The sequence below is a fragment of the Tachypleus tridentatus genome, chromosome 12, assembly GCF_004210375.1.
Source record: "Tachypleus tridentatus isolate NWPU-2018 chromosome 12, ASM421037v1, whole genome shotgun sequence".
NCBI lineage: Eukaryota > Metazoa > Arthropoda > Merostomata > Xiphosura > Limulidae > Tachypleus > Tachypleus tridentatus.
In genome coordinates this window covers 108283380-108427558 of record NC_134836.1, presented here as the reverse complement: position 1 = coordinate 108427558, position 144179 = coordinate 108283380, and the positions used below count along the sequence as shown (strand labels likewise).

At 35.4% G+C, this 144179-nt stretch overlaps 1 protein-coding gene across 3 annotated transcripts; it reads left to right on the top strand.

The window, feature by feature from the left end:
* Positions 1-26915: 26915 nt before the first annotated feature.
* LOC143234298 (cell adhesion molecule Dscam1-like) lies at positions 26916-136672 on the top strand. Of its 3 annotated transcripts, none has more exons than XM_076471546.1 (19): positions 26916-27483; positions 60377-60757; positions 65486-65647; positions 75233-75514; positions 79008-79127; positions 86247-86420; positions 97662-97809; positions 102588-102733; positions 105212-105346; positions 111218-111385; positions 111703-111773; positions 117012-117249; positions 118759-118857; positions 128019-128210; positions 128626-128922; positions 131156-131326; positions 132239-132409; positions 132764-132912; positions 135214-136672. In XM_076471546.1, the coding sequence occupies exons 1-19, from the start codon at positions 27426-27428 to the stop codon at positions 135238-135240; spliced, it is 3189 nt and encodes a 1062-aa protein (XP_076327661.1). In that variant the 5' UTR covers positions 26916-27425; the 3' UTR covers positions 135241-136672. The 3 variants fall into 3 exon arrangements, with proteins under 3 accessions (XP_076327661.1, XP_076327660.1, XP_076327662.1); XM_076471545.1 differs by having other exon boundaries at positions 132239-132417; XM_076471547.1 differs by lacking the exon at positions 60377-60757 and having other exon boundaries at positions 27286-27483; positions 132239-132417.
* Positions 136673-144179: the final 7507 nt, after the last annotated feature.

The following is a 144179-nucleotide window of genomic DNA, read 5'->3' as shown; positions in this document are numbered from 1 at the left end:
CTCAAAGAGTTATTTTATTGGTAGTTCTACAAGTGTTTCTTGAGCTGTCATTGGCAGATGAGAAGTTATGGTACTATTAAGTTAAGTATCCAATCATGTTCTTCCATTGATTCGTAGAATTGATCTGTAAATCGGCACATGTGAACTGAAACAACACCACAAAAAAGGACCTGATTTAACTCATCTTCTTCCAGAAATTCACTGGGGACAATAAACGTTTTAGGAAATGATTGGGGACAATTAACGTTTCAAAGTTTATATTATTAAAATGGTTTTTCCACAGCACATTTATTTTACTTTATTTTATTTTTTGCCAAATGCCAACATTTTTTTTTCACTCATCTAAAAATGATTTCTTTTCTGACTTTGTAATGACAAGTTAAGGTCGTTAGGTTTACCGAAAATATCCGCCAGGTGGCGCAGTACTAGAAGCCACTTTTCATCCATAAAACGAACTAAGTTCGTCTCTCAGCTGTAATGGTTTTTGGCTTGGCTTGCCTCTCCGGTGCCGCCTTTGTTTCGCTCACCAGTTAGTTATATTATGACCAACCTCACTTCTTCACTTTAAAAAAGTCAAATTAAATGAAGGCAAAAACCCCACGTAAATTTCAATAATTTTTCACGTGAGAGGACGAAGAGGAACAACAACGTTCCTGACCACCCCTGTCGGAGAGGCAACTGGCCCGGCATGGCCAAGCGTGTTAAGGCGTGCGACTCGTAATCTGAGGGTCGCGGGTTCGCATCCCCGTCGCGCCAAACAAGCTCGCCCTTTCAGCCGTGGGGGCGTTATAACGTATGGTCAATCCCACTATTCGTTGGTAAAAGAGTAGCTCAAGAGTTGGCGGTGGGTGGTGATGACTAGCTGCCTTCCCTCTAGTCTTACACTGCTAAATTAGGGACAGCTAGCACAGATAGCCCTCGAGTAGCTTTGTGTGAAATTTAAAAAACAAACAAACAAAACAAACTCTCCAAACTAAACCTTTGCCACGTTCGTTTACGGTTTATGGTCTCAGCTGTACAATGCGTCTGAGAACCTTCCCACGTGATAACCGGAGCGCCTCTGTACGCAGCTTGTAGTATGTGGATACTATTACTACACAAATAGTAATAATAATAATATAAATTAGCCGGTTGTTTAAAAGTCTTGATTTCACAAAGTTCACAACAAATGTTCATTTAGGGTTGAAATTTCTTTGAAGCACTAATGCTTTCCTGTCTATATTACACCTTAAGAACGAACACTTACTTTGGCTCTGAGCACTTTGTTGAAGTTAATACAGATTTTTGGTGGTGAGAAACATGAAGGAAGGACTTATAGGTGGCTTTGATGTAGCTTTCTCATCAGGTATTTAGCAAAAGCGTTTCGTAACTGTATCGTACAAATACCAGAAGCTGAACCAAAGTCACAACATCTGTGGTTTCGTCAACTTGTATGTTGATTTTGGGCTGTGCTGGATGGCATTTTTGTCCTATCAGAGATTACGTTTATATGCCTCGCAATAGTGTCACGTGATAAGAATCGAAGACTTCTGTCAATGTATGATATCACACATTTCTATGACAGGAGGAAGGACTAACGTCTTTCTTACATTGTGTGGCTTCCCGTTTTTCTCGACCAAATGAAATACTTCTATAGAAGCATTCATGGATTTTGTTGAAACAGTGGCATTGTTTTCTTTACTCGCTCAGTGTTCTTTGTTTCTAAATATCTTTGTTTGGCTTCATGTTGTCATTAGCAAGATTCTCAAGTTGTTTGTCATTATAAACACATTGATCATAGAGCCACACAGGATATTGAATCAAAGGTAAACTCTCAGCCTAACTGGTCTACTGTATGTGTAGATATTTTCTCTACACATTTACTTTTTACCAGTGTGGTTGGAAAGGAAGATAATATATAATTATATCTCAGTCTTAAGTTCTGTAAAGTATTTGTGGTTTATTTCGACACTTATATTCATATCTTTTTGTTTGTTTGGTTTTTTTTAACTTTGCACAAAGCTACACGAGGGCTATCTGCGCTATCCGTCCCTAATTTAGCAATGTAAGGCTAGAGGGAAGGCAGCTAGTTATTACCACCCACCGCCAGCTTTTGTACAACTCTTTTTACAAACGAATAGTGGGATTCATCGTCACATTATAACGCTTCCACGCCTGAAAGGGCGAACATGTTTGGTGCGACGGAGATTCGAACCCGCGACTCTCGAATTGCGAGTCTAGTGCCTTAACCATTTGGCCGTGCCGGGTCACCTCTTTGTTTCAATTCAACTATTGCAAATATTACACATCATCTGATTCTGATTCACTTGTTCCTTGACAATATACATTAAGTGATACGTGTTTAATAATGGAGTATATGTATGTAAGTGAACGCGGACAGATCGTGCTCATGCAACCACGGACGTATTTTATTAATTGTTACAAAATGTTTTAATTAATTATAGTGTCTTCGTGATGTGAGCCAAAGGATGACACTTTATCCATAAATAATAGGATACCTGAAGTGTATTTTCTTTCGTAGTGAATGAAACTATTTAACTATAGCTGGAGCCACAACGTACGGGCCGGATGGGGTCCAGCAATTGGCATGTAGATGAATTCGAGGGTTCATGGATCGAGTCCCCTTGATACGTCTTATTAATCTGGGCCTTTTAAGAGTAACGATTAAATCCCACTATTCGATTAAAATAGAGAGGGCGGCGGGTGCTCTTGACTCGGTACCTTAATCAATTAATATTTCCTGTAAAATTATTATCAATGCCATAAGTGTAGCTACCACTTTGGTCACCAATTCTGATTTAATTCCAGGCATGGCCAGGTGGTTAAGGGTCATGGGTTCGAATTCCTGTCACACCAAACATGCTCGCCCTTTCAACCATGGGGAATTCTAATGTGACTAGTTTTGGTTTGTTTTTGTTTTCTTATAGCAAAGCCACATCGGGCTATCTGATGAGTTTACCTAGTGGAATCGAAATCCTGATTTTAGCGTTGTAAGTCCGTAGACTTACCGCTGTACCAGCAGGGGACCAATGTGACTGTCAATCTCACATTTCTTGATGACGAGAAACCCCCTTAAAATCAAAATGTATCTCAGAACGGCTGGTATGGTTAAGAAAGAAGATGACCTAGGAAGGTCAAAACGTTGTTCTCTCCCTATCAATAAAAGTGTTAATACCCATACCAGCCGTTCTCAGATACAATCCCACATTTCGTTGATAAAAGAGAAGCCAAAGAGTTGGGGGCGTGGGTGGTCATGACTGACTGCCGTCCCTCTTGTCTTACACTGCTAAATTAGGGACGGCTAGCGCAGATAGCTCTCACGTTGCTTTGCACGAAATTCAAAAACAAACAAACAAACTGTTAGATCGTATGCTCATTTCCTCTTATTTATTTTTTTGGCCTCAACTTTTGGTTTTTCCAAAAGCTGTTTTGGTTGCACGACACACTACCACGTGTCTCGATCTTTTCGTGAAAATCTTAAGTGAACCGAGCTAAAAAGCCAGTGCTGTTTTGTTCTTTTTTTGCACAGATTTGTATACGATGGATATATATTCATTGTAATTCCTGCTTTAGAATCTCGCATGAAAACTTGAAAGTATGATATATGAGACGCGATAACGGATCGTAAGTGTTATTTTTATTTTTTTAACTGTTACAAGAGGCTAGAGGTACGATAACAAATAGCCCATCGTTTGCCCATAAAACTTGACTAAACACAAATTTTGTTTTTGCTATGAAGTTTGTGGATTGATCACTACGCTGTTTGTAGTATGAAATTTATATGGTCTAATAAATCATAATGGGCAATCCAAGGTTTCTTTTATTTAATATAAAAAAATATTTTACAAAGTTATATCAGTCAATACACTTATCGAATGCAATCGTATCTGCAATAATTTACTTATTTCTCAATCGTAATGAGTTTCTGTTCTCTCTGCAGAAACTAAGTGTATATATATATATATATAAAGAACTCGAATAATTATTTTAAGTAATAAATAGGTAGCTTGTTTTTGAATTTCACGCAAAGCTGCATGAGCGCTATCTGCGATAGCCGTCACTAATTTTTCAGTGTAAGACTAGTGAGAAGGCAGCTAGTCATCATCGTCAACTCTTCGGCTACTCTTTTACTAACGAATAGTTGGATTGACCTCCACATTATAGCGCCCCTACAGCTGAAAGGGAGAACATGTTTGGTGTGAGGGGGATTCGAACCCGTGACCCTCAGATTACGAGTCGCATGCCTTAACCACGTGGCCATGGCAGGCCGAATACCTAGCATAGCTATAATTATATTGGGAAGTAAACATTCTGTTATTCAGTGCAATAACGCATTAATGAATTTAGTTAGTTTCGTCTGATGTACCCAACTAACTTTATGTTCAATAACCAAAACTACCTACAAATAAATTGCTTAAATTTGGACAATTCCGTGACACTAGTTTTAGCCGATATTTTTATGACACATATTGAATTTCAAGCGATCAATTCAGCCTTACATCCACCACTATACTGGTACAGATATGTTGACGATACAATTTCTGGATTCACATCTATAGAACACACACTTAGTTTTTCAACCACTTTAACTCGATACACCCCAACATTAAGTTCACCTGTGAACAGGAAAAACCTAACCAAATAACATTTCTTAACCTTAAAATCACTAGAACTGATACACAATTCAAAATAGAAATTCACAGAAAAATCACCCATACTGGATTAAACATCCCCTGGGACTCAGCACATGAAACAAAACAAAAACTCAACATATTAAGAAACTAACTAAACATAGCTACAAAGCTATGATCATCAGATAAAATTAACGACGAAATCAACAAAATAAAACAATACTTCATCTACATCAACAAATTCCCTCAAAAAACCGTGGGAAAACTTATACGCACACACCTAGACCAACAACAAACAATCAGCAATGAATCCCAAGATACCCTCTTCATACAGAGGGCAACGTACTGTATTCCACTCTTTCTTAATTCTACTTACTTATAATAGTTACAATTGTCCATCATTATTTTAATTCTGGACCAATAATATTGTAACATAAAGGGGTTAAATTCTGGTGCAATAGACGTTCGAGAGCTTTTTTCTTCTCATTTTCACTGGTTTATTATTTGCATGCGGTTCGTATTTTACTGGATCAAAATCAACTATAATAAAATATATTTTGACCTTCAGTTCTTTTGTATTTCGATTAATATTGCAATAACCTTCCTTAGCTTTAAGTACGTTGTTGAGATTTGTGACTCTTTAAATTACACACGGGTCCAAGGTAAAAAAACGTAACATTTAGATTGAGCGTGCTATTTTTCTATATTTCGTGCTACTTAGATAAAACTTTCTACAAAGAAACGTGACGACAATTCCCAGTTGTATAGTTGTATAAAACAGGGAGTAAACCATGTGACATATTTCATTGACTCTGGTTGTATTGTTCTCACAAAACTTCTGTAGGTGGTGTAATAGTGTGGAGTCTTTATTAAGATATAACTAAAACATAATGTGCCTGCAAGTTATACCATGTTATGCTGTATTTGCATCCTGTTGGACAAGACACTAATGCAAAAATCTGCTAAGTTTTTATTACATTAAAGACTTTAAACACCTTCCTTGTCAAGCATAATCAAGAGATATCTATTTGATTGAACATTTTTTAGATAAACTTGAAAGCATATTTCCTACAGTAATTGTTTATCATCAAGTGCAGACCACTCTCCTTGATAAATGGCCTATAAATGGCACTTGCTATTGGTGCATTAAAAAGTATTCTGACACGAGATTTGGAGGGGTTTTGTTAGAGAAAAAAAAAGGTCGGTAACTCATAATATAATTATTTTATTTATTTGTCTTTGAATTTCGAGCAAAGTTACACAAGGGCTATTAGCGCTAGCCCGCCCTAATTTAGTAGTGTAAGACTAGAGAAAAGGCAGCTAATCATCACCACCAACCGCCAACTCTTGGGCTACTCTTTTAGCTATGAATAGTGGATTGACCGTAACATTATAACGCCCTCACGGCTGAAAGGGCGGGTATGTTTGGCGTGACGGGGATTCGAACCCACGACCCTCATATTACGAGTCGAGTATCTTAACCACCTAGTCATGCCGAGCCTGACGATATAATACTTCAATAATAGAACTTTAATGCTATACAAATGAACGTATGGTAGTTTAGCTTTGGAAAGTAATCATAACAGTGTTTTTGAGCAACTAAATACTGTATATATTGCTTTATTAAGACTAAAGGGGGACTCAGTAGACGGCTCAGCGTTGATCAAATTCGGATCTCAAAAAAATAGGAAAATGTGTCTGTATGTTCCTAGTTATCAACAGACATGGAACATTTTCAGTAGGTCAATAAATAATAATATTCTATAAATTTCATCCATCGAAATCCAATCGTTTTTGACTGAGTTATAGTGCAAAAATAGTGTAAAAAATCGGTCTCCATGTTAATAGATGGGCAATTTTTGGATATTCGTGACGATGTTGTGGTGTTGACAGCTCACTTTGACCCTTCAATAATGAATCAATACTAAATTTGGTTATATCCAAGAGGTAAACCATCTTTCGTCAAAATCTATTTAACCATTTTCGGGAAATCTTGCTGACAAACTAACAAACACACACAGAGGTGAAAAGATAATCTCCAACCACCTTCGGTTGTGGAAGTTATGTTAATAACCAGAAAACTAGTTCTGCTAGTATTGTTCATTTTACGTAGAAGAAAAAAAGAAATTAGACATGCTCACGTTGTCGTGTCTCTCAATGAAGTCCATATACGTTCAATAAACTATGTTCCAAACGTGATCTTTGACTCAATGTACATCGTAGAGTAAACCTATGTACTCAATACGTAACTTTTAAACATATACACTACAACACAAACCTAAGCACTTACCATTTGGTCGTTTGTCGTTTTATTCAACTACACGGTTATGTTTAGTCAGTCATTTACCATGATGTGGTAGTCGACTCATTACAGGTCATATAACTAACGCAGTCACTGAAGGACGCAATTCTATTCTGACACAAATGTAATCGTCTATCACACTAAAGAGATTCCAAACTATATTTGTTATCTCTATGTTCTATGCTAAATCATCCTGAATTATCATTCCGCCTTAAAGACCTGTCCGCCTTTAGTTCGTTTACTTCATCAGAAGTCATCCTTCGAATCTGGATATACAGAAAGCATTCTTCTGTGATATTATACTCAAATACTATGTTGGATTAAATTTGTGTGTTTCAATGTAAAGCCACATGAAGCAGTCTGTTGTGTCAACTGCAGGAAATCTAACCTAGGACCTTGCGTTGTAAGTCCGTAAACTTACTATTGTTCTAGCGGGGAACTGCTGAACTGAGACGGGTTTATTTGTACCAGACACATATTCAAACAGAACGCACTTTATTCTTGTATGCATAGTGTTTGAGCTTGCTATACACTTTCTGTAATTTATTGTATAAGGCCCGGTATGACCAGGTGGGTTAAGGCGTTCGATTCGTAATCTGAGAGTTGCGGGTTTATATCCCGGTCGCACAATATATGCTCGCCCTTTCAGCTGTGGGGCGTTATAATATGACAGTAAATCCCACTATTCGTTGGTAAAAGAGTAGTCCAAAAGTTGGCGGTGGGTGGTGATGACTAGCTGCCTTCCCTCTAGTCTTACACTGCTAAATTAGGGACGGCTAGTTAAGGTTGATTCGTTTGATTACCACATTAAAACTAATATTGAAAAAGGAACTAGAATAACACACAAAATTAACACAAAAGAATATTTTCATCCAGACTTTCTAAGAATTAACTTCGGGAAACGAAAAAGGATTTCAAAATCTTGTTGTATCAGAAGTTCCGAGATCTGATCTCATCTAGCTTTACCTACTAACTACCTACTAACTCTTAACGCTTTCAGTCGAGAACACTAGAAGTAACAAAATATAATCAACTCAAACTCAGGAACTGTCAAAGTAATAATTTTATCTGAAAAACTTAGGTTACTGATGTTTATAGTTACATATGTACTGATAATGTCAAAGACGTACATCTATATTGTATTAAAAATATCCTTGTTTTCATAACACCACAGCATATCTCTACAAAACAATGCCATTTTAAACATAGAACCATATATTAACATATAAGGAAGCTATCTTAATCGCATAGAACAGTTCTACTCTAAACTAATATCCATGGGTTCTAAGATATCTTTATTAAGATTTTAAGTAAAGTCTGATCATGTGACCTCTTTGTTTCACACTGTGTCTATATAAACTACTTGTACCGGGTGATGACACAAGCTTGTCAAAACGCTGTGCACTTATAATAACGTTTCAATCACACCTCATTCAAACAGTTTCCATTCTTTGTTACGTCTAATGACAAAGTACAAAACAAGTATACATTATACGAAGAAAATCTATTTGCGTGTTTTATATGTAACGACGTACAATTAAATGAATATACAGAAGGGTTGTAAAATACGAGGACATATGTTTAGGTCTTATAATCCCTGCATTCACCACCGATAATGTTCCATGTGATTGATGGGTTTAGTTAGCTCAACAGCCTCATTTCTCCTACAAGAAACTATATGCAAGATAATGATGTTCTCTCTCTCTTCTTTGCATGCTTTCCAAATTATATCAACCGTAGGTGGGCGACGACACCAGAGAGCTTATCTGAGCAACAAACCCAAAGACACAAAATCCATAAGAAGACATTCAGGAATGCCAAGGACATATATTACCGTTTGTATTCGCATCTACATCTTCCAGAAGACTTGGCATCTTGAGTGGTCGTGTTGGCTAGATGTGTTTTTTTCTCCAAGTATGCTAGCATCCGCTACGTATAAAGACGGCATTTCTCTGCTGTGTCAGCATGTTGTACTTTAATGCTATATCGCAACTAATTATTTGCGATAATTAATTACAATGGACTGCTACTTTCTAAGATTACTCTCAGCGGCAAAATCCTTAAATTTCTTCACTACCTCTAGTGTGAGACTGGTAGACGGTCGTGGAGTAACCTGTTTTTTTTTTTTTTTCTGCGGAAGACACGCCTTACCTTACTTTACTGATACTAATTAACATTAAAGATGCCAATTTCTTCGAAACGTTAAACTTTTACTTACATTTTTCTTGCTTTTATATTTGTGCTATAGAACAACTTTACTTTAGAAAGTCCTGTAATTTATCGTTTCTAAACAAAAACAGAAGTGTTTCCTGAGATTCAGGCACGGCATGGCCTGGTGGTTAAGGCGTTCGACTCGTAATCCGAGGGTCGCGAGGTCGAATTCCTGTCGCACCAAACATGTTCGCCCTTTCAGTCGTGGGGGCGTTATAATGTATGGACAATCCCGCTATTCGTTGATGAAAGAGTAGCCCAAGAGTTGGAGGTGGGTGGTGATGACTAACTTCCTTCCCTCTAGTCTTACATTTCTAAATTAGGGACGGCTAGCGCAGATAGCCCTCGTGTAGTTTTGCGCAAAATTCAAAACCAAGCCAAACTTGAGTTACAATTATTTGATAGCATTTAGTAGTCAGATCGTTTATTTTAATAAAAGGTTCAAGGCATTTGTCGATCTAGTGTGAAATGTATAACGAATCGTGCCCTTTCATATTAGTGGGCCTTACCTGGCCAGATAGGGCGCTCGACTCATAATCTTTATCCCACAGATTCGAATTCCTGTAGCCAAATTGCTCGCTCTTTCAGTTGTGGGAGCGTTATAAAGTTTCGGTCAATCATATTATTTGCTGGTAAAAGAGTAGCTCAAGAGTTTACGGTGAGTAATGATGACTAGCTGTCTTTTCTCTAAGCATTTCTTGTTTTAATTAGGGACGGCTAGCGCAGAAAGCCCTCGAGTAGCTTTGCACACGAACTTCAAAACAAATGACTAGTTGTTTCTTTTGTTTTGTTACACGCAAAATCGTAGAAGAGGCGAACAAATGAACACTAAAATACTATATTTTTATATTATATTACAAACATACTTTTTGTCTTAAGTGGAAACATTTATTAACCTTACCAAATTCTTCATAAACTGAAAGCAGGGTTCAAGACAACTACATAAAAAAACCGGTTTGAGAACAAAGGTCACAAATAACCACCTATATGCGATACTTAAACCTAAGTTGCGATATAATTCCATCAGTGTTATAAATCTACAAAATGTTATACGCTTAAACAATGAAATAAACAATTGTGAAATATGAAAATGCTGTTCGATTTAGACACTGATGTGTTTTTTCATAAGCACGATTAAAAAATAAAATAGCTTTTGATACTTGTGTTCTACCTTGAAGTCTTTAAATATGAAATTAACAATATAATATAAATATAAGTTAACAATATGATATAAATATAAATAAAAGTTAACAATATAATATAAGTTAACAATATGATATAAATATAAATAAAAGTTAACAATATGATATAAATATAAATAAAAGTTAACAATATAATATAAATATAAGTTAACAATATAATATAAGTTAACAATATGATATAAATATAAATAAAAGTTAACAATATGATATAAATATAAATAAAAGTTAACAATATAATATAAATATAAGTTAACAATATAATATAAGTTAACAATATGATATAAATATAAATAAAAGTTAACAATATAGTATAGATATAAGTTAACAATATAATATAAGGTAACAATATGATATAAATATAAATAAAAGTTAACAATATAATATAAGGTAACAATATGATATAAATATAAATATAAGTTAACAATATAATATAAGATAACAATATGATATAAATATAAATAAAAGTTAACAATATAATATAAATATAAGTTAACAATATCATGTTTATATAAAACAGGAAGTAATGTCCTGTAATATTATAGTTTCTGCGCGTCACAAAAGCCTGTAGGAAAAAGTAAGCACTTTGCTGTACTGAGTCGTAATTTGTGTTTCATACATTGGAAACTAGTGACACAACCTTGAAGGCTGAAGATTATAAACATAAGATAGAATGTTGCAAAGTTCGTTCTTTGAGCTGAGATACGTGAACTCAAACCGCACGAATTGATACGAAACAAAGTTCCTTGCTTTCAGTGCGCGTTTGTAATGTTTAAATAGCTTGATTTATAAGAAATATCATTCGGCATTTCCAAAAAAATTCTAGATTTTGTTGCACATATATAAATATGTACACGTATATATATATATATATATTATATACACGTAACGAGTTTGCCAATATTCACGAACATTGGTTGGAAAGTTATACATCTGGAAAGATAAGTAAAAAGCAACAGCTAATAACTGAATGATAAAAAAGCAGGAAATTCGAGGAAATAATGTGTTTACAGTTGATGATAAAGATGCGCCAGGAAATAATGTGTTTACAGTTGATGATAAAGATGCGCCAGGAAATAATGTGTTTACAGTTGATGATAAAGATGCGGCAGGAAATAATGTGTTTACAGTTGATGATAAAGATGCGCCAGGAAATAATGTGTTTACAGTTGATGATAAAGATGCGGCAGGAAATAATGTGTTTACAGTTGATGATAAAGATGCGCCAGGAAATAATGTGTTTACAGTTGATGATAAAGATGCGGCAGGAAATAATGTGTTTACAGTTGATGATAAAGATGCGCCAGGAAATAAGGTGTTTACAGTTGATGATAAAGATGCGCCAGGAAATAAGGTGTTTACAGTTGATGATAAAGATGCGCCAGGAAATAATGTGTTTACAGTTGATGATAAAGATGCGCCAGGAAATTTAAGAGAGAACTAGTTTATGTGTGTGGTTAGGCTACGTGATTAAACATTCCGAAGTTCAGAAAACATATCTGTTTGCTAGAAAAGTAATATGATTATGTTACATTGCCAGCTCAAGCAAGTTTGTTTACCTATCTTTAGATTTGATTGGTTAGAAGATAAGTAGTAATTATTGAGAATTAATATTGATTGGTTATGATGCAGTTTTCTGGTGACTCAAATCCACGATTATGTACTGGTGACCGATATCACAAGCCCTGTTGTAACTGGCTTCTGTGAGGCATGGATAGGTAACTATTGGACTACACATTTTGACAAATTTCCACTGTATGTTACGTTGGCTTCAAGGACATGTTTAAATCAACTCAAGGAACAAAGTGAAACAGATTTATACCCGGGAATTTGACTTTGAATCCCCACCCTTTAACGTCGTTCTCATAAAAAGATATTAATTTCGAAATATGAATGAAACATGTGGGATATTATCAGTTTCAATGCTTTGTTTATTATCCTTTCAATGGCACTAAGTAATACATTCAGATTGTTTACAATGGCGTTTTGAGTCGGATGGTGCTCTCTTATACCTATAGTTTTCTCTTTGTTGATTTGAATTGGTTTGTGGTGACGTTTGACAAGTTGTGTCCTTTTGTTTTACATTGATCAATCTTCCTATAGGAATATCATCTCTTGCAAAATACTGTGGCATATTTCTTTAAAAATAAGTCAGATATGGCCAAACGATGAGGAATTCGAAGTGAACCAATGTGCATATATATATATAAAGCAGCTAAATACATGATTAAACAAAAAATAAGCCTGAAACGTTACTGTTTCTCATAGAACAGACACTTTATCAAATGTCACGAAAAGCAAGATAAAAATATCCAAAGCAAATGCTTTCTTAACTGACTTTCTCATGAGATCTTTTAGTTTGTTTGTATTAATATCTTTTAAAACAAAGAAACAAGCGTTTAGAGTAACTCTTTCGGGCAAAGAAAAAATGGTAAACAATCAAATATTCTAAAACATTCCCTTATTTAGAGGGTAAATGTTAAATCTGAAAACCTTTTGCTTGGTTTGTTTAAGCTCTAGACCACGTAATGGATCACCTGAGTTCTGTTCACCGACGATAATCGATTCCCGAATTTCAGCGCTGGAAGTTCTTAAGCTTACCGCTGACCTACCGGGAGCGGCATTGAAAGGTCAAAGTTGTAATTAGTAATGTTTCTCCGAGGCACCCGAGATGATGCACCTGTTGACGTATATCTATAATGTTGTTTTATTCTCTGTGTATTTGAAATTTAAAAAGTGACTCGACTGAAATTGTCACTAAATTTAAATCGGATTATAATGGTGTATAATTTTCCAAGAACCATAAAGTTTATTTTGATAGATTTCAGAAGTATTATTTGATTTATTCTGTAGTCAATGCGGTGTTTGTGTTTTTTCAATTAAGACTAAAGGAATTATGTTTAAACACAATTTACTGATAATTTAAGCGCAAAAAAAAGGGTTAACAGCATAATAATTTTTGCTGTAAATGTTTTTAGCTCATAGAATACGCTTAGTTCTAAGCTTAGCCACGTATTTCAAGTTTTTTGCATGTGTAATTTAGATCGAAGCATTTCTAGAGACATTAAAACTATCAACAGCAAATGAATTCCAGTGCATTAGTTCACGAAACAATAATAAGAAATGAATACGAACACTACATTATTACTTCCAACTACTTTATCTAATTGTAAAACAACATTTAGTCGAAAATAAATCCATTAAAGCACGAAGCGATCGTTCATTTAAAGATGACGCTTGAAATTTTGTTTCCATATGCATTAAAGGCAAGTAGCAATTTTAAAGTGAAATGAAAGTTTCTTTTATAGAAAAAAAAGAGATCCATCACGAAAACAACAATGTGGGGTTTATTACAGTCTAGAAACTAGTTCTCCCGTGGAATAATTTTGTTTCGAGAGTATTCTTTAAACTACTTTATGTATGCGCGTGTGTGTGCATTTCCTGGCAAGAAACTTTAAAACGCTTCCTTTTCCACAGAAATTTCAAATTTATAAACTGTAGCGCACTTGGTTTAAACCCGAGAAACTTAATGCAATAAATTAACCGCCAAAAGAATTTTGCGGGTTTCTGGAATGTTAGCAAATGCATTGCTTTATTACGGATTGTTCAGAAAACGAACTCTATGTTATTAAACATTAAAAGTTCGAAGGTATGCACAGCGTTAGAATTTTCATGCCTTTCTGACATGTAGTGATTAAAAACCTCTGAGGTTGAAAGACTCGTTCTTGCCAAATGTATTATAGATACAAACATATGAGAGAAGGAAATGTTGAGTACACTTTTTGTTATACGTCAGAAAGTATGTTTTCTTTAAAGAAGCCGAAACACTGTTTCGAAACAAGAATGATATACTTCTATAAAGCGTAAATCATGTTCTATTTTTCACAAAATATTAGATTATCTTTTTTTGGTTATTGAGGTGAGACTAAAACCTTTTTTTCATACGGAAACATTTAAATTATGTTTAATAAAGTTGTGTTTTTTTGTTTACCAACACAGCATGCGAATAAACAATAGTATATCTTCGAAACTCGTAATGGAACTGCCTAGTTACTTGTAATGTTGCTGTTTGTTTGTTTTTTGAATTTCGCGCAAAGCTACACGAGAGCTATCTGCGTTGGCCGTCCCTATTTTAGTAGTGTACTACTGGAAGGAAGGCAGCTGATCATTACAACCCACCGCTAACTTTTGGGCTACTCTTTTTACCAACGAATAGTGGAACTGACCGTTACATTATAACGCCCCCACGGCTGAAGGATCGAGCATGTTTGGTGCGAAGGTGCCGTAATGTTTCTGACTTGTTAACCACCTGGTCATGCTGTAATATTTCTGACTTGTTAACCACCTGATCATGCCGTAATGTTTCTGACTTGTTAACCACCTGGTCATGCCGTAATGTTTCTGACTTGTTAACCACCTGACCATGCCGTAATATTTCTGACTTGTTAACCACCTGGCTATGCCGTAATATTTCTGACTTGTTAACCACCTGATCATGCCGTAATGTTTCTGACTTGTTAACCACCTGGTCATGCCGTAATGTTTCTGACTTGTTAACCACCTGGCTATGCCGTAATGTTTCTGACTTGTTTGAATTGGTTGCTAATTTTTTTGGTGCTGCGGACAGTGAATGTGGTTTTCAAAGTCAGTTCAAGTTTATAAAGCTCTAATTATATGACTGTTTCATGCCGTTAAACTGGCAGTTAATATTACTTTAATGATTTCGTATAATTACTTGTTACTAACTGTTTCTGTTATATTGACTGCTTCCTCAGTTTTAGTCTGATTGTTATTATATGGTTCCGTTATTTTTTATGGTTTCTTAAGTTCTAGTCTGATTATTATTCTTTGATTCTGTTATTTTTACCATTTCTTCAGTTCTAGTCTGATTATTATTATTTGGTTTTGTTATTTTTACCGTTTCTTAAGTTCTAGTCTGATTATTATTATTTGGTTCCGTTATTTTTAACGTTTCTTCAGTTCCAGTCTGATTGTTATTACTTGGTTCCGTTATTTTTACCATTTCTTTAGTTCTAGTCTGACTATTATTATTTGATTCCGTTATTTTTACCGTTTCTTCAGTTCCAGTCTGATTGTTATTACTTGGTTCCGTTATTTTTACCATTTCTTTAGTTCTAGTCTGACTATTATTATTTGATTCCGTTATTTTTACCGTTTCTTCAGTTCTAGTCTGATTATTATTATTTGGTTCCGTTATTTTTACCTTTTATTCAGTTCTAGTCTGATTATTATTATTTGGTTCCGTTATTTTTACCTTTTCTTCAGTTCTAGTCTGATTATTATTATTTGGTTCCGTTATTTTTACCTTTTATTCAGTTCTAGTCTGATTATTATTATTTAGTTCCGTTATTTTTACCGTTTCTTCAGTTTTAGTCTAATTATTATTATTTGGTTCTGTTATTTTTACCGTTTCTTCAGTTCTAGTCTGATTATTATTATTTGATTCTGTTATTTTTACCGTTTCTTCAGTTCTAGTCTGATTATTATTATTTGGTTCCGTTATTTTTACCGTTTCTTCAGTTCTAGTCTGATTATTATTATTTGGTTCCGTTATTTTTACCTTTTATTTAGTTGTAGTCTGATTATTATCATTTGGTTCTGTTATTTTTACCGTTTCTTCAGTTTTAGTCTAATTATTATTATTTGGTTCCGTTATTTTTACCGTTTCTTCAGTTCTAGTCTGACTATTATTATTTGATTCTGTTATTTTTACCGTTTCTTCAGTTCTAGTCTGACTATTATTATTTGATTCTGTTATTTTTACCGTTTCTTCAGTTCTAGTCTGATTATTATTATTTGGTTCCGTTATTTTTACCTTTGATTCAGTTGTAGTCTGATTATTATTATTTGTCTCCGTTATTTTCATTCCTTCCTTAATTGAGGTTTTAATCTGAAAGACACTCATTTTCAGAAAGTTTATGAGGGTCTAAAACTCTCTGATTAAATGGGTACTTTTACAGAAGTCTCTTTGTAGTCTAGTTTATTGATTTTAAAACTATTCATTTAAAATACAGATTTATAAAGATCTGAAGTAATCTTATGACGGTTTCTACAGATTTCTAAGTTACTTGAATACATTTTATTATTTTAATTTCATTAGCTTCATTTTTTCATTAATTAATTTTAAAACTGTTGTTTATCGTCTGTTATTTCTTCACCGGTTCATGTTTCGTACAAATAAACAGGTAAATATTTACTTTCTTGGTGATAAAATTAACAGCATATTGCTTTACTCTCGTTTTTACCAAGTTTAAATCTCATTTGCTATTTATCTTTATGCGAATTAGGGTAAAGAAAAGAAAGGATAAGTAAACTATTTACAAAGGGTGTTTAAATACATGTAACAAAGGAGATTGTATGTGTAATGTGTTTCATAGTTACATGTTAAACAAATGCGTTTTTGGACTTACACGTGACCGATTAGAAACGTCGTGAGGACAAAGTGATCTTAAAAAAAAAAGGTCACATCTGTTTCTGAGTATTTTATTTTGGAATTTTCAGAGGGAAAAAGTTCGATTTTTCGATACAAAAATATGCCCTGCAGATCTGTCCAACGAGAATAATACACGTTTTGATGTGTATGTGTACACACTATTACGTTTTTTTTCATTGGGCATACTTATATTTTCTGGATCCCATTAAATTGGTTTTTTTTATTTAACTCTATTTCTAATACATCATTCCAGTGACAAACAACAACTACAGTTCTCAACTGTGATCGAACCTGAGAGCCAAAATTGTGTGCCACTATCGTAGAGACAGCCAGTTCTCTAATTACCCCAAAGACTTTGATTTCACTTCACTACGCTTCGTGCCGAAATGTCGCAAGCTCCAGTTGAAACTCTTTGACGAACAAGGTTTTGTTAGTTAGAATCTGAGTGAGTAAAACAGTTTGAAGTAGTCAAGTTTCAGTAAAAAACGCCATGAAAGGCACATATTACACAATTATATTAATTACTTTTAATTAATCTCCTTGTTTCTAAACACCATTACCTTGATATACCAGTGTGTTTTGAATTCCCTTACAAGTTCACATTACAATTGAATAGAATTTTTTTGTTTGGTTTATAAGGATGCAAACACTCAATTTTGATATAACAGAAGAGTATTAAATAAAAAATGGTCTGTAGGGGTTGTATAAACCATCATCATTCGTAGATTCTTTTTTTAGTTCTCTCTCACTCTATTTTTATACGTGGACTGCTTCTTTGTTTTGTATGTGCGTGTTTTCTAAAAGCAAAGCCACATTGGGCTATCTGCTGAGTCCACCAAAGGGAATCGAACCCCTGATTTATAGTGTTGTAAATCTTTAGACTGACAGCTGTACCAACGGGGACTTGTTTGTTTTGAATTTTGCTTAAGGTTACACGAGGACTATTTGTGCTGGGTCTCCTTAATGTATTACTGTAAGACTAGACAGAAGGCAGCCAGTTATCGCCACTCACCTCTAACTCTTGGGCGACTCTTTTACCAACGAATAGTGGGATTGACCGTTACTTTATAACATTTCCAAGGCTAAAACGGCGAGCAGGCTCGTTTGGTGTTTTTTTTTTTTTTAATTTCGCTCAAAGCTACTCGAGGACTGTGCTATCCGTCCCTAATTTAGCAGTGTAAAACTAGAGGGAAGGCAGCTAGTCATCACCACCCACCGCAAACTCTTGGGCTACTCTTTTACCAACGAATAGTGGGATTGACCTTCACATTATAGCACCCCCACGGCTGAAAGGGCGAGCATGTTTGGTGCGACCGGGATTCAAACCCGCGACCCTCAGATTACGAGTCGAACGCCTTAACACGCTTGGCCATGCCGGGGCCCGTTTGGTGGGAAGGAAATTCGAATCTGCGACCATCAAATTGCGAGTCGAGCTCCCTAACCGCCTGACCATGTCAGTGCATGATAAACAAGTTATTTAGAAATTTATTATCATGTGGTTTTGAAACATTCTGTAACATGTCTACACTTCGTAGAATTTAGCTCCACTTAGGCAAGTAGTTTCCAAAATATAATTATTTTAGTTATCGCAGTTTCTTCATAATTAGCCGATAAATATCTATATATTTTATTTTAAATTACATTTACTTCGTAAAGAACCAAGGTTTTTCCCTTTAAAAGGTCCTACTTACACACCATATAAAACTGTTCTTAATATTTGATTTTAAAAAATAAAGGATAAGAAATTGTACGTGTTTCTTCTAGAATGCATATTATTTGTCTCGAATTGGTTTGCCATGCCGGGCACCAGTCCGGAATTAAAGATGGCCGTGAGCAGATTGTTAGCCGTGGTAGAGACCTGCTCGAAATTATGAAATAAACAAAAAGTTGTTTGTTTGTTTTAGAGCAAAGTCACATTGGGCTATCTGCTGTGTTTACTGTGAGGAATCGAATCCAGGATTTTAGCATCGTAAGTCAGGGAACTTATCTCTGGGAAACTGAACAAATAGAATCATAGATGAACGTTTCAGATCATCTCTGGTCATCTAGGACCACTAAAATAAGATAACCAAAATAAGATGAGTTTGTATTATAATTTACAAATTATTCGACAAATTTCTTTCAAATTGACAATACATGAATAAGTATTAGCGCGTGATTTTGCTTTCGCATTTTTGCAGTTGCAAGGGAGTGGATCCAAAAAAGGGCTCTTATGAAACTGAATCGTAACTACAATTATAGATAAACAAATATAAGGAGCCCATTCACTTTTTTATGTGGGTATGGGTATTCACACCATTGTGTTAATGCTTCAGTTTTACCAATATTATTGTGGGGTTATTATTCTTATAAATTATAAGCTTTAAGTGGCATGTTTATATGCAGTGTAATACAATATGAAACACGCTGAACCATTATAGTTGGTGTTCATTGATTCTTTGTCTGTTTCTTTTTAGACTGAAAATTATACAATGGGCTATCTTTGATGTTACTGCTACAAGTATCGAAACCCGATTTTTAACGTTATAATTATTGAAATTTACCGGTTAGCCTGAAGGCTTATAACGTTAAAAATCGGGTTTTGATACCCGCAGTGGGCAGAGCACAGATAGCCCATTAGTTTTGTGCCAAACACCAAACAAAGAAATGAAGCGAGAATTCAGTCTTTATTTAAAACCAAACTTATCAAGAAACAAATAGGAGTCTTTCTCATTCTATACATATGTGAAATAAAATGTCTAAGTTTTATATTATTGAACTTAGTTAGGCCTACATACTCAGATCTAGTAATATCGATTGCGTTTATACCACGTTATTCAAAAAAAGCTTAAAGTTTAACGTTTATTTTATAATAGTTGATATGGTCTGACTGAAATCTTAAAAATTATCAATATGCTCTTTTTCCCCCATTTTCGTTCTTAGGGTATGTTGTTGAGGTTAGAGTTTAGGTTTAGGTAATAATAGATGTCAAAGACAGAATAGTGGTAAAAATATTCTTCCAAGACATCTTTATATATACAATTTACTACGATTTTTCAGTCTTTGAAATAAACGTTTAAAAATTTGTTATCAAACGTCACCAAAGATCAAGAGGTTCACCATCAAAAATCATCAATGATCAGTGAGTTCGTCATCAAAAGTCATCAAGGATCTAAGAATTCGTCATCAAAACCAAGGCTCAGGGGGCACGCCATCAAAAGTCATCAAGGGTTAAGGGGTTTGTCATCAAAATTTACTAAGGATCAGGAGGTTCTTCATCAGAAATAACTAAGAACTGAAGGTTCGTCATCAAAAGTCAACAAGGATCAGGAGGTTCGTTATCAAAAGTTACCAAGGATCAGGAGGTTCTTCATCAGAAATCACCAAGGGCCGAGGGGTTCGTCATCAAACGTCACCAAAGATCAAGAGGTTCACCATCAAAAGTCATCAATGATCAGAGAGTTCGTCATCAAAAGCCATCAAGGATCTGAGGATTCGTCATCAAAAATGACCAAGGATCAGGAGGCTCTTCATCAGAAATCACCAAGGGCTGAGGGGTTCGTCATCAAACGTCACCAAAGATCAAGAGGTTCACCATCAAAAGTCATCAATGATCAGTGAGTTCGTCATCAAAAGCCATCAAGGATCTGAGGATTCGTCATCAAAAATGACCAAGGATCAGGAGGTTCTTCATCAGAAATCACCAAGGGCTGAGGGGTTCGTCATCAAAAGTCATCAAGGATCAGGAGGTTCGTTATAAAAAGCCACAAAGGATCGGGAGGTTCGTTTTCAAAAGTCACCAATGACCAGATATGGGTTACCAAAATGATGTCGCTATCGTAGAGAGAGATAACGTTTTATCACAATTCATGACGACAAGAAACCCTCTTGTTTGTTTTTGAGTTTTGCGCACACGATGTCTAATTGCGTGAGCCGTCCCTAATTTAGTAGTGTAAGGCTAGAGGGAAAGCAGCTAGTTATCACAAACACACCGCTAACTCTTGGACTACTCTTTTATCAGATAATAGTGGAATTGATCGTCACGGCTGAAAGGGCGAGCATGTTTGGTGTGACGGCGATTCGAACCCGCAACACTCACATTACGAGTCGAACGCCTCAACCCATCTGGCTAGGTTTGTCGTGGAAGCTGGTTGATTATACAAATTACAATACGAAATAAAAAAGGGGATGTTTCATGGTGAGTAAATTGACATTGTAAGATCTGTTTTTAATAAATAAAAAAGATGAGTACCACTGAAGGCAATAATATAAATTTAACATCACTGTATTGATAAAGAAGAAAAACAGATTCTTTATATGGAAAAAACATATACTGTCATGGGCGTAGATCCTGGGAGAATGGGGTACACATCCCCCTTCATTTTAGGTGGGGGGTGGTATGGTGCATACAATCATTCCCCATCTACAGTTTGGTCTGTTGAATTGTTTTATTGCATCACAGGTCAACAAATTGTATGTTTGTTCTTGTGATTCTCTTGTTCTTAGCAATCGAATTACATAATTAGGCCTAGATGTAGGCTGTTTCAGTAGCCGAAATGTACATCTTTAATATAGGCGTGCTTCTAAGCTTTTCGATCTAAGCGACAGTTCATAAGTATCAGTCAGTAGGCCTAAGTATACATGTAAGTACCGTGGCAACAAGGTTACTCTGTGACTGCATATTTATAGCTTTCAGGTTCACGTACTCAGAGATTACCAATTTACAATTTGAACAGTCCACATAAGTGGTTGCAAAAATCATCCCCCCCAATTGGGTGTAAAAAATCTACGCCCCTGTATACTGTGTATTCACTGTATTAATAAAAATGCAAAAGCAAACCCAGTAAATCCTGCTTTCAAATACACTTACGTATTTGTTATTCATTTCATCACACTTTTCTAACAATATGAGAACAATGTGATCTGAGGGTGGCGGGTTTGAATCCCCGTCGCACCAAACATGCTCGCCCTTTCAGCCGTGGGGGCGTTATAATGTGACGGTCAATCCCACTATTCGTTGGTAAAAGAGTAGCCCAAGAGTTGGCGGTGGGTGGTCATGACTAGCTACCTTCCCTCTAGTCTTACACTGCTAAATTAGGGACGGCTAACCAGATAGCCCTCGTGTAGGTTTGCGCGAGATTAAAAAAACAACAACAAACAAACAAACAATGTGACTTTCAACATTGATTATAGTCTTGAGTGTTTTGAATTCACCTAAGAACGCTCAGATATAATAATACCAGTCTAAGCCTAATGCCCCCCGCTAGTACAGGGTAAGTCTTCGGATTTACAACGCTAAAATCAGGGCTTCGATACCCCTCAGTGGGTTCAGCAGATAGCCTTATGTGGCTTTGCTATAAGAAAACACAGACACACACTACGCCTAATATCGTCTGTTAAACTTCAGACGTTTTATACAGTATTTCCAATGAAGTTGTAGATCGAAACGACGATGGAAAAGAGAAGTGTGTTTTTTTCTGGAGTTTTATGGTTATTTCCATACCTTTTTTATTTTTAACTGGATGTGAACGTTTCATGAAAGAACGAATGAAACTAGATGCTTGTTATACGGTCAACAAGCTTCGAGCTACACGATAGTTAGTTGCACTAGATGCTACTAATAGACTAGAGCGAAGAAGACAGCCAGTTAACAACATTAACGTCTACTTTTCAGGCTACTCAAATCGAATAATAGGATTTGATAGTTACTCTTATGATGATTCTGTGTTATCTGAATCATAGACATTTTGATCCTCAGTCAAGTAGACTAAAAACCAGGCCGTGATTGGCTCGCCTATTATTGAATTTGTCACTTTATAGTATACCTGAGATTTTGTATTAAGAAGGTTTCTTTTGTGTGTAACTCATTTCTGGTTGATCGTACCATTTAGGAGCTCAGCATGGCCAGATGGTTAAGGCGCTAGACTCGTAATCCGAGGGTTGTGGGTTCGAATCCCCGTCACACCATACATGCTCGCTCTTTGACCCGTTATGACGTTATAATGTACGGTCAATCCCACTATTCGTTGGTAAAAGAGTAGTTCAAGAATTGGCGGTGGGTGATGATGATTAGCTGCCTTCTCCCTAGTCTTGCACTGCTGAATTAGGGATGGCTAGCGCAGATAGTTCTCGTGTAGCTTTGCGCGAAATTTAAAAACAAAACAAAAGCTAACAAACATACCCCTTTGAAACGTTAACTGGCGTTTCCCATACCTAAACTGAAGCTCTGCAGTTGCAGGTAATTACGGTCTACTATCCTTAAAATATAGAATACATACAAATATAAATTCAATGATATATCACTCGATCAAGGTTTAGAAGTATCTTTTCTTTAAAGTTAGATAGCTATTTAATTTTAACTCATAGATGGAATACAGAAATATTATTTTTTCAACTGTTACGAATTTGGTCTTTCTGTGGCTTGAAAGTAAGCTTGAGGGTTTATAATTCTAAAATCCTGAGTTTATTCCTTGCTATAGGTACAGTTCACATAACCCATTGTGTGGCTTTAGACTTAATAACAAAAGAAACTACTGATGGTTTAAATAAGAAACAACTGTAGAAATATTTAATTTGTGTCTATTTCAGTCTCATTAATTTTTACTATTATTATTTTAAAAACGAAATATAATAGTTCTGGACTCCATTTTCCTCCTGATTTCTATAAAACATAATGAGTACATTTGATGTTGCGTCTGATGACGTAGGTATTGTTCATAATTATCGTATTTCTGGTCTTTCGTTGAAGATCACAATTACTAAGACTAGAATGATATTGTACTGGTGCAGATTGGACTAGAACGTCATTATTTCAGTATATACTTTTACCTTTTCTTAAAACAATTCTCGTAAAACAAAAAGTAAAACAGAAAACGGTTTCTCTGATTTCAGGTAATTAATATTTTTCTCCTAACAACACAAGCACATCTAACAACCTGTACAATTATTATTATTTGTACGTCAGACCAGTTCTCATTGAGTCTGTCAAACTCTTCCGAGTTTCTTGTTTAAAGTTTCTTAATCAACTTCTTATATGACTGAGTAAAAGTAATTAATGATTGGTAATTATAATCGTTTAATATACTGACTACTTTAAACTGTTCCTCAATTTAGCTTTTTTTATAATCTATCATTCTATAGTTCAATTCTATTTGACTCTAAGGGTCGAAGGTTCGAGACGTAATGTTGCTAAACACATTCAATACTTTTTGTGACACATTATTCAAGTGACTGTAAATTTCGTTATATGATTATTAAAGAACTGAAAAAAAACTTATTTTGGCTGGGTAGGTTTGTTTTTTTTTTGGTTGCTCAAAACTGGGGACTTCTATACCCGTATATTACGTGTCTTTGACTGTTTAGGCCACGTGCGTATGCCATCCAGAATGAACATTACAATTTCCCAAACGATAATAAATAATCGAATAACTTTCATCACAATTCTTTCCTTGCTCAAAATTTAAACAAACGCAATATAAAAATCTTAACAAGTTTCCTTGGCAATCGTTCATTCAGGGAATTCGAGGCTCGTCTGTGTCTACCATCAGGTACGAACGAACTCGTTACAACTAGGCGAGGCAGATAATTTTGTTGTACACGTAAACGGTAAGCATTTTAAATGTCTGTTGTATCGCTCAAGAAGTTGACGATTTCGTACAGCGCAATGTGGTGTAGTGAACTTCGCGAAAATCGCTGGTTTACTTTTTTTACAAGTGAATAATGAAATGCAATTGAAGTTCAGAGTTTTAAAGCCCTAGTACATTTTCTCTTTATTGATCTAAAAAAAAACAGTGTGGCCACAATGTCGTGATACTTTACTATCAGTTGTAGATAGATTTATGGTTTATGTTATGGCTTTAGATTCATTGTTTCCACGTATTAGTACAAGAGTCATCAAATAAATTTATATGTAATGTAATTTTTCAGTTTTTGTTGCATCAATAGGCAGCTCACCAATGATTCAGGGGTATGCTTGAAGGCTTGTAATACTAAAATTCGGGTTTGGATACAGCAATATTATTCTATGTAGCTTTGTGCTGAACAATGAACAAACAAACAAAACACCAAAAGATATAACCATGAAAGTCTTAGCGGAAACTGAAGCACAGGATATTTACAATATACATGCGGAAAGTAATAATCCGGAAATTTTCCTCCAATCTTTTCGCCATTACTTTAGGAAAATATATTTATATTTAAAGTCTTATAATTACGTTCGTCACTAGAGGGCGCGAACTGAAGATGACCATAGCCAAACAATGTCACTGACAAACACCACACCAACATTATTTATAAAATACAATGTGATAACTGCCACGACTTCTATATTGGGAGAAACAAGTAGAAAAATGGAAACCAGATTCAAAGAACATAAAAAGTCACCTTCACACGTTTTCGAACACTGCAAGTCAAATAAACACAACATAACCATAGAAAACACTCAAATACTAAATAAAGAAACAAACATAAACAAACGCAAAATTAAAGAAGCCTTACTTATACAACAACTTAAACCCAAAATAAACCAATATAAAGGAACGCCTTTATACCTATATTAATATAATAAAATAAATAAAATTATATATTCAAACATCTAATACCGCCCTCTACATTTCGACACACAGTTACACAACCCCTTTCAAACATGTGGTCAGCTTCCGGTCAGTTACCTCTTTCTTTGTGAACCTGACGATGACTGAAGAAGGTCGACACGTTGTTCGCTCTTCTATGTAAAATATTTTCTCAACCCAAACGAGCCGTTTTTGCATATAAATTTCTCAACAAGTGGGTTTCTCGACATCACTGAATGTCACTGAACGTGTTCCTGTCAAAACTATTTAAACCTATGTAGAAACCAATGTTTAATATGATCAATGATATGTGTAGAAGTTGGTTCCATAGTCAAGCAAACTTTATAGGCATCGTTTTTAGTCATAACTACCAGTTTATGTTGGTTTCTTTGTAAGTTCAGATAGTGTTGGTCAAGATATTAATCACAACACGCTTGGTCTTATAAAGAGGCACAAAAGGGCTGGGAAAAAAGGGGCAGTGAAATAGAGAATTGATTTATCATTATATCGCATGATTGTTATAGTGTTAATGCAAAAGCAGTTCTAAGCGTCTTTATTTAGCCTAACTTTACACTAATCATTCAGGGTAAACGTAAAACGAAAGCGTATTTAACATGAAATATGATTTGTCGTTTTTCCTCTGACAAAACACACTCACACAAAAAGAGATTGGGTAATGTTTGAAAAGAAAAATTAGGTTATGGAGGTCAGTTTTATTGCATTTTTTTTATAACAAAGTCACATCGGGCTAGCTGCTGAGTCTACCGAGGGGAATCGAACCGCTGATTTTAGCGTTGTAAATGCGTACACTTACCGCTGTACTAGCGTGAAACATGGGGGTGTTAAGTTTACAGCAAAATCAGTTATGTGACCAGCGAGGTGTGCGTTTTCTTTAAGGGTCAAAGAAATCTTAACGAGCGTACTGAATTTTTCATCAGATGGATCAGACGTAAACTTACGAACTTACGGCACAAAACCTAGGGTTCGATACCGCTTGGTGGATGAAGCGCAGATAGCCCGTTGCGATGATAAACAAAGAAACAACGAGACATGAGTTCCTGTAGGTTAAAACTACTTATATCGTATATTATTTGTCATTGAGAACAAGTAAGATTAATTTATTTATGAATCTATTTTCTACATCGAAACGTGAATTTCAGTGAAGAAAAAAAAAAAGAATACGTGATGTTTAATCTATTCTTTGGTTATCTGTTAATAAGATGTAATAAAGACGTCCTAACGTCATAACGATGTGCGTTAATCGTGCTTAATTTAGAAGTTTAAGACTGGAGGGAAAACAGCTTGTCATCACCACACACCGCCAACTCTTGCGCTACTCTTCCACCAACGAATTATGGAATGGACCATAGGTTATAACGCTCTACGGCCTAAAGGGCAAAAGATATTCAGAAACCAGTGTTTTAACACAGAGTGGGACGAAGATACTCAGAAACCAGTGTTTTAACACAGAGCAGGCCAGAAGTAGTCAGGAACCAGAGCATATCAGTATGACTGTAACATTGTAGTTGCTACTTCTCGTGTTCTGTCAAAACAAAATCTGAACTAAGAGAAAAAAAACGCCGGATATACTGTTAACGTTGAATACTTTCACTTGCATAAATCTCATTATTATGTTATGTATATATCAATCTATGTATGTGTCGTACACTTGTCACAGTAAATATGAATTATAAATTTGTTTTTCAAGCGTTCCTATTGATATGAAAATGCACTTTTGTTTCCGCACCAAAAGACGATTTTACGTGACATTAAACCCACAAGCTGTGCGAATGTTGCTACTTTGCTTCTCTCTGGCAACGTTACATGTTCTGCTCGTATTAAGTCGAAGTAGATTGGCTCGTGTATTCTTACCATCCTTCAGACGGGGTGAGCCGACTGACTGAGGCAGACTCGCTGTTTCTCCGCGGTTGGAACATATCCGTGCTGAGACTACTTACTTCGGAGTAGAACAGCCAGAGACGAAGTAGATTTTAAAGCGAGACCTATTCCAACATAATGTTGATAAGTACTCGTAAGGGTTCTTTATACTGCTTAAAATAAGCGATTGCTAGAAATATTATGATGTTTTCTCGGACTTTCTGGATTGCAATTTGGATTGGATTATTGACACTTGAAGGTGAGATGAATCATTATTTTAAATATATGTATATTTACTATTCACCAGTTCTATTATTTCGGATGTGTATGAAGATCCAATGGTTATTTAATGGTCGTAAGCGTATTTTATCTTACTTCTATACATTTATCAATACAATTCACCCAAACTTTCATAATAGTTTTGTTTTGTAACAACATACATCATCTGCGCCGTTCATCATACCTTCCATATGCTTTCTTCTGGTTTACCGTGTAATATATTTACTGATAAAAACACGAGGTGTATTAAAGCGTTCTCGATTAATTACAGTAAGCGCACACATACACATACACACACATAAATGCAGCTGATCGTGTGTTTGTGTTTTTTATACAGTGTTTTAATATACGTGTAGTTTTACTGATGATGTGGTGTTACGTATTTAATTAGACCAAATAAAATAAGAAAATATTGCTTTTCTCGCAAAATTATAAATTATTTAAAGTCTGGTTGTAGATGCGCTAGTTATGAATGGATAACATAATATCGAAAATCTCGCCTTCCCCTTTTATTTCGTTTTTAAACAATCTAGTGACCTAATAGACTGTAATACGAAGGTTTTTGGTTCTCATCCCCTTGTTGCAAAATCGCACTCTGGACTTTCGATATGTGAGAACGTTTTAACTGTGACTGTCAAATTCTACAATTCCAACAGAATGACCAGTGGACGCTGTTGGATAGCTATCATTTCTTCAGCTTATCTGTTCAAATGTAGCTCAGATGTAGCTTTGGGTGAACATTGAAACAAACGAACTAAGTGGCAATGTTCGGTCACGAAGTCTGCAACTATCGAAACCCTTTGTTTGTTTCTTTTCGATCTTTCAGAGTCCGAGTGTACGAATGAGAACTTACTGTGAGTTAAGCAGAAAAAATTCTTACACATTTACGGTTCGAGAGCAATCGTTTTATTTGTTGAAAATTATTAATAGTTTTTTTTGTCTATTTGTTGTTAAGCATGAAGTTACACAACGGACTATATGTGCTCTGCCCATTATAGGGATTGAAACCCGAAATGTAAGGGTTCCATCCTATAATTCATTCAAAGTAGTCTAAGAGTTGGTGATGGGTGTTCTGCCCATCCTAGGGATCTAAATCCGTAATTTAGTACCATAATCCCTCAAGTTTACAGCAAAATCACCGCGAAGCATTAAGGCACCAGTAATGTTGTTAGTAGAGAAAAGATTGTTTGTTTGTTTTGAATTTTGCGCAAAGCTACTCAAGGGCTATCTATGCTAGCCGCCCCTAATTTAGCAGTGTAAGAATAAAGGGAAGGCAGCTAGTCATTACCACCCACCGCCAACTCTCGGCCTACCCTTTTACCAACGAATAGTGGGATTAACCGTCACTTTATAACGCCCCCACAGCTGAAAGGGCGAGCATATTTGGTGCGACGGACATTCGAACCCGCGACCCTCGAATTACGAGTCGAAAGCTTTAACCCACCTGGCCATGCTGGGCCGTAAAGATAAGAATAGAGGTAATTGTGTTTCAGGCTGTTCCATGATATGCGGACTTACAATACTAAAAATCGGGTTTCGATACCCGTGGTGGGCCGAGCACAAATAGCCTATTGCGCTTAACTACAAACAAACAAACAAAAACTAACCGTGTTTTTAGTTGTATTTCTAAGTATATGTTTCACTGTTTTTAAATAATGTTAATAAATAAATCGTCACGTGCTAACAAGTGAAAACTGTTCCTTCAATTGAAACACTTAGCACCAGCCACCAGAAGTGAAACCTTGGTCTGAACCATCGCAACAGACTTCATGTCAGAAACCTCTACGCAACAGAAACAATTAAATTTTAAACACATGTTGTTAATTTCAAAAAATATATTTCAGAAAATAGCACGTAAAATATGGACATGCTTTTTTTAAATCGCTGATGGCTGGTAACTTTTTTCGTCCAATGTTTTCCTAAATTTTACGTGAGTATCTGCCAAAGTTTAGACACAACAATAACTATTTGATAATATAATATAATTATCGTTACTTGAATAAGATAAACGTATAGCAACAACCTGATATCAATTCCAATAATTGATTAGTTTATTTCCTTTCCTTTAATAACTTTTGTTTCTACAGATAACAGATATTAAGTTTGCCATAATTATATTAATTTTCACTTGATAGTTCTAACTTCTTTTTTCTTTCTTCAACCATTTTTTCCTAAGTTTCATCTGTTTACATATCGACGTGAGATTTTATCGTTACTACTCACTTCAAAATTTTCCTAGTATGTCTTTCTTTTGCATATTCTTGGGATATAAGTTCGTAATTAGTTTTAAAATTCATAACATATGTTTCAATACTCTCTCTCATGTATATGTATATACACAACTGAGGTTATTTATTCTGTCGTGTGCGTGTGTATGTGTCTTTATAGCAAAGCCACATCCGGCTATCTGCTGAGTCCACCGAGTGAAATCGAACCCCTGATTTTAACGTTGTAAATCCACAGACTTTTGGATTATTACGTTGTAATATTCGGCTGTTTATATTTGAGGCAACTTCTAATTCCGTTACCCTCCACCAGTATATGTTTTGAAGTGCTTACACATTTTGTTGGTCTGATGTAGTTCTTAATTTTTTTTCTGATTATTCGATAACTAACTCTTTCTTACTTTCTTAAAAACTTCAATAATTACTTTTCCCTTTTGTTGTTATTTTTCATTATATTTTTATCCGTGTCAACACAGTGGGAAATTTCGCTTTTTTTTGTCATTCTAAGAATTTATTTTCCGTCTTTTACAAAAGTCTGTTTTTGTTTTACTTTCTTACCCTACTTTTCTTGTTCGTATATTTTCAAATAACGTTTTCATTTTTCTCTTCCGTTTATCTTTCATCTTCCGTTATATATTTTCCTATTCCAGTGATTTTATGTGCTTCACTAAGTCCTTGAATTCGATGTTGTCTTCCATCCCTCATTCTAAATCTGCATTTCATATTATACGCATATGACCAATCATAAACATCATAGCTGAAAACTAAAGGTTGCAGCAAGGAAAATCGAAGCTACCAAAGGGCTGGAAAGCTCAGTCTACTTATATAAAGATCTTGAACAAAAAAGAAGCAGTGTATGTGGGTAAACGCCATGTGGAAGTCGGGGGTGATTTACTGGCTTTACATTCTACGAACTTTACCGAACGCGTTAACTTTTTCTATCTCTTTATGGTCTATATTTCACTCGCTTTTGTGTTCTTTTTACGAGACGCACTATATACGTTTCAATATATTCTTTGACAGGATAAAGAAAACAAAACAAGTAAAGTTTCTATGGAAACAGTTATGCCTATATGTTAAAGAAACAAGACAGAGCAGTTCATACAGTTAATAAAACAATTCCGATATCGGGTTATTTCAAACACGACTAGATTTGCATAAGAACGCTGAGCCAAGCTCAACTCTGAGTGTATAAATCTTTCCTTGTTAAACATAAAGCAACCCAAAGATTATACTGCTCACCGCAGCTATCGAAACCCGGTTTTAAGTGTTATAAACCTTTGATCTTTTCGATGAGCTAATGTAGGAACGGCTATTCCAATCAGATAAATAGATATTTACAATCCAACAATTTACTCCTAATAATCTACAGTTATTAGTACTATATCTACTGAACGCCCAGGTTTATAAAATCGAACTAATCGTTTGTTTTGTAAACAACAAAACATTTTCTCACAACTGAATGTAGTGATATCAGAACAACCATTTTATTGTAAGAACATATAACACTTATTTTATACACGGCTTTATACATTTGTAGAAACTAATAACACTCGTATTATACACACCTCTCTATATTTATAAGAACTTATAATACTCAATTTATACACACCTTTCTATTTTTGTAAGAAGTTATAACATTCATTTTATTGAGTGAAAGACAAAGTTCAAAAGAGAATATATTTTTAAAAACTTCAAGCGTCAGTTTCAAATTATAATACTGATGTCAATCTTTCTCGCTAGGTGTCAAAGTGTTTGAAAAAAAATTGAAATGAATTAACTCAACTACAAAAGTGTTTAAGAAAGACTCCGTTCTCAAAGTGAACAGTCAACTTTCCTATTGTTTGTTTTGAATTTCGCGCAAAGCTACACGAGGGCTATCTGCGCTAGCCGTTCCTAATTTAGCAGTGTTAGACTAGAGAGAAGGAAGATAATCATCACCACTCACCACCAACTCTTGGCGATATTTTTACCAACAAATAGTGGGATTGACCGTCACTTTATAACGCTCTTACGACTAGAAGGGTGAGCATGTTTGGAGTGATGGAGATTCGAACCTGCGACCCTCGGATTACGAGTCAAGCGCCTTCACTACGTGGCCATATTTAATTCTATTTGACCACTTAATAGGATTGAAAGAAGGAAAAAAACTGTAGATATGTGCTTGAGAACTATGACCAGCTATAACTATAACACAATCTACTATAAATTTTAACACTAACAAATAACGGCACCATATGTACGTGACATCCAAGTTGAAATATTTTGTTACTTTAACACCAAAATGTTAGAAAAGTTGAATAGTGTTACACAGCCACAGACCTGCTGCAGAGTTTAATTGAATTCTCCTTGATAGTCTCACATTATACTGTAGTGATTAATAATAAACTTGGATTTAAGTGTTTGTGGTCATTAATATTTCTATGGAGTAAGATTAGTTCCAGGTGTTTGCTTAATTTTCCGTGCTGCATTGAATTAATTTACTCGGAACGTTACTATTGTTATAATTAGAAGCTTATACAACCACCTAAATCTAAATATTAATTCGTTTTATTCTGCATTCGGAATACTAATATGGCGCCGTCTTCAGGAAAGTTCTGGAAGTTTTTTTTTAATTTTGCGCAAACCTACACAACGGCTATCTACGCTAGTCGTCCATAATTTAGCAGTATAAGACTAGACGAAAGGCAGCTAGCCATCATCACTGACCCCCAACTCTTAGGCTACTCTTTTAACAACGAATAGTGGGATTGACCATCACGTTATAACAACCCACGGCTGAAAGTACGGGCATCTTTGGAGTAATTGGGAGTCGAACCCACGACCCTCAAATTACTATTCGAGCGCCCTAACCACCTGGCCATGCTGGGGCCTTTCCCAAACTACTTCTCATCTTTTCAAGTGTTGTGGTTTCTTGTGCGACCTTTCCTTTCTTTCTTCAATAAAATCAGTTGTTAGTCACAATTTTAGTCAAAAATTCAAAACCCTCTTCGTTTTCGAGAAGAAAATCTTTCTTGGTTAGAGGTGCGCTGACTTAATATGTATAGTAGAATAGTACCTGCTTTTCTAGCGCTTAGCTGTTTTCGTCTTGGCCTGTTTGTTTTAGGACAAAGCTATACAATGAGTTCTTTACGCCATGTCCACCGCATAAATTAAACCCTCGATTTTAGCGGTATAAAACCCGAAGCTTCGTCTTTTTTGTTCATATGATTACGAGTCGAGCGCTTTAACCGCCTGGTCGTACCAGGCCAAGTTTTAGAAGGATTATTTCTGTTTTGGTAACGGCCGAGGTTTGCTCCAGGATATAGATGGTGGACTTAGTGAGGGGGATGCTAGTAACTGGATATTTCTTACTTCAGCAATTGATTTACTACAGACTGTTTCTGTGTCAGATTTTCTATCAACGTGGCTCAGGACCGCCTTCTAGCGATTGCTAGCATCTTACTATAAAGGAAGTAGCATGCATGTCAGTATCTATATATGTAACCAAAACTTTTGCGTTATCTACTGAATAGTTACAAAAGCAAAAAAAAAAAAAAAATCTATAAAAAGGTTCATACTTTGATATTAAAGGTTCAGACAATTAGAAAACCCACTGTGGTATGTGCAACTACCTTTTTGTATGATATAACACATGATATAAATAAAGGAACTCTCCACATAATAAGAACACGTCTTTCATTTGGACGGCCAGGTAGATCAAGTGCTCACCATATATCTGCTTCTCACCATATATGCTCGCCCTTTCATCCGTAAGGGCGTTATAATATAACGTCCAATCTTACTATTCGTTATTAAAAGAGTAGCCCAAAGGTTGACGGTGGGTGGTGATGACTTTCATTGTTAAATTAGGGACAACTAGTATATATGGCCCTCGCGTACCTGTGTTAGAAATTCGAGAAACAAACAAACCAACTAGGACTGTACGTAAGGAGTTGGTTATATTTTCATTGGTGTAATTTTTAAGTTTAATACTGAGAGCTGTATTTAGAAAAAAATGGCGGCACCACTTTTAATGAACAAAAACATCATAGTTTACACCAGTAAAAAGTATGGAAATTTTGAGTTCTGTTTATTGAATTATGTTGATGTAGTGAGTTACAAATGACTAAAGAGCACAATCCGAACACTTACCGATGCAAAACTTTATGTGAAAAAATCCTTTTTCTGGAAATATACACTTTTTCTAATTTTCTTTTTTTAAATGAGGTGTAAATACTACTCACAAAGATCCCGTAAGGGGGCATTCGTGTCTGTAGAGAAAATCGTTATCATATCTTTCCTGGAGGAGATGGAAATTTAATAAGCGAAACGTAGGACAAAAATTAATTAGTAATTAATATCTAGTTAGAAATAAGATAGAATAAAAGTTTATAAAACAATAACAAGTTTGCAACTAAAAACTCGATAGGGGTCGTTGTCAATCGTGACAACTCTCGACATCCGATTGCCACAACTTTACTTTTCAACTGATTCAGACTGGTGCGACAACTTGTGAAACGCAGATTCAGAGAGTTCTTGTGTTAATTTTCCTTGGAAATATTTTTTATGCTGTAATTTTATATTACCATACCAACAAACAAAGTGTAACGTGGCTAGCATATCAAAAACAGATATCTATATGTCACGAGGATACATGTATATCACTTGAAACAAACCATGAACATCAGAACCAAAAATCCTTTTGTTCATCACTGTCACATCGTCTAGCCGCTCTAGCGATATGTAAAGTCCTGATGTCACGTGCTCTTGCAGCACAGTTGATGTTTCTATTATGAATCCAAATGATACCTTGGATGTTGTCACGTGGTCGTGTGGCATGCTGGATGTTTCTATTGCATGGTGTAGCGACACGTTAAATGTTGTTGTCAACTGGTCGAGTAACACAGTGGATGCTGTGTCATGTGATCATGAGATAATTGGATGTCGTCTTCAAGTGGTCTAGCTGGACGAAGTAGTCACGTGGTCGTACAACGTGATGGCTGTTTCTATCACGTGGTCTGGCGACATGTTAAATGATTCTGTCACGTGGTAGGACGTCACAATTGGTTACTGTGATGTAATTTGGATGTCGTCCTCTCGTGGGCTAGCGACAGTTGAATGATTTTCTTCCATCTTGGGAATAATTTACATTTTTTTATCATTATAATCAAAGAAATGAGCGTTCTGTTTTTAACTCACTCAAGCTGTTTCTCATAGATTAAGCATGTGAACTATTTTTTATGCCATTTGATATTTCTGTTTTAAAGTGCGCATGTAATAAAAGAATGAAAACATACGAATAAAACCAGGAAAAATTAGGTGTGCAACACAGAGAGAGCATAGCATAAGCGATTCCATGAAAATAGTTGGTCCATTTCCATGTTTGTAGCACAGCTCAGATCATAACTATGAATATACTTTGGTTAAAGGAACAGTTTAGTTCCTGAAATTATAATGATAATATCTATATATCTATTTTGTAATAAATCCGTTACAATTACAACTGATTAGGTTTCAATGAGTTTCTCTGGTATCAAAACAGCAACTATTTTTGAAAGAAATATGAAAATTCTTCTCAAACCACCAGAACTGTGTTTATGATTTTGTCACATCTATTTAAATCTAGTAGAGATAACTAGGTTTAATAAAACGTATGCACTTACAAATTAAATGCAATGAGCGCGAGCTCATTGCATTCGAAGATAAAAAAATAAAAGTGAAATGTAATATCTTATGAGAAGTATAATTAATTAATTAGTTTGGATTTTCGAACAAAACTAGTCGAGGGTTATCTGCGTTAGCCCTCGTGTAGCTTTGCGCGAAATTAACAAAAACAACAAACAAACACAAATACACACACTCAAACAGATATCATTGTATGTCTATCTGAGTAAGTTATTTCCCATAAAGCCCAGGAAGATGTGTGCTAATGAAGTATATCTCACTGAAGAGAAGGTTAATAAAATGAAAGTTGATTGTAAAAGTCACAGCTAAAAATAAACTAAAAAGTGGTTATTGACGTCACTTCTATTTAACAAACCAACTAAAAGCACTGAATGTTGCCATAGTTAGAAATGATTGGATTACGAGTTAGGCTTTCATGCTGTTAAACAATAGTTTTAGCTGTATTCCAAATAACAGCTAACGACATTCGTCCTGTTTAGGAAATCTAAGCTAAGTGTTAGATTTGTGTACTAAAGTAACAATTCGAAAAAGTAATTGTTAGAATTGTAAAAATTAATAAAACAATGACGGTACTATCTGGATCATTTTATTTATTATAAACAGTAATATTACTTTATAGAAAAATGGGGTAAGTTCTTACTTAAAGGAGTTTTGTGTTTTATTTTTAACAGGTTGTTAAAAGATGTCGAGCTCGGAAAGTAACCATGGGTAGCATATAGTGTAGGTCTACACTATGTTTAGTCTTTCAGTTGGTTAACTGGTTTTAAAGCAAAGCTACACAGTGAGAGTAAATCCTACGTCACCATTGGAGAAATGGAACCCCAAATTTTCAAGTGATACTCCCTAAACGTACACAGATATAGTTCATTTTTTTGACTTTCATAATTCATTTTAATTACTTTGTATTTCATTAGATTTATTATTGAGTCGACCGTAAACTGGAAAGAAGTATATTCAATATTGTTGTTAGACAAACAAAACATTACTTTTATAGGATAATAAAAAGGCAGTCTCGTGCCTTAGGTGACATTTCGTGTCAGCGAGTTTGATCAATATAATTGATTAGGGTGTGTCGTGTATCACTAATTAGAAAGTGTTGGAAAGATACAATCTCGAGAGCTCATATGCATGCACATTACTCGTTTGGTATCATGTTCCACGCACACACGCACACAGCAGCAAGTGAGCTATCGTTGAATTTGAAATTGAATCATCTTGTGATGTTAGTATCACACTGGTTGGTGCTTTTATTGAATAAAAACAGAACACACGTGTTGACCAATTTTTCACTTAGCTTACATCAATAAAAGTTGCAGGAAAAAGTGCCTCTGGATGTATATTAATAAGACAGATGTTTAATATATAGTTAGGTACTTTTGTACAATCATTCGAGCAATGATGTGTGGTGCAAGGCACATAACACACACGAATATGAAGGCACACCTGCCATCATCGTGTTTCATGAATCGCTCGGAGCATTTTGTTCAAATAAGATGAATATATAACAAATCATTATATGACGTCACTAGACGAGCACCAATGAGGAACCGAAAATATCTGTGTATAACAAAGACGATTGGAATACAAAAGACTAAAGCAGAAAACATCTTTAACAAAACTTAACAAAAGGGTGAAAAGATTGCTTATTAACAACAAATTTACGATAATGGGTAAATATGTTTTTTTTGTTACGTATTTATGAGTTGTATTCAAAGTTTTTGAAAACAACAAAGGCGTCTTATGCCTAACTCTTTTCAAAAACAAGTACAAAAGTACGAAAAACAAAAAAATAATCTCACTGTATTCAAAACTGTTCCTGTATTTGATTATTTACAATAATCAGTACAACAAAACCATTTGATTTTTTGCATTACCAGATGAATCAAGTCTTTTGTAATTATTTTGTATTGAGCAACGAACAACAAAAAAAGAGCAACTTTGATTAAGTTCTTGTGCCACTAATTAAACTTATTTCGAGACAGTATTAAAATCTTATCACGTCACACAGCTTGGGTCTTATAAACAACTTATCTTTAAAAGAGGAGATTGTTTATGGAGTTAGCGTTACTAAAAAATGTTTTAAGTGGCAGTGTAAGAAGAAAGGCTAATACGAATTAATTATTGTCACCGCCAGTTTACAAATTCGATGTTCGGCCTCATAAGCCCTCAGACATTCCGGTAAGTGAGCCGCTTGGGCATATAAACATAGAAGCAAATAAAAACCGACTACAGTTTAGTTTTCACAAACGTTTTAAACGCTTTCTGTATCTTAATGACGTTAAACAGGTAATCTGGAAACACAATAAGAAAGATTTCATTCAAAGTTCCTTCTGCCTGAATTTTTCATCAACCATAAATATACTTGTAATCGAAATATGCGTCTCTTTTCAAATGTGAGTAATACTTTTCAATATATTTATTATTCTGCTTTTGCAGGTGAACTGCAATGGTTAAATATTAATATATTAAGTATAAAAATTAGTTATTTTAAATAATTTCTTTTGTCCACTATCTTAACTGTTGTTTGTTTTGTTTTTTCTTTTGTTTTGAATTTCGCACAAAGCTACTCGAGGGCTATCTGTGCTAGACGTCCCTAATTTAGCAGTGTAAGACTAGAGGGAAGGCAGCTAGTCATCACCACCACCACCAACTCTTGGGCTACTCTTTTACCAACGAATAGTCACATTATAACGTCCCCACGACTGAAAGGGCGAGCATGTTTGGTGCGACCGGGATTCGAACCCGTGACCTTCGGATTACGAGTCAAACGCCTTAACACACTTGGCTATGCCAAGCTTTGTGTGGTTTTCTAAGAACAAACATTCATTATAATTCCTTCATTTTGAAAGTAAAATCATATTGACTCAGCTTACAATACTAAAATTCGGGTTTTGATACCTATTGTGGGTAGATAAAAGATAGCTCATTGTACAGCTTTGTGCTTAACAACAATAAACAAAAAGTCATCTAGAAAAAGGTATATAAGTTTCCAATGTGTGGTCATTTCTGTTATTGACCTAATTAGACTAATAACAGCTAATGATGTTGACGTTTCAGTTGTCTATGGATCTTGATACACAGAGACTCTCACACATATTTTTAATGGATAAATGGTATTCGCCCTTTCAGCCATGGGGGCGTTATGATGTGACGATCAATCCCGATATTCGTTGTTGAGAGTAGTCCAACAGTTAGCGGTGGGTGTTGATACTAACTGCCTTTCCTCCAGTCTTACACTGCTAAATTAGGGATGGCTACTGCAAATAGCCTTTGTGTAGCTTTGCGCGAAATTCAAAAAACAAACAAAAACCAATCTGACGTAAATTCTTAAAATGTACCAGTAGTACGAGATAAACTTCCATGTTGTAGAGGCAAGACCAACTCACGGGGCATAAGCAAAGTATGTAACATGGAACCGCTAAGAAAATATTTTGTTTCTTGGTGAAGATTTGCCCACTTGAGAAGTGTTCAGTTTGTTTTTGGTTTTAAATATTTGTGCAAAAATTTACAAAGACTATCTGAAATAGCCGTCACTAGTGAACTTGTAGATAAGGTACGTAGCCAAAAGAAGCCATCACTAGTTGTGAACTGGTAGATAAGGTACGTAGCCAATAGAAGCCGTCACTAGTTGTGAACTTGTAGATAAGATACATAGCCAATAGAAGCCGTCACTAGTTGTGAACTTGTAGATAAGGTACGTAGCCAATAGAAACCATCACTAGTTGTGAACTTGTAGATAAGGTACGTAGCCAATAGAAGCCGTCACTAGTTGTGAACTTGTAGATAAGATACATAGCCAATAGAAGCCGTCACTAGTTGTGAACTTGTAGATAAGGTACGTAGCCAATAGAAACCATCACTAGTTGTGAACTTGTAGATAAGGTACGTAGCCAATAGAAGCCATCACTAGTTGTGAACTGGTAGATAAGGTACGTAATAGAAGCCATCACTAGTTGTGAACTCGTAGATAAGGTACGTAGCCAATATAAACTATCACTAGTTGTGAACTGGTAGATAAGGTACGTAGCCAATAGAAACTATCACTAGTTGTGAACTTGTAGATAAGGTACGTAGCCAACAGAAGCTATCACTAGTTGTGAACTCGTAGATAAGGCACGTAACCAACAGAAGCTATCACTAGTTGTGAACTCGTAGATAAGGCACGTAGCCAATAGAAGCCGTCACTAGTTGTGAACTTGTAGATAAGGTACGTAGCCAATAGAAGCCGTCACTAGTTGTGAACTTGTAGATAAGGTACGTAGCCAATAGAAACCATCACTAGTTGTGAACTTGTAGATAAGGTACGTAGCCAATAGAAGCCATCACTAGTTGTGAACTGGAAGATAAGGTACGTAATAGAAGCCATCACTAGTTCTGAACTCGTGAATAAGGCAGCTAGCCTACAGAACATTTTTCAACTTATGAGCTACTCTTTTCTTATACTGCATCATTGACTCCTAAGTGCGCAGCAAGATTTGTTTCTGGAAGACACTAGAAAGTGAACCATAAATTCTCGTATCCATATCCCGGAACAATAACCATTAGGATACTCCCGATCAAGGTGCCTAGTTGTATTACGTTTGAGATATAAAATATGCCACTAGATGTGACTGTCAATGCTCAAAAAACTACCTAGTGTAGAATGGTACTTATCCGAAAGGATAGAACGACTGTGGAAATTCAGCTGGCTGGAATATTAGAGCATGACTCGAGAACTACAGTTGCGAAAAAGGTAAGAACTGGATAAAAGAGCACCAGCTGTCAGTACTTGTAAAATTAGTATGATGCACTGAAAGTACCAGATACACTGATTTCGGGCTTGTGATAAAGTTGTTAGTACCACACAGTGTGATAACTGCATGAGGGCTAAATAATATCAAAATGTTTCATGCGTCATGGTAACATTTTAAACTATTATACTAGTCAGAAAATGATAGTTCTGAGATAAAAAATAAATTATAGAAAATAAAGGTGGTTTAACAGTCATAGGATGGTGTCATATCGTGAGAAATACTCTGTTTAGCTTTTCAAGTGTTTAACGTCTTCTCACTAAATCTAATAACGTTTATTTGGAATACTCAAGTGCTTGTGTTACGGTTAATAGTTTACAACAAACTATAAAAACCTTGCCTACAAGAGATGATTTTGCGAAGCTGAGGTGGTTTTCTTCGCTTACTTGCTTTTCACCGAATTGACGAACGAAACAATGGAACAAAAACTGAGTTTGATTTGTATTGATTAGTATTGTCTTAATGTAAACAATATAATTCACATGAATGGCTACACTAGTCATATAGGCTAGGACCTATGTATAGATAGTGGATTAGCTAATGTGTAATCTAAATCATAACTGATCTCACATAACCATTAGATAAGTGCTTGGTTCCGTATTCATTAGTACTATCTGAATCTAAACAATACAATTCAAGTGAATGACCAAACTTAGAGGTCATATATCACTTGAGCCAAAATAGAGAAACAACTTGTAAATAGTATTTGAACAGAAGAGTCAGACTACAGTTGAGTGAAAACAAATGTTCTGTATTTATATTCAGTAAGGTCAATAACAATTTACAAGACCAAAGATATGAGTGAAAATTAGGTTAACTGATAATCAGGATGAAAAGAGAGAGAGATTGTTGCTTGATAATTTGAACAACCAAACAAATGTTCTGTTTATCTATTCTTCTCTTGTTCCATATTTCTCGACTACACAAATATGCTTTTAAATTAGAAGAATGAAACAAATAATCGATTCTTGACTCTGCCTGTGAGCAGAGCGAATAAAACTTTTGTTTTTTCTGTAGTTACAGTGAGAAAACACATCAAAAGTATTAGAAATAAAACAAAACGATTCCAACCAAGGAAACAAACACTCCATTAGTTGCAACATCAATACCAATTGAAGAAGCTCCCAAGTCATCAGCGTTATTGGAAAAAGCTAAACTGGAGAAAGAAAGAAAAATATATATAACTTACGCACAAACTGGTTGGGTGTCCTATCTTGTATTCTACAATGTCCGTCTATCACAATCTGTAGTGGAAAACCTTCAGGTAATTTAACACATCAAAATTAAACCAATGACAAATTCCATCTTTAACCATACAGATAAAGCGATTTCAAGATTCCAGCATTCAAAAAAGTGAAACTCACACACAAACACAGTGTCGCCGTTGGATCCAAGCGCACTAGCTTAGTTCTTGCATATTTTATCAGAAAAAAAATTGACTGGTTTTGACATTATAGTAACACAGCAGGAAGAAACAACAAGTTACAATAAACAATAAAGACATTGAGCTTAAGTGATGATAGAAGAGGGCTCAGGTTGTATCTAAAATAAATAAAGTATGAGATAACCTGAGCGACAAAACAAGAGATTAAATGATGGGACCTAATCAATAATGATGACCACATTTTAAGTATAGCTGAGGACGCTACACAGGAACGTGTAGACAATAACATATTAACTCTTACCTTGAAACAGGTTTAACAATTTTAGTCATGGGTATATAACATCCATTTAATATCGTTTATGATTTGTAAAATAAACCGTTAGACAAAAGATGCCCTCACTGATGGTACAGCGATTTGTCTGCAAGTCACATCGCCAAAAACCAGGTTTCGATACCCGTGATGGGCAGAGCACAGATAGCCTGTCGTGTAGCTTTGTGCATTCTAAAAAAACAAGTAGAGAAAAAGATATTGTACAACTGTGGCGCCATCTGGTCTCCTGGAAACTGTTCGGTTCAGTCTGATTTGTCTTTATGTAGAGTTGAAGCAAATCATTCAGCTGCTTACTTACAAAATACAAAGCTCAAACAGACAAATATTTGCAATTATTTGATATCTAACGAATTGACAATTCAACAGGAAATATATTGAATTCTAAGCGTGAAGTACATTACATGTTAAGCTTGCATCATTGTTTCTTGCATGTTTTCTACTAATTAATGTTGGTAATACAATCCATAACGGGATTTCAATATTTGTTCGCAAAGCAAGAGCTGTAAGGATATTTAGAAATCAAGTTACCACCCATCACCAACTCTTGGACTACTCTTTTACCAACGAATAGTGGGATTGACCGTCACATTATAACGCCTCCACGGCTGAAAGGATGATCATGTTTGGTGCGACGGGGATTCGAACCCACGACCTTCAGATTACGAGGCGAGTGCCTTAACCATCTGACCATACCGGGTATGTAGTTATTGTATTTCAGTCCTTGTCTAATTCCAATGTATATTTATCTCGTGTCTGGTTTTTAATTTTAGAATAAATGTATTGAACCATAGTATAATGACAAACATATTCATGGAGCCATTTAATTTAATATACTTTGTTTTTTACGTTGAGATTGTAGTTATAGTTTCACGCAATACTATAAAATAACCACATTAAAACCATGATTAAAGTTAGAATTCAATTATTTTCTTCAATGATGTGAATAATGTGTTTGATGTGACGTAAACAGATAAAATATTCTTTACTTTTCGTTTTATCTGAAGATTTGGTATTTGAAAGAAAGCGAAGTAGTGCCACTTATACTTAGAAAAAGATTCACTTATTTCGACCAGTATGGAATGATCCCGCTATCTGATTCTCTTGTTTCATCATGTAATGAGATTTTTGATTGCACTATGTAATACATTTTTTACTTTTTCTTGTTCCTGGACATAAAGTATTATTTCCCAATTGCTTATGCCTAAAGTAAATGGAAAAGACCTATTTTTCTCTTCAAACTTTGCTTTTGTGACCTGGGAACGAAAACATGATGGGAGACTATATTTGGGGCTGACACGTGAAAGTGATGTACATTACAGTCGGAAATCTATAAAAACTACTCATTTCTAAACATTTTTGTATAACTTCAGTATAAATACATGTAAATCTTGATTCATATGTTGTTTTATTCAGACCTTATGTATATGAAAATGTGCAAATTTGCCTGTTTTTACATAGAAAATAGGTTAATTTATAAATGTTATTATCCAGGTCACAAAAGCAAAGTTTGAAGGGAATATGGGCCATTTTCTGTACTTTTATGACATACGTAATTAAGAAATAACACACACTGTTCAGGAACAATATTTTTGTTACATAGTGTTATCAATAGCAGATCGATGCGGACATTTGCCCCTTTTTGTTTCAAAATTTTGTGTTTCTACTTGATTGAAGTTAAAATTTAAAGTTCGGTTGCAGGAAAAAAGTTGAAATTTGAACTCTTAAAATCAGAAAGGTGGGGGAATCGATAATAGTTCGTGAAACAAACAAGTGTTTTCATACGTTTTGTAAATAAAGTATATCCTATTATTTTCATAATATTCATTTAGTAACAGTACTGGGTAAAATGTTTAATATATATTTTATAATTGTTTTTCTTCTACGATCTCTTATTGAAAGTGGACGGCATGACCAAGCGTGTTAAGGCGTTCGACTTCTCATCCGAGGATCGCGGGTTCGAATCCCGGTCGCGCCAAACATGGTCGCCCTTTCAGCCGTGGGGGCGTTATAATGTGACGTTCAATCCCATTATTCGTTGGTAAAAGAGTAGCCCAAGAGTTGGCGGTGGGTGGTGATGACTAGCTGCCTTACCTCTAGTCTTACACTGCTAAATTAGGAACGGCTAGCGCAGATAACCCTCGAGTAGCTTTGCGCGAAATTCAAAACAAACAAACAATCTTATTACAAGTTTTCCCATTACTATATTGATTTAAGATTAACCCAAAGCTCTCAAGCAGTCCGAACTTCGTGTTATATTGTTGAGATTACGGCCGAAAGTTTTCTTATAGCAAAAAAAAAAGTTCAACTTATGATTCAATTCATTTAAATCATTATAAGTGAGAAAAAATATATGTAGTTATGATATATTAATGACTACATCGAGTTTTAATTCTGATTGTTTGGATCTGATGTTCCTAGCTGTATGAACTTTTTAACTGTAGTGTATGTTCAGCATAACAGCTTACACAGACGTATAAACTAGAAAGGAATCAGCTCACGTACACATGTAGACAAAAAGGTAAGACAGCTAACCAACGGCACCCACTGCTACTTTTCTTGGGTACTGTAATCGAATAGTGGAATTTGAACGTCTCTTTTATAACGAACCCAAAGTGCGGAACACAATTTTTTATTTTTTACTGCAACGGATGCGTATCATGGACCTCGGATTCACAGTTTACCACGGTAGCCAGTAGGCCATGCCTTACCAACACCACGTTTGAATTGAATTTAGATGTTGTTTGATTATATTATCAACTATTTGCAGTTTTTCAAACAATACTGCTCCTCTGAGGATACTTAACAGACAGAGAAAGTACCCTTAGAATTGTTAGCTTACTAACCATTTAACTCGTTAAAATATTTCATTTTTATAATATCTGAAGTCGTCAAGTACGCAGGACATTGGTTTATTGTCTGGCATGGCCAGGTGGTTAAGGCTCTCGACTCGCAATCTAAAGGTCGCGTGTTCGAATCTCCAACTTAGTATTGTTTCGTTTTTAAGTGTCAAAAACACAACAGCGTCACGAATATTCAAAAATATGCTATCCGTTAACGTGGTGACGAGTTTTTCATACTATTTTTGCATTATAACCCAGTCAAAAATGATTGAATTTCGATATAGTAAATATACTCTACAAAACAAGAAACGCAAAAGGTTTTTTTTATTTTAAAGAGAAATATATGTAATAACGTTACAAGCTCAGAGTATGTGATGTTACACGTGTTAAGGCAATGATTGTCAGACCAAAAAGACAATAAAAGTTGTGCACTTTGAAAACGGAGGAAAACATCGGATTTTTCGCCAAAACGCATTCGTGTCCAATAAATTTGTTTGAGAGATCTGCATGTTCTGCAAGTGCAACATGTGCAAAATCCCTATAAAAAAGACGGGTTCTCGGTTTCCATAGCTCAGTGTTAAACCACCGACACGCAATACAGTTACGCCAAGACTGACTGAAGCACAACGCAACAACGCCATTGGTCGCTTGCAAGCAGGCGAATCTCGATCAGATGTTGCCAGAGCTGTTAATGTTCACCCAAGCACCATCACAAGGCTATGGAATCGTCACCAACAACATGGATCAATTCGTGACCGTGCACGATCTGGCAGACCTCGTGTGACCACGCCCGCACAAGATCGCTACATCCGGTTACGTCACCTTCGGGATAGGACCACCACTTCGACGTATACTGCCTCAACCATACCAGGACTGCGTAGGATTTCCGATCAGACCGTACGGAACCGTCTACGAGATTCTTAGGCCCCATGTGCAACCCATCATGGTGAACGTCAACGACGTTTTTCAACATGACAACGCCCGTCCTCACACAGCCCGACTCACCACTGTCTTCTTGAGACACTACAACATCAGCGTTCTTCCCTGGCCCTCCAGATCACCAGATTTAAACCCCATCAAACATCTTTGGGACGAGTTGGACCGACGTCTGCGACGGCGACAACCTCAACTGCAGACTCTACCTCAGCTTGCAGCAGCTTTGCAGGCTGAGTGTACAGCCATTCCACAGGATGTGATTCGTCATCTCATCGCTTCCATGGGCAGGAGATGCCAAGCAGTTATTAATGCTCACGGGGGGCATACTCGTTATTGACGTTGAGTGACGTTAAACTTCATATAGTGAGCGTGAACTTCGCTTTGCAGACTTTGGATGTTCAGCAGTGAATGTGCAAAGTTTCACACATGTCATACAAAACTACCCGGAATAAACTTGTTAACAATTTGTCTCAAATTTTGCCTTTTGCGTTTCTTTTTTTGAAGAGTTTATGTAGAACATATTTATTGATACTGATCCATGTTCGTTGATAACTAGGAAAATACGGACACATTTTAATATATTTTTGAGATCCGAATTGGATCAACGCTGAGTTACGAAAGTATGCCATCTACTGAGTCCCCCTTTAGTTTTAATAAAGCAATACAAGTTGCTCAAAAACAGTTATGATTATTTTCCAAAGCTAAACTACCACACGTTCATTTGTATAGCATTAAAGTACTATTAATGAAGTATTATATCGCCAGGCTCGGCATGACCAGGTGGTTAAGACGCTCGACTCGCAATCTGAGGATCGCGAGTTCGAATCCCTATCACACCAAACATGCTTGCCCTTTCAGCCGTGGGGGCATTATAAAGTTATGGTCATTCCAACTATTCGTTGCTAAAAGAGTAGCCCAAAGGATGGCGGTGGGTGGTGATGACTAGCTGCCTTCCTTCTAGTCTTACACTACTATATTAGGGACGGCTAGCGCAGATAACTCTCGTGTAGCTTTGCACGAAATTCGAAAATAAACAAGCAATCGACTACTTCACAACGGAAAAGTTAATTAAAATTGGATGAAATAATAAGTGCTTTATAACTAAAGAATTAGTTAAAATCGGAAAGACCTGTGAAATACTAAACGAAATTCTAATGACTATTGGTATTAATTATTATTCATTATGCAATGCGAAAAAATGTAATTATAAAGGGGCTAAAGTGTAGATGACATATCTAGCCCTGTGATGTCATATATCTTACTATTTAAAAAACTCAGGTTGCGTCAGGTTGTATTTTCTCAACTTTCACTAAGTACTTTTAGCACTTCACTTGACTTAAATAGTGAAGTTTCCATTCACTGCAATTTATCCATTATCCAGCTTAGGCAAATAAACTTCTAGAAAGAGAGAGAAATGTGGGTACCGTAACCAAAGATGGCCGCCTATACTTCTCTACAAAATATTAGACATCAATGGTTCGTCGTTTATGAGCTTGTTTCATAAAGTATATTCGCGTAGGATATTTTTGTTTTATGTGGAAAGAACGATGAAGTTTAGTGACATAGAGCAGGTATACAAAAGCAACTAATCCACACGTCGTCGCATTTTAAATCGGAGCAACATCCATTATGTGTGTGTCAAATGTATATATATATATAAACTTTGTAGAAGTCGATACAGTTATAGCCGAAGGTCTGACAACCATATACATTAAAAATAAATTTCTTTTGATACGCTTTGCTGGGAAGGGCAACAACAGCAAAACATCGATATATTTTATTGACTGAAGCAGAATGTGATTTCTGATGAGCCAAGCAGTACAAAATAAGCCTGCCTTTTATCTGCCTATCTATTGACCTCCTTGTCTATCTGTTTTGCAGTTGGAAACTAGCATTTCTCAGTTTTCTAGAATAAATCCTGTTTCATATCGCCACTGGCGCAGAATCTCTCGAGCTTTAATTGCTAGCTACGTCACACATTTCCATTTTCTCGTGGCTCGGCATGGCCAAGCGTATTAAGGCGTGCGACTCGTAATCTGAGGTTGGCGGGTTCGCATCCCCGTCGCGCCAAACATGCTCGCCCTTTCAGCCGTGGGGGCGTTATAATGTGACGGTCAATCCCACTATTCGTTAGTAAAAGAGTGGTGACTAGCTGCCTTCCCTTTAGTCTTACACTGCTAAATTAGGGACGGCTAGCGGAGATAGACCTCAAGTAGCTTTGCGCGAAATTCCAAAACAAACAAACATTTTCCCGTCCTTGTGTTGTTCAAGTTTCCAGGACTTGTTCAGTAAAAGATCTGTTTCTCAGGTCTATGTTAGTTTGTCTGCTTAGTTTTTGTTTCTTTTGTGTTAATTTTACGCATTAAATTAAGTACAATTTAGTTTTTTTGTAACGTCGTACTCTTCGTTCGTTCTGTAGTTTTTGTACATGTTACCATTGGGTTAGTTAACACTTAATTTGGCTTCCTATATGTCTCTTATCCATTATTCATACAATAGTCTTGATATAAAATATGATTCTGGGGTTGTTCGCTAAGAAATGACAATTCCAAACATTCTAACAACACTTTCGTAACAAACGCTCATTTTCTGGTACTATCTGTGATTCAGGTCGCCTGAGGATACAAGCCAAAGCTTCTGACTCGCTTCCCATGATCATAGATCACTGAGTGTTTTTCTTCCCTGCTGGCAGATAGTGAAATCCACTCCGCTATCGGACAGCAAAGTTTTAATCTGTTCGATCCTCCTGAGAGAATAGCTGATTGCAATAAATGGTTAAGGGAATGGGATTCGTGCAAATTTTACCCTTGGGGAGGGGGTAACAAACATTACTGCGCGTGTTTCGTTCTAGGTTTTCCCAGTAGTGTCAACTGTATTGATTTTTTTTTATTGTCAATACCGATAGTTCGGTTCCTGCGGAAAAGAATTATTAAGTGTGAGACAAAGTTTTTTGTTAGATTCAAGTGGATTATTCTGAGTATCTTTAACATAACTGAATAAATTTATGATAATAATATTAACTTCAGAACGTACGTGCGCCAACATTTATAATTATTACGTACCACGTCTTAAATTGTCTTATTTCTAAGAGAATATCAGTTAATTAGGTGGTTAAATTATGGTTTGGTTTGCTTTTAATTTCGCGCAAAACTACAGTAGGGCTATATGCGCTAGCCGTCCTTAATGTTACAGCGTGAGACTGGATTTTTTGTTTTTTTTCAATTTCGCGCAAAGCTACTCGAGGGCTATCTGCGCTAGCCGTCACTAATTTAGTAATGTAAGACTTGAGAGATGGCAGCTAGTCATCACCACCCACCGCCAACTCTCGGGCTACCTTTTTACCAACGAATAGTGGAATTGACCGCACATTATAACGCCCCCACGGCTGAAAGGACGGGCATGTGTGGTGCAACAGGGATTCAAACCCGCAACCCTCGGATTACGTGTCGAACGCCTTAACACACCTGGCCATGCCGAGCCATGGAATTATTGAAGTGTTGAGTGTAAATTACTTTCTACTGTGTTGTATAAATGTTTAGTGTTACTTACTGGGAGGCCCGACATGGCCAAGCGTGTTAAGGCGTTCAACTTCTCATCCGAGGGGCGCGGGTTCGAATCCCGGTCGCGCCTAACATGCTCGCCCTTTCAGCGGTGGGGGCGTTATAATATAACGTTCAATCCTACTATTCGTTGATAAAAGAGTAGCCAAAGAGTTGGCGGTGGGTGGCGAAGACTAGCTGCCTTCCCTTTAGTTTTACACTGCTAAATTAGGGACGGCTAGCGCAGTTAGCCCTCGAGTATCTTTGCGCGAAATTCAAAACAAGCAATACTTACTGGAATATTGTATAAGTTTTGGAGTCAATCAACACAACATTCTCAAACGCAGATCTTTATGTAAAAAAAATATAATTAATAGAATTGTGCAAAATAATTTCATTATGCACATAATTTGTCTCCCGCTGGTATAGCAGCAAATCTATGGACTTACAACGCTAAAATCGGGGGTTCGATTCCCCTCGGTGGACTCAGTAGATAGCTCGATGTGGCTTTGTTGTAAGAAAACACACACGCCCGTATAATTTAATAATTAATTAATATTCTACCCTATTAAAAAAAGCGAGTTAAAACACGCTATTTATTTATGCGAAATTTCTCTGAATAATTTCTTCAACAATTCGAACCGTGGTAGAACTTTTATATATAGTTTAGAAAATTACGACGTCGTAACGTTCTTCGAAACTGATATTTTATTTCCTGAATTTTGCAATTTGCAAATATCAATGCGCTATAAACCTAAACGTCTACGCATTTCAGTAACATTGTAGCAACTGTTGCTAAGATCATTAAAATATTTCGGACTTTATAGAGCAATAACCATAACTATTCGTATTCCCTTTGAAAACAATGCTTCTTTGTAAAATAAAAAACAAATTGTCTCGTAATTTTTCATATTTTTGTTGTTAATGAAAAGATAAATTATTGAGGTAACTGATGCAGAGGAATCGTGTTGAAAAAAAAAAGGTGATTATAGTAAGTTATTGTTACTGACGTTAAGTATATACATGTTGAAATATAAAGCGAGACCTGCTCTGTTTCAGCCTTGCCAAACTAGCATTGGTTGTTTGGTATAAACTTTGAAACAGTATCTATAGCCCTATCATAAACCCAAGGTTCGAGCTGTGATATGCCGCTGTGTTGGAGAGATATTTTTTTCATATAGCCCAATATAATTAACAAATTAAAGTTTGGGCTTATGTTATAATGCCAGGTTGCAGGTCTGATGATCTGAAGTATCTGTCGTGACATGTTGTACATACATCATGTTTTCACCTGTGGGGGCATTACACCTCTATTTGTTGTTAACTTTAAAGCTTCGCAATAGGATATCATGTGTGCTCTGCCCATCGGGGTTATTTAAACCTTATTTTTAGTGTTTTAAGCTCTCGAACTTACCACTGAGCCCACAGTACCAGTTAATCTTGCCGTACGGCTAAGAGCAGCCAGATAAACGGATCAGTGGGCGCTTACGACTGGCTGCCCTCTCTTCCTTTATCGATCCGGTAAGCACCATAGTTATTTGTACATTATGCGTATAATAGTGCTATTAAATCATGAAGAAAACTGCCGCAAACAAGTGTTTAAAGTAACAAATCTTTCGAACGTTCCCCCGGCACATTTTGAAGTTGGTAACCAAAAAATCGGGAAAGTTACATACATTTTGAAATTGAAAATTAATCGGGAAAGTTACATACATTTTGAAATTGAAAATTCGCACACAAATTTCCGTAAAAGCTTTGGTATGATTTCAAGTTTGTAAATATTCAAAACTTTAACATAAACATGTTTCTAAAACTGGACCCATGAAAACAAAACAGCATATTAACGTAGGAAACAGATATCATTTCTAGAAGCAAGTGTGTATTTAAACGGCAATTTGCTAGAAAGCTAGTATGCATTTAGCACTGGTTAATTCAGTTGAAAATACGAAATAATTGATAGTTTTAAGTGGGAAGTCTTGAAAAAGTTGCCACCATTTGTTTACACAATGAAAACTGACTCACCAAAAGCAACAACACAGAGTAGAGTTCGTAGTTGAGAATTTGCAAAACTTTGCTACAGAGAAGATAATTAGCTCCGAAATGAAAAGCAAGTGAAGAAACCTTTCCAATGCTGAATTACATGTTAATTTGTGCTAGAGTATAATTTGAAGTGAGGTGAAAGTCAGCTCAGCTTGATATGTATCTCTTTGAGTAGGGGGCCGTACAAAAAGTTCAACCTTTGTCATGATAAATAGATGTGCTGCGATTTATATGATTAGGAAAATCGGTAAATTTAGCTTGTTTTTAAAACGAAAAAAATACACGTTAAAATTTCTATTATTATGAATTAGGAGTGTCATGTAACTACAGATGACACATGACAATACAAATCAGGGGTTCTGGATAACCTTATGTAACTACAGGTGACACATGACAGTATTACTGTATGCATTAACTGACCTTAATTTAAATGGTATGAAATAGCTAATAATGTGTAAGATTAAATGTATTATCAAATGACAAAAAATTACATATAAAACCCTTACACTTAATTTAAAAATACTTTAATCAATGCGTGTGTGAAAGTATAATACGTTTCGTACATTTTTAGAAAGTAATGAAAGAACACATTCTAACATAAACGTTTTTTACGTAAATAATACGATAAGTGAAAAAAGAAATTCATTATTTTAGGCTAACAGAAACAGTGCTTCTCCACTGAACTATATGTTCGTACAACCCTGCCATCAATGTTGACCTACAATATTTTCCTATTATTACGACTGCTACATTAAATCAGCGAGAAGTCTAGAATTCAAGACATTTTCACAAGAAACAAGTTATTTCTAATGTTTAACTTAATTAAACCAGAATAATCAAAGTTAACAAGTTCATCAATAAGTGGTGTATTTAAAAATACTTCTCATTCGCAACATTACGAGGAACACTGGTTCTCTGTTCCACCAACCAATCAAGTACAAACATCTACGTATGCATGTTTTTCTTTGTTACCTAGGTTACTAGTTTATTCGTTGTAATTTACTGGTAAATCTACCTTAATTTTGTATATGTTTTTTGTACTGTGTAAATTGTACTCTTTTTATTCGATAATAATTATTTTTTTCAGTAATATAAGAAAGTAGTTTGTGTTATAAAATCATACTACGTGAAAACAGACAACGATCTTTTCTCAGGGGAAGAGAGGGGGAATATTGTATGTTTGTTTTTCAATTTCGCGCAAAGCTACACGAGGGCTACCTGCGCTAGCCGTCCCTAATTTAGCAGTGTAAGATTAGAAAGAAGGCAGCGAGTCATCACTACCCACCGCCAACTTTTGAGCTGCTCTTTTATCAACGAATAGTGGGATTGACAGGTGAATTCTAACGTCCCCACGGCTGAAAGGTCATGCATGTCTGGTGTGAACATTGCAATCACCTGTTGATAACCAAAATGACAGTTAATAAGGGCTGTGGATAGAATCACACAGATAACAATTCGAACACTCTAACCACTTGGCATTGCCATGCCATGTAGGAACAGAGTGCAATAATTATTATCCAGAAAAATTCGAAACTTTGTCAGACGAGCTTGGGCTCGTGCTAAGACTACTTTGAGTTAAATGCAAGAATAAAAAGCACAATAAAAGCACCATAAAAAATTAAAATTAATGAATGTTAATACTTGGTCCAAAAACACTGATGTAATTTCCATTTAAATAACATATTTTTCTTAAAGAGAATAAACACTGACGATACTACTTTGTTCGTAGTTTTCGAACCGATAAGTCAGCCCAATGACTAAATAATATTTTTACCTTTGAAAGCCCCCCAGTTGTTCAGCGGTATGTCTGCGGACTTACAGCGCTAAAATCCGGGTTTCGATACCCGTGATGGGCAGAGCACAGATAGCCCATTGTGTAGCTTTGTGCTTAATTCAAAATAACAACAACTAGTACTACCTTTGCAATTTATGTAGTTTGGTACACAAGGTATTATTATGAAAGTATTTTCATTATTGTGAGATTTCTACCGTATTTCTAAAAACGTAAGAGTTAAAGCAAAGTAGAATATGTTTTATTCTAGATGTACCTACAAACGGTTCCCAAATGTTCTCTGTTTCAAAACCAAAATTAAGAGTAACAACTGTTTTTATTTCTTGCCTTTGAAGTTTCATATGTCATGCTGTGTTGTAACCGACAGAGTGCATAATTCTTCTTGCGATACAAGGCATGCGCACGCTTTACTGACACCACAGCAGTACAAACTGAAACGTTAAGCGTCTATTGGGTAATGTCATTTTAGTGTATACTGACTGACCGACAGACAACACATTACCTTATAGTGGTGCGAGTGATGCAACCTCTTGTTATCTTTCGGGGAAAATATATAAACTGCAGTATATTTTTGGTTGATCTGAATTTGCAATAAGCATTTCTGATTTGTTAACTTTAATGTTTTATCAAAGAATACAGTCAGTTGCGGTCTGTCACTAAATACAATTACGGTAATTAATATTATTTAGTTTTCTTACTCAGACTTTATTGTGATCGTTGCTTTTAAACTCAACTTATACTCCACAGTACGCTTTAAATTTTCCACTGCATATGTTATTTGTTCTTAAGACAAAAAGATGAACTCGCAAATATAAGTTTTTCACATAACCATTAGAAACCATGCATTATTTATAGGAATAAAAGACCACCACATCGTAAGTAGCGTCTTTAGTTCTAAAATATTAAAATAATTAATGAAATGGACTTTGTGTGTTATTGATCAGGTGAACGTAACGAAAAATCATTAAGTTGTAGTTTTTAGCCTCCCTAGGGGTAAAGTGGTACGTCTGTGGATTTACAAGACCAGAAACCGAGCTCAGGTGGGTAGGGTAAAAAATAGCCTATTGTATAGCTTTGTGCTTAACTTCAAACAAACAAACAAACAAACAAACAATATCTTTATATTTCTGAATTTGTGGTCAAGCTACTAATGATATCTAACCTCGTCTGTAATTTTGAACAATTGATTTGTAATAAGGCACCACCCTACCACTCGCCACCCATGCTAAGGCATTGGCTGTCACACTTATAACGCGCCTATAATTTAACACGCAGGAGTTAAGTTATAAAATTATATCGTTTATTATAAACAAAACCGCGTTTGATGTCAAATGCTGCTGTTCGTGTTTTAAAGAGCATGCACGTGTACATGTTCGGCGCTCTGTAATAACAGCATGTTCACTACTTCCTGCTGAAATATTTACCTGTTACAGTAAGGAACATTGCACAAGTTAAGAGAGTATGTGTGTGTGTGTATGTGCAAGAAAAACTTTATCCATTAAATATATCTAAATACTGACTGTTCAAAAAGTTTACTTTTACTATTTGACTTTGATTTGAATATGGCGCAGAGCTACACTAGGGTTATCTGCGCTAACCGTCACTAATTTAGTAATGATAGACTAAAGAAAAGGTGGCTAATCAACACCACTCGTTGTCAGCTCGTGGGTTACTATTTTGTCAAAGAATAGCGGAATTGATCGCGACTTATAACGCTCCACCACCGCTGAAAGGACGAGTTTGTTTGGTGAGAAGGATTCGATCCCGAGACTCACAGATTGTGAGTCGATCGTCTCAACCAGCAGGCCGTACAAACAAGGAGCTATCATGGTACGAGATAATGGTGGATCGTATCTCACACTTGACAACAGAATTACCAGGCCCCTATCGGCTATTTTATATACGTTTCTAAACTACTTATGTACCAAACTGCTTGTAGAACCGCGGATTCGTTGGTTAAAGGAACCTTTGTAACGCAAAAGCTACATTATAATTTCTAAATAAATATGCCAATAAGGTTGCAATGAATTCCGATAATTCGTGTTGATGGAGTCGTCTAAAGATTTTAGGTAAGAAATGAATGATTTCACTCAATTTTACTTTGATGTGTTTATAACAGCAAGAAAAAACATCAAAATTACTCAATACGTCACAATATGCCCATCCTCAGCGCTAGTGAACGTTAGAAAAACAATCGACAACTCGAGGGTTAACGCCAACTACCGCTTGTTGAAGAAAGTGCCAACCTGTACATATAAGTTGAATTTGAGGAAAAGGAAACACAGCTCAAAAATGGCGAAGGCAGATCTGTTTATCTTCTTATGTATGAATAATGTAGGTATCCAGGAGAGGCGTGACTGTAGCGTGTTTCATGTAAATAACCGTCTTTTTCATCTATATTGCTACTAAAGAATTGATTTCCGTAAAGTTTCAGGTAACTTATTCACACTTCACTATTCCTTTCATCAAACGTTTCACGTCTCGTTAGACTAATGTTATCACGCATAACTCTTGTTTGTTTTTTTAAATTAACCTTAAAGAAACTCCAGATGTAATGTTTACGAAAAATATATTACATATGCATATGTATTCTTGTAATCAAGTTAATAAGTTGATATACAGGTAATAAAAAAGGAAAAGATAGAGAGAAATAATGGGTTTGTCTCTTAGTTTTTAATCAAAATTTCATCCGATATCCAGTATCTGTAAAGTATATTAGTGGTAAATTTGTGTTTTAATAAAGCGTATCTTAATTTCAGTTCGATGCACTAATAATGGCAAAATGACATTTTTTTCTTGAAAGTTTATTCTTGAAACAGCTTTACTAAACTAAAGTGCATAATTTGGGCTTTGGGCATTAAAACCTTCAGAGGTTTCTTTTACGTAATGTAGCGTGACATCCAGAGTTTTGCTGGCTCGCTGAACCGTACGACAAAACCATTACCGGTAACTGTAAAAAAAAGTTAGTTATCGAAATAAAGGAATTGCCCAGACGGTGGCGATAAATGGAAGACAAGAGAGGAAGTCTGTAGCAAACATAACCGGAAGTCCGAACCATCACCGGAAATGGCTGTTCATCTATAACGAATACACGTTTTCAAAATTCTAAATCCAACACATGGAATCTGTAACTTGCAGGAAGAAAGATGCTTGTTATTAATAGATGTCTGTTTGCTCTAGATATTATGATTGATGAAGATAACACCAGTAACTAAATAAACAAAATCGAAGAACATCCGTAGCAATTAACTATGAGAGAGAAAAAGTTTCTCATGAAAAACTTATTTGTTCGATAGTTTTGAATGTAAACTAAGAAAAGAAACTACTTCTTGTCATGTTTTCATTTTTTGTGAAAAATACACATTTGATTTCTGGTCGAAAGATTTGAAACTTTTTGTTTCACTTTTTAGGAAAAGAAACAGTGAATATTATTATATTTCTTCCAGTTATATAAAAAAAAAATCCTCCTGTCTTAACAACCAACGTGACATTATTTTCAACCCATCTTTATATAGTTTGATCGCTATAAACAGAATCAAATAAACGGCTTAATAATATATTACATATACATTTACAGGAGTGTGTTTTGATTGTAACACTATGTAACACTTAAATATCGGTCAATTTTGTACCATCAGTACCACTTTTTTGACTTTCTATCACGAATATCGAATTTCTTACGTGCCCATTATTGATGACTATGTTAGAAATCAAGTCGAATATAGAAAGTAGCCCAAAGAGTTGCCTGCAGGAACGTCTGATACCTTAGTCTTCTTGGCATCTTACATTAAGGACACATGTATTTAATATGAAGTCATTTGGCTACAAGAAGATAAAAAAACCTGTTTGACATGTTTGTAAGTATTGTTTTCTGTTACACTTTGCCTGTTTTGTTTCTATTTCTGAAAGGCACAACAGATTAAATCGATCTATAGATCACAGGGTCCTAGGTTTGAGACGCGAGGTTGCTCAATACGTTTTATACTTTCAGCTAAACATGTATTCTGTTCAAAGAGACGAGAAAACTCCATGTGGTTGGCTCTCTTTCCTATAACCAGTTAACCAAAGTTAAAGATGTTTGCACACAAATCCTAAGGATCTTTGACATAACCGTTTAACCCACATGCACATAAGGTGCTTGTCAGGTGGAAAATTCCAATCGTACTTCTATTGTGATGGTGTGGTATAGCAGTATTTTAAGGTTAGAATCATTTTGATATCAAAAAACTATTCTGAGGAATAAACCGGTTGTAGCAAATGCAAAGAAATTTGGCAGAGAAAGTTCGATAAATCATCCACAAGACAAAGTGTGAATGGACAAGTAAACAAACAAACCGTTAAGAATTCGCAGTCATTTGATTTTACCATATTAATGTCGGTGGGGAGGACCCAACATAGCTAAAGGGGCGGCCCATGCTCCTTTTCATAGCATTAAGTTTCAAATGTATTTACCATGAGAAATGTTTGTTATCTGGTCCCATCCTCTCTCAGTCAATTTCTTCCCTTTCAAACAATGGAAAATTCAGATAGCATACATAATACATAATACATAATACTAAATTTAACCGATTTTTTACTATATTCGTTAGCCAATTAGTGAAAAGGTTTGATTTGGTTTGTTTTGAATTTCCCACGAAGCTACACAAGGGCTATCTGCGCTAGCCGACCCTAATTTAGCAGTGTAAAACTAGAGGAAGGCAACTAGTCATCACCACCCACCGCCAACTCTTGGGCTACTCTTTTACCAACGAATAGTGGGATTCACCCTCACATTATAATATTCCACGGCTGAAAGAACGAGCATGTTTGGCAAGACGGGAAGTTTCATTAGTTCTTCTTCATCAAATCTGTATTAACTTGTGTGTTATAAAAATTAATCAGCGCATTTCTGTTAAGTTCAAACTCTTAATTTGTTTACAATTGGCTTATCGTTGTATGTGTTATTGAACGTAAGAATTTGTTTTTTTACAACGCTCTTTATTACATATCCATGTCATCTTCAAACTCTAAAGGTTTGAAAAAGGATTGTGATATTTTTAATCAAAGAAGGTTTGTATTTGTATTTTGTTCTTCAAAACTCCTTTCGAGATAAATTGAAATTGTTAATCAATACACGCCTTAGAAATGCAGTTTCATAAATCGTGTTTTCACTCTAAGTTTATGGTGATTTCTTTACAACGTCAAAAAATCGAGTTATGATAAATATCCGTGGTGTGCACAGCACAGATAACCCATTTTGTAGCTTTGGACGTAACAACTAACAAACGAGGGACTAGTTTTTGAAACACTGGACAACTTTAACATGTTTATATGTTGTGTTCAGTAGTTATGCATTCTCAGAGAGAGTTTAGTGTAGCATTATGTCGTAAGAAGTCAAGATTATCGTGTTTGCACAAGTGTAGTGCAGCGTGTTGTTTTAGTTTTACTGCAATACAGTAAAAATGTCGTACACGGTGGCCCAGTTGGCAAGCGACCGTATATTCAATATATACAATGTATTAAAGAACTTTGCAGTGCCTTTAACAAATAGCATTACACGTTTTGATAATCAATTCGATATCTTTCATTTTTCTTATGCTTTGTTATTTTAATAACGAAATAACGCAACTGGTTTTCAGGGGCAAACTTGTCTTTATTGTTATGTTTTAATCGTTTCAAAAGAAAAGGAAAAAAAACAAACTCATGTTTTCTTTATAAACAACCATCACTGGTACAGGAAATATAATGTCGAAAACGAGTCAAACTATTGCACATGTGCAGGCCTTTGTTTCCTCTGTTAACTTCATCTGTAAGCTATTCTATTGGCAAAGTGAGGTCAGCGAAAAACATATATTACCTAAATAAATCAATATTAATTGTGTCAGTTAGAAAAATACTTTACTGGTCTTATGTTCAGAAGTCCAGCATGGACAGGTGGATAGGGCGCTCATCTCGTAAGTTGAGGGCGGAGGGTTCAAATCTTCGTCACATAAAACATGCACGTCCTTACAACCGTGGGTACGTTATATGTGACGGTCAATCCCACTATTCGTTGGTAAAAGAGTAGCCCGAAAGTTTGGCGGTAGATGGTGATGACTCGCTGCCTTTTCTCTAGTCTTACACTGCTAAATTAGGGACGGCTAGCGCAGATAGTCTTTGTACAGTTTTGCGCAAAATTAAAAAAAAAACAAACTTCTGTCTAGGAAAATAATTAATTGTATAGTGTCAAAGTTCACAATGCGAGCTAAACGACTGTCGATAGCCAGTGTTTTTACGTCTGTCAGTCCGTCTCGGATAACGACGGAAAAAAAAGTAATTTTTTATTTGCTAAATGCATAATACAACAGTGAGTAAGCGTGTGTAAGAAACGTAAAGAGCTACTTTGTAAATTGGAAAGAGTACTTGAATAAGTTTCTGGTGTCTTTTTCTTAAATTTTCAAAATGTTGGGTATTGATTGACTAGGTATTTATTGCCTACTCCAGCGCCCTCTCCGTTGTCATGGGTCCCTGAGAAATATCTTTGGTTTCTCACTGCCCTATTGGTGGGCGTGGTTTGGGCTAGTAGTTCAGTTACATATTTTTCTTTATAACTAGTAGGATCAAAGCTACTGAATCTCCATTAGTGTGGTAGTACTTCTCAAGTGTACCGTTTTTCTTTAAGGTAATCGGGTAGGCTCTGCACAATACAGAAAATTGGACAGGAAGTGCCTTGAGGGCGTGTGTGTAAATCTGAATTCTCTAACCTTTGACTGAGCTTAGCAATGATTTAGAGTGAACGCACTATACGAAAGTGTGAAATATCTTTACCACGAAAAAAACACCCAATGAAAATGAAATGTTTCGTGTACTTACGGAGGATAGTGTCTTTATTTGTGATTACAAAGACATTTGTAAGGAAGAAAACGAATTCTTCCCAGATTGAGAATTATACAAGACAAACGTGGCCCGGCATGGCCAGGTAGTTAGGGCGATCGAATGGTAATTTCAGGGTTTATGCTTTTTGAAGTCAATCCTGGTTACAACAAATGAACAGACATTGATCTCTTGCAAACAAGTTTTCTTCGCAGATGAGATACGTGTCTGTGAACAAGTGAATGGTAACCTTCACTGTCTTACGTTATCTCTTGGTTAAATATGTTCCATACGGTGTGACTAGGCTTTGTTTCAACTCTTTAAAATTATGAAACAGAGAAGAATTTTTAAAACCATTTTCTTAATTGCAAAATTCATCTATAGAATGGTTCAGGTTTAATTTAACAGGGGGCGCGACCGTATACACAATAACCCTCACTTAGTGTTTCTACATGCTAACTTTCATTATTTGTTTCTTTTTTTTTTTCTCCCTGCCAGACTGTGAAAGTTGCCGAAAAAATAATGTTCATGGTAACCATGACAACAAAGATTCTTCTTATAATTGTGGGCGTGAAGTTGATCAACAGCCCGTTGCTGCCAACAAACATGGTGGACTCAGACATCTTTTAAACGCATCGGAAATATATAAGAAGGACCAGAAACGCACTTGTTCGTCATTTTCATGGAATACAGTCGACGTTTCGGGATTTCTGAGTCTACTTTGCGTACATCAGACGAAGAAAGATTCAGTTCATCAATTGTCTCTTCGGTTTCGACGCCAGGTTCGTGATGAGTCAAAGACTGTTGTGAGTGGTCAAACTGCTGTCTTGACATGTTCGCCTAACGGTCAGAAAGTGGAAAACGTCGTCTGGAGTAAAGGTGAAGTCCAAATTCAGAATTTTGTAAATAGATTTTTTTTTTTACTCTGCCATATTGAAATCGGACGAACGGTTAAACAACAACAACAAACCTAATGAGTGAAGCAGAGATATTAAGCTTTTGTTATGTATGTTTTTAAAAATTAAAGCTATTGAAATCTTCTTTCTATATGTTTCACGTAAATATTTTGTTTGTTTGTTTTGGAATTTCGCACAAAGCTACTCGAGGGCTATCTGTGCTAGCCGTCCCTAATTTAGCAGTGTAGGACTAGAGGGAAGGCAGCTAGTCATCACCACCCACCGCCAACTTTTGGGCTACTCTTTTACCAACGAGTAGTGGGATTGACCGTCACATTATAACGCCCTCACGGCTGGAAGGGCGAGCATATTTGGAATTACGGGGATTCGAACCCACGACACTCGGATTACGAATCGAGTGCCTTAACCACCGGGCCATGCCGGGCCCATTTGCTGTGTTCACAGCTGGGAATCGAACCCAGTACTTTAACGTTTGTAAGTTCGTAGATTTATCGCTGTTCCACCGAGGGACAGTTTTTTTCAGAAGCTGTCATTTAATTAGAGAAACAGTAAATTTAATTTTCAGTGATGTCGAGAAAACCCACTTGTAGAGAAATATATTTGTGAAAACGGCTCGTTTGGGTTGAGAAAATTTTTTACGTTGAGTGGTTTTTCTTTCTTTTCCCCATGGCTGGGAGGGCGAGCATGTTTGGCGCGACTCGGGCGCGAACCCGCGACCCTCGGATTAAGAGTCGCACGCCTTACGCGCTAGGCCATGCCAGGCCAAGATAAAAGCACCAATGATCACCTTTTTGTCAGCCCATTCCTCAGGTTTGTATTTAAGACGATATTACGCATTTTTATCTAAGTACCTTGCAGAATCAATGGAAATAACTCATTCTGTTTCTTTCTTATGTTTACATGATATTATGTGGGTTATCAAGCAAGGCTAGGTGGGATTGAATGGTAGTGTGCCAGGACTTTAAATCTTAAGAATTCTATGCTTATGTCACATTACCACAACAACATGCTTCCCACTGTAACGTTGATGGTTGAATTCAGGTAACAGTAGTCGAAGGGTTGGTTAAGGGTGTTGTGATCATCCATCTTCCCTATAGCTTATTATTCCAAAAGTAACAAAGGTTGTTTAAAGATAACCCTTTTGCGAGTAGCTTTGAACAAATATTCTTAAAGAAGCGAATAAACCAACAAATAACCAAATAGTGGGAGTGACCGTCACGTTATAACACCCCCAAGGTTAAAAGGGCAGCATGTTTGGCGCGATGGGGATGCGAACCCGCGACCCTCAGATTACATGTCACCTTGTAATCTTAGCCTAGCCTTAGCCCACCTAGCCTTAGCACGCTTGGCCATACCGGGCTAAACCGAATAGTTCGGGTTTGGTTTATTTTTACTTTCGCTCAAAGCTACACGAAGAGTTTCTGCTCTAGCCTCCTTAACTTACCAATGATATACTAGAGGGAACTTTGATAGGCAATACAATCCCCCCTCGAGCTCTTAGTATACCAAAGGAAAATTGGATTAACCGTAACTTTTAACGCCTACACAAGTCAAAAGACAAGTATCTTCAAGCTCTCGATTCTCAGATTGCGAGTCGGGCGCACTAACTATCAAGGCAGACCAAAATATTATGAGTTTGAGTATTTAAACAGAAACCCATTGTAAAAAAGTACCAAAATAAATTTATAAAGTTTGTTAATTTTATAACGTTTAATGGCTAAAGAAAATTTTTTTATTTTTTAAAGTCTAAAAAGTCACTTTGTAACTGGAAACATGAATTTGTTATTTGGTTTTCATTGCAATAGTTTTAAATCATAGTGAGAAAACACAAATTTTTAAGGCAATAAGCGTTTTATTTGGAAATCAATTCTGTTATACGATGCATTTAAAACACAAAGTTAAATTTTATCTCAAAACGAGAAATGCTGGAAACGTTAGCACATGGAACCATATTTTTCTGAAGCTATTAACAACAGAAACGTAGCCAAAAGTATGCCCGGGGGGGTCCGACCCCTGAAGATTGCAGGTGTATTAATCACGTGATTTTTCATTTTTTTGTATATAAGAAACTTGTTTTGCATAATTTAATGGAAAAAATAAAAATAATTCAATAAACACCGCATGGCCAGGTGGTTAAGGCGTGCGACTCGTAATCCGAGGGTCACGAGTTCGAATCCCCGTCACACCAAACATGCCCACCCTTTCAGCCGTGAGGGTGTTATAATTTGACGGTCAATCTTACTGTTCGTTTCTAAAAGAGTAGCCCAAGAGTTGGCGGTGGGTTGTGACGACTAGCTGCCTTCCCTCTTGTCTTACACTGCTAAATTAGGGACGGCTAGCCCTTGTGCTAAATTCCAAACAAACCAAACTATAAAAACCATGGCATTAGGCTTGTTTAATGACTATTTTGTTTAAAATTTTAGATAAATTTCAGCTTTTTAACCAATTGCACCCCTTAAATTTTCTCTTTACTCTTCAATCTAAGAGTAAAACTGTAACGTTTTCGGGCTTCAAATTTAAAAGACAGCGGGCGTTGTAACGCTTTTCATCGCTTCAACGATTGGAAGACACTGCCTGTTTTTTTATGTATGTGTGTGTTTTTGGGTTTTTTATTTTAGCAAAGCCACATCAAGCTATCTATTGTGTTCACCGAGGGGAAGAGAACCCCTTGATTTATGATGTAATAAACTTATGGTAAAAATAATATACATTTTCCCTTTTCTCAAACCGTTTTATACTAAAACTGTACGTCTCATGCGCTGTTTAAATTTATATTTATTTTATTTATAAACATATAAGTTGAATTTATTATTAAAACAGAGTTATTTAAATCATGAAACTTTGATTTCTATGCTAATAGACAAAATATAGATCTAGTTTCTTAGGTGCTTCTACCTGAAGAACTGAACTCCGTAATCGTCGGTATATAAAAGAACAAACTCTATCATAACGTAATAAATTATTCATCCAATATAACTTCGGTGGTTAAAAAATAATAGTTTCGAAGCGTTAAGCTTGAGAGTAAAAAGAAAAACCAAGAACTCGCACATGTAAAAGTATTAGTATACGTATTCATACTACGAATGGAATGAATGTATTCACGGCTCGTTTCTTACAAAGTTATATCAATTGATAAGGCAAAAAATATTTCGCATCGTGTTTTCATTAAAAAAATATGGTTCTCTGTTTGAGGCTGTGGTTGTGCTATGAAAGTAATTGTCAAATCTGTTTGCTTATGAATTTCGTGCAGAGTTGTACAAGGGCTATCTGCGCAAGCTGTCCTTGATTTGACAACTGGTTACCAGTACTCACCGCCAACTCTTGGGCTACTCTTTTATCAACGAATAGTAGGGTTGGCCGTAACATTTTAACACCCACCATGGATGAAAGGGCGAGTATGTTTGGGGGACGGAGATTCGAACCCGCGACTTTCAGATTGCGAGTCAAGTGCCTTAACCACCTGGACATTTCGGGACAGGTCAAATGTATTTTTCATTTAGACAAGATTTGCTAGAACTTGACGATAGGTGTCGTTGAGAAATCCGTTAGTTGGAAATCAGGAACGGCGAAACACCTTTAACCTTTTTGCGTGAAAATTCTGAAATAAATATGAAAATGAATTTAACGCGACAAATGATTGTCATGTAACAGAGAAATGAAGTTACTCTACATAATTTTATAATTATCTATTAAAGCATAGAACGGTGAATATTTTACGGATCAGTGAAACAAACAGTTTCTGATAAACGAATCAGTTTCTATTCTTTGAACTTTGAATTTATGGTTACCTCATATCTTTACCTATAAATTCTATTTCTTATCAGTACAATATATAGATACTAACATGTTATATCTTTAATTCTGCTTTATCGATTGGCGAAGGCGTGGTGTGGCGTGGCTTTGTTGTTAAGGCAATCGACTCCCAATCGCACCACGTTAGTGAACATGCTTGCAATTTGAACCGTGGGAGCGTTGTAAAGCTACAGCCAGTTCAAGTATTTTCTGGTAAAAAAATAGTCCGAAAACTAGCAGTCGGTGGCGTTGATCCTCCAATCTATCACTTCAAAAGTGATAACGAAGATAGCCCTCGATATACCTTTCGCGAAATTCACCAAAAACACAAAGCTGTTGGCAAGAACGCTCGAGTTTCGAAGAACAATTTAATTATACCGAAATCTACACTCATTAATTTCGTGTCAGGTCCGGCTTGGCCAGGTGGTTAAGGCACTCGACTCGCAATCCGAGGATCGCGGGTTCGAATCCCTGTCGCACTAGACATGTTCGCCCTTTCAGCCGCAGAGGCGTTATAATTTGCGGTCAATCCCCCTATTCGTTGGTAAAAGAGTAGCCCAAGAGTTGGTGTTGGGTGGTGATGACTAGCTGCCTTTCCTCTAACCTTACACTGCTAAATTAGGGACGGCTAGTACAGATAGCCCTCGAGTAGCTTTGTGCGAAATTCAAAAACAAGCAAACAAACAAACACCATTCATATAAGTCATCTGTTAAAACAATTTTTATAGTGTGATAGCCCTCGTGTAGCTTTCGTGTCATTGCTGTTTTTCAGAAAGCATAATTATTTGAAATATTAAGTAATATAATAAATAACGAAGAAAAATGATATAACCACAATCCGCATTATTAATTATTATTATTTGTTCGAATGAATGTTTTAATAATTATATGATTTCAGATGGCCTCACGTTACCTGTCAATCCCAGGCAAAGCATCCTGGGAAACGGAAGTTTGTCCATTCGGGAAGCAACAAAACCTTTTGACGAAGGTCCATACAACTGCCGTTATCGTGACGACAGGTTTAGAATCAGAAATAATGTCGTCACTCTTCGAGTTTCGGGTAAATTATATTTTCTTTTTTAATCCGTTATTTACTTATTTATTTCCGAGGGATAATATCAACGTAATATTTGCCAGAAAACATTGTATTAATTGTATTTTGGAGTCTTTAAATACAACCGACTTTATTTTGATTTTTGATGTCATTAGTGTTTCATATGCCACTCATATCGTACAGACTAAAACAATATAAACAGTGATGTTAGTGAGTATATTCTCCAGTGTTATTACTAGTTATTTATGGAAACAACAAAATAATTACACGTCAATGTTTAAACGACCGGAAGCTTGGTAAGTATTAGCAACTACTATGCCTGATCGATTCATAAAGTCTCATTATTAGAAGTTGTAGTTTTAATATTTTCTACTGTTTAGACAGCTTTCGAAATTTAAGGAAATAAACAGTCACTTTAGAAGTATTTTACTGAAAAAAAAAGCGTTTCGGGGATTCTTTTGTCCCTTATCGCCCAGCACATCTGATGAATTCTGGTATCTAACGAAGAACCTTTTGTTTGTGACTTATGAGAGACGAAAGATAGATCTCAAATGCTGTTTTCATTATGTTATGCAAGGCTCTGAAATAAAATTCGTTCACACTTCACTTTAGCTCGGCATTGCCAAGTGGTTAAGGCGCTCGACTCGTAATCTGAGGGTCGCGAGTTCGAATCCCCGTCACACCAAAGATGCTCGCTCTTTCAGTCGTGGGGGCCTTTTAATGTGATGGTCAATCCTACTATTCGTTTGTAAAAGAGTGGCTAAGAGCTGGCAGTGGGCGATGATGACTGACTGCCTTCCCTCTCGTCTTACACTGCTAAATTAGGGACAGCTAACGCAGATAGTCCTCGTGTAACTTTGCGCGAAATCCAAAACAAGCAAACACAGTTCACTTATTTCTTATCAGAAATGTTAGGCCTGATTACATTACAGTTTGCTATATATGTTTAAACCACAGGGGAATTTATAACATTGCTTAAACGTGCTTGACCATGTTTGATCCTAAACAAACTATGTGAACAAATATATCATGGTAACTGCAGAATCTTTACAAAGAAACAAACTATTTAAAACAAACCCAGGGACGTAGTGTTGTTTCAATTAAAATATAAATTTTGAACTTGTTCGCAGGCAAAACACTTAATCTGTATAACATCTTATCTGTATATAATCTTTTATATATGGATATCATTAGCTTTACATTCTAGTGTTTTGTTTGGGAAATTTGAAACTGTCATTTCATCTTGGATGGTTTAGAATAGGGGTTTGCAACTTAAGAGAGCCTGAGGACCACAGCTATGTTCGCGAGTCTAGTGGAGGGCGGAATTATATTTTTGTCGAGTTAGGGCTTGTTGGTGTATTACGTAATACAAAATAAAGAGTAAATAGATCCATGGTTAATTTATGTCCTTTCAACATGGTAAAATAGGTTACAACTGGGGAAGGAGTTCATCTGAATGTGACTTACTTTACGTTACATGATATTTGGACGGGTATATTTGTGAAAAAGAGATGTATTTCATTGTGAAAATAAAAGGAAAATGCAAATTCAACATGTTCAAGTACGTAATAAATAAATAAATGGAAAATGCTGCATTTAAAAGAAAATAGAATAGCAAACATATTTATGATATTTAACGCAGTAAAGACATAAAATTTTCAATGTGAACTTTGAGGTCGCTCAGCAGCACTGACCAAAGCGGGTATGTCGACATGGAATTCTTTTGTTGCTAGTTTCAGGAGGTGAAGCAGAGAAAAATCCGTGAAGCGACATCTTTTGTGGTTCTTAATGAATTTCATCAAGGAGAACACGCTTTCACATATATATGTGCAACCAAACATTGATGCCATTTTCTATCCAAAAGCACGCATATTTGGAAATCGATTTTTTGAAAGTAGTTTAAAGAAATCTGGTTCTTCTTCTTGTCTGGTTTACAGAAATAGATCAGCTTTCAAATCACATAATTCAAGTTGAACATCAGCTTGTTAATTTTCTATGTCAACACAAAGAGGATTATTGAACAGCTCTATCCTGAATTTTAACATTTCAACTTTTTCGAATCTTGCGTTAAACTCATCTATGATATCTTCAATATTTACACAAAATTCTGAAAAATCAAGTGGTTGTTTGTCATCTTTGAACTGTTCTGTTAATTGCTGACAACTTGGAAAATGGGCCAAGTCGTTGTTTCCTAAACAAACTTTGAAAATTCTTAACTTATTTCGAAATCCATTTATGTTTCCTATTAAATCTGATACCATCTGGTTCTGCTCCTGGAGCTTCAAGTTGAGATCGTTAAGGTGAGTGGTGATGTCTGTAAGAAAAGCCAGTTATTTCAGAAAATCCTTACTTTTGAGCTCTTCTTCCAATTCTGTTGTATCCGATGAAACAAACTGATCGAGGAATACAGGGATTTCTTTTCTTGTTCCAAAAAATCGTTCAAGATATTTTCCGCCACTGAGCCACTTTATCTGGTTGTAAAGAGCCCAAACTGCTTCAGCTGCCGATGTAAAAGAGCTTTGCTTCGTCCTCTTATCATGTCAATAACTTTAACAACAAGTTTAACAACTCCGTTTTGTTTCACTGATTTCCCACACAAAACTCCTTGATGAATAACACAATGAAATGTTGGACAAGTTACTTCATTTTCCCTAAGAAAACCAATAAAGCCTAATTTGTTTCCAATCATCGCAGGTGCGCCATCTGTCACTATTGCTGAACACTTATCAACTGAATTTTTCACTACCTCGAATATATGCTTTCCTTTTGTGGTCTCACGAAGAGCACATACATTCAATAATTCCTCTTTCGTTGAAAAATCTTCATGAATAATACGTACAACTATTAACAGCTGACTTACATCTGCTTAATCACTACTTTCGTCAAGACAAAGCGAGAAATAAGTACTTTTTTCAACCAATCCAACAAGTGAGTTTTCTAATTGTTCTTCCATGTCAGTGACCCTTCTTTGTATGGTTTGGTTGGAAAGCTGCAATGATTCAAATGTCTCAGCAATTTTGGCGTCCCCAAACACCTTTGCTATTTTAACAGCACATTTCTTTACTAAACTGCCATCAATAAAAGGTTTCTTTGCTCTTGCAAGTTTAAGAAAAACGATATACGAAACATTCAAAACAGACGTCTGGCTTTCTGACAACTTACTAAACATACTCGTTTGTTGTTTTAATTTCTTGCTGAAATCCATCTGAACGTTTCCAGTTTCTCCTTCGTATTTTTACACCTTTTTTTATACATCGTTGAATAATGTCTTTTCACATTAAATTATTTGGGCACTGATATAATTTACATACAAACTAAACACTACAACTTGCTGTATTGTTTGTGATTAAATAATCAAGTTCCTAACGTTCCTGGTACACTCTATTTTCGCTGTCAATCATACGTTTCATAAAAACTTTGCTGATGTTTGTATTTACCACGGAACTGAACAGTGATAATTTACAACACGTAAACCTCCACAACAGCAAGCGCACAGACTGGCAACAGGGCGAGTTCGTTTTGTCTAGCAGAAGGGAAATGATGGTATAATACACCGAGGTGTATGTGATATAACTTAAAAGCTATTATCATCAAGTTTTTACTGTAAAATTATAGAAGCATAAATAATAAACATACAGGTGCACAAAATAAATTTTAAACTTTTATTAGTGAATGACGGTTAAAGTTTTCATGCATTTTTACCTGGCAAGTCAGAATTTTTTACTTCTTCACTACAAATAAAAAAATTATAAAAGTAGGTTATTTTTCAATAGACCTTCTCGGGACACACAAAACCATGCCGCGGGCCGCATGTGGCTCGCATGTCGCCTGTTGGAAATCCCTGGTCTAGAAGCAATCCAGATACCTTATTTTTCGAATGCTAACGTAACAAGATTGTATATAATTAGTCCTAACACGTTTTCGTTCCCTTCAGTTTGAACTACTGTGCAGTGATGTAGTCCATAATTGTAGAAGATGAAACTAAAGCTAATATATCTGAAAGTAATGTAACCTTCAATTAGACAACTGGTGGCTGTGAATTATACTTTAAATATATGAGTTACTTAAATTCTCCCATAAAAACTGACTGTTTTTGTATTTCGTGCAAAGCTACACAAGGGTTATCTGTGCTAGCTGTCCCTAATTTAGCAGTGTAAGACTAGAGGAAAGGCTGCTAGTTATCACCACCCAGCGCCAACTCTTGGGCTACTCTTTTACCAACGAATAGTGGGATTGAGAGATACATTATAACGACCTCATGGCTGAAAAGGCAAGCATGATGGGGTTTCGAACCCGCGACCCTCAGATTACCAGTCGAGTGCCTTAACCACCTGGCCATGCCGGGTCCTCTCATTAATATGCCGAAAACATTAGAAATGTTTTCTAATCCATTTTTATAATATTCACGAAATGCTACAAATGACATTTCCATCTTTAACTTTTTTTTTGAAGTTTGCAAAGGAAGTTGTGATATAAACAGAACAAAAAAACAGTTTTTTTAAACAATAATCTGAATATTTGTGTGTTTACTTCGGAGTGCAAGAAATGTTGTAATTTAACGTAACCCCTCAAAAAAACAACCGATTAATGTATTGCATGTATGGGACGCCACTTATTAAGATTAAAGTTACTTGTTAACTCAAGTTAGGGTTTTCTACATAACTACGCATTTTGTGCAGACAGCTTGGAATTTTTAAAGCTATTTTTAAGAGTGAAATGTTGAACTTCAGAGTCTGTTTGTGGGAATACAGAGCTGATAAAATATTGTTTTGTGATCTGATCCATCCTGGTTATCCTGTGTAATACTTGTAGTTTAAGGAAAGCTAAATATTATAAACCAACAATAGCATTAACGTTTGACTTTTAATCTTTGATGGGTATTTCTTGTATTGTATAACCTTTGAAAGCTGATCGGATTGTAACAGAAAAGCATGTAACCTACCATTGTCTCAACAGTAAGTCCGAAGGCTTATAACACCTTTCATTACCTGTAGTAACACAGTGTAGATAGCACGTTGTGCTTAATTTCTAAACAAATAAAGACCAAAGACAGCTATTGACAGTGTTTTGCACGAAGTCTATAATATATATACTGAACGTTTCGTGTTAATTTTCTCTGGGGGCTCGGAATGGCCAAGCGTCTTAAGGCGTGCGGTTAATGTGACGGTCAATCCCACTATTCATTGGTAAAAGAGTAGCCCAAGAGTTGGTGGTGGTGGTGATGACTAGCTGCCTTCCATCTAGTCTTACACTGCTAAATTAGGGACGGCTAGCGCAGATAGCCCTCGACTAGCTTTGTGCGAAATTAAAAAAAAAAAAGCAAGCTCTGGTCTGTAGCCACCTAGCGGTAGTGCCAACAAATCCCAAGGCAGCGCAGGCAACATCATTTACAAACAAGAAGCGCGCGTTCTATTTTACGGTTTACAAAATTCTGTAAAAACGAAAGATATAATTATGAAAAGGAAATAAACCTAGCCTGTATATGCGAACATAGCCTAGAAGAAAAATTTTGAAAATGTTGTTTCTTATTTGAAAATAGTGAATGCCCAAAATAAGAAAGTGTTATGAGAACATTAAGTTTAAGCATGGTGGGATGATTAGTTTGGGAAGCAGAAAGTTTGAACAGCTGTTACTATATCGTTGAACGTATGAGTTGGAGTGGAAGTTCCCCAAGTTGTTGTTTCTATTTAATGAAGTCTAGTTTAATTATCTCTTTAGGGGATCCGGTGGTTAATTTAGTCACTAATTTTTACTTAAAACTTTCAGATGTGAAACTGACGAAATGCAAATGGATTTTGCTTTTAAAAAGGTGTTGTGTTTATTTGTAGTTAAAATCTTCCAACCACAGGTATCGAAACCCGGTTTCTAGCTTTGTAAGTCCGTAGACATACTGCTGTGCCACTGGGGAAGGAGGGAGGGATTTTGAAAATATAGTCCGTGTTCTTGGTTAAAAGTAAACTCTTGGACCTAAGATGACTTAATGGTTGGGTTGCATGAACCGTGAACTCGAGAGTTCGTGGTTTATGTCCCTTTGGCGTAAAATTGCAGTATGCAAAATTCCATCGTTTGGTAGATAGGAGTAGCCCAAGAACTAGTGGTGGGCCGTGTTGACTAAGTTCTTCCTTTTAATCTATTATTTTAAAATATTAGGAAAACGGACTATGAGAAGATATCCTTTGTGTGCTGTTCAGCGCCAGATTTTTGAAACAAACAGAAAACTATGTGTGGATATCTATAGTTTAAATAGTTTTGATGTCTTGGAGATTATAGAAGAAAAATGAGTGAGGTTGTAGTGGTCTAAACACGACAGAACATTCAAATAACCTTCTCATTATTATAACACATTGAAGTGTTGATTGGGAGAAGATATAAATATTATTTTATGATGGCATCTTCTAATTATTCCATAACAATTTTTATTAAACAGAAACTTTACACTGACCCACAAAGAGACAAAATGTGCTTCATATCTTAACATTAATGGTTATATACAGTTGTTACATAATATAAAACCAGTATTTCCACAGTGTTTTTTTCCCTTACATATTTGCGCTCAAAAACATTTGCATAAGACCTGATTTTTCCACTACTTTTGTCCTTCATTGTTTAAAGTCTTCATTGGCTCAGGGCCAAGACTGAAGATCTTCCTTGCTTAGGCCTAGCATGGCTTGGTGGTTAGAGTGCTCGACTCGTAATTTCCATGTCGTGAGTTCGAATCTCCATCACCAACATGCTTGCCTTTTTAGCCAATCTCGCTATTCATTGGTAAAAGAGTAGTCCAAGGGTTCGAGATGAGTGGTGGAAATGAACTCACGCAATTTAACATCATTAAACATTAATACACAAGCTTAATACATTTCTCACACTCGTTAACGTTCTCAGCCCAAGCAATACACACTTAAAGTGATGTATTCTTCAAACAATGCGTTCAATATGAGACATTCTTTGTTCAGAAGGAAATTTGATAATCATCTATGAAATATCTGGCTGTCGCTTATACTTTTAAAATCGTTTTACTTCTAATTTATCTAATAAAACAAGTCGCAGAAAATACTTTTGTTTTACCAGTTATATGTGATAATGATTAAAGAAACACAGTGACGGAAAATAAAACCTGCGAAGTTGTAAGATTCACAAATTCCAACTAGCACTAATTACAAGTGTTATTGATTGTAATATTACGTTACTTTTATAAAAGACAAGATTCATACACTAGTGTAACATTATTTTTCTCGTGTTTCACACACACATACATACATACACACATTCCCTTCGGTGACTCAAGTTTTGAAAGCTTATAACATTAAAAACAGACAGACCATTCTATTGCGTTGTGCTTAATAAAAACAAACGAACAAACTCATGTTGTCATAGATACTTTGTTGACGCTTTGCTCCTGACAAACTTCTGATTATTTCATAGTTTTTTCCCTGGTTTCTAACTGCTTCAGAAGATCATTTAAAACCTACCACGAACACAAGAAAACGAACTTAAGCTACGCTGATTGGGTTTTATGAAATAAAGCTTGTTTTTACTACACTGGGCAGACTAAACAATACTGCTGAGTTATGGCATGTTTATTAGGTACTGATTTAGTTAGTGTATTTTAAATGTTAACGAGATACTTCTGTGTTATGGCATGTTTATTAGGTACTGATTTAGTTAGTGTATTTTAAATGTTAACGAGATACTTCTGTGTTATGGCATGTTTATTAGGTACTGATTCAGTTAGTGTATTTTAAATGTTAACGAGATACTTCTGTGTTATGGCATGTTTATTAGGTACTGATTTAGTTAGTGTATTTTAAATGTTAACGAGATACTTCTGTGTTATGGCATGTTTATTAGGTACTGATTTAGTTAGTGTATTTTAAATGTTAACGAGATACTTCTGTGTTATGGCATGTTTATTAGGTACTGATTCAGTTAGTGTATTTTAAATGTTAACGAGATACTTCTGTGTTATGGCATGTTTATTAGGTACTGATTTAGTTAGTGTATTTTAAATGTTAACGAGATACTTCTGTGTTATGGCATGTTTATTAGGTAGTGATTCAGTTAGTGTATTTTAGATGTTAACGAGATATTGCTATGTTGTGGCATGTTTATTAGGTACTGATTCAGTTAGTGTATTTTAAATGCAAATAAGACACTGGTGTGTTATGGCATGTTTATTAGGTACTGATTCAGTTAGTGTATTTTAGATGTTAACAACATACTTTTGTGTATAGGCATGTTTATTAGGTACTTATTTAGTTAGTGTATTTTAGATGTTAACAAGATACTTCTGTGTTATGGCATGTTTATTAGGTAGTGATTTAGTTAGTGTATTTTAAATGTTAACGAGATACTTCTGTGTTATGGCATGTTTATTAGGTACTGATTTAGTTAGTGTATTTTAAATGTTAACGAGATACTTCTGTGTTATGGCATGTTTATTAGGTACTGATTCAGTTAGTGTATTTTAAATGTTAACGAGATACTTCTGTGTTATGGCATGCTTATTAGGTACTGATTTAGTTAGTGTATTTTAAATGTTAACGAGATACTTCTGTGTTATGGCATGTTTATTAGGTACTGATTCAGTGAGTGTATTTTAGATGTTAACGAGATATTGCTATGTTGTGGCATATTTATTAGGTACTGACTTAGTTAGTGTATTTTAAATGTTAACATGCTAAGTAACACATGTGGCTTTATGCACCAACAACAAAGCTTTGTAGTCAGAGACATAACATATAAAAATGTAAATTAATAAAAATATGATTAAAGTTTGGAAAGGAAATTATTTTTTTACTTATGAAAACTTTCTCATTGGTTAATGATTTGTGTACAAATCTGCCAATAAATAATATAACCATTTCATCTCGTCGTTATGGAACTTACATTATGGAAAGTTAAGACTGTATAATGAGGTGTGTATGGAATGTAGGTAATGTTATAATTGTGTATATTTACATGGTAGCCTAAAGAATAACGAGGCTTAAGAACATCTTTTGATTAAAGAAATATATGTCCCCTCAAGAGCCCCTATCGAGATTATATGCTGTAAACACGATCGCGTTCGGTCTGTTAAAAGCAACTTATTACTATTAATGCCACGTTGAAGGAACAATTTACTGATAATGCTATTGAGTTATCTAACTTGTGGGCTGCCATATATATAGGTGTATATTTATTTTACCAAAATGTGGTACTCTATACTGTGCATTCGGTAATACGTTGAACGTGTTTCGATAAATTCTGACCTGTAAATAAATTAGCCGTTGTTTTGTTTGTGATACCTGTATTTCAGGCTTTCCACTAAGCAGACGTAGCTCTGGAAGTTGAAATATTTGTTGAATGATTTGTAGTTTTCTGTTCTGATCAGCGTATATATTGATTTTCTGTAAACCGAAGGTGGAACGATATTTACTCGTAATTTTGTTCAGAATTTGAAAAATACGTTGGTTCATTTTCAAATGTTCATATTTTATATTGATAAAAAACTTTGAATTGAACGAGTAACACAAAAAACTTGATTTTTTAGTGCATCTTATTAATAAAACGTGATATATATATATATGTATTTTTATTATTATTATTATTTAGAATCCCCCGCCATTTCCGCATTTCAGTTTCCACCGGATCTTGTAGTAGGAATGAGGGTAAAAGTGATGTGTTTTGTTATTCTTGGAGATCCTCCATTTCTTTTGCAATGGCTGAAAGACGGATCCACGCTTTCTCCCAGCTATGGTTTAAGTGTGCAGTACTTTCGAGACTATAGTATTCTTTCGACAGAAAACTTGCTACCCCGACACTCGGGTAATTACACCTGTAGTGTCAATAACGGTGCAGGATCGGCAAGTTACAGCGCCCTCTTGACGGTAAACGGTAAGAAAACATTTTGAGAGTTTATTAGACAAATTACTTTACAGAGGCCATTACTGACAAGGTTTAAAAGAACGTTTCTAAAGAAATGAGGTTCGGCATGGCAAGGTGGTTAGGGTGTTTGACTCGCAATTTGAAGGTTGCGGGTTCGATCCCCCGTCCCATCAAATATAGTCGCCCTTTCAGCAGTGAAGGCGTTATAATATTACAATCTATCCCATTATGGTAATGACTAACTGCCTTCCTTCTAACCTTTCACTGCTGAAATAAGGACAGCTAGCGTAGGTAGTCCTGGTGTAGCCTTGTGCCAAATTCAAAAAAAATTAAACTAAATAAATAGCGATAGTGAAAGATTCGAATCCACGACTGTGCTTGCACATACGACTTTAACAAGTTAAAATAGATCCGTTGAATACAATATTATCACTTTATTAGTTCCTATGTAGTGATATTGGGTAGAACTTACGACTTATGCTACTTGCTTTAGAAAGCTCACAATCTATTAACTCGGTAAATGCAAAACAAAAAACAATAGAACTAGGAAGAAACAGATTGTCGATTTTAAATCCTGACTGAAACAGCTCAGGGGCCTTGCCAAACTTCTGCCCTTACCAACCAATAAAGTTGTAAATGAAATGGGTGTCTTTCAACGGATATAGTACCTTGATTAGCCAAGCATCAGTCTGGCACGGATTTACAGCTAGCTCCCTCTAATTTCAATTCTGAAGTAGCGTAGGGAACTTGCTTAACTACACTGACACGCAGTTGCATTTAAAAGTTCCGACCTAACTGGCTACGTTACAAAAAACGACCAAATTTCAAGTAACCGCTGAAGCTAAATTGGGCACGTTATTAGAAAAACTGTAATTGATCACGCTTTCAGTTGTTAGCAACATGAAAACGAGACTAGTTATTGGTGCTAATAAAGATATTAGTTACTGATGACAAGAAAGGTACTAGTTATTAATGACAAGAAAGGTATTAGTTATTGATGACAAGAAAGGTATTAGTTATTGATGACAAGAAAAGTATTAGTTATTAATGACAAGAAAGGTATTAGTTATTAATGACAAGAAAGGTGTTAGTTATTGATGACAAGAAAGGTGTTAGTTATTAATGACAAGAAAGGTATTAGTTATTAATGACAAGAAAGGTGTTAGTTATTGATGACAAGAAAGGTGTTAGTTATTAATGACAAAAAAGGTGTTAGTTATTGATGATAAAAAAGGTGTTAGTTATTAATGACAAGAAAGGTGTTAGTTATTGATGATAAGAAGGATATTAATTATTGATTATAATAGTGGTATTAGTTATTGCTGAAATGGGTCAAATAACAAATATTATTTACCTTTTGATATTGTTTGAATAAAACAAAATAAAACAATTTAACCAATCTAATGATATTTTAGACAAACCTTTGTATTGAAAGCTCTCAGTGCAAGAAACATAACTTTATTTGGAAATTGTTCTGTGTAATATTAATAAAAAAATATATATTTATTTTTTATCTATTTCATGTATATTCTTAAGGTCCAGTTATTGTGTATGTTTATAATTTTGCGTGTTTAAGCTCGTGGCTAAATTCAGCATGAAAACTGAGAACTGTTTGCACTCTACACCCCAGAGTTCATTCAGTTTACAAAATTAGAAGCAATCTTTGTTAATTTTTTTGTTTATCTGCATCGAATCCGATACTGTATACGATATACCTGTCGTACAACCTTTAAGCAAATAATGTCTTGTCATGTTCAGACTGCATGAAAAATAGAGAAAATATAGTAGAGATACCCGTTCGAAAAAGTTAATAAATTTACAATAATTGAAAGTCCTTCAAAGAGACACGTGCAAACTGATACAGATGATAAAATAATATCCTATTTTATATGGTCCTATCAGGGAAAATAAATTGTGTTAGGTATCTTTAGAAATAGATCTTCAAAACATTGTTTTTATATAATGGTAATATGGCTTCAACAGAGGAAGCTATACTAATACCCAATATTTTACGTTGAAATTATGATAAAGTTTATCGACCTGTTGTGGACACTGAGGAAGTGAAAAGAGCTCTATAGTAGACATATAACTCAGATGTCAGGGCTATAGGATTGACTATACCTCTCGAATTTGAAATAACTCCAGAGATGTTTTGAAAATGTTATGATCGAGAAATGCTACTTCAGTTACATGCAGTAATTGTGTATTCGTCATATTTCTCTACTGCTGACATTGCATAAGAATTGTAAAATAATACAGAATGAAATATATGTTACGTACATTTGAAATAAACATTTCTTTCTACGTTAGTGCCTTAAAACAAGTGTTTGAAACAAAAATGTACAATATATATACTGAACGGAATGTATGGCTGTAACGTAAAGGCAGGAAGACGTTATTCCTTTAATAAGTTAATATTTCATGGCAGTTTTGTGTGTTTTTTAATTGTTTGATATCAAACACACTTAAACTCGTTGTTTGGCGAATACTTCTTTGTCTACCTTTTATAACGCTACATTTACTCCTGTTTTTTTTTTTTCTAAATCATTTAGTGTCGAATATGCTAAGACAGGTTATATGGTGAATATTCTCTAAATTAGTTAACGCTCATGGTTACATCTTACAATTTTGCACATAGAATTTTTATTGTTTGGTATCGAGTACATTTAGATTCGTTATTTGGTGAATATTCTCTTGGTTCATTGACGGAAGGCCCAGCATGGCCAGGTGGTTAAGGCGTTCGACTCGTAAGCTGAGGGTCGCGGGTTCGAATCTCCGTCGCACCAAACATGTTCACCCTTTCAACCGTGGGGGCGTTGTAATGTTACGGCTAATCCCACTATTCGTTGGTAAAAGAGTAGTCCAAGCGTTGGCAGTGGGTGGTGATGATTAGCTGTCTTCCCTTTAGCCTTATACTGCTAAATTAGGGACGGCTAGCGCAGATAGCCCTCGTGTAGCTTTGCGCGCAATTCAAAACAAACAAACCATTAACGGCTGCGTGTTATAATATTACATTTTCATAATGATGTTTTTAAATTGTTTGATATCGAAGAGGCTTAGACTCATTATTTTTCGAAAAGTTTCTTTGATCCACGTGATTACATTCTGTTATATCTGTTGTTGTTTTTTATACAGTTAAGTCCGTTATTTGATTAATTTTTTCTTGAGTCATTAAATTATGTAGTTATAATTAATACTCGTCTTAATTGCGAAAAGAAAGAAAATCTCAATAATTATGTTTCAAACCAATTTCTCGCAATACTCTTTTTTTTCTCATTAAATTAACTAAATTTTTCATTGAATACACTGGTCATGTTGTACCATGCATGAACATGAGTTCTAGCACAGAAATTTACTAGTTTTCAATGTATTTTAAGCGCAATTCTTTTATCTAGCAAAACAACTTGTTGTATGCTTCATTAAGCCAGTTGAGTTACTTCATATTTTGTTAATATTTACTCATAATAATTAACTACTGACGGAGTTTGCAACATTTTTACAGTGCCCCCTAGCTGGATTGTGGAACCACAAAATTCGGAAGTTGCCCAGGGAAAGTCTGTTCGAATTGACTGCAGTGCTGACGGTTCACCGACACCTACAATAACGTGGAGAAAAGCGACAAGTGAGTTGTTAAACACTGTGAATTTTGCATTTCGAAATAAAAAAGGTTTTCCTTGATTTTAAACATTTCTAATGAAATTAATACTTAAAACAGGCCTTATTTCATAACCTGGAATTATAATAAAAACAGAACTTTCGTATACGTTTGACTAAATGCACCGATATTTTGTCAAATTTATGAAATAATACAATGTATTCTGGCTTCAAGACAACACATTAAATACATTTTAAAAATCTAAAACACACTTAGCATACAATAGGCACTGCATGGCCAGGTGGTTAAGGCGCTCGACTCGAGTTCGAATCCCCGTCATACCAAACATGCTAACTCGTTTAAGCCGTGTGGGCGTTATAATATTACGATTAATCTCACTATTCGCTGGTAAAATAATAACTCAAGAGCTGATGGTGAGTAGTGGTAACTAGCTTCCTTCTTTCTAGTCTTACACTGCTAAATTATAGGTGGCTAGCGCGAGTAGCCCTCGCGTAGCTTTGAACGAAATTTAAAGCAAACAAACATACTACAATAAACACAACCACATAAACGATTACAGGATTAAAATTTGAACTATCTTCTCCTAACTCCAAAGTGGTGCTGGTTAACGTTTCGTCTCTAAATGACCAGAGTCGAATTATTGTTTTAAAAATTCTGTGCTATAATTCTTTGATATAACAAGAATAAAATCTGCTGAAATTCATACGTTTCTGTTTCATCCAAATGTAACAATTCGATTCTCAACTGAAATAACGATAATTTTAAATTAAAATGTTTCCTGTTAAACTATATTAAACATTCATAATTTACTCTTGGAAAGAAATGTATTTATGACAGCAGTGCTGCCTGAAGTTTCTGAATACCCGAGTTTCAAACATAATTCATTAATGGTACAAACTTGGTAATATATATATACCACTAATAAGCTCCTTTAGCAGTTTGTAATAAACCATCTCTAAGTCTCCATTTTAATAGTGTTATTCCTATGGTTTGGTCTGCTTTGAATTTCGCGCACAGCAATACGAAGGTTATCTGCCCCTGATTTTGCAGCTAGCCATCACTACCCACCGCCAACTGTTGGGCTACTCTTTTTCCAATGAATAGTGGGATTGACCGTCACATTATAACGCACCTACTGCTGAAAAGGCGAGAATGTTTGGTGTGATGGAGATTCGAACCCGCGACCCTCACATTACGAGTCGAGTACGTTATCCACCTGGCCATACCAGGCTGGTTATTCCTATAAACCAGTTTTACAATTGTAGAGTTAGGTATTGGTCGAATTTAAAGATACTGATTTTCAAAAACTCTGAATATTTACACATCTGAAAGATATTTAGTAAGCGGATATACCTTGTACGACATATGTCTCATCTAAATGGGCACTGTTGTAAGTACGAAGTTTTACGTAACTTTACTATTTTCTTTGACGTATCTCATATACGTAATTTTATCACTGTAAAGTTGGAGAGAAACAATACATCTCCACCTCTATGAACAGTTGGTCATTAAGGAACTCTGACTGATTTAACCACGCGTTTCTGAAGTTGGTACTACTGTACATATAAAGCTGAATATTTTAAAGTTGAAAGTACCTTGCTGATAACTACATAATAAAATATTAATTTGTTTGTGTTGTGTAACGACATTTAGAACCTATTTCGCGTTTACTTACATTTCAGTGTCTCTCTCTGTATGCAGAAACTTAATGTTTAGTTTTAGTGAATAGAGACTCGACTACCTTTTGTTTCGTACATTTTCCCATTTGAAACTATAGAAATGTTATATCTATATATATAGATGAAATTTGTGGGTTTCTATTCTGTATATTTTTTGTTGTTCGTGAGGTAAGGAAGATGTAATCAAAGTGTACATTATGGTTTTTTTACGTTTCTGTGTTGCTTAACCCATCGTTGTTAATATTTTCATTACGCACACATACATATATATATATGTAGTATAGGGTTTATAAATTGTTATGCAATACCCTCATTACGGAGTTAATACATTATTTCAATGTCTTGTTCATTTGTTTTGAATTTCGCGCAAAGCTACTCGAGGGCTATCTGCGCTAGACGTCCCTAATTTAGCAGTGTAAGACTAGAGGAAAGGCAGCTAGTCATCACCACCCACCTCCAACTCTTGGGCTACTATTTTATCAACGAATAGTGGGATTGACCGTTACTTATAACGCCCCCACGGCTGAAAGGACCAGCATGTTTGGTACGACGGGGATTCAGATTACCAGTCGAACGTCTTAATCCACCTGGCCATGCCGGGCATTTCAATCTCTCTCTCTTTCTATAGAAACTTAAGATTTAGATTTAGTCAGTAAAGACTCGACTACTTTTCGTTTCGTACATTTTCCCATTTGAAGTAATAGAAATGTTATATCTATACATATAGATGCAAGTTGTGGGTTTCTATTATGTATATTTTTGTCGTTCGTGAAATATTTCTTCATGACTGTTTCAGTCATGGTCTTTTAATAGTGTGGTATACGTGATTCATATGGAGTTAAAACTTGAATAAAGCCCATAAAACACGCCACATTATTGTTGAAATTCACAATGACTACAAGATACACGCATATATACATGTATAATGCTAAACGTAAACTAATCTTCGTGTGTGTACATTTAAATAATCACAGTTTCGTGTTATGATCCCAGCATTTTTTTCTTTGCTGAAAAGGCATTTGAAATACCTTATTTTAGTGTTAAAGTTTTTCGTGGTAAAAGAACAAATGTCATTGCTTGAATGATGGAAAATAATGTATGAAAGTAATATATATTTCTATTTATATCACACGCGATGCATGATCTTAAAGCTTATTTTAAAAAAGAATTTAAACTACTGTGTTACGTGTGATACTGATTATTCAATAACATAATATTTGTGGCCCAGCATAGCTAGGTGGTTAAGGCACTCGACACGTATAACGAGGGTTGCGGGTTTGAATCCCCGTCGCACCAAACATGCTGGCCCTTTCAGCCGTGAGGGCATTATAATGTGACAGTTAATCCCACTATTCGTTGGTAAAAGAGTAGTCCAAGAGTTGGCGGTGTGTGGTGATGAGTAGCTGCCTTTCCTCCAGTCTTACACTGCTAAATTAGGGACGGCTAGCATAGATAGCCCTCGTGTAGCTTTGCAGGAAATTCAAAAACAAACAAACAATAATATTTGTTAAATACCTATCAGTTTGTTCCTTAATAATTAAGTATTTCAATAACGAACGTTTGTTTCGTTTAAATTTCTTACCCCGCAATGGAGAGTTTCCTGAGTGACGTCACCGAAAACCGAGATTTGTTTTCCGTGGTGGACAGAAGAACAATAGATAGATAAATAAGATACATACGCTAAGCAAAACAAATAAATGTCATCGAACATTCTGATATACTACGATCCTCGTATTGTAACTGAATTCAGTAATCTAACTTGTGAGTACTTTCTATCAAGCATAGCATCGAACATATTTATCATACCATCTTTGAATACAGTTTTTAAAGCTCAAAAATAGTGTTACAAGAGCTCAAACATTGAACCGATTTAAATGAACACGATAATTGTTCAAGAAAGGTACAACAATTCACACAGACCACATGACATCGATTTAGTTAGTTTAAATACATGCTGCAGAGGTTCAGACACTTTACGCACCAGTATACTCCTACAGTGGTTCAGACACTTTACACACCAGTATAATCCTACAGTGGTTCAGACACTTTACACACCAGTATAATCCTACAGTGGTCCAGACACTTTACACAACAGTATACTCCTACAGTGGTTCAGACACTTTACACACCAGTATAATCCTACAGTGGTCCAGACACTTTACACAACAGTATACTCCTACAGTGGTCCAGACACTTTACACAACAGTATACTCCTACAGTGGTCCAGACACTTTACACACCAGTATAATCCTACAGTGGTCCAGACACTTTACACAACAGTATACTCCTACAGTGGTTCAGACACTTTACACACCAGTATAATCCTACAGTGGTCCAGACACTTTACACAACAGTATACTCCTACAGTGGTCCAGACACTTTACACAACAGTATACTCCTACAGTGGTCCAGACACTTTACACAACAGTATACTCCTACAGTGGTCCAGACACTTTACACAACAGTATACTCCTACAGTGGTTCAGACACTTTACACACCAGTATAATCCTACAGTGGTCCAGACACTTTACACAACAGTATACTCCTACAGTGGTCCAGACACTTTACACAACAGTATACTCCTACAGTGGTCCAGACACTTTACACAACAGTATACTCCTACAGTGGTTCAGACACTTTACACACCAGTATAATCCTACAGTGGTCCAGACACTTTACACAACAGTACACTCCTACAGTGGTTCAGACACTTTACACACCAGTATACTCCTACAGTGGTCCAGACACTTTACACACCAGTATAATCCTACAGTGGTCCAGACACTTTACACAACAGTATACTCCTACAGTGGTCCAGACACTTTACACAACAGTATACTCCTACAGTGGTCCAGACACTTTACACAACAGTATACTCCTACAGTGGTCCAGACACTTTACACAACAGTATATTCCTACAGTGGTTAAGACACTTTATTAACCAGTATACTCTTATAGTGGTCCATACACTTTACACACCAGTATACAACTTTTGTGGTCCAGATACTTTATACATCAGTATACTCCTACAGTGGTTCAGACACTTTACACACCAGTATACTACTACAGTGGTCCAGACACTTTACACAACAGTATACTCCTACAGTGGTCCAGACACTTTACACAATAGTATACTCCTACAGTGGTCCAGACACTTTACACAACAGTATACTCCTACAGTGATTCAGACACTTTACACAACAGTATACTATTACAGTGGTTCAGACACTTTACACACCAGCACACTACTGCAGTGGTCCAGACACTTTATACACCAGTACATTCCTATAGTGGTCCAGACACTTTATACACCAGTACACTCCTATAGTGGTTCAAACACTTTATACACCAGTACTTTCCTACAGTGGTTAAGACACTTTATTAACCAGTATACTCCTACAGTGGTCCAGATACTTTACACACCAGTATACTCCCGCAGTGGTCCAGATACTTTATACACCAGTATACTCCCACAGTGGTCCAGATACTTTATACACCAGTGCTACAATAATTCAGGTACTTTACATCTGTATATTTTAATATTATAATGATTAAAACCGATGACAGAGCACTTCGTGACACATTGCATCGGTTTAAATAAGCTTAAACATACAGTACATTGGTTGAGACACTTAACATCAGTATACTTCAATACTGCAATATTCCAGGCACTGCACACCAGTATAATCCAGTGTTACAGTTATCTACACACTTTAAACCAGTGTAGTCCAGATACTTTACACTAGTATAACGTAATGTTACCATGGTTCATACGTCAGCTTTATCAGTTCGGATGCTTTGTGGTGACTTATAGTAAAACTGTGTTAATTCATTTACATGTTACATCCGTTCAAATAAAACTGCCATAATTCAATCACACGCTTTACTGGTTTAGATATCACACTGGCTTAGCTAAACACAACAGTTGTTCAAAAACACGTGTTATACAAGATTAAATAAACATTATACGTTTCAGTTATATGCTTAATTGGCTTAGAACAATACAGTTGCTCACTCACATGTTACATTCGTATTTTGAGACATCATGGTTTCAGTCACGTGCTATATCTGTTTCGACACACACTTGTTCAGCCACATATCACATATGTTTTGACACATTCATGTTCAGTTACTTGTTACATTCATTTCGGTACATCGGTTTTCAGACACACGTATCATTTATTCAGTCACATCTATCGTCGTCTAAGAACAACGCTGCAGTTGTTCGGTGACATGTTCCATTATTTCAAACACCGCGTCGTTATAATCTAACATATTTCAAAATAAACACCACTCATATATTATACATCTCTACAGAATTACCTTGACTAGGCTTCGCCACGAGTAGTAGTTTATTAAGGGTCTAAATGAAACATGTTAGTGTATTCGAAGGAAAGCCTAACTAGGAATCTTTTTACCCACTGGAGGAAGAAAGCTCTTTCTAAATGCATCACTATAGCCTTTATAGTATATCCATTTTCAACTATAATGTGATGAAAAATATGTTCTCGGGAGTGATTTTGTTAATCGAACTTTCGTAATTCAAATAATGACAGCTGTGTAATAAATACGTTGAAAACGTTCTACACACAGTATTTTGTTTCTGTTGGCTTTTTTTAGCGTTAATGAAGTAATTGATTGATTGATTGATTGATTTAGTGTTTTATGGCACAAAGCAGGGAGGCTATCTGCGCCTAATAAAGTAATAAAACTTTCCTGAGCATCGTTTAGTTGTCGTCGTTAAATTAAATTATAGTTGGCGTCGTTAAGTGACGAAATTGAAGTATAGTTGGCATAGTTAAAAGACAAAATTCAAAACTTTAAGTCATTTTGATGAAGTGATGGCGTGTATCTTATGAAAATAAAGACATGAAATAAGTAAACTCAGGGTAGTTAGTGTGAGTAATAAATGGTCACACTTTGTTACACAAGCATTCGCATCCTTCTAACATCTTGGGTCGCGGGTTCGAATTCCCGTCGCATCAAACATGCTCGCCCTTTCAGCCTTGGATGCGTTATAATGTGACGGTCAATCCCACTATTCGTTGGTAAAAGAGTAGCCCAACAGTTGGCTGTGGGTGGTGATGACTAGCTGCCTTCCTTCTAGTCTTACACTGCTAAGTTAGGGACGGCTGGTGCGGATATCTCTCGTGTAATTTTGCGCGAAATTCAAAAAACAAACAAACCTTTCAACGTAAGCTACTCTGAGCAACGTTTTGATATGAATCTCTGCGAAAGATTTACGAAGTACGTGAAACGTTAGGAACGCACTTCCTGAAACGTTTAGTATCAAAAAAGAATACTACATATAAATATATACGTGTACTAATGTTTCTTTTTCCAGAATACGAATAGGTAATGTAATATATGTATTTCAAGACGTCTTGACCTCCTCTTTATAATTTGCTGATTTGTTCTATTTTTCTCATACGTTTTTTTTTTCAGAAGACAAACCCGCAGACTACACACCAGTTTATAACAGTCATAAGTACACCCTCTTACCCAACGGATCACTTCTCGCCCATTCAGCTGGCAAATCCGAAGAAGGCTATTATCTCTGTGAAGCCCGAAATGGGTATGGCGGAAACCTCAACAAATTGATCAACCTCACAGTACACCGTAGGTAACGCTTAGTGGACCCCGATGTAAAAACCTTTTATAGAGAGCGAAACGTTATCGTATTTTTGTTTTGTTTTCTGACTTTATGGGATTTCACCAATATCTGTCTTCCATCTTCTCTTCTCTCACGTGTGTTGTCACTAAATCATAATTATTTTTATCTAAGTTTGAATTTTTAGTATCGCGTCACAAACACACACAGTTGGAAGTTTCATATGTTTTTGTTTTTACATTTAAGAACGATTAAATATACAAACAAAAGTTTGCCTCGATTCTGAACCTCGAGTTATGTATTTCAGATAAAAAAAAAATTGGCAAGTGACAGGGTAAACACCTGAACCATTAACAGCTTTTAAGTTCTTTAGAATAAATTTTAATGTTGCTTTTGTCTAATAAACAAATCTAATGAACAAAATAACATTAAATTGTAACTGGCTGACGAAAGAAAACCTTTTTTTGAATAAGATAACTCTCAGTGTTCTTAAGTACACTACTATTTGACTTGGTAAGGCCTGTAAAAGGAAACCAGACGATTCAATAGAAGTCGTAGGTAACTGTACAACACTCTGTAGGGGTTGCTTCTTTTGCTCTGGCCCGGCATGGCTAAGCGTGTTTAGGCGTGCGACTCGTACTCTGAGGGTCGCGGGTTCGCATCTCCATCGCGCCAAATATGCTGACCCCTTCAGCCGTGGAGGCGTTATAATATGACGGTCAATCCCACTTTTTGTTGGTAAAAGAGTAGCCCAAGAATTGGCGGTGGGTGGTGATGACTAGCTGCCTTCCCTCTAGTCTTACACTGCTAAATTAGGTCAGCTAGCACAGATAGCCCTCGAGTAGCTTTGTGCAAAATTAAAAAAAAAATCTTTTGCTCTACTCTCTTCTGCAGTTCATCTAATTAAAATGGAAGTGGTACCATATTCTGTGTAAATATTTTGAATTCTTTCTCATACGAGAAAGACTTTTGTGTCCCTGTTAAACGTATAGGGTTCAGGAATCTCCTTCTTGTTGTAAAAATGTTGATGGAAACAGCACTAGTCTGGGTCATTAATATATAGAAACTTTTATCATAAAATGTTGGAAGAAACAGCACCAATATGGGCCATTAACGTAAAGAAACCTTTATGGTAAAATGTTGCTGAAATCAGACAGCACAAATTTAAACCATTAAAATATAGAGAGAGATCTGTATGGTAAAACGTTGGTAGAAACCTCACTTAACTGAACACATTATGGATGAACAATGAACCTTCTTCAGTGTTTCGTATCCTCATTCGTGCCTCACTGTATTTCCACACAGTTTGCGTGTATGCGTTTTCTGCCTTTAAATACATCAATCTTTCAAAACATAATTTTCTTTTCGAACTGTTCTTGTTTGGGCTGCGAAAAATATCACGTGACTTAATACTGAGCCTAGAAAACAAGTAATGACAAATATTTCACGTTTACTTAGTTAACATAGAGACATACGATCTTTTGACTAGTATCACTTTGGGTAAAATAGAGATTCGCAAACTTGTGTCTCCTCCCCTCTCCGGTGGATTGGTGATAAACTTGAGGGCTTAACATCGGGGTTCGATATCTGTAAATGTGACAGAGTAGGTAGTCCATTGTGCAGCTTTACGGCTAAGAACAACACACGTGACGTCATTGGAGAATGTTCAATTAAAAAGCCATAAATCTCTAAATACAAGTAACATACGTTTCTTTTTGAAACATAATCACTTTTTGAAACGCAAGTAAGAAATGATTAGAAAAAAAACAACACAGAATAATAGCAAGCTCTGAACACGAGACAGTTGCGAAGAAAAACAATCGCTATCGAATCACAGCTCAGTAACAGAACAGAAACCAATACGAACGTTGTCCTGAAGGTATTAACTATGTTGTGACAAGAAACGTGGGTGGAAAGATGAATATCAAAACCCATATTCTAAAAACAAAAACGACAACAACAAACGGCGAAACCGAATGAAAACAACAACTAATTTCTGAAACATAAAAATCAGAACATTTTGTTCTCTGTTATTTGCCACGCAATAGTCTTTATTGCTCTGATTGGTCGAACGTAATGTGTATTTATTGATTTGGCCAATCACAGAAGACAATATCACAGGCAGCTGACTCTAGTGGATATTTTTAATGATAGAGTAGAAAATTTAGTGTGATTCTTATGGATGTAGACAGATAAAAGGTATTTCTCGGTAGCACTTATAAACTGTAGACAATCAGTAGAGTTTGGCAAGTTTGTTCAATCAATGCATTTCGTTTTGGCAGAAGTAAACAGATCCCAGTTAAGGGTTAGATTGCTACAATTATACATCACTCAATTAGACCTACTGATCACCCCTCAAAACTAATCCAAAGGTAGGAATAGTCAGAGACACATTTATATTTTATTTATATTATCGTTTTAAATTATAAACTGAAGAATTTTAAAATTTGGTATCAATGTGTCAGTTAAAATGCTATTTAAGTAGAAGCTGAGAGGAATTTATTTTCACTGGAAGATCCAGTTCATGTGGAGGTTTTGCTTATAATATTCGGATGTAAAGTCCAATGTTCTTTTTTCTTTAAAAAAACACACAAAATTTCCCAGTTTGTGATAAGATTGGTATATGCGTCAGCTAGGACTAGTGCAAGTGCTATTAGCATAGTCTGAACGTACGTTGAGATGAGCTATTTAGTTATTTTGTAAGAAAATATTAGTCTTATTAGGTCTATACTACAAGATTTTTTGTGAATACATGCTACACTTGTTGAGTTATACGTCACATCGGTTAGATAAACAATATAGTCGTTACATAGGGTTAAATATATTTTTAATTTTTCACTATCCACACGGATGCGGTCTTTGAGGTGAAGCTTGACAGGTACTGAATATACTGAGAAATCTTGTATTTGGTACTAGCAAGCCAGTTTCAAATTCGTGTGACAACACAAAATATTCGCCGTACTTTAAGCTGTGGGTGCGTTATAAGAGTGACGGTCAATTCTTTAGTGGCTTTCGTGGGTAGGAGTTTGCTGCTGGCTAGCTGCCTTTTATACGGACAATTGTTACAAATTTGGAATAGAGACACGTAACCTTAGCAACTTTATCCTCGCTTAGCATTTTATTAAAGTCCAAGGCCCGACATGGTCAGGTAGGATAAGACGTTCGATTCGTAATCTGAGGGTCGCGGGTTCCCATCCTCGTCGCACCACACATGCTCGCCCTTTCAGCCGTGGGGGCGTTATAATGTGACAGTCAATCCCCCTATTCGTTGGTAAAAGAGTAGCCCAAGAGTTCGCGGTGGGTGGTGATTCTAGTTGCCTTCCCTCTAGTCTTCAACTGCTAAATTATAGACGGCTAGCGCAGATAGCCCTCGAGTAGCTTTGCCAGAAATTAAACAAACAAACATTAAAGTCCAAGAAAGGAATGTTTGTAATAATTGACTTAAATATTCAAATCCTTCAATGACTATTTGTTTTAGGTAAGATATCAAAATCAATACAATTTTAAGCTTTACAAACAACTACACGTAAAACAGATTTTTACCATTATAAATCCAGTATACCTTGTTTGTGATACTGTGTACATAAACCTGGGAAAATGGGCTTAATTTGTTTAAATTTCGCGCAAAACTACATGAGAGCAAGCTGTCCCTAATTTAGCAGAGAAAGACTAGCGAGAAGGCAACTAGTTATCTTATCACCCACCGCTAACTCTTAGACTACTCTTTTAGCAACCTATAGTGAGATTGATCGTCACATAATAACGCCTCAGCAGCTTAAAGGGAGAGCATATTTGGTAGGATGAGTATTCCAACCTGCGACCCTCAAACTGCAAGTTTAGCTCCCTAACCACCTGACCATGCTGGGTCTACAAAAAAAACAACCTAAAAGAGGTTTATATTTCTGTTACGAAAGCTTATTTTTACATTTGCAAGTTAATGTAAATAGCTTTTTGCCCCCCAGTAGCTCAGCGGTATGTCTGCGGACTTACAACGCTAAAAATCGGGTTTCGATACAAGTGGTGGGCAGAGCACAGATAACCCATTGTGCAGTTTTGTGCTTAATTCAAAACAACAATAACAGCAAATAGCTTTTTAGGCATATTTTAACGATTTAGAATAAGAAAAGGAGTGCAAGGCGTGAATAGCTTCGTTGGTAGGAGTGACATTAGATGATCTGTTGGTAGGAGTGACATTAGATAATCTGTTGGTAGGAGTGACATTAGATGATCTGTTGGTAGGAGTGACATTAGATGATCTGTTGGTAGGAGTGACATTAGATGATCTGTTAGTAGGAGTGGCATTAGATAATCTGTTGGTAGGAGTGACATTAGATAATCTGTTGGTAGGAGTGACATTAGATGATCTGTTGGTAGGTGTGACATTAGATAATCTGTTGGTAGAAGTGACATTAGATAATCTGTTGGTAGGAGTGACATTAGAAAATCTGCTGGTAGGAGTGACATTAGATGATCTGTTGGTAGGAGTGACATTAGATGATCTGTTGGTAGGAGTGACATTAGATGATCTGTTGGTAGGAGTGACATTAGATAATGTGTTGGTAGGAAGTGACATTAGATAATCTGTTGGTAGGAGTGACATTAGATGATCTGTTGGTAGGAGTGACATTAGATGATCTGTTGGTAGGAGTGACATTAGATGATCTGTTGGTAGGAGTGACATTAGATAATCTGTTGGTAGGAGTGACATTAGATGATCTGTTAGTAGGAGTGGCATTAGATGATCTGTTGGTAGGAGTGACATTAGATGATCTGTTGGTAGGAGTGACATTGGATAATGTGTTGGTAGGAGTGACATTAGATAATCTGTTGGTAGGAGTGACATTAGATAATCTGTTGGTAGGAGTGACATTAGATGATCTGTTAGTAGGAGTGGCATTAGATAATCTGTTGGTAGGAGTGACATTAGATAATCTGTTGGTAGGAGTGACATTAGATGATCTGTTGGTAGGTGTGACATTAGATAATCTGTTGGTAGAAGTGACATTAGATAATCTGTTGGTAGGAGTGACATTAGATAATCTGTTGGTAGGAGTGACATTAGATAATCTGTTGGTAGAGTGACATTAGATGATCTGTTGGTAGGAGTGACATTAGATGATCTGTTGGTAGGAGTGACATTAGATAATCTGTTGGTAGGAGTGACATTAGATAATCTGTTGGTAGGAGTGACATTAGATGATCTGTTGGTAGGAGTGACATTAGATAATCTGTTGGTAGGAGTGACATTAGATGATCTGTTAGTAGGAGTGGCATTAGATAATCTGTTGGTAGGAGTGACATTAGATAATCTGTTGGTAGGAGTGACATTAGATGATCTGTTGGTAGGAGTGACATTAGATAATCTGTTGGTAGGAGTGGCATTAGATAATCTGTTGGTAGGAGTGACATTAGATAATCTGTTGGTAGGAGTGACATTAGATGATCTGTTGGTAGGTGTGACATTAGATAATCTGTTGGTAGAGTGACATTAGATAATCTGTTGGTAGAGTGACATTAGATAATCTGTTGGTAGGAGTGACATTAGATGATCTGTTGGTAGGAGTGACATTAGATGATCTGTTGGTAGAGTGACATTAGATGATCTGTTGGTAGGAGTGACATTAGATAATCTGTTGGTAGGAGTGACATTAGATGATCTGTTGGTAGGAGTGACATTAGATGATCTGTTGGTAGGAGTGACATTAGATGATCTGTTGGTAGGAGTGACATTAGATGATCTGTTGGTAGGAGTGACATTAGATAATCTGTTGGTAGGAGTGACATTAGATAATCTGTTGGTAGGAGTGACATTAGATGATCTGTTGGTAGGAGTGACATTAGATGATCTGTTGGTAGGAGTGACATTAGATGATCTGTTGGTAGGAGTGACATTAGATAATCTGTTGGTAGGAGTGACATTAGATGATCTGTTAGTAGGAGTGGCATTAGATGATCTGTTGGTAGGAGTGACATTAGATAATCTGTTGGTAGGAGTGACATTAGATAATCTGTTGGTAGGAGTGACATTGGATAATGTGTTGGTAGGAGTGACATTAGATAATCTGTTGGTAGGAGTGACATTAGATAATCTGTTGGTAGGAGTGACATTAGATGATCTGTTGGTAGGAGTGACATTAGATAATCTGTTGGTAGGAGTGACATTAGATAATCTGTTGGTAGGAGTGACATTAGATGATCTGTTGGTAGGAGTGACATTAGATGATCTGTTGGTAGGAGTGACATTAGATGATCTGTTGGTAGGAAGTGACATTAGATAATCTGTTGGTAGAGTAGCATTAGATAATCTGTTGGTAGGAGTGACATTAGATAATCTGTTGGTAGGAGTGACATTAGATGATCTGTTGGTAGAGTGACATTAGATGATCTGTTGGTAGGAGTGACATTAGATAATCTGTTGGTTAGAGTGACATTAGATGATCTGTTAGTAGGAGTGGCATTAGATGATCTGTTAGTAGGAGTGACATTAGATGATCTGTTGGTAGGAGTGACATTAGATGATCTGTTGGTAGGAGTGACATTGGATAATCTGTTGGTTAGAAGTGACATTAGATGATCTGTTGGTAGGAGTAGCATTAGATGATCTGTTGGTAGGAGTGACATTAGATGATCTGTTGGTAGAGTAGCATTAGATAATCTGTTGGTAGGAGTGACATTAGATAATCTGTTGGTAGGAAGTGACATTAGATGATCTGTTGGTAGGAGTGACATTAGATAATCTGTTGGTAGGAGTGACATTAGATGATCTGTTGGTAGGAAGTGACATTAGATGATCTGTTGGTAGGAGTGACATTAGATAATCTGTTGGTAGGAGTGACATTAGATAATCTGTTGGTAGGAGTGACATTAGATGATCTGTTGGTAGGAGTGACATTAGATGATCTGTTGGTAGGAGTGACATTAGATAATCTGTTGGTAGGAGTGACATTAGATAATCTGTTGGTAGGAGTGACATTAGATAATCTGTTGGTAGGAGTGACATTAGATAATCTGTTGGTAGGAGTGACATTAGATAATCTGTTGGTAGGAGTGACATTAGATGATCTGTTGGTAGGAGTGACATTAGAATGATCTGTTAGTAGGAGTAGCATTAGATGATCTGTTGGTAGGAGTGACATTAGATGATCTGTTGGTAGGAGTAGCATTAGATAATCTGTTGGTAGGAGTGACATTAGATAACCTGTTGGTAGGAGTGACATTAGATGATCTGTTAGTAGGAGTGACATTAGATGATCTGTTGGTAGGAGTGACATTAGATGATCTGTTGGTAGGAGTGACATTGGATAATCTGTTGGTTAGAGTGACATTAGATGATCTGTTAGTAGGAGTGGCATTAGATGATCTGTTAGTAGGAGTGACATTAGATGATCTGTTAGTAGGAGTGGCATTAGATAATCTGTTGGTAGGAGTGACATTAGATAATCTGTTGGTAGGAGTGACATTAGATGATCTGTTGGTAGGAGTGACATTAGATGATCTGTTGGTAGGAGTGACATTAGATAATCTGTTGGTAGGAGTGACATTAGATAATCTGTTGGTAGGAGTGACATTAGATAATCTGTTGGTAGGAGTGACATTAGATGATCTGTTGGTAGGAGTGACATTAGATGATCTGTTGGTAGGAGTGACATTAGATGATCTGTTGGTAGGAGTGACATTAGATAATCTGTTGGTAGGAGTGACATTAGATGATCTGTTGGTAGGAGTGACATTAGATGATCTGTTGGTAGGAGTGACATTAGATGATCTGTTGGTAGGAAGTGACATTAGATAATCTGTTGGTAGGAGTGACATTAGATAATCTGTTGGTAGGAGTGACATTAGATAATCTGTTGGTAGGAGTGACATTAGATGATCTGTTGGTAGGAGTGACATTAGATGATCTATTGGTAGGAAGTGACATTAGATGATCTGTTAGTAGGAGTAGCATTAGATGATCTGTTGGTAGGAAGTGACATTAGATGATCTGTTGGTAGGAGTGACATTAGATAATCTGTTGGTAGGAGTGACATTAGATAATCTGTTGGTAGGAGTGACATTAGATGATCTGTTGGTAGGAGTGACATTAGATGATCTGTTAGTAGGAGTGGCATTAGATAATCTGTTGGTAGGAGTGACATTAGATAATCTGTTGGTAGGAGTGACATTAGATGATCTGTTGGTAGGTGTGACATTAGATAATCTGTTGGTAGAAGTGACATTAGAATAATCTGTTGGTAGGAGTGACATTAGATAATCTGTTGGTAGGAGTGACATTAGATGATCTGTTGGTAAGAGTGACATTAGATGATCTGTTGGTAGGAGTGACATTAGATGATCTGTTGGTAGGAGTGACATTAGATAATCTGTTGGTAGGAGTGACATTAGATGATCTGTTGGTAGGAGTGACATTAGATGATCTGTTGGTAGGAGTGACATTAGATAATCTGTTGGTAGGAGTGACATTAGATGATCTGTTGGTAGGAAGTAGCATTAGATAATCTGTTGGTAGGAGTGACATTAGATAATCTGTTGGTAGGAGTGACATTAGATGATCTGTTGGTAGGAGTGACATTAGATAATCTGTTGGTAGGAGTGACATTAGATGATCTGTTGGTAGGAGTGGCATTAGATAATCTGTTGGTAGGAGTGACATTAGATAATCTGTTGGTAGGAGTGACATTAGATGATCTGTTGGTAGGTGTGACATTAGATAATCTGTTGGTAGAAGTGACATTAGATAATCTGTTGGTAGGAGTGACATTAGATAATCTGTTGGTAGGAGTGACATTAGATGATCTGTTGGTAGGAGTGACATTAGATGATCTGTTGGTAGGAGTGACATTAGATGATCTGTTGGTAGGAGTGACATTAGATAATCTGTTGGTAGGAGTGACATTAGATGATCTGTTGGTAGGAGTGACATTAGATAATCTGTTGGTAGGAGTGACATTAGATAATCTGTTGGTAGGAGTGACATTAGATGATCTGTTGGTAGGAGTGACATTAGATGATCTGTTGGTAGGAGTGACATTAGATGATCTGTTGGTAGGAGTGGCATTAGATAATAATCTGTTGGTAGGAGTGACATTAGATAATCTGTTGGTAGGAAGTGACATTAGATGATCTGTTGGTAGGAGTGACATTAGATGATCTGTTGGTAGGAGTGACATTAGATAATCTGTTGGTAGGAGTGACATTAGATGATCTGTTGGTAGGAGTAGCATTAGATGATCTGTTGGTAGGAGTGACATTAGATAATCTGTTGGTAGGAGTGACATTAGATGATCTGTTGGTAGGAGTGACATTAGATAATCTGTTGGTAGGAGTGACATTAGATAATCTGTTGGTAGGAGTGACATTAGATGATCTGTTGGTAGGAGTGACATTAGATGATCTGTTGGTAGGAGTGACATTAGATAATCTGTTGGTAGGAGTGACATTAGATAATCTGTTGGTAGGAGTGACATTAGATGATCTGTTGGTAGGAGTGACATTAGATGATCTGTTGGTAGGAGTGACATTAGATAATCTGTTGGTAGGAGTGACATTAGATAATCTGTTGGTAGGAGTGACATTAGATAATCTGTTGGTAGGAGTGACATTAGATGATCTGTTGGTAGGAGTGACATTAGATGATCTGTTGGTAGGAGTGACATTGGATAATGTGTTGGTAGATGTTCATTATTTTCAGCCAACTTTCTTTATACATTCTTCTGGATGCCCTAATTTCCTGTTTGACGAACTTTCATGATCTTGTATCTTCTATAACAACAGTCAATTTAAATTTCTTAAATTTGTTATGCTTTTCTTTAATTTTATCTCTTATATCCTTTGTGAGCAAACCTGGTTTTGTATTTGCAGCTACCATATTCTCTGTTTAAGAAATATATTTGTTTTGAATATTGAAATTTATTCGTTAAAAATTTTCCACAATTGCTCAGTGTTTTTAAGACTCAGTTCACAGCGGATAATTTTTGTTGCATTCATTCAGAATATGCATTTTTGAAATTTATAATACAAATATCATTATTCCTGATTTCCATATGTAGCAAAATATCAATCCTAATATAGCAATGATTACTTGTACCTAGTTTTCCCCAATTTCAACCCTCTCTACCATTTATATGTTAGATGTTAACAATAAATCTAAATTAACATTATTTCTAGTATTTTCCACGACCAATTGGTGAAGATGTCCATCTTGAACAGCTTACAGAAATCTTTTCTCCCTCAAGGTTTAACCCTAATATTTCCCAATCATTATGTCTGAAATTAAAATATCAAAAATGATGACTTTATTAACAGCTGAAATCTTAATATCACTGTAGAGTTTCTCACTAATTTCATCAGTTTTCATCTGGTGGTCTGTTTCCTTTAACAATCTCAACAGAAACCCAAATGTATTCAACCTCTGTGCTATTATCCATAATATTCTCAACTTCAACAGGACGTAACTCACACTATAACCATAGATACTTCCACCTCTCTATACTATTATATCACTATTAAATAACCCATGACCATGTATTTCAAAATCATCCACATTTAACTATGTTTCAGTTATTCCAAACGAATAAAAATATTCTATTCCTAAAATCATCTATTTAATTTCTTATACTTCTAGCATTACCATAGTAACAGATAAACCTAGTCTTTTATATTGATTTCCTATGCTAAACTTTCCTCTACATCTCAGTTTTGTTTCAATCAGTTTATCTTTGCTCTCACCACAACCTCGTCCTAGTTTAAAATTTCCCTTACAGCTAAATTAATAGCCATTGTAAACATTTCAGACTATTTCCTACTTAAATGTAAACCATCCATTCCAAAGCGTTTCCTTATTTTCACTGGACTAATTTCACAAGTCCAACCAGATAGCCTGCTTCTCCTTACATATTAATTCCCGCCTTGCATTTAGCCCTAGCAACCTACACAAAACTTTATACCCTCAGTTATTTCTTGGCAACATCCATGACACAATTAATTTATGGCATTTATCTTTAAATGCTTTTATCAACCCATTGTACTTATCAATCAGCTCCTCTGACTTACCGTTCCCTATATCTTTAGCCCACACGTGCGCAACAAAAACTGATTTGTTGTCAGTCCAATTTATTCAGTCCTCGTGTGTCTTAAAAAGGCTTAACTAACTTACGTGTTTTAATTGTTCTTAAAAGTTAGCATTATAATTTGTAAATTAGTTTTCATTTTAAGTGTCATAATTATTAATATTTTTTTCTTCTCTGCAGTGCCTCCGAAGTTCGACATCAAATTTAAATCTCAGTCAGTGCAAACGGGCCAATCAGCGGAGCTTTCGTGTTCAGCGACTGGGAATCAACCTATCAAATTTGTTTGGAAAAAAGACAACCATTTTCTCACAAACAGTTCTAGACACCAGTAAATATCTTATATTATACACATAACAATAATCAGCGTTATGAACAAAAACCAGTTTACATATATTTATATTATCACAATGTGGTAACTCCGCATTCTCTTTTAAATGCATAATCGACGAGCATGTATTTTATGAAATATAATTTTAAATATATATATTGTCACTGCTCGTTATTTATAATAGTTTGGCAATTCTTTTCTACCTTTTTTTAAAAAAAATTCAAGACATTTTTTTTAAATGAAAAGGCACTACAAGTATTCCATAAAAATATAAAATAAAATTCAAATTCGCTGACATTACATACAAATAGGATTTTTTTTTTCGGTTGAAATTTGGTGAGGTTCAGTCTGTTTTCGCGTTACTGAAAAGGTATTTTCGTCGTTTTTATTCGCCTGAGGCTTAGGTTTCGGTTAGCGTAATCGTCTAATAGCATCGTTTGAATTTGCCGAGAAGCGGCTGGCAGTGTGATTATGTGAAGGTATAGATAGATAGCTGCACGTGTGATCTTCGGAGAATAATAAAATCAAGCATTCCAAACTGCGATAAAGACATAAAACTAGTCGAAACAAAACTGAAACTCATCAACGAAAGAAACTGAAACCATAGCACGTGAAACTTTGGTAAAGCTACTTTGAAAGAAGAGATCAATAAAACTTTCAAACGTACCATTTTAATTTCTAAGACATCACAGAAAAGCAATATACCAGCTCTTTACTATAACTGCTATTGCTAGCGGTAGAACGCCGGAAACCAGAAATTATTAAGGGACAACGAAACAACCATCATACTAAAAAGGCTTTAATAACACCTGAGGAATGCTGGTTTTACATGCTATACACAAAAGATGACTTTACACGAACGACTATTATATACTAACTACTTATCTGCAGGTTTAATCTGTCTCTTATGATCCATAAAATGTACGGATAACATTTTTATAGCATGCATCAATATTTAGATTTTTGAAACGAGTGTTCGTATATTTTTTCCATAGGAAAAAGTGTTCGTAAGACAAAAGAACAAATTATAAGCATTCTGTTATTTTAAGATTCAATATATTACCAACAGAAAGCTCATCTGTATTTTATTACTAATCTTTTAAGAAACCTCATGTTTTTATTTAATGTCTGAATATTTTGGTTATGCCTTCGGATAAATATATGTATGTATAATATATATATATTAGTAATAAGATGCTCTTTCAATTGATTTGTTTTAAGTTTAGTGTCACTCTAGAAAAGTAACGCTATGAGAAATATCTGTTATGAGAAATGGAATAACATTTGGAATTGGAATATAGGGTTATTGGAATAACCCTATATTTGATATAGGGTTGAAAGATGGAGCATACTTAAGAAAAGTTACTATTGTAGTGCGTATATTAAAACATACAGAGCACGTTTGTTTAAAGTATATCTTTAAGTTTTGAATTAAGAAAATTACGAATAAATGTAATTTTTCCTTGCGTTTATATTTCTTCTCTGTGTTACAGGTATTGATTCTTTGCTGTGAAAATTTAAATTTCCTTAGATTTCTCCTTTATTCGAAATTAGAGTCATTGATTAGTTCGTTTGTATTAGAGGAGAGCCACACTAGCCTATTTGCCGATGGCCCGGCATGGCCAAGTGGTTAGGACATTGGACTCACAGTCTGAGGATCGCAGGGTCGAATCCCCGTCACACCAAACATGCTCGTTCTTTCAGCCATGAGGGTGTTATAATATGGCGATCAATCCCACTATTTATTGGTAAAAGAGTAGTCTAAGAGTTGGCGGTGAGTGGTGGTAAGTAGCTGCCTTCCCTCTAGTATTACACTGCTAAATTATGGAGGACTATCCCAGATATTTCTCTTGTAGCTTTGCGCGAAATTCCAAAAACAAGCAAACAAGATTCCTGCCGTGTCCACTGCGGGGAATCGAACCCCATATTAGTGCGTTGTGAGTCCGTAGACTTACTGCTGTCTCAGCAGAGGATTTTAACCGTTATAAACAGGAAACACTTACGCCATTTTGGATCTTGGTTCTTTTCTCCCTATATCACTAACAGCCAGCATTATTTACCACAAGACGCCTATTCATTACTGATCTCCACACTGTTCTGGAGAAGGTCCGATTTTCGCGAATTAGCATCAGAATTTTTTGTAAGAATCCAATTAAGTCGTCGCTCCATGTGGACAGAACCTGTTGTAAGGCGTTCTCTTCTAAGACTGAGGGTGATTTTTTGTCGTCATTTACGTTCCGGATCGACCAGGAATACGTAAATATTAGTTAGAATAAACAAACGAAAACATTTAACTGGCCTATTATAACTAGGGCTCTGTCGAAAGTTAAGCACAAAGTTACCCAATGGGCTGTTTGTGCTCTGCCATCCCCAAGTATCGACACCCAGTTTTTAGTGTTGTGAGTCCACAGACATGCCGATGTGCCATTAGAGGGCACTACAAATAGATACTATGGCATCTTCCTTGTTTTCGAGTGACATGAGTTTTTTTTTAATATGCATCAAACCCACATTTTCGTCTTCAGGTTCTGTTTGCTTTTTTTTTTTTTAAATTTCGTGCAAAGCTACACTAGGGCTATCTGCGATAACTGTCTCTAATAGAGCAGTGTACGACTAGAATGAAAGCAGCTAGTCAACATCACCTACAATCAACTCTTGTGTTACTCTTTTACCAACGGATAGTGAGATTGACTGTAACATTATAACGTTTCTATTGCTAGAAACGCGAGTATGTTCGGTAAGACGGGGATATTTGGGCGTGACATTTTCGCTTAACGAATTTTTTTTTATAACTTTCGTACTATTTATCATGGTATAACTATCTGACATAAACTAGGCATCATAATGAGTTCAATCCTTCAGTCTTCAAAGACCAACACACTTGCATATCTTTACCTCTTATAACTCCCTTTTCTAACACACACCAGATATTTCCGGACTAGTTTGATCAGTAATTGATAAGACTCAAGTGCAAGTTATCATAAGATCAGGTAAAAAAAATAAATAACGTGCCACACGATTAGTTAATTTTATAATACAACCCTTTATTCTTTCAAAATATTTACTAACTTCTGAAGTTGGTGTGGCGGCAATTATTCATCATAAGTGTGGAAACGTGAATACCTAAGCTGCTTATTTTTAGTTCATTTGTATGATAACTGTTTAATTAATTCAAAGTGAATAGGAAATGTGTGTTTTGTATTTGATATATCCGAATCAGGGTTTATGATAGTGAATATGCTGTACTCCGCAACCTCAACTGAAGTTACTGTCGAGTATGTGTCTCTGTTGTAACAAATGATTCCATTCAATCTTTCACCTGCGAGTTTGTTTCCTCGTATCAGTCAAACTACACCCCGTTTCTAAGTTCTAAATCACTTCATTTCTTCAAAAAAGTAATCCAAATTATACGTTTATTAAAAGTGTCTAATCGTATACCATGTACATTTACTAACAAATCACTACTCAGTAAAACTTTAAGAATTGTTTGTTTGTTTGTTTGTTTTTTGAATTTCGCACAAAGCTTCTCGAGGGCTATCTGTGCTCGCCGTCCCTAATTTAGCAGTGTAAGACTAGAGGGAAGGCAGCTAGTCATTACCACCCACCGCCAACTCTTGGGCTACTCTTTTACCAACGAATAGTGGGATTGACCGTCACATTATAACGCCCCCACGGCTGGGAGGGCGAGCATGTTTGGCGCGACGGGGATGCGAACCCCCGACCCTCAGATTACGAGTCGCACGCCTTAACATGCTTGGCCATGCCGGGCCAACTTTAAGAAAACCTAGCAATTATAACAGCATATCGTATAGGCGTATTGATTACTTTAATTCGTAACAATTCACCAGCCCTCTGTCCTTCACTGGTTGCGTTCCATGCCGTACGTTGCATATAAATGGTAATTCTGACATACTGATATTTATTTTGGTTTTTTGAGGACCAAACACACAAACATTATTCAATTAGTGCAGCATCTCTGAACCTCATAAATTTTATAAACTAATACAAAAGCTACGAAAGAGAATTTTGACACTCTGAGATGGGACCTGGCATGGCCAAGCGCGTAAGGCCATATCATATGTTAGTTTTGATACATACGATTGATATGTACAGTTTTTCGTACAAATAATTTTAAGGTTTTAAGTAAAATGGATATAAAATAGATGATACTGTTATGGTTTTGTTGTTCTCTGACAAGGTAGGTAAACGGTTTTTAGAACTTCATTGAATACATTTTTCTGTTAATTTTGAATTTTAATACGAAAAGGTTGACGTCATTGTCAGTTACACTTCTCCAATCAACGTATTCTTCCTTTAGGATAATCAAATGTTAACCCTTATTTGTAGCATTGAAAACGTTTAGAAACAGAGAAGCCTTATCTCAACTATTGTATTTAAAACGTCACTGATGTATTATTCTTTACAGAGAATTATTCAGTTATTATTAATTAGTATAGTGTTGTAAGTTACGAAACATTTAAATCTAAGTATAATTTGTAGGTCATGCTCTTAAACAATAAATTAACTTAATTAACGACAACTACTTATAAATACTCTATGACATATTACTGAAAATTCTGTTTCTAAATAAGTTGTATACTTGAAAAAAATCAAATTATTAAATTATAACTTTCAGCTTCTCGAACTTTCTTTGTTCAATAATGTATATAAATACATTTTATTTAAATTTTTTAAACCATGCCAATGTGTTCGTAATTGCGTTTGTTCTGGATAACATTGTTTAAGCCTTTTTTTGTATTTATTTCCGATACCTCGAGGTTAACGGTATTAGAAGTTCCACATTCGAATCAACTGTCGACCCTTAGAATCATGAGGACGAATAGAAACGACTCAGGAATTTATTATTGTCTTGCACGTAATGATTATGGACAAGACGTGATGAAGATCCAAATGTTGATACAAGGTAATCAAACTCAGCAAATCATAGGTGCAGTTTTAACTCTTACAAATCTGTGCTGTCTCGCATGAATATTTATTATATATATATAGTTAATATAGCAGGCTAACAAAAAATCTTAAATATTCGTTAACTTTATTTTTCCAGTGTCTGAAAATTCTACATATACCTTACGCCATTTTTTGGAAACGCCACCTAGAATTCCGAGTTGATAAAAACAAAAATATTACCCTTTATTCTGATAAGGTGAAGGATTCTTTGTCAACATGTTAACAATTAATTAATGTTTGGAAATGTCATTTCACTAGCTCATAACCCATCACTCTGTTAATAATTCAGTTTTAAAGAAACATTCTACACGCAATGAAAATAATAGTTTACTGTCTTTACAGTGAACTATGGAAGGAAAGAAACCCTCCAGTCTTTTGTGGTTCTTAGTTTGTTGAATTATTGTTTCCTGATAAAAGCCGGGTCTCATTCTTTCTCTATAAAGACGTGTTCATATTTGGAGGTATGCTCCAACACATGACTTCTCGAGTTCGGTTAAATTCAAAGTAAAGACTGGTGGTAGTATTTTATGAAATAAATTAAACCAAGAAATGGATCTCGAAGATGAAAGAGTCGCATACTTCAAAGGATTTGAAAAGTTGTTTAGTTGTTCTGACAGTTTAAGTGATTCTTTCCTCCCTTAGGAATTCATGTATAAAATCGATTCTATTTCTTCCATTTGCGAGAGAAAATATTACTACACTTGTCAGGCTGGTCATACATAGTGACATTTTGTGGCACGTGAAGAGCACGATACTATCGCTAGGAATAATTACATGCTGGTTCACTAGAACTTTTATTTCACTAAATTGATTTTAATAATAGCATTATTTAGTACTCTTTAATTATTACTATTATTCTGCTTTCATAATTCACTCATCAATAATTACACGAGCAGTAAATGGAATAAAGATGTCGACACGTTATTGTATTATTATCGCTATTAAACATTATCCAAGAAAATTCTTCAGTAAAGTAACAGTCATTCAGATCTTTAACACAGAATGTTAGCTAAACTTTTAGATTAATAAATTCTTTTCAAACGACATAACAGTTCCTGCAATCTGATAACTTAAACATAACCTCACTAACTGTTCCATCGCTAAATAGCTTAATGGTATTTGGTGATCACAAATCACATCCTGGCGTTTCGTAATCTAGAGAGTGTCGTATCAACGTTTTGACACGTGAGGGCTGGTTGAGATTCTGAAGGGTAAAAATAGAGAGGAAAAAGAACACGACAGACAGACAGAAACTCACTTGGCTCTGATGACATTAGAAACGTGATTAGAGATGAAAAGCTTGAATTTGGGCAGTTGGCGTAGGGAAGGAGGAATAGATAATCTGGACCCTCAGACTCGGGAAGGACATTATGATTGATTGATGCGATTTGACGCTGTGTCCAGGAATTTAGTGATTGTGATTTTAAAAAAAAATGTTTCAATTTTTTGTACAGTTAAAGGTCAGTTACTTATTAAAGTAATCTGGCATGTTCTTGGAAAATGCATGAAACTTAAATATAAAGAAATAAATAATTAGTTTTGTTTCTTTTACTTTACGCAAGAGGTAGCATAACAAGATGGAAAATTCAATGCTTTGTCCCAAAACTAGACTAGATATTAAAATGGGTCAGAGGTTGCATATTGAATATTATAATAATTTTGGAAGCAGTTAGTTAGATATTATAAATGAACGTAAGGTTAATTACTTTATTATCATAAATAAGCCTGAGTTTGATTATATATGTATATTTTAAATGAGTCTGAGATTAGGTATATTCATGCTGTGGGTCTCAAATCAGTTGTTAGATATTGTAAATAGGCCTAAGGTTAGTTATTTGGGTATTATAAATAAGTCCGAGGTAATTTATTCGGATATTATAATTTATATTGAATAAGTTGCGAAACAGTTAACTTGGTAACATAATAAACTTCAAGCGAGAACTTATTCCTACATTCAGGGTAAGGCCCTTAAACATTCTTTTAAAGATAAAATTTATTATTCAAATTACAAAAAGTATATAATTATGATTAGCGCGTAAAACATAAACGTATCATTACTCTCTGTATTTCTAAATACAAAAAGCCAGAAAATATCATTAGTTATTTTGGAAAGAAAACGAAATAATGTTTGTAACATATTTTTTATGCGTTTGTCCTGTAGTTGTTACCAATAATAACAATAACAGCGTTTTTTAGGTTGAAACAGGCAATTACATTATTATGAACGTTAGAACGAATTGTATGGAGACAAAATTGTAATTTAATATATTTTCTAGAAATGTTATCGTTTTTCGGAATTAAAATAGCTGAAAAATTAAAACAAAAATATGCAAAAAATAGTTGAAATAATACTTGTACATCTGTGTTAGATATATTTGTCCGTGTCGAAATAATTTTCAGAGATGCGAAATAACGTGTTCGAATATTTTGTCAGAGGCGCCCAGTCCAATGTCCAACATTTCTGTTACCAATGTGACGGGAAGAACCATTTCTCTTGCCTGGGTGGAGCCATACAACGGAAATAGCGACATCTCTTGGTACTTAATAAAATATCGGAAAAAAACTGCTGGTAATAAGTTTTGATATTTCTAGTTATAAATAAACGTACAAATGAAAAGGATTATCATTTTTATTTGTATTTTTATTAGTATTCTTGGTAATATTTTAAACTGAAGCATTTTATTTGTCTGCATTGATATGTGTATCAAAGAGTTTATTCTTTTAATATCAGGGTAATTATAAACGGGTATATGGAACAAATGGGTTGCGCTTGGTTTAAAAGCCTCATGTTTGTTCCTTTCCAGAAAAAAAACAACTTCTTTGTGTTTGCAGCTAAACAGATGGAATATTTTCTTTCAGAACTTGTAGATGCTGCTGGTTTTGTTTATCTCTATCTGAGCAGTATGGAGTTTTAAATTAAGGATGGCTAGGCCTAACCTTCTGGTCTCTTTCTGGCCTGGCCGTTTGCCTCAGGTACCGATAAGTGTCATTCTGGCTGAAAATATAGATGAAGTTATGGTGAACTATTAAACAGGGCCGTAAAGGGAAGACTGGATTAGCCCTGAAATGTTTGTTGTGTGCTGTTAAGCAATACAGTGACCTATCTGTGCTGTGTCCATCATGGTATTGAAACCCATTTTATAGGATTATAAGTATTTGGACTACCACTATAAACTAGCTCTCAAAGGATTTTAAGTATATGGTAGATTCTCGTAACTAAAACGCGCTATAATAAAGTGACAAATTAATTATGCGTGCTGTCTTCCTCTAATCTACAAGCTAATAAGCAATAATAGCTATATCGAGACAACAGACAAGCCAACTTATCTGCTAGGCTTGTGAGCTTTCAAAGTATACAGAGTTCAAATGATAAGTTAAAGAATATTAAGGACTCTCATTGCTGACTGGTTTCGACTTTTACCAGCCACTCTACTGGTTGTAAGTCAAATTACTTATTCCCTCAAGTAATAAGGCTACTTGTTGCTTAAAGCAATAATAATAAAATAGCTCTTTTAGAACTTTCTGTCAGAAGTGTACAATGTCTATCTGCGCACAGCCATCCTTAATCTTGAACTGAGAGACAAAAGGGAAGCCAACTACTCAACAATACTCACTAACAACTCCTGAACTACTTTTGTCTAATCCAAAGTGGGATTTGACCGTTGCTTTTGTAATGCAATTATAGTCCTAAAGTGCATAATGCGTTTAAGCGGTAACTGATCACGAACCACGAATTATTGGGGTTACAGTTCGCGCACGCTAACCTCTAACTCAAACGCTGGCCTTTTCATAACAGCAAGTCTTACACAGGTCACCGAACAGAATAAGGTATATTTCAAGCTGTAAAAATAAGAAAACCGTTAATTCAAGCACTTTTGAAAGATAGGCTGTCCTTCTTTTCAGAAAGTATAATTAAACAAATAAACAGCATTAACTATTTCACAAAAGCAGTTCAAGCTTAACCAGTAACCATCTTATCCAAGTCACAGCTATTTATTTCTAATACGTTTGAATACATAGACAGACCTGATCATTTCACACTTCAATAAAATAGTAATTATACTAGAAAATAAGAAATAAAAACTATCCATAAAACATATTACCTGTTTGATCTTAAGTCAGCGAGAGACATTATACCAATCATTTTTGACGACCCCCTCCTCAGTAGTACAACGACATGTCTTCGGAGTTGGAACACTAAAAGCCGGATTTCAATACCCGTGGTGGCAGAGCACAGATAGCCCATTTGGCAGCATTGTGCTTAATTACAAACGAGTAAAAGCAATCATTTTTTATATAACTTATTAACAGCGTTAGGAAAAACTGTTTTACTCATAGGAAACTAACACAACGTTTTTGAAAAATTATGCTTTGTATATATATTTATATATGTGATAAACGCTAGTAAAGCGAAAAGGCACCCAAATTAGGGTGTGTCTTAGGAAATTCGATTCGTTGAAAGTTTTAACCTATTTTGGTCAACAATTGGAGGATGGAAACTGAATTGCGCATGGGCGACTTTTGAATTTAGACAAATATTCTTTTGATCCTGACACGTACGAGAACAACGTTTTCAATTAATACAGAAAGTAAAGCGTAAATCAGATGAATACACACAACGCTAAAACCCGAAGTATGATTTCTCACAATGAACACAGCAGACAGCTTAATGTGACATTGCTAAAAAGACACTTGTTTATTTGAATTTTGCGCAAAGCTACTCGAGGGCTATCTGCGCTGGCCGTCCCTAATTTAGCAGTGTAAGACTAGAGGGAAGGCAGCTAGTCATCACTACCCACCACCAACTCTTGGACTACTCTTTTTATCAACGAATAGTGAAATTGACCGTCACATTATAACGCCCCCACGGCTGAAAAGGCGAGCATGTTTGGTGCGATGGGGATACGAACCCCCGACCCTCAGATTAAAAGTTGCACGCCTTAACCCACCTGGCCATCCCGGGCCTCAAAAGACACCCCCAAACAGATATCGATATATGTAAAAGATTACAGGAGTAGATTCAAAATTTCACCAAACTATTCTGTATAAATATTTACAATGTTAAACACGTGATATTTTAAGTATTCATACAACTTATTCACTGAGGCCTTTAGGATTCTAATAAGAACATTGTAGTTAAAATGCCGTAAACGAATCCGCTGCAGTAACAAAAGTACATTTATATCACGACGAAGACTACTCAATAAATTCTATGCAACATGTTTGCTTTAGTTTGAGATCCAGTCGAACATAAATCAGAATTATTTTAAGGATCGTTGTTCGATTGAATTAACCGCATCGAGGATGCAATTTAAATTAGGTTTAAAATACTTCGTCCGACTAACCCCCATTTTATCTCGCATGCGTGCACCCTTTCGTTCGGTGCATGCACTTGGAACACTAGAGAATCGGAAACATGATGATTTGAATCAGTCAGGGACTGTTTAGTAATTACTTAATGTATATTGATGGTACCAGATCTTGTTTTTTATATCGTTAATTAACGAGGAGGTGCCAGTAAACTGAGATTTTATGATAATTAGGCGTTGTGATGGATTAAGAGAAAAAACAAAAAACACCTGAGTAGCCAGTTATAGGATATTGAACAATCAAATACTGAACACAAAAAAATTTTCGCACTAGTTTGTTCAAGGCTCGACACGGCCAGGTGGTTAGGGCGCTCGACTCGTAATCTGAGGATCACGGGTTTAATTCCCCGTTACACAAACGTGTTCGTTCTTTCAGACCAGAGGTATGATTATCCATAGAAGTGTGGCCTTGAAAAACGTATCTATAAATGAGATTCGACTGTCCCGCAGTTTCTGAAAGTGTTTAATTCTAAACCGTCTTAACACAAGAGGTATACAGTGTGAATCTAGTCTGTTTTTATTATGCTAAACACGAAGCTACACAATGGGCTATTTCCGCTCTGCCCACTGTGGGTATTGAAACAGAAGTTTTAGCGTTATACGTCTTCAGACTTACCGTTCACTTAACGAGGGAGGGGAAGCAATATGATTGTTTATTCTGGTTTCGAATTTCGTGCAAAGCTACACGAGGGCTATCTGCGCTAGCCGTCCCTAATTTAGCAGTGTAAGACAAGAGGAAGGTAGCTAGTCATCACCACCCACCGTCAACTCTTGAGCTACTCTTTTTACCAACGAATAGCAGGATTGACCGTGACCTTATAACGCACCCTTGAATTACGAGTCGAGTGCCTTATCCACGTGGTCATGCCGGGCCGAGGAGGAGCAAAGAGAATAGAAAGTTTGTATGTATTGTAGTTTGTCATTGTTCCAATGTTTCCATTGGTCAAGGAAGCAATTTGGTGTTGTCAGGCCATTGTCACATTGTCATTTTTAGGAGGGTTTGGGGCAGGCCTCTCATAAAAGTTTTGAAAATTTAGGGCTGCGAGATCGAATCTAGAACTGTTTTAACAACAAATGCTGCATACATACAATATACTGTATTGAATTGAAAAGAAGCACATTTTAATGAATAAGTTCTAGCTATACATGCTATGAAAAGATGATTGGTCAATCCATGGCCTGACTGGCTTCATTTTTTCCTTCGATCCTGGTTTTACAACTCACCGTTGCGTGAAACACGTTCTAAGTAATACAGTTGTGTTTCAGAAACGTTATTGAAGTAATGTTTTCCTACCAGTTCTCAAGTATTAATATAACAAGCTTTTATTTGTTTTATCATCATGTTCAGCGTGGCTCTGCATATGTGCCGAGGACTGCCATTGAAGCTTCCAAGCTTAACTTATGTGGGTTTCTTTACTTTTCTTGTTTTATTTACATTTATACATTACTTTAAATTATTAACACAACATAATGTTTAGGGACAACGTGAGATCTATTGGTCCATCTCGACTGTTCCAATCTGTAAACTAAATTAAAATAATTTTAAAAAATCTTAAAGCCATACCTATATTTCATATATTTAATTCATATATTTATCAAGGTTATTCTTAAATGCATTTAAATTTACTGCGTCTATAGCATCCGAAGGTAACCCATTCTAAAGGCCAACCACCCTCTTGGAGAAATAAATGTTTTAGCTGAAGATGATTTCTACCCTACCAAAATTTATCTTTGTGTTTCCTAGTCTTACTATGTTCTCAGTGTTAATTATGAAAAAATCAAGCATTAGCACTATTGATTCCTTTTACAATCTTAAACACCTCGACCAGATCCCCCCCTCCTAATTTTTCTTTTTTCAGAAAGAAAATAATTCGAGTGATTTCAGCCTTTCCTCGTATGGTAACTCCTCCATCCCAGGCACCAGCCTCTCCTCGTATGATAACTCCTCCATCCCAGGCACCATTTAAGTAACCCTTCTCTGAACACCAAGACTTAACATTGTATTCCAAGTGTGGCCTAACCAGTGACCTGTACAATGAAATTATAATCTCTTTAGACGTATTTTCAGTACTTCTGTAGATATAACCTAAACTCCTATTTGCCTTACCATTAGCAACAGCACACTGCTTGGATGGCTTTAGAGACTGACCAATCATTACACTAAACTTTGTTTCCTTTACAACACAGTTAAAGTTATTCTCATTCAAATTATACTTGTAATTCAAATTATGATAACTCACGTGCATTATTTTGCATTTATTATAACTGAAACTCATCAGTCATTTATTTGCCCAACTCACTAAACGCACTGAGTGTGATGGTAAGTGCTGGAAACTGTTATGAAAGTGAAACTTGAGGACTCATGGAAAGCAAATGTCTCATTAGGGAGACCAAATTCTATTGAGGTATTATACGAAATTTAAAATTATTATTTGCAATATTGTGGCTACGTGACAAAATATTACGTTTTTAAAGTCGAACTAAATGTGTTTATTTAAGTCAGTTTTAAGAACCTTAAGCAGCTTTTTTTAAAACTGTTTCAATATTTGAAAGGTACTACTGATAATGTTGAATTTATGTTTTGATAACATAATGATTCAGTTTGATACATTCTAAAGACGACCTCAGTGTAGTGTATTTGGTTCAATTTAAATGAAACTAATAATATATCTCGCGTAAAGCTACACGAGGGCTATCTGTGCTAGCCGTCCCTAATTTAGCAGTGTAAGACTAGAGGGAAGGTAGCTAGTCATCACCACCCACCGCCAACTCTTTGGCTACTCTTTTACCAACGAATAGTGAGATTAACCGTCACATTATAATGCTCCCACGGCTGAAAGGGCAAGCATGTTTGGTGTGACCCACGATCATCGGATTACGCTAATAATATATACTATTTCTAGCAATAGAAATTTAATAAAGCGAATTAATTAAAGGGTAGAAATGAAGGGAGTCTAATTAACTAATTATTCGTCAGGATGATTTTGAAATTCATGACTTTAAAAGCATATTTGTAATTGTTTTTATAAGTTAGACTAATTAGATGTCAACTTGTCAAATCACATGTCTAGGCCAACAACAGGAGTCGCTGGGCAACACCACTGTGGATGGGTCTCAAAGGGTAGCTGTTCTTAGTGGCTTAGAGCCAGCAACAACTTACTTATTGAGCATTACTGCAAAGAATTCGGTTGCTTGGAGTACACAGAGCAAATGGATCGAGGTGGACACTGAAGAGGAAGGTAAGAGAAACAACATGTAAAGTTATAAAACAAAACACTTGATGATGAAGCACTTGTTATCATGTTGTGTGTCACGACAAGATTTCGGTTGTTTGGAGTATTCAAAGATATGGATCAAGGTTGACAGTGAGGAAAAAGGCTAGTTTTAAAACTAAATTGATAAAGCCCTATTTTCTGGGTCTTGATGAATGATTTGTTTATGAGTGTTTTTTATTTATTCGTATTTGCAGAGAAATTTGAAACAATGACAGTAATAAAGAAGTTTGTTGTTTTTTATATAAAATTATATTCACAGCAAATTACTTTCAACATTGCAGTTCCAAGTGCTCCACCACTAGATGTCTCAGCGCAAGCTACAGGCCCTAACTCCATTAAAGTGATGTGGAAGGTAAAGCAAATACTTTTGGTATTCACCAACAAAATATAAATTATGCATATATAAGTTAAAGTTAACTCCTATATATATTTATGAGATTGTTTTAAGCGCTTCATTTTCGGTTAGTGGTTGATACGTGATAATTCTTTCAACCAACATTTAACACGCATTTTTGAAGGTTGATCATTGTAGAATAGAAACTGGTATGATGGGATTTTTTAATGTTTTCGTGAAAGAATGGGATACTTGTAGTTGGTGAATGGATTTCAAGGATCTTTAGAGAAAGTTGTGGAACTCTTTTAAAAATATTCATATCTTTAAGACGGTTGGAACTTTTTGTTCAAAATGAGTTCTGTATGAGGTATTCTGGGATTTAGAAGGATATAAATATATATTTTTGCTAATGAAGATCCCTAGAATGGAATATTACCAAAAATCACTTTCTGTGTCAGGTTTACGTAGCAAACAATTTCTGTTATCAGCATAACGTTTAAGTGCGGTTTACGACCTGTCAGGATGGACATCAATTTTCTGTATTTGTGTTTCTAATTTCGCGCAAAGCTACACGAGGGTTATCCGCGCTAGCCGTTCCTAATTTAGTAGTGTAAGACTAGAGGGAAGGCAGCTAGTCATCATAGCCCACTACCAACGAGTGAGCTACTTTTCCACCAACGAGTGAAAGGGCGAGCATGTTTGGTGTGACGGGGATTCGAACTCGCGACAATTTCCTCTAACCTGCGTAACTTGGAGAGAAGGAAATCGAATGATGCTGTTACAAAATAGTAAAATATAATGTCAAGAACGTTCTAGTTTTTTTTTTAAACTACCCAAGTGTTTTTGAACTCATAATTAGGCCTGATAGATCACACTGAAATTCACTCAATTTTAGAATTATACAGTGAAATGATTTTCTGTGAGAAACTCTCTCCGTTTTAAGACGTAAGACGTTGTTAATATCTGAACTTCTTTGCACCATTTTGATGATTAAGCACACATCTTATGCAAAACCTATACACCCAGTCTATAATGAGGGACAATTTCTTGAATGCCAGTATAATAATAAAGGAAATGCGGGATGCCGTTTTAGGGCTGGAAGATCTAGTGATCACGTAATGAATGGAGAGAGAGAGAGAGGAAACAAAATGTGAAGGATATATTATATCAACATAAACAAATGTACGATTCGTTACTGACTATTTAACTTCACAACTTAAGTGCTCTTCTTCTTTTTAACTGAACTAGTTAAAATAGAAATTTTATTCATCTGAGCTCTAATGCGAGTTCGTTATTCACGCTAGGCTTCGGGCAGGTTAAACAAACTCGAGACGTCAAGTAGCTTCATTAACAGCGGTTCATTTCTCGCAGTCTTTTGAAGAGAGCGCGTCAGTCTTGAAGTTGATTCTGAGCTAACGACAGTGCTAATGACGTTGCGTATTTTTCTTCAAAGTTATCCGCAGTTCGTGTGCGAAAATAAAAATAATCTTTCGTTACCCGAACTTTCTTTGAAAGAAAGAAAAGTAAATAAGAAAAAAAAGATATTGAGAAGCAAAACAAGTCCTTGTAAAAAACTTGTAAAGAAGCTAATAAATGATTTTTTAGTAATATCCATCGTGAATAAAAGTTATCTATAAATCTAACTACTCTTAGGAAATCATTCAGATGGTAGAAATATTGAATGGACATTATTTGCTCATTCTTGGAACAACACAATCATGGTAGAAATATTGGATGGACATTATTTGTCCATTCTTAGAACAACATAATCATGGTAGAAATATTGGATGGACATTATTTGTCCATTCTTAGAACAACACAATCATGGTAGAAATATTGGATGGACATTATTTGTCCATTCTTAGAACAACATAATCATGGTAGAAATATTGGATGGACATTATTTGTCCATTCTTATCATGGTAGAAATATTGGATGGACATTATTTGTCCATTCTTATAACAACACAATCATGGTAGAAATATTGGATGGACATTATTTACCCATTCTTAGAACAACACAATCATGGTAGAAATATTGGATGGACATTATTTGTCCATTCTTAGAACAACACAATCATGGTAGAAATATTGGATGGACATTATTTGTCCATTCTTAGAACAACACAATCATGGTAGAAATATTGGATGGACATTATTTGTCCATTCTTAGAACAACACAATCATGGTAGAAATATTGGATGGACATTATTTGTCCATTCTTAGAACAACATAATCATGGTAGAAATATTGGATGGACATTATTTGTCCATTCTTAGAACAACACAATCATGGTAGAAATATTGGATGGACATTATTTGTCCATTCTTATAACAACACAATCATGGTAGAAATATTGGATGGACATTATTTACCCATTCTTAGAACAACACAATCATGGTAGAAATATTGGATGGACATTATTTGTCCATTCTTAGAACAACACAATCATGGTAGAAATATTGGATGGACATTATTTGTCCATTCTTAGAACAACACAATCATGGTAGAAATATTGGATGGACATTATTTGTCCATTCTTAGAACAACACAATCATGGTAGAAATATTGGATGGACATTATTTGTCTATTATTAGTGCCATACGTTCATGGTAGAAATAATGGCTGAACATTATTTTTGCTGTTGTTAGAGCAGGCGACCATCGTAGATTGTATTGTTAGAACAATATAACCTTCGCAAATTTTCTTTTCTAAATTATTAGCCTCAACAAGAACTTTTAATTAATATCCACAGTTTTAGCACTAATTAATTACTTAGGGATTGGGTTCTCTGGACTTTTCAATCTGTCTCAGTAAAAAATTCGTTACATTTAGGAAATTTACTGTCTGACAAAAACTGGAGAATAAGAGTTAACCTAGAACCCATGAGCTTTCACAACCTTGAGCCCTTGACCTCGACAGAATGGAGACGTCTGTGGCGCACATTCCCTCGCTTCGTTAGGTCAAATAAAAATTACTCATTCGACTTTTAATTTGCTCCCTAGATCTCTGATAATACACGAAAAATGCGATTCTTTGCCCGAGGTTCATAATGTCCTCAACCTTAAAAGTTATGAACAAACCCCTAAATAACAAAGTTTATTTTCATAACTTACATCATGGGATTTGAGGAAGGTTTGCTCAGTTTTACTTGTATTTTGTATTTAAATAAAGTTAAAAAGAGGTGATGGAGCTAGTTTCTCTTCAGTTTTATGATCAAAATATTCCGTTCGGCCAATATTTGTAAGGATATTCTTTTGAACGAGGGTTAAGGTATGTGAATTTTGTATTGATCACGTTGGTTCTATTTTATGATAAAGTGCTCAGTTTCTTACGGTTAGGAATTCATGGAAAGTTATGTTTCGCTGCAAATACCTAACCATCTTTAGGTCAAACAGACCTCCAACTTGACTTGCACTAAACTCTTTTTACGATTTTAAGCCTAACGTTTGCATACTTAAAACATCAACTGAAAATTGTAGAAGTTTTGCAAACGTTATTTTAATTGATGCCGTTGCTGTAAAGCTAATACATTTGATGTAAGTAAACTATAGTATTAATATTACATTCATGTTTGATGTAAGTAAACTATAGTTGTAATATTACATTCATATTCGTCATCATCACAGCACATTGACCTCAGGAATGTTTATTTAACTTTGAAAAGGTAATTATTATTTTCCATGCGTTGTTGCACGTGCAGTGACCAGTTTTAATTATTGATTAGTCAATAGTATTATTTTAATTGCTAGACAGTAATGGCTAACTAGATGATTCATTAGTATTAGCCCTCCCTCAGTGGAACAGCAGGATGTCTGAGGAATCATACTGCTAGAAACCGGGTGACGATATTCTTGTTGGGCAGAGCGCAGCTAGCCCTCTGTGTAGCTTCGTACTTAGTAACAAACAACCTTAAACATTAATATTGACTTTATATTAACAGAAGAATCATTAATGAAACTAAAATAGTTGAAGCAGCTACGTGTGGTTGAATGAGAAGTCTATGAAAACGTGATTTGTATCTTTGAAAAACAAAAAAGTTGTAATCTTCATAATAGTTTCCTTCAGGAGCATAGGACTTATGTTTTAACTAAGAGATATACGCAAGTCTTGCTGCATAGTAGCTAATATTTTCAAGTGTTATTCATGTGATCAGAGACCCAGAGTTGTGATTATGTAGTAATTAAGATAACACAGAAGTTTTATTCTTTACTTTCTTTACAGAAACGTTTGTAACGCTACACCCTCACTCAGTGGCTTAGCTGCGAGTCTGAAGGATTATAACGTTAAAATCCCGGTTTCGATACCCACAATTGTCACAGCAGAGATAGCCCATTGTGAAGCTTTGCGCTGAACAAATAAAGAAACTACAATGTTTATCAGCATTCCATTTCATATATTTGTCAATAACACTAATAATAATGATAATAAAAACCTTTAGCTGCAAATATGTATATCTAAACTTTATTTTCATATTCACTTGGTAGATTGTTTACAAAGTACTTAATATTCTCAACTTTAAAGAGGGAGGTTAGTCACAATTACTTGCTAAGGCTTAGCTTATGTTTGAAAACTCTGCACGCATTCTTATATAACTACCATATTCAACGAGGAGTTAGTGAATAACATTGCATTTGTCTATTTCCTGTAGCTATATTTTCAGTATTCAAACTGCATAACTGAAACACTATTGTATATGAACAGGTACTTGGACGTTTCTAATTAGTGACTTCCACATATATGTATATATATTAGTATGACAGCCCACAGAATTACATGTTTCAGTCGTTCAACAAAAACAGTGCATAACGACATTTTAGCTGTAGGTACTGAAGCATTAAAATAATTTGAGCACTTGGTAATGACTAACAATCGGTTTATTTATTTTGCACTTTTCGTTTCTCTGTTGTAATTGTTTAACCTATATTAGAATGCTTGTGGTGTAGCTTTGATATAAAAATAATTTACTTTCTTTTGACCTACTAGGATTCCCAAAAGTGTTCTCTTTGAAGAGTAACAAATATTTTTATTTCTTGGTTTTGAAGTTCATATGTTATGCTGTGTTATAGCCTGCAGAGTACATAATTTAGTGTCCATTGCCTGACTGACAGATAACACATTAGTATACACTAGTGCGAGTGGTTAAAACAGGTGACTCCACCAGGTGGCCGTCGTCCTCCTTTCGGAGAAACCTGTATAGATCATATCACAAGACGTGAGAAAAGGTAAACATTATTTTTATGTTAATCCTTTACAGCCACCAAGACAAGCACATTGGAATGGAAGGATTATCGGGTATTATATTGGTTACAGACCTGCAAAAGAAACGATGTACTCGTACAAATCATTCGATGTCAAACACGTAGCAGAACAGGAACAGTTTCACCTGACAAATCTTCAAAGATCAACCATCTACTACATCACCATCCATGCTTTTAACGGCAAGGGATTAGGTCCAAAATCTGACGAAATAGAAGTAAAGACCCTGGATGATGGTATTCAATAACACTTGATTATATCATTTCGTACATCTAGAAAAACAAAATTCTATAAGACATGATACCGTTTCAACTATTTTTAATGGAAATTCGAGGAAGATGTTTGGATATATATATATTGCTACATTGAACTGATTTAGATACTGTTTTCTTAGTATAATTACTATTTGAGCTCTAATTTCATAAAATTGTCGAAAACAGGTGCCATTGGGCTGTTGTTTAGGGCATTTGAATATGTATCAAAACTTTCCGGTCAACACTTTTACTCCTAGTCTTTCCCGTAAAATTAAACTGATTTTAGACCAACCTTTCCTTGCTGGCAAGGAATATCGACTGGTTTAAGGGAAATCCATGAAAGCAGAAAACCAACTAATGTATGAACTATGAAACTCCAGAATCTATCTCATATTTAAACGCTCGTGTCTTATCTCATATTTAAACGCTCGTGTCTTATCTCATATTTAAACGCTCGTGTCTTATCTCACATTGTTTCAAACGTTGTACTCTACCTAACTTCCTGCCATCATCGTCATTGGATTTAAAATGGCGATTCTTAAGAAATAAAATGTTAGCCATACAAAAAAAAAAGAATAATTTCAGGTTTGTGCACGCACAATGGATTAAACTATAGTTTAATAAAAAAAAAAAAAACAACAAATGAACCAAAAATACAACATATTCAAGAAACTCTTTCACTTTCGCTGACTTGTACTCTGATTTTGCTGATTTTTTCAAGGAATCTTTTGAAGCGTTTGCGAGCATTATAATCATTCAGCATCCAAATAAACTAGGCACTTTAAAAATCCCATTGAAATTCCAGTTGTATTTCTGTTACGAATTACGTCTTCCCATAAAATAACGAAAACCACTAAGCGATGTTTTATTTTTAAAAAGCTTCATTAATTTAACGAATACTGATTAAGAGCTTAAAGTATTTTGTCGTATGATATCTAATATTTGATAAAAATGATTCAAAGTGTTCCACTAATTATCATAAAAGTTACATTTGTTACTTTTGGAAGGGACTCGCCCGCTGATATCTCGAAAACGTATTTGCAAGTAAATTATCCAGTTGTCCGTAAATCGTAAATGAAATTACCAACAAACACGATTTTGATTAAGAAAATAACCTCCATTTTGTTCTGTAATTTCAAGTATAAAACTAATGAAGATGGATTAGCAAGAGAAATTTAGAATGATGTGTGTGAAGAAACTAGATGAAATATGAGCAGACGATTTTCTGCTGCTGAAAACACAAATATGATTGATATTATTAGGCTTAATAGAAGGACTTAGTAGTAATAAATATATACTTTATGTCTCCGGAAACTAAGGGAACAGGCTATAGACATGGTTTTATTAGAGTTAATAATAACACTGAGTACCAACTATTCAACGTAATGTTTTTTTAAAGATTCATTAATAACTAATGTCACATGTGATAGTCATTACAATTTATGTACTCGCAATAAAAAGTTAATACCAATAACATTAACTGCCTTTCAGTTCCTCCTAGCGCTCCTCATCTAGAGATGTTATCTAAATCATCCTCGTCTGTCACTTTAAAATGGTCTCAACGAACAACGTTTGGTACCAGTGTAGTAGGTGAGTATAATAAAATACACCTTGATTTTTCAAAGCAGAATTACTCGTTACAATGCTTAGAAGAAAAGTGACATCTTACGTTATTCTTTCAGACACATCTTCGACTCAGTATCGCTGTTTGATTTTTTTTTCCCCGGATTTATTTGGGTATTACGTTTCAATTAAAAAAAAAAGAGTCAAATAGATTTATTTTTGTTATTTTAAGAATAACATTAAGATGCAATTTAACACTGTGTTTGGGTGAATTAGGCTTAGGTTTCTGTGTCTTCCAATCTGAGATCTTCAGAAATTGATGTGTATTACACTTTCCTCGTGTGATATATGTGTCAACGACGTATGCAATTCTATTCTAAAGAAACTCTTTCTCGTGGTTCTATGCTACATGTTTACATATTGTTTACTGAAAACGTTGGTAACTAGTTTACAGTGTTTTCACGTACAGTCGCATCTTGGTTAAGCAAGTACATATTTAAACACGCTACGTGTTAAAACTATATATATATATATATATATACAGAGGTTCATTGGTTTGGTTTGTTTGAGGGCTATCTGCACTAGTCGTCCTTAATTTAGCAGTGTAAGACTAGAGGATAGGCAGCTAGTCATCACCACCAACCGCCAACTCTTGGGCTACTCTTTAACCAACGAATAGTGGGATCGATTGAAGCCTAATAACGCCCCCACTGCTGAAAGGGCGAGCATGTTTGGCGCGACGGGGATGCGAACCCGCGACCCTCGGATTACGATTCGAGTGCCTTAAACACCTGGCCATGCTGGGCCAGTTAACGGCCAGAGCCATTGTTTTGTTTTTTTCTTGTACGTGGACATTGTTGGTAGGCAATGAGTTATGGACTTCCTATAGCAGGGTGACACTGACTAATACCTTACGTGATTTTCTTATGTCTTCATCATTTCACCAAATCACATAACATTAATTCTTGGCCACGTATTATCAGGATGCCATTATTAAGCTTCAAGAGCTCCCTCCTCTCTTAGTAACTCATCGATATGTGTTTATGCTTATGATGTTAAAAATCGGGTTTCGATACTAGTAATGGACACAAAATCAATAGAAAACAAACAGGTTGTTTCATAAATGCAACAAAAACCAGAATTATGAAAAATTCGATCCTCAGATTAACAGTTTTTAACTTCAGTCGAAAGCACATTTGTTATTTGTTTTATCTTTCTTTGCTAAACATTACATAACATCTGCGATAGCAAGATCGTGATAGTTTTCACAAAAATTGGAGATTGTTGTCTGTGAGGTCAAGTTACCTAAAAGGTCTGTATAATCTTTATTTTTCCAACACACACACACACACACACACACACACACACATATATATATATACCGAAGAAATGGTTTGTTCATTTGTTTGTTTTTCAATTTCACGCAAAGCTACACGAGGGTCATCTGCCCTAACCGTCCCTAATTTTGCAGTGTAAGACTAGAGGGAAGGCAGCTAGTCATCAGCACCCACCACCAACTCTTGGGATACTCTTTTACCAACGGATAGTGGGATTGACCGTCACATTGTAACGCTATCACAGCTGAAAGGGCGAGTATGTTTGGTGTGACCGGGATTCGAACCCGCGACCCTCAGATTACGAGTCGACTGCCTTAACCCACCTGGCCATACCGGGCCTTTTCATATTCTTAAATACACTAAATGCTTTTTACTTAAGAAACACGAATATAATTCATGGCTTTAAAACAAAACTCCATGTTCACAATGTCTCCTGTATGTCTTATTCTTTAAGGGGATGTCATCATGCATGCCAAATTAATCAAATTTTTAATGAAGATATGTAAACCAGAAAATTTACTGAAATTATACAATTATAATCAACTATAAATAGTTCTAATTAACATTCTGCCTCAAGTCGTCAGTTGGAAAGTTACAAGATCTGGTAAAAGATAATCACTAACAGTAGATATGATTAATGGAGTTGATTTATTATTATTTACACATTTTTTAAAGCGACATCAAGTGGCGTTTTTCTGAATAGGAACACTGTATTAAATCTATGTGATTAATAATTATATCTTTTTTCCAGAAGAATTATTTTAAAATTATTTGAATTTTTTACGTAAGAGTGTTTCAACGAGTTTGACAAATGTTTTGCACGACTATATCCTGTTTTGATGAACCTGTGGAAAATTCTATTGTGAACCTTAAGCAGCTTATATTTTGCAAGCACTCTGCTATAGTGACCCGAGAAATGCTTAGAATCGGTTTCGTTCATTTTTCCGAAGAGTTTTTGTTCTCTTTTTCTTGGTATATATATTTTACTTTTTATTTTCTATAGTAGTTGGTTCAGAATTAAGCACGAAGCTACCCAATGGGTTATCTGTACTCTGCCCACCACGGGTATCGAAACCCGGTTTCTAACGGTTTGTGTCCGCAGACCTGCCGCTGTGTCACTAGGAGGCTTTTTTTATGGTGAGGTTTCTGTGTTGGTTGATTCATCTATCCTTATACTGTCATACTTGTCTTCTCATAATTACCTGTGTTTTAAAGAGTTAGAACTATTATGAGTTATCATTGTGTTTGAGATTATTTTTGTTCCTTAAATATGTATTCGTCTGGTTTGATGTAGTCCTTTGATATATATTTCATGGCACTTTTTAGATAAGTTCAAGCCTAATAGTTGTTGTACTGTCATGCTGTTTTGTGGACGAATTTCCAATACTGAGAAAATGCTGAAGTCACGCTGGCACTCGAGTAAGTGGGAGTCATATGTGAAGTGACTTCTTGCTGAAGTTACGCTGGCACTCGAGTAAGTGTGAGTCATATGTGAAGTGACTTCTTGCTGAAGTTACGCTGGCACTCGAGTAAGTGTGAGTCATATGTGAAGTGACTTCTTGTCGGTTGTGGTAATATTTTTGGTAACAAGATTCTCACATTACTAAAACAAATATCTATACCTTTTGCAGACCTTCTTGGACTGAGACAAATTCCATTGACAATTACGAAGATATAACGTTCTAAGTTTTACCCTCGCTTAACCAAAACGTCTTTACTTTAGACGAACTTAGATATTAAACAAGTCATCAGGAAAAAAAACAAACTAAATGCCAAAGTTTGTGATGAAAAACAAAGATCAAAACAAATTACTTAAATAATCCATTTTCATATCAACACACAAATATGATCGATGTAATGGATTGAATGGATATCAGTGTTGTGTGGACAAACTGTCTAATTAAAACATGGTCGCCCTTTCAGCCGTGGGGGCGTTATAATGTGACGGTCAATCCTACTATTCGTTGGTAAAAGAGTAATCCAAGAGTTGGCGGTGGGTGGTGATGACTAGCTGCCTTCCCTCTAGTCTTACACTACTAAATTAGGGACGGCTAGCACAGATAGCCCTCGTGTAGCTTTGCGCGAAATTAAAATAAAATATAAAAATTAAACAAATTAAAACAGATGGATGGAATACGGGGTGTTTGTTCTTAGAAAAAGTAAAAAAATTAATTAATATTTAAAATATTATCACTAGCTGTATGATGTTTTCAGAGTGCGCTACAAATACATAGTAAAATGTTTATATATGATAAAATTATATAATTTTGGGGCATTAAGGCACAGTTTTATGTTTGGTGAAGTACACATTTACAGGTACGTTGTATTTAGTGATTGCTCCTTATAGAATGTTTTGAATACTGTTATTCAGAAACATAGTAAACAAATAAACAGAGAGGGAGAGACAACCGCCGGAAAATGAGCAACTAATAACAACGTTACAACATTAAAATTGTGTATACGTAATATTATATAAGAAGCTAGAATTGTTTTCCAGACTAAGTTTACAAAGAAGAAAATTATGCTGTTTCGGAAGTTTAATAGATGAATTTGTAATTGTTATTTTATTGAACAGTGTAAAATAAATATTACTAAAATTAACGTTTATTTTATTGTGAAATATATGGTGACGTACGTAGGGTAGGGGGCTCTGGTATGCTTCTCTTTGGAGCATTTTATCTAACTGTAGTAGCGTAGTGTAACGTAATTCCATTTGTCCTTATTTTGTGCAAACGTGACTTTGAAATCCTTCTGTTTCTTTTTCTTCACAACAGCCGCCACAAACCAACCACTTAGATAATATATATAGTTCTGGCCCGATTATAAGACGATCTTGAATATAAGGCAACCTCAATTTTCAGAAACCATGGGAAAATAAAAAACCCTAAAGTGTTAAAATGTTCCTTTTAAGTATGCCAAATCAATACTATAAGTGAACAGCCTTCAGGTGGATTATTTGCAAAAATTAATGAGAAAAATCTAGTGTGCATGCATAGACGTATGATATTTGGACATTCAGGAGTACCACAGGTTGGAGTAAGGGGAAGGGGCCTGTGGTCGGCCGCGATTATAAGGTGACTATGAATTTTACAGCCTAAATATTAATAAAAAACATTGCCTTAGAATCCTTCAATATGGCCATTGTCAATAAGGTATTATCTTACATTATCACGCCTGCTTGTGTTTTCTTAGTACTTGTTTAATTTATTCTTTGCTTTAACTTTTTCAGAATCGATGTTATTGGAGACATTTGTAAGCTAGATCTTGATCATCAGTATTTTTAAACATTAGAAATGTTTTGTACTATATTAAAAACATGCTAAAATTGTTGAGATTGAACGCACAACAAAAGAAGATTAGCTAAGTTGTTTTTTTTTTCAATTGTAGAGTATTTCTACGTTATTTCTTATGAAGTTTTGATTACTGTTCTGTGTGGTTGGCTCTTTTTCGTGAACTTCTTTGAGTCTGAATTCCTGTTTAGAATTTTGTTATATGTGAAGTTGATATTGCGATCGTTAATTCTAGCATAAAAACTAGAACAGAATCCTCGAATATACAGTTACTGGTGATTCTTTCTATTGGGTTATACATACATATGCAAAGGGTACATCTTACTCTTTCTATAAATTGAATATCTTACTTCTATACGTCTAATATGTCCGCATTTGCATAGTGAACTATATGCAAATGTTTTATTGTGTGCGTGTGCCTATTTGCATGTTTTTTGGCATTTGAAGAGCACTTTGTAGTTTTTTTGCAGTTGGATGCGTTTCCTTTCCGATTATTTGTCCAAACTGCAAGAAGTTATAACAACAAGTTTTTATACAAAAGTATGCTTTTTGAGTTAACTTTTTTTCTTTGTATTCTGAACACATTTTTACGAACAAAGTTATCTCACGGTTGGTTACTTTAACAACACTCTACTTCACTGTTAGTCACTGTGCTTGGACATTACTACTGGAAATAGGCAAAACTTGTATAAAACACCAACAAATAAAAATGAACAAATCAACATCGAAAATAATCTGTAATAAAGTGTTTTCTTCCTTATTTTTCTCTATTTTAGAAATTTTCTCCAGCAATCTCATCTTACACTCAACAGGTTGATCCTGGTTCAATGTTTAATGTGTCAGACTGTGGATTGAAAGGCCCATGGTTAGCTTACTTTTGCCTCAAAAAACAAACGCCCTTCACTCTTTAAAGCCGTGAGCTCACCACGAGAGTGTCTATTGAGTCCCACTATCCAGTTAGATCAGCTCAAACGTTGGCGGTGGCTGCTGTTACTAGCTGCGTTTCCTCTGGTTTATCAGTTCAACATTAAGGATGGTCAACACATATAGCCCTTATAAAGCTTTATGTGAATATCTGAAACAAATTAAACCAGTCCTACTCTGCCTTGCTTCGTATAAACTTCACTTTCTTGAATTTCAGGTGTTTAAGGCACTCGAATCGTAATCTTAGGGCCTTTATCGTAACTGTCAATAAATCGATCTAATGTTATTCAACATTTCGTCCAATATATAGCAACACTAGATTTAGTTTTTACCTTGACATCGTTTGATATCTATGAATTATATTTTCTGATATTATGAAAGTTATAACATGAGATAATTAAACTGAACTTTTGGACCATTGTCCACTATCTTTTATAACTTATATAAAATATTAGATACTGAGTTGGAATGAACAAGTAATAACATAAACAGAAGTTATATGATAGCTAATCACGTGAATAGTAGTGAATGCTAAAGTGGTTTCAATAAACATTTTAGTAAATGTGACGTTAGCATATAGTTGGAGTTTGTGAATTTATTTACATACGTTAATAAACATACTTTCAGAAACGTGGAGTCTAATAGAATACACCTTTAGTTTGAATAGTGAACTTAAAATTTATGCAGAGTTTGAACAGTTTATTTCAAATATTAAACAGTGGCATTATTTTATTTATACGCACACAAACACGTTAAGAGAAGGTTTATAATTCCCAAGACAAAGGTCAGACAATTCAAAACTTTTACGTTTAAAACTCAAGACGAATGTTGCTATTTTAAATAATAGTAAAATTAAATATTAAGTTCTGCTAAAAATAAATGATTGGTTGTAATAGTAATAGATATTACGTATGTTATAATCGTGTGGAATATTGTCTGAAAGAAGTTATGAACACTTTAGAAATTTGTTCAATGTTTCACAAGATTTGCGAACGTGAAAGAAGTTTGGAGGTGTGTTTGTCAATGAGCAACAACTTGGCATAAAAACAATTATATCAATCTGGATCCGAGTCACAAACGTGGAGTCTGCATTTACTTTTGTTGAGATGAAAAAGGAGAAACTTTTGTTCCATTCAGCATAAGAAAATTCATCAAGAATGTAAGATTACAACATAAAGTACTGCAAATACCATGTTCATCTATGTGTGTGTGTGTAAACAACATTGTATATATATATATGTATTATACTTACTATCTTGTCGATGTGTGCCTAAATGTAAACTGTTATCTAAATTTGGATCCCACAAAGATGTTCGTGAGTTTGTTGCATTACAGGTACGTCTTTTTATGCAGATAAGACTGCAGAATATTTATTATAAAAACTTGTAATGTGTTAGAAAAAAATATTGTGTCCAAAATTTTTTATTATGTTAAATTAATGATAGTTTTACATGCAATTAATTCTAGATATTGTTGACATGTTGAAACAATGGGCTCATCATCCCTCATGTATAGAAACACTAATCTTGCTAACTAGTTATACGGATAGCATAAAGATAAACTAGTGAAACAGCAAAATTTTGTGTGTTAAGTTACTAACGATTTAAATAAGCATCCTTTTCAGGATAATAAGTGACTCACATATAAAAGGTAAGGAAATGTAAAAAAGTATGATTAAATATCGAACTATTGAATTAGAGTTTTATACATAAATCGACTGTGGAACATAATTGAGTCTAACCATTCATTACATGTTGAAAAATGTATGATGATATTACCATGATTGTAGTTCCACTTCATGGAATTATGACGTCATTACTGCCTGTCATTGTAGACTAGGAACAACCCCTATGGTGACACTTTATGCAATTTGGATGTCATCATCTGTGGTGACATCACTGCCTATCCCCATTGCCTAAGTTTATCACAGATGTGGTGCTCTCTGGGGCAGATATATACAACTGCTCCCCTAGGTTTAAGTCAAAACTAAACTGTATATCGACTAGTGATTAACATGCCCGACTGTGATTTGTGGTTTGTGATCTACGTTCGCTAAAACGTTCTCTGTACTTTAGAGTTGTGATTACATTATAAACGTGATGATCAATTCCCACTATTTGATTAGATTAAAGTATACCAAGAGTTGGTAGTGAGTGCTGTTGACCAGGTACCACTTAATACTAATTGAATATTAAAGTGGCTTTCCGCAGCTATCATTTGCGATTTTGTTCGAAATTTTGAAGAGCAACAAAAAAATGTCGTGAAAAAATTTGCAGTCATGTCTTCCTGATCAGATATACTATTAAGATTAAAATTCGAAGATGAAAAAAGGTAAGCTAAAAATATACTCCATTATTTAAATTCAAATGAAAAATAAAGTGATGCTCTTATTAATTACATTATACAACTACTATTTCGTATAAAAATGTAAAACATGCATTATTTGTTAATTTTCATCTATTATTTTTTAAAACTCGATATCAGTGTTCTAACAAAATTTTGATGGTTTTAATAGATAAAAGTTTTACTTTCGATTCAGATTAAGATTACGTCTTTCAATATTATTTTTAGAAGGAAACAGATAGAGACATCATAAGAAACAAAAGTAGTTTCGAAAATCATAATAAGTTACTCGTAAAAAAAAAGATAAAAATTCATGAATTTATTCATTCTCTTTTTATCTTCTAATAACCTTGTTAAGTTAATGTAACAAAAACCATAACCTTGTTAAGTTGGTGTAACAAAAACCATAACCTTGTTAAGTTAGTGTAACAAAAACCATAACCTTGTTAAGTTAGTGTAACAAAAAACATAACTTTGTTAAGTTAGTGTAACAAAACCATAACCTTGTTAAGTTAGTGTAACAAAACCATAACCTTGTTAAGTTAGTGTAATAAAAACCATAACCTTGTTAAGTTAGTGTAACAAAAACCATAACCTTGTTAAGTTAGTGTAACAAAAAACATAACCTTGTTAAGTTAGTGTAACAAAAACCATAACCTTGTTAAGTTAGTGTAACAAAAGCCATAACCTTGTTAAGTTAGTGTAACAAAAAACATAACTTTGTTAAGTTAGTGTAACAAAAAACATAACCTTGTTAAGTTAGTGTAACAAAAGCCATAACCTTGTTAAGTTAGTGTAACAAAAACCATAACCTTGTTAAGTTAATGTAACAAAACCATAACCTTGTTAAGTTAGTGTAACAAAACCATAACCTTGTTAAGTTAGTGTAACAAAAGTCAAAAGCAATAGAATTGCCAAGACAGCCTGAACTACTACAATGTACATATTTTTTCTTATGTTAAATTTGTTTAGTAACTGTTAACAAATAAACATAGTCACAAAAGTCTCGTGGCTAATAAGATGTGATGAGACTAGCATAGGAGATATAAAGTAACTCTTAGACAATACAAACGTAAAAACTAAGATGCTTTATTGATTTCGTAACAGCTGACTTCAGTTACTTTTTTATACGTTGAGCTCAACGTTTCGTTCGACAGCTTGTGTAACTTCTTTTTTCAACCTTTTGTTTTTCCTGCTCGGTTTACTTTACTTGGTATTCTTGTTCTGCTCCGTTTAACCTAATTGGTAAATTTGCTACTGTCTCCAAGTAATTGCTGTATTTCTTCTTTCTCAGACTACACGCTTCATTACCGAGAGGAAAACGATCCCTCGGGTTGGATAGTTGTTCCCATAGCAACTCACCAGAATCAGTATATAGTACCAAAATTGAAGTGTGGGGCTACGTATCAGTTTTTTATGACGTCACACAATTCTGTCGGTAGGAGTGAACCAAGTAACAAGCTAAAAATCAGAACGACAGGAGCTGGTAATTATTATTTTTTGTATGTATCTGATTGTAATTAGTCCGCACTAATTAAGTTGTCTGAAAACTGTTCAAAAGCTACTGTGCAGGAGGTTTCAAATATTTTACTGGGCAATTGGTTTTGAAACAATTGCAAATAAACGTTTTGCAAATTAATGTTTTTGTACTGTAATATTCAGTTCTTAATACCTTGAGCTTAATAACCTCCTGGAAAGTGACTTTTATTCCGATTTTATTGTATTCTTTTCTTACGTCGACTTACCACATAACTTAATTTAGGGCAGTTTTAATACTTGTATTATACCACTACTACCAATTGAAATTTAGCCCTATAAGTGTTTCTAATAAACAAACACGTGACGAAGTAATTTGTAAAATTACATTTATTTTATTACATTTGTTCTGTGTTTTCTCTCAGCTCCTATCTCACCAACTCGAGAGGATTTCATAACTGTCAATACAACCTCAGCGTATCTGAATTTCTCCAAGTGGCAAGATGGCGGCTGCTCCATCAATTCCTATACGGTGAAACTCAGGCAGAAGTTTCGCAGCCACTGGAGGACTCTGGCTGAGGACTTACAGTTTAACAGCGGGTCTCCTTTTCCAATCCAGTCCTTGTCTGTGGCTACTTGGTATGAACTCTTAGTCATTGTACAAAGTTCCGCTGGAGCAACTGAGGCTATGTACGATTTTAGAACAAATAACAAAACTAAAGGTAATTTAAAAGCTTTGGTAATTTCAACCATCTTTTCTCTTGGTTAACGCGGACATCATCTTCACTTGCTGAATTCAAGTGTGTTTCTTAAAATTAATACACTTTAGATAATTAAAGTTTCTTTTGTGATGGCCCAGCGTGGCCTGGTGGTTAGTGCGCTCGACTCGTAAGTTGATGTTCGCGGATTCGAATCCCTCTCCCGCCAAACATACTCGCCCTTTCAGCTGTGGGAAAGTCATAATGTGACAATAAATTCCACTATTCGTTGGTAAAAGAGTAGCCCAATAGTTGGTGATGGGTGGTGATGACTAGCTGCCTTTTCTCTAGTCTTATTCTGCTAAATTAAGGACGGCTAGCGCAGATAATCCTCGTGTAGCTTTGTGTGAAATTTAAAACCAACCAAACAAAATAATTTATGTAGAAAAGTGGTATATCTATTATTTACAGACAGCGATAATTGTCAGGAAAACTGCAAAAAAATGTTGTTTTACAAATACGTATAAATTCTCATCTTATACATGTCAATCTTCCCAGTGAAGTTTACCATTTGCAAAACCGACATTAACTCCGCCCTTCTTTTAAAGCCCTAGTTACTGTTATTATGTTGATCAAGCTACGTAGAAAAGAATGGCAACCGGCGGGAATTCCAGCTTTCGACTTTGCGAAGTAAAACAAAATGTTACAGCCTCAACATCTAATAACGAAATTGAATATGACTTTGTGATACGTCCATAGCTGAAAATGTTAGTGTCACATCCCGAACTCCTGGCGCTTTGATTCATCATACTAAACTACAGTCCTATGTAACGTTTTGAATATTACAAGACAAATTACCGAAGTAATGCATTAAATCTGATATAATAATAAGAAAAAACACCTTCTTAACCAACCCATTCTATGTTTGCAACAATAATAACAATATTATTACATCATATTTTCAAACTACCCTCTTGAAGCAAGTAAAACATTACTTGATGCTAGGCAACACTATCGTAGATCTGTAACACATTGAAATTAAGAACGTACTTCCTTTTCTATAAGTAGTATCATACTATAATGGAACTCTTGCTTATATGATACTAAAAAAGAGTTTTTATTACGTGATATGCAACTCCCACTTCAGAAACGTTTTTATTCTGTGTGCATGTAGATTTGCAATAGGGGTCACGATTTTATATTTCGCTTCTGTTTCCCGTCACGAGAGCTTTATTTTTCTCTATTCTCAGGGTGCAGATATGACGTTATGAATACATCACATGCGGATCTAATACAGCGGTTTTACGAGTAATCGGCTAGTTTATATAAGATTCATTATATATATTGCACTTAACACATCACATTACTGCAACTAACATACAAAACTTGTAGCACCTTAAACTAATTTCAGCCTCAAGAAAACTAAGTTAGTGAAATATTTTCAGGAAAAATCTACGTCAGATATTTTACAATGAAACTTTGTTTTCCATCAGTTAAGGGTGTAAGAAACGTGTTGTCTCGTACTACTTTTTAGTTGTAGTTTAATGCAGATGCTTTAGTTATCATAGCTTATTGTTCAATGAGGCTAGCTGGTTGTTAACTGTTGGTAACTACTAGTTACACCAAATGAACCCTTATCTATCTAGGATCTTTCTTTCCTGTTATAAAGCTGGCCTATTGTTAATTATCTCCAATCGTCCAAGTCATTGTCTGTTCATTGAGTTAGCGGGTTGTTAGCTAATATTAAATATTCCAATACAGGTTAATGCCAAACGAACATTTATTTACTGAGTTTTTGTTGGTGTTTTCGTTCTGAAGCTGGTCTATTGTTAGTTATTTTCAATCGTATAAGACTCTGTTAGCTAAAGATGATTGAGTGTCCTAATTCTAGCACCTGAGGTTTTATTTGTGTTAATCTATGAATTTCAGAGTGAGTTTACATTTTGACCAAACAAAGAACAGTTGATACCATGTTTAACACCACATATTAAATGATCAGCGCAGTATAAGATGGATTACATTAAAGCTGAAGAAATCAACCGTAAGATGATGCTGTGTGATAGATGTGAATGTGTATGCCGTAGTAACATGTTAAATAGAGCATGTTGTTTTTCTAATTTGTTAAAAACTAGGTTAATGAAAACTTCTGATCGCATATAAACAAAGATAATAGGTCAACTTCAGATGAACTACGTCTCTCATAGAGTATTTTAACTGTTAATGTCATCTTAGTGTCTTATCGTGATTTATTTTTCAGAAACAGTATTTCGTGGAACTGTGGAGACACCTAAATCTCGAGCCAGTTTCTTTATTGTTGACTTGGAAATACTTATACCTATTGCTGTTTCTAGTTTCGTTGTCGTGGTGGTCATTGTCGTGGGTTGTGTACTTTGTATTCGAGAAGCACGAACTCGACGTTGGAGGAATGGTAAGTCGTCGCAAAATCATAGAAAGGTATTATGCAGCTGTATTTGTTTTGTTTTGTGAGAAAAGCTGCACAATTATCTGATTAAAATGTTCCCATGAACTTTAGCTTAAGCCTGCCTCTCATTCGAGGAGGATGCGAAACGTTGTGTAAAAAAAATGTGACGGACAAAATATACAAAACAGTTTTGAATAATGATCTTACAATGTTCTAAAAGGCATGAAAATACAGATGTGTTAAAACTTCGTTGTAATGACCAAAAAAAGCTACCAATTTCCTTTTAGCTGCACCTAGACGCAATTGTCTGTGTTTGTCAGGCATCATTTCCGTTCTCTGCTGGTACAGGGGTAAGTCTACGGATTTATAAAACTAAAATTAAGGGGTCGATTCCCCTTGGTGAACTCAGCTGATATCCCGATGTGGCTTTGCTACAAGAAAACACACGCATTATCCACTTTCTTAAAAATAAAGTGAAAAATATAAAAAAATATTCAAGACAACTTAGATTATTTACGTTTTGAAAATTGGTCAAAAATTATTTTTTATGCTTTCAAAAAGTAAAACTTTATTTCTTTTCCACTTTATCTTCTTTTCAAATGTTTGTCTTTATAATCAACATGCAATATATGTCTTATTATCATACGAATAATGAATTTGTCAACGAACTTTATGTCTCGTGTTCATCGAATTTAATTTGTAAATTCAGATGCAATTTTTTCTGAAGTAGTTTTACCTACCTTATTTACGTGTTTGATTTTTTTAAACAAAAGATTCGTATGCGAGACTCTTTTTAAATTAATGTTTAAAACGAACTGAATTATTTATTTTTTTGCTGTAAAATTATGAAACTGTTTGCAAATAGCAATTTTCTATAGAATACCATTTGACATATTTCTATTGTATTTGATCTATCAGAAAATCAAGTTTATGGGAAATCCACTCAAGATACGGTGCAAATGAAAGAAATTGGCAGTTCGCCAGCTTTAGACTACGTATCTAGTGAAGAAGGAACCCAGCGATCTTCAGCCTATTATCAAACAGCTAGTCAGTGTCCTCCAAATCAGTCAATGTTCAGTCCTCGGCCAGGTAGAGATGTGAGCTCACTTCCGCGTTTTCCAAAGTCTCATTTTATATTATACATACGTTTAATATATTTCCAGAATACACATTTCTTTTTCAAAATACAAATTAATTTTTGTTATTCAACTTCTAAAAACCATTTTGTATTATTTAATGGTTTCCATTAATGTCAAACATAACAAACAAGTGGATTTTCTACTAAAAACTTATAGTATTGTTGTTACTTTTATCGAGAAATGAGAGCATAAACTTAGACAGTTTCTTCACAGTTGCAGTTTAATATTGCAACAATACGTTATTTTTCTGCAAATTTGAGACAAATTTGCAATAAAAGCGCAAATTTTTAACTTTGTTATCTAGAGGAGGAACCACACCCATACGCCACACCCTACGATACTCTACCAGTGCCGCCATCTAGTGACAATCAACAACAACCAGGAACTTCTGGAATACGCACTCTCACAAGAAGGGGAAGAGACAAGCGTTCCAATAACCTCTACAGCAGACAGGTGAGAATGAAACGAAAGCGACATTTTTCGAATTTATTTTGAACCATATGTTATAACGCTACTTAGTTAAAGAAAATGTATTAAGAACCATTAACGTTGAAAGGAGAAATAAACCACGACCTATCACGCCAGAAAATATAATTATGTTAAATAATTCGTGCTTATTTATCCTTTTAACAATAAATGGAACTCTCCAGTTTGTGATACAAACGTCAAACACATTTAAGCATTGATTCTAAATTATTATACTAAGTTGGACCTCTATTCTGCAACTTATTATTATCCTATAAAACCAGTTGCTTCTAATTCGCGAAAGACCGTGATGACGATTATAAAAGGATTTTGTTTTCGCAACTTATAGTTTTTTTTTATGTTTTGAACCAAATATCAAATTATTCTACCTATACAAGTACGTAGATTACATTTATTTAGGCCCTGGCATGGTCAGGTGGGTTAAGGCGTTTGACTCCCCGTCACACCAAACATGTTCGTCCTTTCAGCCATGGGGGCGTTATAATGTAACGGTCAATCCCACTATGCATTGGTAAAAGGGTAGCCCAAGAGTTGGCGGTGAGTGGTTTTACACTGCTAAGTTGAGAACAGTTGACGCAGATAGCCATCTTGTAGCTTTGGCAGAAATCCAAAAAACAAACATACATATATTTAACTTGTAAATTATATTGTAATTCTATATATAAATGTTATAGTTGTGGTGACAAAAAAGAGAGTTTATGTTGACATTGAAATACATTTATAAGTTTGGTTCACTTATAAAACAATATTTACTCAGAAGGTACTTTCAGAAATTTAGTGGAAGTTTGTTTGTTTGCTGTTAAAATCAAAGCTATTCATCTGAAGAGTGCCTTGTTTGTGTATCGAACTGGTGGACGACTGCTAGGGAGATTTAGTTGGTTTGAATTTCGCTCAAAACTACTCGAGGACTATCTGTGCTAGCCGTCCCTAATTTAACAGCGTAAGACTAGAGGGAAGGTAACAACTAGTCATCACCACCTCTCGCCCAATTGTGGGCTACTCTTTTGCCCACGGCTGAAAGGGCGAGCATGTTGGTGTGACGAGGATTCAAACCCGCGACCCTCCGAGTAGGAGTAAACTGCCTTAACCACCAGACCATATCAGGCTAGCTTTAGTTTAATACCCTGGATATGAAGCAGCTACGTTTTATTGTCAAGGCCTTTAACTATATGTGGTGAATGTAAACACTGCATTTACCTTAACATCTAAAATATTTAAGGTGTTAAAAAGAAATAATATTAAAAATATTGCAATGTGTATTTAGAACCAGTATGTCTTTTTGTTCTTTAAGAAGTAAAAGAGGAAAAAATAATAATTACAAATTAAAGTAAATTTTTCTGATTTTTGTATGGCGGTGGGTGTTGATCACGAGCTGCCTTCTCTCTAGTCTATCACTGTTAAATTAGGGACGACTAGCGCAGATAGCCCTCGTGTAGCTTTGCGCGAAATTCAAACTAAACAAACCTGGTTTTTTTCATACGTTTTACATTGGTTAACAATATTTTTTTGTTTTACCTCCAAAACAAAATACGTAAACAACATATTGTTCTTACATACACAGATTCTGTTTTTATTCTGAAATCACTTACGTAAAACAAATGTCTAAACTTTTTATTAACACGGTTTGAGTTCAGTGTTTCATAAACTGTTGCCCCCGCTAGTACAGCGGTATGTCTCCTGATTTACAACGCTAAAATCAGGGGTTCGATTCCCCTCGGTGGGCTGAGCAGATAGCCCGATGTGGCTTTGCTATAAGAAAAACACACACACATAAACTGTTAATTGTTTCTCTAACCGTCACGACTGTTTTCCAAATTAATTTGCCCTCAGATATCTGAACGGTGTTTATGGGGAAGTTATAATGCTACAAAATAGGGTTTCAATATCCAGGTTGGGCGCAGAACAGACAGCCCATTGTATAGCTCTGTGCGTAACACGAAACAACCTAAACTGGTTAACATCACATTGTTGTTAATCAGCTGCTTGTTTGCTTTAGAACAAAGCCACATCAGGCTATTTGCTGCGTCTCTGGTGGGAAATCGAACCCGGAATCTTAACGTTATAAGTCTATAAACTTGCTGCTTTCCCAGCGGGGTACACTCTTTGGTGTATCCACCACGCAAGTGACTGATATGATAGGGTTTTTTAATAATGTTTAAACTGTTTCAGTAAAATAAGTTCTGTCAATTTTTACTTCTGTATATGTGACATCAAATGGGATATTTTGTAAAATAATACGCAACGTTTTTCCTTATCCATTTGTATTAGGATGAATCAACGAGAGCGGCCTTATGAAACGCTGGTTTTGAATCCTGACCCAACTTATTTTAGATCCAGTCACCAGTGGGATCTGTAAATAATGTTTAGAAGAAGAAAAACATATTGCGATGACGTAACTCAAGAAAATAAAAATGTGTGTGTTTTTTTTTTTATTGTGGCTACAACTTTATACATACTCAGATTGAAAATAAACAGCCGGAGAAGAAAAACAAAACAAACCAGGAGAGGACAATCCATCAAGTATCATTGTTAGAAAAACACTTAGAGATATTCTGTTTGGAGTTAATCGTCTTTGTTATGACCAGACATGGCCAGGTGGGTTAAGGCGTTCGACTCGTAATCTGAGGGTCGCGGGTTCGAATCTCCGTCACACTAAACATGCTCGTCCTTTTAGCCATGGGGGCGTTATAATGTTACGGTCAATCCCACTATTCGTCGGTAAAAGAGTATCCCAAGAATTGGCGATGGGTGGTGATGACTAGTTGCCTTCCCTCTAGTCTTACACTGCTAAATTAGGGACGGCTAGCGCAGATAGCCCTCGTGTAGCTTTGCGCGAAATTCAAAAACAAACAAACAATCGTCTTTATTTTCTTTTTGTTCCTTATAAAACAGGGCCGTCACGGCCAAGTGATTTCACTCGCAATTTAATGGCCGCGGGTTCCAATTCCCATCCTATCTTTCAGCCGTGGAGGCGTTATGATGTTATAGTCAGTTCCATTGTTTGTTGATAAAGGAATATTCCAAACGTTGGCGGTTGGTGATGATGACCAACTGTCTTCCCTCTAGTCTTTCACTGCTAAGTTATAAACGTCTAGCAGATAGTCCTCGTGCACCTTTGCGCGAAATTTAAACAAAATTAACATAACGAGTCGTCAATACTTTTTGTATTGTCACGGTTACTCCTTCATTAAAACTACTGGTTCTGATAAATTCCTCTGTCTCAGCAGTCATCTTAGATTAGAATGAAAATTGTTTTTAAAAAAATTGAATGCTCGTTTGCTTGTTTGAAATTAAGCACAAAGCTGCACAATGGGCTGTTTAAATGCATTAATTTTCCTATCGTAAAAGTATTTTAAAGGTAAGTACATCCAACCAACAGTTACCCAGAACATCCAACCAACAGTTATCTAGTACATCCAACCAACAGTTACCCAGTGAAATAAGGTGAAGTAGTTGTTGTTTTTTATATCGTTTCCCTCGATTTGTTTCTGTTTGTTTTCACTGTAAGAATTATTATGCCATCACACTATCTTTCATTTTTAACTGTTATGAATATATATATATATATACACACGTTTTCGTTTAAAAAGATTTTTGTCTATTGATGACAAGACACTAAGTTTTTTAAATGTTTTCTTCGTGTAATTTTATAAATAATTTCAAAAAGTAATTGTGTATTTCAACTGTGTGGACAATAATAAAACAACAAAAATATAAGTAAAATAAAGTCTCTTTCACATTAATAAAAATCTCTCTCTAAAAGAAAAATGTTCATATTATTATATAGCCATACTTATAGTTTGATTTTGTTGTGTATTTTGTAAAGACACTTTTTAAGCGAATATTTTGCTTCACATCAATTTAACCATCAGTGGGACAGCGGGATGTCTGTTGACTCACATCGCTAGAAACCGGATTTCGATATGCTTGGTGGCCAGAGTACATGTAGCCCATTGTGTAGCTTTGTGCTTAACTTCAAACAAGAGCAACAAACACATCAATTTATTAAGAACTATTAACATTGTTTCTTTATAACATTATACTGCTGTCTATAATTTGAATTTAAATTAGATAGAAAATATGGTCAATGAATGTTTGTCTATATCCATATTTAAGTGTAACTCTTGGGCTAAATAATCGATAAGCAATCAGGAAGGTAAAACAGTAAAATCGATGAAGATTGAAGAGCTTCGTAAGACAATTTATTGAAGGTCTGATGTGGTCTGGTATCATCAAACTAGATAAACCTCGTGCTCATATATAATCGACAAAATAAACAGATATTCGTGATAATTAAAAAGTTTATCTAATACAGAAAGAAAGGAGTTCATTGGTGCAAATAAAAGAGTAGGCCTAGTCGTGAATTCGTTGCGACAGAGTTAAACACCGTGAAGTCACATGTCAAACGTGGCCAGGAGAAAAACCACTGGAACAGTCAAGATAAGCCTTAATTTGGAATACAGTAGTTAGGGTGCATTCATGACTTTCATGCAAGTATAGTTGATAAGGTGTTGAGCTATACGGAGTGAATTTAGTTTAAAGAAAAAGAATAATTAGACAGATAATACAACTACAGTCAATCTTAAACGGGTAGAACCCAGTACAAAATATAATGGTAGGGTAACTAGCACCTTACTTCTCACCAAGGACAAATAAAAAATAACACCTTCTGGCGTATCTCAACAAAACACAAAAATGGCGGTGCCGACTAAAATATGAGTTCAGTATGGCTCCCATTTTATTATATTCAAATAAGTTTTTAATGGCAAGATAACTTATTGTATATACCAATACTAGTTCAGACCACACAGGGGCCTAACAATGGTGAGAAAGAAGGGGCACATGTGACCACATTATTGATATTTAAATTTGTTTTTCTTTTCGTATGGTCGCCAGCCCTTCCTTAGGATTGTTTCCCTCATCATTTAGAAAGTCAGGCGCACGTGCTAAATTATATTTATGGTTAGAAGAAAAGAATAAACCTCAATTAGTAGCTCTAGTGTTAGTTAAATATCTTTATAGAAAATACAAGATACACTAAAGCTATGTTCCTATCACCTAAAAACTGCAAAATACCTTGAAGCTGTGTCCCTACCACCTAGAAAATACAGGAATCATTGAAGCCATGTCCTTACTATCTACAAAATAGAAAAAAAAAAAACACTGTAGCTATGTCTTTACCATGGAATAGAAATGTTAGCAGCAAATTATTGTTAGAATAAATTTGTTCTATAAGCGAAACGAAAGTTAGATTTTGTTTATACGACAACGTAAAAACTGGTGGACTTATCATAAGGTTAAAACGACTTGAGCTTCAGACTAAAACTGTTTACTACCAATATTTCACTGGTGTTTACTGCCAGCTCTTTTAATGTTTACTGTTGTGCTGTTGTTGGTTTTTTTCAACAAATTCAGTGGTTATCCAAGACCACAAACTAAAACTGGATTTCTGCAGAGTTGCATAAAGTATGATGACAATTTCCAATAAGATTTGAAAGCTTACTGCCCTTCTGGATGATATAGTGAACTATCGAGGATTCAAATAAAACATCGCTTGACTTCCTTGAATAGATTCAAGACACGAAAACTGCGAAGTTTCCCTTTCTAATAAACATATTAAGAAGAAGTTTCAAATGTCGATTAAATCTAAGGACTTTGAAAGTTCAACTTTATTAGTTAAGAAAACTAATTGTCAGAACAGTTTTAAATAACGTTTCTATTAATAATAATGCTGTGTCAGCTAAAGGATCAAATTACGTTGTTAGTGCGAAACTCAATGATAAGTTACAGTTAGATATCATGTGCCTTTTGTTGTCGGTTTTAACTAAAAGCTGCACAATGCGATATCTGTGCTTAGTCCATCATGGGGGAATTGAACCACTAATTCTAATGTGGTAAGTGTACATACTTAACGTTGACCCACTGGTGGGGGGGATCATTTTATTTTTTCACACGACTATTTGCGTTCTAGTAGACGTAAAAAATGAAAGTTTTGGCAAGAATCCTACGAGTAAGGAAACGGAAACCCGTACAAAAACATAGGATGCTGGATAACTCACAAATTTCACTGTGGAAAACGTACATATATTAATATACACCTGACATCGTGTAATAGTCCTAAATCTCTACCACGCAAATCAACCAAAAAAAAAACAACAACTGAAAACAGCATTTGTATCCTTACGCGTGTGGTAGAAGCTGCTGTGAACGGGTTGAGAAACCATTTGAGAGCCTTTAACTCGACCAAAGTTGAATTTTAACAACTTAACAAACGAAAAAGAGCAACGATTTCATTTTAAAAATCAACAACAAAAATTAAAACTAAATTTTGTGACGAAACAACTTTAACGATGGGAATATTAAGGACTGCCTATGTGTGAAGACAACATGATTTCAATCCACTAAGATCCAATACGAAATATTACAAGAAAGCAATGTGTAAAGAGACTGAACAATATTAAAAACAATAGTTCTTTGTATTGTTGATTAATTTTAAACTTAAAACGATTATTATATGTTTGATTTACCAACGGAACGTGAAATGCGTGTTCCTGTAATACCCATTATTTCTACATGCAGTTCGCCCACTGAGACATTTCTAGTTAAATTGCTATATCCATTATTACGGATTGTTCATTCACGCTTGAACAGCAGTTTTTTGGAAAAAGTGAAAACTAATAACCCATTGATCAAACTGTTTCTTTGAGGATAAACACAAAGATATACAATAGGCTATCTGTGTTGTGCTCACCACGAGCGTTGAAACCAAGCTTTATAGCGTTAAAAGTCCGCTGAGCTATTGGATAGGGTGTGGTAGTCGATCAAACCCGTTTTCTACTCTGTTTTATTTAGTTTATGATACCATTTCTAAGCACCTTTCCTTATCTTTTGAGGAAGAAGTAAAATCCAGTACGAATGTCATTAATAATGATATAGACAACTTAAGTTTAACCAACGTTTCTACTTCACTAGTTGAAAACTCTGTAAGACGTGTTTTATAAAATACATGTTTTCCATTTTATTCGTTCACGTGTTTTGAAATCAAAGGTATAACCGTGAGTACATGTTATTTTTGTTGTGTTTATGGCTGTTCTTCCAACATTTAGTTCCTTTGCGTTGGTAATACCATTAACATTTGGAATCACTGTCATGAAGGTTTAATCAGATTCCTTTCCTTCCTAAACTCCATCCATTCATCTATAACACGTAACATTCAACATTCCATAAGTAGTGTTATACAATCTAAAAATGCTCTAAGTGCTTCCATACTTGAGAGAGATTAGAATATTTTAATAGATGTGTACCATAAACCAAATAAAATAACATCATTTTATTCTTTTATTCACACCATCAGTTTTCTCTAGAACGAGATGTAATTACTGGTTACCCAGTCAGAATTGACACCTACAACAATGAGTGTAGCAAAAACAAGGCTAAACAATAACTAAATCTACCACCACTCCATATCGAACGCCCATCTAACTTCATGTTTGAAATTACTTGACTTTTCTACAAATATAAGACGTATCTAGAAGGAATTCAAAAGTCCACAATAGTCGATAAAAATAATAATACCCTACTTATTGAATATTTTATTAATTAGGTTTATAAAATCATTAAAAATCAAGACTGAATATACAATTTGTAAAGAAAGAAACCAGGCAAAAACCTCAAACTAAACTGATAAATATAATAACACTCGGACTCACAACCCCCGCCCCACCAAACATGCTCCCCCTTTCAGTCGTGGGTGCATTATAATGTGACGGTCAATTCATTGAAAGAAAAAAAGAGTAGCTCTAGAATTGATGGTGATGACTAGTTGCCTTCACTCTAGCTTTAGCCTTTAAGTACTAAATTAGGGACGGCTAGTACACATAGCCCTCATTGTAGCTTTGCGTGGAAATCAAAATAAGCCAATCCTAACGGATGTTTACGCTTAACCCAGAGATTTGGTTTTATTAGCAATTGTACTATTAAAAATGTTATATATAAACATAGTGTAATATATGGCGGAAATACTGTGATTATAATACTATTATGAAGTGGTTTGTTTTGAATTTCGCGCAAAGCTACACAAGGGTTATCTGCGCTAGCCGTCCCTAATTTAGCACTGTAAGACTAGAAGGAAGGCAGCTAGTCATCGCCACTCACCGCCAACTCTTGGGCTAATCTTTTACCAACAAATAGTGGGATTGACCGTCACATTATAACGACCCCACGGCTGAAAGGACGAGCATGTTTGGTGCGACAGGGATTTGAACCCACGACCCTCAGATTACGAGTCGCACGCCTTAACACGCTTGGCCATGCCGGGCCGCTAAATTAGGGACGACTAGCCCAGATTGTCCTCGTGTAGCTTTGAGCGAAATTCAAAACAAACCAAACAATTAAAAAATTCAATATTTTAGCATCGTCATACGAAAGTTCAGCCATATAAAATGTAAAATTCTGTAAACTTTATCTGCATATTTCCAAACGCGATCGAGAATTGGACGACTATTTATCTTTACCAATTCAGTGTTTGTCCAGCACTTTTATTTAATCGATAAACGCACGACGTCTTTATCTTTTTTAAACATGGGTTCAGTGGACACATACCTCGTACCGAGGGTCGCGGGTTCGCGCCCGCGTCGCGCTAAACTTCACTTCTTCCCATCATCCTAGTCATCACCACCGACCGCCAACTCTTGGCTCATTGACCGTCACATTATACACCCCACGGCTGGTATTCACAGTACTGGTTGTCCATTGTGAGAATAGCAAAGAAACAATGACTTCAGTTTAAAACAATTCTAGAATATTAACTGCAATTGAATGTTTATGTTATAGGTTTTACAGCAAGTATGATACACTTTGGTATTTCTGTCAGCCTATTAAATGTACGTCACAATAATATTAACTAATAAACCAAACCAGATCATCCCTAATTTGATGCCTGTAAGTGAAATGTGCCAAGCAAAACGAAACAAAAAAATTGTCAAGGATATTTACCATTTATTACTTACTTTCAACTAATTTTTGAAATTGTGTTCTGTTTTGTAATTAGAGATTGGCTTTCAGCAGCCACAGCTCAAATGCTGTAAAAATTGATTTGTTTTCTTTGGTAAAACCCAAAAAGGGCCTTGCCCTAAACTTTCACGAGGTTCCGTGTAGCACTGTTCTCTGCAGGTTGTAACAAATATCACCTGACTTTGAGAAAGACAAGGAACGAAGATAATTTTAAATTAAATCAAATTAGTCACGTGCTATATGGAAACCATATATTCAGGACAAAAATCTTAATTTAGGGTCAGTATCAATGCTACAGAAATAAAAGAAACAACAACTCGTGGCATATTTCTACACCACAGTCTCTCGTCTTCTTTACTTTAAGCCAGTCATTAATTTTAGCCTTAAAGCCAATCAACTTTAAATTCAAACTGATCAATAATTGAAGTAACTCCCTCTGGCTTTCAAACACTTATACATCTCACAGATGCCACAAATATTAAACAAAGAAATGCAAAAATACTCGTAAACAGTGAAGGTATGCACTAAAAATAAATTCCTATAAAAGCTAAGAGAAAGTTGGCTGTACCCAAATTTAATAGCTTATTTTGTGAATACTAAACGATCCTTCTTGATGGATGATCGTGACACAATCAGGTGCACGTAGAAAAGAGATCCGATTCATTTTCAAGTGCTCATAAGATAATGTAACAGTTTATAAAATAACAAAGGCATTGTGAAAATGTTTAGTTTTACCAGTATTTTGTGTGCGTATTATTCTTTTGTCGTTTAAAGAAACTCAAGACTGATAGTTTAATTACTTTTTGATTAAAACAGCATAGACAATAGATACATTATAGTTTTGAAATCACAGTAGTTGAGCCACTAAAATACCAGAATTCAGGGTTTTAGAAAAAGCTTCGAGCTTGAAAACCCTGCTCGCGATGGATAAATTACGTAACACAGCAGTTGGCCAAAAATATCATGTAAGCAAATTTTGAGTGCTATTAGAAGACGAACAATATAACGTCAGAAAATGAATAATTCGAATGTTAAATCATAAAAATATATTCTGGAGGCATTGAAATTATGCAGCCAAAACGCAACATTTTAACAAAATTTCAAAAATACTAATAATTCCCCACAGGGAATAAAGAAAGCTGTAACAGTGAAGAGGTTAACAAAGTTTAAGTTGAAAACCACATTAAAAATCTAGTTAAATGCAGAGAGGTTTGTACAATTACAGAGAAAGAAAATAATTTTTATGCAGTAAACATTAAATAAAGAACATAAAAGTAAATACTCTATAATATCGTCTGTTTGTTTGTTTTTTGAATTTCGCGCAAAGCTACACGAGGGCTATCTGCGCTAGCTGTCCCTATTTTAGCAGTGTAAGACTACAGGGAAGGCTGCTAGTCATCACCACCCACCGCCAACTCATGGGCTACTCTTTTACCAATGAATAATGAGACTGACGGACACATTATAACGCCCCCAGGGCTGAAAGGGCGAGTATGTTTGGTGCGACGGAGATTCGAACCCGCAACCTTCAGATTACGAGTCGAACGCTTTAACCCACCTGGCCATGCCGGGCCGAAAAATCGTTTGAGCTTGAAGGTATAAACTGTAGTTTAATGCATTTACTGTGACTCTATTACAGAATTTTGTGAATTTCACAACTTACAAATTGATAAAAATTCTCAGTTAAATCATACAATTTTTAGAAATCAAAACTACTATTTAGTAAGTTGGTCTAAAATTTCTTAATATTTGCCAGAGTATCGCCAAAGGTAGAAGGAAAAAAACAAAACAAGGAACGCCAGTGGCCTCTGTCTGGACTGCATCGGGTTAATTAATACGTTTCCGAAATTTTAAGAGTCTCTTCTATAAGTTGCGGGTTCGAATCCCAGTCGCACCAAAAATACTCGCCCTTTTAGCCGTGGGAGCGTTATAATGTGACGGTCAATACCACTATTCGTTGGTAAAAGAATAGTCCAAGAGTTGGCGGTGGGTGGTGCTGACTAGTTACCTTCCCTCTAGTCTTACACTGTAAATTAGGAACGGTTAGCGCAGATAGCCCTCGTGTAGCTTTGCGCGAAATTCAAAACAAAGCAAACCAAACTCTTCTATAAACAAGGAACTCGGAGAACTCTATTAACGTATGTGATTCCTCGACTATAACATCTAATCTTGAGGTATGTAAGCACAGCACTCTCTTTACCAGTAACCAATATTTAAAACTT

What these genes read in the sequence shown, in the direction of transcription:
- LOC143234298 (XM_076471545.1), top strand. Translation starts at nt 27,426, where the DNA reads ATGATGTTTTCTCGGACTTTCTGGATTGCAATTTGGATTGGATTATTG. An exon ending in AGTAAAGACCCTGGATGATG is followed by an intron (nt 117,250 to 118,758) that starts GTATTCAATAAC and finishes ACTGCCTTTCAG; the next exon opens with TTCCTCCTAGCGCTCCTCAT. An exon ending in AACAAATAACAAAACTAAAG is followed by an intron (nt 128,923 to 131,155) that starts GTAATTTAAAAG and finishes TTTATTTTTCAG; the next exon opens with AAACAGTATTTCGTGGAACT.